This window comes from Tenrec ecaudatus, chromosome 1 (assembly GCF_050624435.1).
Source record: "Tenrec ecaudatus isolate mTenEca1 chromosome 1, mTenEca1.hap1, whole genome shotgun sequence".
NCBI lineage: Eukaryota > Metazoa > Chordata > Mammalia > Afrosoricida > Tenrecidae > Tenrec > Tenrec ecaudatus.
In genome coordinates this window covers 81,192,693-81,336,871 of record NC_134530.1, presented here as the reverse complement: position 1 = coordinate 81,336,871, position 144,179 = coordinate 81,192,693, and positions in this window count along the sequence as shown.

Here is a 144,179-nt window from a genome sequence, read left to right as displayed (position 1 = left end):
CTTGGCTCAAAACAGAACTTGTACATGGATCAAGAAGCAGTTGTTTGAATTGAACAGGAATATGCTACCTGTTTTAAACTCAGGAAAGGTGTGTGTCCGGTTTATATGGTCTCGCCATATGTATTCCATCTTTACACTGAGAAAATTATCAGAGCACCTTGATTATATAAAGAAGAATGTGGTATTGGGATTGGAGAAAAGATATTGACAATCTGCAATAGAGAGATGGCACAGCTTCTGGATGAATAGGCAAGATCATGGTAAACGGAGAAAAGATTGAAGTTGTCAAGGATTTCATCTTGCTTGTATCCACAATCAATGCCCATGGAAGCAGCAGTCAAGATATCAGATGATGTATTGCATGGTACAAATCTATGGTATAAGACCTTCTTGAAAAGCAAAGCAGTTACTTTGAAGACTAAGATGTGCTTGATCCAAGCCGTGATATTTTCAATTTCCTCATATGCTTGTGAAAGTTACACATTGAATGAAGAGGACCAATGAAAATTCAATGTGTTGGAATTATGGTGCTGGAGAAGAAGATTCAAAGTGACATGGATTGCCAAAATTTAAAAATCTATCTTGGAAGAAGGACAGCCAGAATCTCCTGAGAGGCCAGCATGGCAAGCCTTCACCTCAAGTACTTTGGATGGGTTGTCAAGCAAGACCAGTCCCTGGAGAAAGGCATCCTGGTTGGTGGAGAAGTAGAGGTTCAGTGGTCTAGATGGATGGACACAGTAGATGGGACAATGAACTCAGACATAAGAACAATTGTGAGGGGGGCACAGGACCGGCAGGGTTTCCTTCTGTGTACAGAGCGTTGCTCTGAGTCTGCACTGACTGGATGGCACTTAAAAACAACAACAGTCATGTTCTTGTCACAATGGCACGAGGGCCACACATGACCCTCCTGTGATCTCCTCTTGAGCTATTGTAATTAATCGTATTTTTGACATCAAAATACGTAAAATGATGGGAAGCCTGCATCTGACCTCCTTTGGCTGCACAAGGTAAAAGGAGAGCCAACTCAGCCAGCCGATAGGCTACTGCATGTGGTCTATTACCCGGGAGCAAAAATCAAACAAGTCTCCACCCTCCACTCTGCTTAACTGATTCTGACCCCATGGTTCCTCCTATGGGAATTGACATCTCTTCTGGTTCAATAGTCTATTGCAATGACCACCCAGAACTCACAGACTACCCTCATGATTAAGGGGGCTTATTATGAATTAACAGGTGACCACAAGCCAAGGTCAGAGAACATTAAGGACACAGACATTGAGCCACAGAAATACCTCTCCGTTAGTTCTTCGTCTGTCAGGGGTTCCTTGGCCTCGGCCTCTGTGGGCCAGGAGCCACTAGATGCTCTGTGTCACAGTGTCACAGGCCCGACACTGCTCCTCTCTTCTGTCGCCTGGTCTCCTTGTCTTGGTCCCTGGTCTTGACCTGGCTCCTTTGCTCTGTTCCCTGTTCTCTGTGCTGCAGCCTCTTGTGCTTCTGGTTTGGGTTTCTGTCACTTCAGGCAGAGTTCCTCCACTGGGGGTTCTTCTACCCTGATGGCCCTGGGATTTCCCTCCATCCCTACTTCTAAGATAGTTCTCTTATAATGAGGAGCATGGGAAACTAACTGACCAATCCCTTCTATTAGTGCTTCACACAGAACATTTCCATATTCCCAGCTAATAATTGGGTGAACATTAGAGACGTGGATAGAAGAGCTATATCAAGAAATTCCACTTCACCACATTCATATGCCTATTTCCTCTACCTGGCTCTATTTTTTACTGGAACGCCAATATGATATTCTATGCCTTTTGTGAATTCCATATTGTCAGATCTTAACCCCAAAGAATGTTCAGAGAACTAGGTTCAGGATGCTTGGATTCTCAGCCAGATGAATCTCATAAGAAGAGTTAAGAATCGACATAAAATGAAATATTTGTGAAGATAAGTCTCTTACTCTGGGAGAATGTACCTCCAGCCCAAGGTGGTGTGGTAGGGAGATGCGGATATCTTTTTCTTCACTTCCAGTTGGATGTCAGGGAAGTCTCCATGGCGCCACTGAAGCAGTTTGAGATGCATCCTCTGAGTTTGGGAAACACAAATTAATACAAGGCTAACATCTGTGGCAATGGAAGACAGGGGGCTGCTCCAAATCAGTCTGCACCCCAGACTTCATGGAAACCAGGGACGCAGTAGGGTTTTCTGGAGCCAGGGCTGAGAAAGAGACAGCGGTTGGGAGCTAGTTGGAAATTAGACCATGGGGGCTGATGTCAGACATCTGGTGGACTAGTGAGCAAAGATATGAGACTCAAGCAGAGGGAGGATCAGCAGGAGTCACCGCGGAAGCTCCAAACTCTGCATACAAGAGCTCTCCAGGAAAGGAGTCTATTCCAAAGATTTGCCAAAATCAGAGAGCCTGAGGTCCGGTCTAGTCAGAGCTAACCTATCACCTTACCGTTCCTCTCCCTAAGCTCAGAACCGGAGAAGAGCAGAGACTCCCACGCAACTTCCAAGTGAAAGCGGGGAAAGTTCACTCTAGAACACGTTTGGGGTTTGTGCTAATATCTTGTGCTTGCATGTCAACTAGGTCAATGTTTTGACGGAAATAATATCACTTCAGAATGAAAAGATAAACAATCAAGGAGGTGTCTGAGATTGTTTCTGGGTACAGGGAGGAAGAATACTCTTTTGATTACGTTTTAAGGAGATTTACCCAGGGTTTTGAATCAACCCCTGGTTCATGGTGAGCCTCTGCACATCGTTGCCCGTTTCTGCGCCATACCATAGCTGCTTGTAGATTAGACCATTGTAATCGGCAGGGTTCTCGTTTGTTGGTTTTTAAAAGTACGAGCCTTTCTGCCTACTCTTAGACTTCAAATTTGCCTAAATTTTATTCATAACATCATTATAATATGCAAGCCTTTACTGACAGGGAAGATGCATTGAATTGATCCCAGGTCTTCCACATAAAAGGTAAGAATACTAAAAACTAAAATTAAAGTTTTAATGAGGCTAAGATATGAGTTACAATTATCCACCTTCACCAGAGTTTTCATCAGATTTCTAAAGGCAACCTTAATAAAAGATAAGGTGAAGAATCAACTTTTCACTGCACAGAGCAGGAAAGTAAGCTAACATAAGCTTACGTGTAGCAACAATTTGAAAAAAACGCTGCCTCCTCTAAGGCCAAAGTCTTATAACTTTGAACATTAAACATGCACATGGAATTCTGTGACCCGAAGATAATATTTTGTACATGTTCCCATTCCTCTCTAAATGAGCAATTTGGGGGCAAAGGACATATTTAAAGCACAGGGGAAAAAGTCAAAGGAGGTGTCTGGCTCTCTGTGAAGGGAAGCCATGCTTCCCGAGTAGAGAGAAGGACCGTGTGTCTCTGCATGGAAACACCAGCAGTTCCTAAGTCTTGGCCCTACTCCCTCCCACCACATCTGTCTGTACATTTGATGAACTGCAGACTTCATTTGATCTGATGGCCTGAATTACTCCTGACAGGTCAGTAATTCTAAGGCATCCAGACCCAGGAAATATGGGATTCTGAAGCATTGGCCATACTGAGGCAGTTGTGGGCTTGGACTTATTGGCCGTAGTTATGGCTTGGGGGAGAAGATGTTTGTGGATGCATTTGTCTTTGTGCAGATGATGAGGGAGAAGAGTGGAGTAGTTTGAGGTCGCTGGTAATCGGCTTGTTCTTCGTGGTGGAGGAAGAGGATTATTCTGGAGCAAGATCAACTAGAAACGTCGGTTACAGAAATGGCTCTTCTACTCGTCAATTGGAGGAGGATAAATGTGATAGAAATGACCATCTCCATTTTAAAAATAGATAAGGACTTTTCAATATAGTTGTCCTTGTAGTTATTTTGCTTACTTATAGCACATCATTCCCAACCCCCATCATAATGTCTAGCCTTGTCACTTCATTTTACTGTGGAGTTACTTGTTCGTATGACTTGTTTAGATCCTGGTTGCCTAGAGAAACAAACCGATGAGGCTCATCTATGTACAAGAAAGAACTTTTTCTCAGGCAGTAGGTTTCCATCAAGAAGGCGTCCTAGCCAAATTGAACTCAAGTCCACCACCTGCTGTTAGCCAGGGCCCCATACACCAGTGGGAGAAGAGTCACATGGATCCAAGTTCATTGGAAACATGGCAGGGTGCCCACAACTCACAGGGTTGGGTGGGCTGACCTGAGCTATTGCATTTTGAACATTGGACACTGAAGAAGGGAGACTGAAGAAGAAGCAATGGTGCTGGCAAAGAATATTGAAAGTACGATAGGAGCCTAAAGAACAAAACACATCTGTCTTGGAAGAACTCCATCCAGAACGCTTCTTAGAAGCAAGGATGGCAAGACTTCATCTCACATATTGTGGGCATGTTGTCAGAAGAGACCAGTCCACGGAGAAGGACTTCGTGGTTAGGATAGCAGAGGGGCAGTGAAATCGAGGAAGGCTCTTGACAGATGGATTGCAACAATGTGCTCAAACATACAAATAATTGTGAGGATGCTGCAGGATTGGCCCATGTCTCAAACTGTTTTACATAAGGTTGTTAGTCAAAACCAGCTCCATGACACCTCAGACCAACAGCAACAACAACAACACCGTGCTTCCTGGACATCACAAGTGCCAAATAATATTTGCTGATTATATTTCATCTTTCCTTGCACATAACTTATCACTATATGAGGTTTCTAAAAGTTCCTGTAAAATGAAATTGAGAGATAATAAAACTTTTCAGAAATTTGTGGAGCTCCCTCCTATAAAAGACACCGTGGCAGGAAAATAAAAAGGTGATCTCTACGCCCTAGTCTTCTGAAGTGAAAGAGGACGTTGATGGATTGCACTGTGTTCCTCTAAAGATATACTGAAGTGACCACCCTCACCCTATGGATGTAGCAGTGCATGGGAAATAGGATCTTTCTTTGGAGTTATTATTGGTTGAGTCATGCAGGAGTATGATGCATCCTAACCCCGAGTCCTTCTCAGTGCTGCTTTCGGAAAGAGCAGAACAGACGTGGAAAGAGTCACAAGAGTCACATACACAAGAATGGACACACTATGTGGTGACAAGGACAGATTCATGGATAAGCGGCAAGGAAACATCACGGTTCCTACTGGCAGTACCCCCAAACTGGGAAAGTGGCATTCAACAGTTGCTCTCAAAGCCCTCAGAGTCAATGAAGATGGCCAAAACTCTGATTTAAATTTCTAGTGTCCAGAACTGTGAGCCATGCATTTCTGTCCATCAATGCTACCAACTTTGTGGGGCGTTTTCACGGCAACCCTGGGAATTAAGGTAATAGTGACATACACATACAGGGGAAGTAGTCAGAGATGGTTTTCCCTTCAAGGACAACCTGTGACTGACAGTGAATGTGCGGAGAAAGACTGGAAGTTGACAGAACAATGTTGAGACGTCTTTCTGAGACTGAAAGGAGCATGAGCTGGGACACAGGGCAAGAACCAGCTAGAGGTCGGGGTGACTAGGAGTCAGGTAGAGAGGAAGAAGAGGGTGTCAGAGCCAGACGCTTAGGAAGGTGAATGGTGTGTGTGTGTGTTTAAGCATTATTTTCCCCATCTGCTTAACTCTTTGTCCTCTAAATGGGGCCTAGACTCCCAGCATCACATTTCCCATGCATAAATATGATTTATATTCTGTCAGTAAAATACACTCATGTGAGATTACTATCATGGATTGAATTTGGTCCTCTTAAAGTATATGTTGGAAATCCTAGCCTCTATACTTGTGGCTATAATCCCATTGAGGAATAGCATTTCTTTTGTATGTTAATGGGATCTTATCTGTGGTGTCTTAAATCATTTTTAAATCACTTTTTAGTCACATTCATCTTAAATCACTTTTATGGCATTAAAAGAGCAGATTGTTCACAGGAGTCAGGCAGTACAAATGGGAGAAAGAGAGATGCACTGTGGAGATCTTCAAGGATTTCAAGTCCAAGAGAGAAGCTAAGACGGGGATCTTCCTCCAGAGAGGACAGAGAAACTTCTCCTAGAGCCAGTGTCCGGAATTTGGCCTTCTAGTCTCCTAAACTATGAAAAAGTAAATTTGAGGTTATTAAAGGAACCCACATATGGCATTTATGTGATAATGTTGTTAAGAAATTAAGGTAATTTTTGTCAGGCAGGAAGAAGGAAAAAAAATCATTCTACCTAGGGACTGCAGTGGACTCACAGGCTCCAATAGCTATGAGTTTTTACAATAGCCTATAGATTCCCATGGCACCCGAAACCAAACCTGCCCAGTCAATTCTGATTCTTGAAGACCCTACAGGACACTGTAGAACTGGCCCACAGGGCTTCCAAGGCCGCAATGTTTACCGAAGCAGATGCCGCACCTCTCTTGCGGAGTGGCTGGTGAGATCAAATGCCTTAGGTTTGGATAAGAGTTGGAATCTGCCCGATGGCAAAATGTAATATGAACACTCTTCTATATCTACACCTTGATAGATTGTTTCACATACATTATAAATGTTGATACTATCAAGTACCTTTCAAGATGTCATCCACTAGATTGCTAGGTATGGAGCACCTAACTGTATTCTTTGTAACTCCCTCCAAATGACTGGGGGATTATGCAAATGTGAGGTGATTGTGGCATACTGAGAAGACTGCATGTAGCTTGCTCAGAATACCAAGAAGTAGAGAGTGCTATGGGAGAGACATTTTGTATCAGACTTGGTAAGAAGGCGAAGGGCAGAGGTATGTCTGACTTCCCTCTCATAGAACTTAGCTTTGGACTACTGATTTGTTCGTTTTAACTCTATATCCTTCATGAAGTGACAGGCCATCACATATCTCCTTCAAATAATTTTTACACAAGAGAAGTGCAGTAACATGTCCAGAGTTTCGCAGATAGTAGATGGCAAATCAGAGAACAAACCCGCATCTCCTAATTCCAAAGTCAAGAGAGAATTCTTTTGACTCCCATGTTGCCTCTGGTACAAAGTATCACAGGAATGTTACAAGTCATGTTGCACAAGGTAGATCAGACTGGATGGAGTGGAAGGTACACGTGGCAAAAGATTCACTGAAGGGGACCCAGTGAGAAATTGCACAGCTCCTGAAGCAAGACTATCTTTCCCCTCCTCCTATATCTTTAGGCCATTGTATCTGAAGTTCCACACTTAGAAATGTATTTCTTTGAGCTATTTATTTGTATAAGGAGATCCTAGAAATCAGTAGGAAAATGACTAAGAACATCATAGAAAAATGTGCAAAGATTATGACAAGATATTTCTCTTTGACCATGCCCAAAAAGAAATCAGAGGACAAAGGAGACCATTGATGTGGTCCATAAAGATCAATGTCCTGGAACAGAGAGCAGGGAGTTATGTGAAAAGTAGATGCAGAAGAGTAGATGGATAGTATTTAGCAGAGTTCAGTAGCCCTGCCCCTCCACTGAAAGGGATTTTTCATTAAACTCTTCTCAAGGACTGTGTGTCCTGAGATGGGGCAAATTCATATACATATAAATGTATCCATAAAATAAAAATGTTCTGAACCTATCTCCATGTAAATAATGATATTAGTTTCCTAATTTGGCCTTAACAATTTCCACAAACAGTAGAGCTATTTTTTTAAAGTACTTTCGACTACTTCTGGTGACTAGAATTCTGAAATCAAAGTAGCAGCATGGCTAATCCTATCTCTAGAGATTCCAGGAGAGGAATTCTTCCTTGTCTCGTCTAGCTGTTGGCAGTCCCAGCCATTGCGTGGCACCTGGTGCTTAACTCTAATCTCTACACAGCCTTCTTCCCTCTATGTGTGTATCTTCTTTTCTGATAGACACTAGTTAGCTGAGGACTTGCATATAATAACTTTAACTTAACCAGTTACATCTATAATGACTGTATTGTAAATAAAGTCACTTCCGTAAGTGGTGAGGATTTCAATATATCAGTTTGCAGGACATAGTTCAACCCACAACAGTACTTTTATATCATAAACTATCAGATGCCATTAATATAAACCAACAAACAAACTTACTGCTGTGAAATTCTAGTTCATAGCAACCCTAACCAATCAGTCTCCAACCTAACCAACCCGAATCTACCCAACCAAGAGAGTAGACCTGGCCCTGTGGGTTTCCAAGACTGTAACTCTTTATAGGAGTAGACAGTTTCATCTTATCTTTCCCTGAGTTGCTGGTAGTTTTAAACATCTGACCTTGGGCTTAGTAGCCCAATGTGTAACCACTACATCATTAGGGCCCTTGTATAATTAATGGACACACAGAAAATTTCATGGGGGTATTTGATGTCTAGTGGTAGAATCCTCAGCTTCCACACAGGATACTCAGGTTTGTTTGCTACCCAATGCTGTCACCCATCTGTCTGTCAGTGGAGAATTGAGTCTTGCTATGATGCTAAACAGATTTCAATGAAGCTTCCAGACTAAAACGGACTAGGAAGAGAGGCTTGATTATCTGTTTCTGAAATTCAGTCAATAAAAATCCACAGTCCATTCTATGACTGATCATGGCAATGACACGGACAAGGCAACCTTTCATGCTGCTGTGCCTGAGGTCGCCCTGAGTCAGGAGCTAATCCCCAGTCGCTAAGAACAATTTCAATGACTATATTTTTATGTGTATCACCATCATTGCCACATCCCGATTGGAAAGTGATTTGCTACGACAGTTCAGTATGGGTTAGAAAGCACTTTATGTGGGGCTGAGTAGATTTGAACAATACTCTTTGTTCAAGGTAAAAAGACGAAATTCCAGCGGAGAGAATTCCCTCAGCCTCACCAGGGTCCAGACCCATTTCCCAAATGCAAATACTTTCACTCAATGGAAAAAGGAGGTCCCATTTAAGAAACAGCTGTCACAAGTGGGGTTTTACTTATGTCATTTACAATTTGCTAGTATTTCACCCATTAACTAACTGCTAGGGTGTTACTTGTGTAATCATATGCATTGCATCTATCATATTTCGCTTGGCTTAGAAAGTGTACCACGTGATTGAATGTGAAAGGAACATGGATTATTGGAACATCAGACCGAGAAGAGACCCAGGTGAGGTGCCGGGTAAGGTTCAGCTGGAGAAGCACTATAACTGAGGTCGTTAGTGGCAAGGGTGCCTCAAATAATTTGCTGTTCATTCAGTTTGCACAAAGCTGAGATCGTCCATGCCTCCTGAAACCCAGTGTCACTGTCAAACGAAGTTAGATTAGCATCCCCAAATAATTTAAAACCATAACTGAAATTTCCATGGCAGGTGCTTGGGAAAGGCTAAACAAAGACCTCATCTCCAGCACATGGCGAAGGATACATAGATATTTGTCTCCAGTTAGTCAGTTCATCTACACTTTCCTTGGCCTGGCGTGTACACAGACACACGTGCCAGGCAGCAGTTGTGCCCCTCTCCCTTCTCTCGCTCTCTCTCAAAATTTTCCAAAGTAGTGTTCTAAAACCCTGCCTGGGACTTCTTTCTTCTGTTACCGGCAGTCAACACTCCACCCTCCCATCTTATTCTTACCTATCTCTGAATCACCTTCTAGACCCATTCATTTCTTTCTGGACCACAGAATCCTCTATAAGATAGAGCTAAACCCATGTGCTTCCTACTTCTCACTGTATTTTTAGGACAGAACATAAGAACCATTGCGTAAGGGCTTTGTAAATTGGAAAACATTACAAACGCAATTTAGTACATATTAGATTTCATAGAATTAGAATGTGTAAAGCTATCCATTTCAGACTACTTTTTGTAGCCTAGTAGGACAAAAAAATAACACTAAAAACATGGAATAAGTCTACTAGGATAATATGATCCCAAACCATGTGTTAACACTACCATCTTAGGCTCGTAGGCACGACCAGCCTTTGTCCAAGAGTATGGTGCATCCCTAAGCCTGAGAGAGTTGCCCAGGGCCTAGGGGTGGTATCCTCTCAGAGAGAAGAAGTAAGTGCATGGTTTCTAAATCCCACACAGATAGTTTAGCCCAAATTATGCCTCATAAACCAAGAGACCAGCTGCTTTCCTTTGTGTCTAATTTATGGGCTGGAACATGGAAATGTAGCAAGTCTGTCTCAAAGGAGAACCTAGTTTGGGTGGGAAGCAGGAAGCAGGGTGATAAGGAAGAAGCTGGAATTGGGTGAATGTTCCGATGATTGTGCAAGTGGCCCCGGGAAGAAAAGGACAAAATGCTGCCTGGTCTTGTGCCATTCCCACGACCTCGTCAGTGGGATCCACAGGGTACCGATGAGCTGGTCTTCAGAAGTGGGTTGCCCAGCCTTTCTTCCTGCTCTGTCTCAGTCTGGGAGCGACCCTCAAACCTGTTCGGTGTCACAGCAACATGGAAGCCTCCACTGAGAGATGGATGGTAGCTCTCGTGAGGTGGGTTGCCTGAGAGTCGAGCTCCGATCTACTACATGGAAGGTGATCACTCTGCCACTGAGCCAGCGTTGCCCCTGGAGGTAATTAGAACGATCTCTAGTCTACTAAGGCTTTCTACTCCAGTACAAAGTGTTTTATAGATCACCTCCCATGGAGTCAATGCTGACTCAGAGCGACCCCCCTGTTGGTTTCAGGACTATAGCTGGAAGTTATGGGAGTAGAAAGGCTGGAAGTTATGGGAGTATAGTTTCCAGGACTATAGCTGGAAGTTATGGGAATAGAAAGGCCAGTTTTCTCCCAAGGAGTTGCTGGTGGTTTGGGATGATAGTCCAATTCCTAATCACTATGCCACCAGGGCTCCTTAAAAGTTACAGTCTCAGAAACCGGTGGGACAGTTTTACCCTGCTCTATAGGGTCACTGTGTGTTGGAATCCATTTAATGGAAGTTAATTGTTTTGTCAGTTGTGTTCTACTAAAAGGTGTCCTGGGTTGCAATGGTTAAACGCATCTCTGTTAACCAAATGAGCTGCCATTGAATTCAGCAACCATTTCATGGGAGAAAAGACCTGGTAATCGGCTTCCAGATGCATTTCAGGCTGTTAAATAGTGTGAGGCAGTTTTACTCTCTCCAATAGAGCTGATATGAGTTGGAATGGATTTGATGCACCAAACAAGAACAGACTTTACTAAATAGAACATTGACTCTGATCAGAGACAATTTGACCCTAAACACATGGGTCTATTACTAAAAGATGATGGTAACTTGTCTCCTCTTCCTATGAAGGAAGATAAGGGGATCCTTCCCACAATTTCCTCTTGTCTGCCTTCACCTGTGTAATGTGTGGTTGTTTGAAAGGTGGATAAAGTACTGGAGGCTACACGTCATCACTGATGACAAATAGTTCTGAGATCACGGGCAAATTGTAAGTATGACATCTTATGTCCTCAGCTCACCTCTGAAAATTGGGTGTCACCAATTCGTGTTGTTAGGGGCCCCTGAGTCGCTCCCGATTCACATGATTCTACGTACAACAGAATGAAACACCACCTGTCCTGTGTTAGCCTCACAATTGTTAGTACATTTAAGGCCATCGTTGCAGCCACTGTGTCAGTTCACCTCACAGAGGGGCGTCCCCTATTTCACTGCCCCTCCCCTTTGTCACGTGGGAAGTCCTTCTCCAGGGACTGGGAAGGCCTGATAACATGCCCAAAGCATGTGAAATGAACCACTGCCATCCTTACCTCTCAGGGGCATTCTGGGTATATTTATGAGGGGTACCCCTCCCCCTACCACCTCCCAAAATACAGAAAAAAGCTCTGCTGATGTGAGAGGAATAGTGCACTTGGAGTTAGATCTACTACGTCAGACTGTTAACCAAGCCTTCTATTTAGGTTCAGAAAACATTGTGTAATAGTTTGCAACTCACAAAGACCTGATTGTGGCAGATGGGGAACTGGTTTTGCCACCACGACAATGCACCTGCTGCTCACACAGCCATTTTAGTGCACCAGTTTCTGGCCAAACAGAGCATGCCTCTCTTGCCCCGCTCACCTTACCTCGCTCCATGAGATTTCTTGTTGTTTCCCTCAATGAAGAGGGACATGAAAGGACCGTGATTTGATGACATAGATGTGGTGAAGAAATAAATGAGGGAGGTGTGGTCAGCCATGCAGAGGAGTCTGAAAAATGTTTCCAACAATGTAATAGTGGTTCTCACAAATGTAAAGGAGAGTACTTTGAAGGCGATAAGGTTGTTTTGTAAACTCTTACAGTTTTGGGGGGAGCCACCTCCTATTTCAAGGCAGATCTGTTTGCTGGCAGTCCATCTGTTTGCTGGCACTTCAATATTCTTCGCCAGCACCACAGTTCCAATGCAGCATTTCCTTCTGTCTTCCTTATACAACGTCTGCATCTCAAGTGCATATCAGACAATTGAAAATGACATGGCTTGCTAAAACTTTCAGGGCAACATTGTTTTTGTTTGGTTTTCAAGTCATTTTATTGGGGGCTTGTACAACTGAAGTAAGGTGAGTGGCCGATAAACACTGGCTTATAAAGCCTGGCTGATAAACACATGTGGGATTAATTGAAGGGCAGAGAGATAACTGGCTCCGTGAGCCTGGCCTTTCTTGTCTCTCGCTCTTTGATCATTGGACCAGTGTGTGGCTGCCTTGCTTGTTCTGTTGCTTAATTTGCAAGCTACACTACCTGTGAACTGTGTCGCTGCAATTTGAAGTCCCTTTAAGACCTCCTTTGCCATACAATTGGAATTTACATCTCTTGAGCTGGGGACTGACTTTTGGTGATCTGTATGACAGTTGGTGACTTGCCTTGCTGTTTGCTGCCTTTACTGGGATAGCCTGGATCTCTCTACAGAGGACTACCTGGCGGCCCTCAAGACTTGAAGGACTGCCAGTGTCTCACAGCTGTCTCACCGGTGTGAGCTGCACTGAGCCATTTATACTGCTTTATAATTTAACTGTTCATTTCTTGTATTACATATCTATCTGTATATAATTTCACAGTTCATTTCTTGTGTTATATATCTATCTGTATATAATTTAACAGTTCATTTCTTGTGTTATATCTATCTTTATATATATATATATATATATATATATATATATATAATTATTAGCAATCTGGTTTTCTCTTTAGAGAACCCTAACACAATTCTTATCACGATCCATCCATCCATTGTGTGTCAAGCACATTTGTGTTTGTTTCCCTCATCATTCTCAAATCCTTTGCTTTCCACTTGAGCCCTTGGAATCAGCTCCTCATTTTCCCCCTCCCTCCCTGCTCCCCCTACCCTCATAAACACTTTAAAATTCATAAATTTTTATTATTTTATCAAATCTTACATTGCCCGACGTCTCCCTGACCCACTTTACTGTTGTCCATCCTCCAGGGAGGAGGTTATATGTAGATCCTTATAATCGGTTCCCCCTTTCTAGCAACTTCCCTTCTCCCTCCTGGTATTGCCACTCTCACTACTGGTCCTGAGAGGTTCATTTGCTCTGAATTCCCTGTGTTTCCAGTTCCTATCTGCACCAGTGTACATCCTCTGGTCTAGCCAGATTTGTAGGGTAAAATTGGGATCATGATAGTGGAGGGAGGAAGCATTTAAACAGTTTACTAGAGTAAAGTTCTATGTTATTGAGTGTTTCTATGAGGAATGGATGTTGAATTTTATCAAATGCCTTTTCTGCTTGATTTACATAATCATGTAGTTCTTCTCCTTTATTTTAATTATTGATAGATTACATTGATTGTATTTCAAATATTGAACTTGAATGCCCAGTGTGAATCGCACTTGATTGTGATGTCTTACTTTTTTTTGCTGCTTTGTTGAATTCTATTGGCTAGGATTTAATTGGAAGATCTTGGCATCTGAATTCATTAGAGATATTGGTCTGCAATCTTCAGTTCTGGTGATGTCTGTGCCTGGCTTAAGTATTCTGAGCTATAGTTGTTTCATAAAATAAGTTTGGTAGTATATGACCATTGCATATTGTGGAATAGTTTGTGTGAAATTGATATTATCTCTTCTCTATTCTTCAGTTAAACAATTTGGCCCTGGACTTCTGATGGTTAGTAGTGTGTTTATGACTACATATTAGAGGTATCCATATAGGTAAAGAAGAAATAAATTTCTCTTTTTCCACAGCTTGTAAAATGGTACATATAGAAAACCCCAAAGATTCCATTATTTTAATTGCTGAAACTAGTTGAAAATGTTGGCAGCATAGCAGACTATAAAGTCAACAGAGAAATTATTTGAATTATTGCATGTGAAAATTATTATTCTGAAAAAGATATTAAAATAATAATATCAATTATAATAAATACACAAAAGATAAAATATGTAGAAATCTTACCAGAGAAACAAAAGACTTATGCAAAATTAACAAACATATGCATAGCTATGCTTATTGCAACAGTTTTAAAAATCAGCATAAACATGGAAACAACAAAAAACTCCAAGTATAGAAATAAACAAACTCTGGTACATTCCCATAATCGAACATTATTCCTCAATAAAAAACAATAACAACTCTTGTAAATACCACAAGGCATGGACATAAGTAGAGCACATTATGCTTAGCAAGATCTTCCAAAGATAGATATTTAATGACACCATTATTATAAGGAAAACCAACAAAAACAAATGTGAGTTTTACACCAAAAATAAGACTTTGATGACTTGGAGGTGCCGGGGACTGGGTGGGAACGGGGAGAAGGGAAGGATAAGATATTGGAAAGGGGGGGCAGAAGAATGGGGGCTGCGGAGAAAGAACCACATTTATGGAGAGTTTCACAGGATATTGCTGATTTCATCTGTTGGGATGGGCTGTGTAACTATGCACAGAGCACTTCTTTAAAACCAAAAAGAAAAAGAAAACAATACATCCAGATTCTTTACCTCTCAGACCTACATATTGGTCTGTGTGGCTTATAAAGCTTTTTTTAAAGGAGAAAAGTAAAGCTAAAGTGGACTTGAAGTCTTTAGTTATAAAAAAATCACTTCAAACATACGGGGGCGGGGAGAATCATGGCTTGGGTATTACACACCTTAGTCCTCACAATAACCTTGTTTTCCAACACTTTGAAGAGATGCTGTATGGACTACTTACGTGAGGGCAATATAGTCTTTCATCTCCTGACTGCTGCTTCCATGAGCACAGATGGTGGATCCAAGCAAGATGAAATTCCTCAAAACTTCAAGCTTGTCTCCGTTTATCTGTTGCAGTGGTGAGGATTTGGGTGTTATTTGCGTTGAGTTGTAACCCAAGCTGAAGGCTGCAGTCTTTGATCTTCATCAGCAAGTGCTTCAAGTCTTCCTCATGGTCAGCAAGCAAGGTTTATCATCTGCATACCACCAGCTGTTAATAAGCCTTCTGCCAGTCCTGATATGGTATTCTTCTTCATATAATCCAGCTTTTTTGATTAGTTTCTCAACATGCAGATTGAGCAAATATAGGATAGAACCCTGACACACACACACACACACACACACACACCTTTCTTATTTTAACCAATCCATAGGTCTATGATAAAAAATTAGTAAGAAAATATTTTAACATTTGAAGATAATTATTATACTTTATTTAGAAATAAAAATAGCTTCATTTCTTTGTCAATCAGTATCATCAGAGTGCAGGTCTTTAAACATGGTATGAAATATTTAGTTGTGTGGGAAAATGTGTAACTAGCAGCTACATTGGAGTCTTTAAATTCTATGGTTGGAATTCAGTTCTGACACTTACTAGCGGTCTAATTTATGCAAGTTACATACATCGACTACAAAATGAAAGCTCAACTGAGATTAAATGCATTGCACGCATAATTCAGCACACAGTAGGTATTTACTACAATTGAATTCATAACCCAAACCCAGTTATTAATCATTCCAACGCCTGGTTCTGTGAGTGCAAAATGATAGGTGAGTATTGTTAGTCATAACAAAACCAAACCCACTGTCATGAAATTGATTCTGACTCCTAGCAACCTTCTACCAGAGTCATCTGGTGAGTTTGAAACAATAATCTTGCAGTTAGCAGCCCAACGTCTAACCTAAAGCACCACCAGGGCTCCTTAATTCTATAAAAGCCCCATTAATTATGCTTTCAAATGATTACATCACATCTTCCTAGTTCATCCCCACTGCTGGAGAAGAGGCTCAAACTTTGAACATTTCTCAACTAGTCAATAGTCGCTTACCAGGACCCTCGATTCACTTTTACGTTTTCAAACAAATTGTGAGAGAGTTTCCAAAATGAGACTCCACACTGCATACATCACCCTCCCCACCCCCTGTGCTCATGTTCTCACATCTTTGTGTTGACATTGAATCAAGGCTGGTGTGTGTCACCAATAGAATATGACGGAGGTGACAATGTGTGACTTTCGGCACTAGGTCATAAGGGCATTGATGCATCTACCTGGCTCTCATGAAGTTGTGGTCACGAAGTAAGGATGTTCCAGCAGTACGGCAGAAACCCAAACATATAAAGGAATGAGGCCTCCCATCATCAACCAACACCAACTTACTAGTCACGTGAGAAAGGGAACCAGTCATCCCAGTTTGCTTGATACATTCTCAGATTTAGTACTGAAAGCCCTATACCCTGGGAAACTCAGTCCACCGGTGGCAAGGCAAGATGGTTGCACCTCCCTCCCTGTCACTTTCAGATGCCTGCAACCTTAGCAAACTTGCTGAGAAAACCTGATCTAGAGACATCCAACCAACTCATTGCCATTGAACCAATTCTGACTCCGACCAACCTTATAGGACAGACTAGAACTGCCTCGGAAGGCTTCCAAAGATGCAGTCTTTATGGAAGCTGACAGCCACTTCTTTCTTTGGGCATCAATGACCAGTCTTTCAGCTAGCAGCTAACTGCTTGACCACTGTGCCACAAGGGTGCCTTCATCCAACAAAACCACTTCCAAATTTCTAACTCTCAAAAATTGTGAGAGATAATAAATACTAATTCTTGTTTTGATTTATTTAGTGATGGGGTAATTTTTAATATTGCAATAGAAAATGAATATATAAGTCTCATTTCAGAACTCAATGGATACTATCATTAAGTCATTATCATCGTGTCTACCATACCGTTTGTAAATTGCACAAAGGACGGGGGAGTAAGAGGCACTGCAGTCCACTCTGCACTGTCGACTGAGTCCTGGGAGTCATGTCTGCCATAGAGATGCTTTCCTAATTCCCAGGGACTGGCTGCAGCCCCGACAGGAGGGCTCTGCCCCGTCAGCCTTTACATCCCCTCCCAGCCCCACACCTCACTCCCAGCCGGTCTTCCTAGATGGGAAGAAATGTTGGGGCAGCGGAAGGCAGGGATCATTGTTAGTGTCATTCAGTCAGTGATAACTCACAGACTCTACACAACTAAGCAAACACCTTGGTGTCCTGCGCCATCTTCACAATTGTTTTCATGTTTGAACCCGTTGTTGTAGCCACTGTGTCAGTCCGTGTCCTTGATGGGCTTCCTTCATTCCTTCCTTCCTTCCTTCCTTCCTTCCTTCCTTCCTTCCTTCCTTCCTTCCTCCCTCCCTCCCTCCCTCCCTTTCCTTCCTTCCTTCCTTCCTTCCTTCCTCCCTCCCTCCCTCCCTCCCTTTCCTTCCTTCCTTCCTTCCTTTCTCTCTTTCTTTCTTTCTTTCTTTCTTTCTTTCTTTCTTTCTTTCTTTCTTTCTTTCTTTCTTTTTGCTGATCCTCCACTTCACCATGCACCAGTCTCCTATGATATCGTGCTCTGAGTATGTGAGACAAAGTATCTATTTCCTCACTTCTAAGGGGAATTCTGTGTGTACTTCTTCCAAGACAATGGGGGCAGGGGAAGATTGTCTTTTTTTCTGTTCTTCTTTTTTTTAAATCATACAACTCTTATCATAATTCATACATACATCAATTGTACAAAGCATATTTGTACATTTGTTACCCTCATCATTCTCAAATTTATTTCAGTTCTTCAAATAAGCTGAACTCCCTAGATTCTTTCTAATGCGATATTTTTTTTCCAACCCATTTTCTTAGAACATAATCTAGGCTTTATGCCATTCAGTCGTTAAATCATATCAAGCAGTGTTGCACAATCAACTCCCATGGTTTCAAAACATTGTCCTCCTTCTTGTCCTCCTTCATAGCAGCTCCCCATTATCCCCACCCCCATGCCCTCCCTGGGGTACCCTCCAGGAACGCTTAATCTAGTTATTTACTCTGCAGATTCACTCAACCTGCGTTCAAGATACTGAAAATATAGAAAATTACGTAACAGAAATTATGAAGGTTATCAACAACAAAATACAGCAGAGGTAAACTCAAATTTGAAAAAGAAAATATTAAAACTAGATCAAGCTCAAAGTGTATCAAAAGGGAGATCAGATGATAACGTTTTAACCATTCCAGTCAGTTTTCATTTTAATCTACTATAACTATCTCTATAATACTCTTTGTCTGATAACCAGGTTATTTCCATCCTTCAATTAGAGCCAGAGGGAAATCCCTATGTGGATCCTGAAAATGTATTTTGACTGTCCACTGTCATCCATAGCCTTCTGCACAACAGAATCGCACAATTCAAGCGCTGATACCATTTCCCTCCTTCAGATGTGGATTCTATTATTTGCACAAGTCATTTCCTCTGCCTGGATTATAGCTATCTTCTCCCTCCTCCCCACCACCAAATTTTCCCCCTGCTAATTGCCGCCCATCTTCCTGGTCTCCGTGTGTAGCTCTTTAGAGAGGCACTCATCAGCTAGAAGCAGATCACTCATCAGATCAAAGAGATCCTACTAGATCTCCTGCAATACTGCCAGGGCCAGGGTTCAGAGAAGTTGTCGCAATCAGACTTGCATACTGTATAATGCATGTGTGCATGTGTGATTGTTCAGTGCCTGACTTACTCAACAGTGCAAGCATAGGGGGGCTCTGGGTCTACTACATTCCTGGGACCCTCTCCAAAGAAATGAATCTTCAGTGTCTTAGGCAAGGATAATAAATTGCTAGGATTATAATATTAGATATTGTAAATCCATGATATGAAAGTAATTTTTAAAGGAAATACTGATTTCTGTGTCCAGGTGATATCATTCTTTAAAAATCTCCGAAGTCAGACATCTCGGTCATCTCTGCCTTGACTATGTCCTGAGATAATAAAGAACCCATTGTCCTCAAGTTGATTTTGCCTCCGTGCCGCCCTATAGGTTGCACTTGAATGTCTAATTGAGATCATGTTCCTGTAGAAGATGCACGCTGATGTCTTAGCTGAAAGAAAATGTGAAGAAGCGTAAAACAGCCACTGATGATGAAAGGTTTCTAGGGCAGGTAGGTTTACAACAGCCTAGAATGCGCATGTGACAGCTGACATTGAAAAAGGAAGAGCATACTTGAGCGTGTGTGTGTGTGTGTGTGTGTGTTGAAATTTGTTTTTCCCAGTGGAAACACTTCTAGTTTGTCTTCATTCTGAACTAGCTCCCTCTTCATGGCCTTCCACGCGTGGCTCTGGCGCAGGTGTCTCTGCCTTGGTGTCTACATTGTTCAAACACAAACCCGAACACTGCCACGGGGCCAATCCCAACTCACTGCCAGCCTGGTGGAGGGTTTCTGAGGCTGTCACTGTTGAAGGAGCCAATGGCCTGCTCTCCCTCCCATGGCGGGCGGTGGGTTTGGAGCACCCCAGCAGCAATCTAGGGCTCACCTGGCAGTGCCACTGGGGTTCCTTCTGATGGATGATAAAATTGATATTTTTACTATGGTACTTTTAAAGAATCAGATGTCATTTACAAATGCTTATGAATAAATTCCCTTGTGTGGAGTATTTTATTTTTACCCTATTTATTACAACGGTGTCTATTTAGGTTTTTTATCATAAATTTGAACATTATCTTTGCAGCTTATACATATTTGTATTTGAAATGCATTAAATATTGTTTTCCTTCTCTTTAAATGACACATTCCTGAAATCTGCCACTAATGCTAGTCTCTCAATACAGCGAAAGAAGACCCGACAGTCTAGATATTGCTATTTAGGTTCGGAGTTGCCATCACTTCAGATCACAATCTCTGCAATGCAGGGCTCTGTGAGGCAGGGAGCAAGCACACTGCAAAGTGCTAAGTACCGGGGGTCCCAGGATGGGGCATCTACTGCAGCGTGGGATGGTGTAGGGGGGCTTCTCACATGAGATCCAGCTTCAGCCACACCTTGCAAGGTTATATTCCCAGAGGAGGGGACTGCGAGGGGGATTGGAGGAGGCAAGACATAGATGAGTTTGGTAATGAAATTTGGAGGCAAGACATGCATGAGTTTGGTAATGAAAATTGGAGGCAGGCGGTGGCAGATCTACAGATGAGAACATGCACAGGGGGGGATATCAGCAGGGACTGCGGCCCCTGCCAAGTGACTTCTCACAAAATGGCCTGATTCTTTTGCTACTAGGTTTTCCTGTAACCACTACTAGGGATGCTTTCAGATGGAACACATGACCGTGTGGGAGCTGTGCCCATGCAGGCCTCGTTCAAGTCTTGCGAAGAGAGGTGCTTGGTCCAAAGGCCAGACTAGATTTCTAATCAGTATTGAAACCAGGCCCCAATCAACGGGCCTGTTTTCAGGGTTTTCAGGTAATGAGATGCTGACACATGTTCTGTTCAGTCCAAATAAACACCAGAGCCTGCAATGCATCTTCTTGATTCCTGAGCGGTGTTCTCTAAACAACCTTTTCCCCTCACTCATATGTGTGTTTCATGATAGAATCATATTGCATTGATTTGCATCTGCATATCGTCACAGCTATATCCTTACAGTTCACCTGCTGTATAAATCTTTCCCTGTCTCCGTCTTATTTTCAAGAGACTCCCCTAAGTGATATTAGGAAACTTTTAGACAAAACAGCCATCTCAGCACCAGCCATCCTGACCCTCTACCCCCACCAGAAGCCTTAGCTGAAGGGAAGCCAAGAAACAATCATTTGGTCAGAATTAAATCAGGATCTGCTCATAAGGAAGAAGAGAAAAATGGATCTAGGTAGACAAGTAGCAATTTTCTGCCACCGTGACAGAAATCACCATGAATATTTCCACTGTGTTGTCGGTTCTACTGTGCTATTGAGAAGGAAGCCACAGCGCCAACATGGCAGGTGATATGAATGGTATCAACTCGCTGCCATAGAGTCGATGCTGACTCACAGTGAAGCTGTAGGCGAGATTCGGGGACTGTAACTTTTTCTTTTTTTAATCATTTTATTGGGGACTCATACAACACTTATCACAATCCATCCATCCATCCATTGTGTCAAGCACATTTGTGCATTTGTTGCCATCATCATTCTCAAAACATTTGCTTTGTACTTGAGCCCTTGGTATCAGCTCCTCATTTTTCCCTCTCTCCACACTCCCCCCTCCCTCATGAACCCTTCATAATTCATCAATTATTATTATTACTAGGTGAAGGGAGACATCAGGCAGTGTAAGATATGGTGAAATAATAAAAAGCCCCATCATTTTTCTGGGAGGCAGCTGGCTTCCAACTACTGATCTTGTAGTTTCTGGCACAGTGCAGAACCTGGTATAGAACTCACTCACTCCCTGCCATTGAGTAGATGCTGACTGAGAGCCACTCTATGGAAAGCCCTGTCTTTATCCTGTGGAGCAGCTGGTGGTTTTGATCTGCTGACCGTTTGGATCACAGCCCGTGTGTGTGTGTGTGTGTGTGTGTATGTGTGTGTGTGTGTATGTGTATGTGTGTGTGTGTGTATGTGTGTGTGTGTATGTGTGTGTGTGTATGTGTGTATGTGTGTGTATGTGTGTGTGTATGTGTGTGTATGTGTGTGTATGTGTGTGTGTATGTGTATGTGTGTGTGTGTATGTGTGTGTGTATGTGTGTGTATGTGTGTGTGTATGTGTGTGTGTGTATGTGTGTGTGTGTATGTGTGTATGTGTGTGTGTGTATGTGTGTGTGTGTATGTGTGTATGTGTGTGTGTATGTGTGTGTATGTGTGTGTGTATGTGTGTCTGTGTGTGTCTGTGTGTGTGTATGTGTGTGTGTGTGTATGTGTGTGTGTGTGTGTGTGTGTGTGTGTGCAGTTCCAAAATGACTAGCTGCTCCTTTTCTACCCATAAACAGAGAGCGTCTCAGAAACTCAAAGGAGGCAGTTCTACCCTGCCCTACAGGGTCGCTAGGAGTCGCCGTGGACTCAATGGAAGAGAGTTTGAATATTTTTTAGCGTGTGCGTATTTAGTACTTTTGAAATGTGTCCCTGCAAAGAATATGTGTGTTTATTAAGGCTGTGAATTTCTTCTCCTAGAAAGACTACCTCTCCTGGCCATGCTTGCCCTGCAAACTTCTCCACCGAGCACAAATTGACTCTCTGTGCTTTGAATAGACCCTTGGTGGGCCAGCCAAGCAAAGCCGACTGTTTTCCCATGTGCATCATGGAATCGGGACATGTGACCATAGTAACAACCACACCTTCATGTACCCAGAGTCCCCGTGACTCTGTGACTCTGTTCCCAGAAAGATTGACATCCTCAGAGTCCACAGGGCAGCTGCACTCTAGAACAGCAATGAGTTGGAATCAGCTCATTGTAGGAAGTACATGGATGGTCTAGGTGGGGATGGTGGGGAAGTGTTAGAAAACCAACTGCAAGTTCAGCAATTTGAAGCCGCCAACTGCTCTGCAGGCTAAAGCCGAGGCTGTGTGCACCTGTAAAGATGTATAGCCTAGAAACCTTAGATATGCGCATTCTGAATAGGAATCAAATCTATGTGAGTGGGTTAGTGGACTCCACTTTGACCTAATCCTAAAGGATGATGTTGTCAATGACAGGATGATACCCCTCCCCTACACACTCCTACAAGGAAAGCTAGTTAATACGACTGTTCTCCAAATTTATACACTCACCATAAACGCCACAGATGAGGAAATCGAAGGGTTTTAACTAACTTCTGCAGACTGAAATTGATCAAGCCTGCAACCAAGATACAATGATAATTGCTGATGATTGGAATATGGAAGTTGGAAATAAGAATCAGTGGTTAAAGATGGCATGGTGCCTGGAACATAGAAGACACTCGGGGAAATAAACAAATTAAATAATGAAGAAGAGTAAATGAATACACGAACAAGGAATTGAATAAAACCCACGTAATATTTTGTACATTTGGATTATTTTAGCTTTGTGGATGGTGACTGTGAGAAAACTAAACGGTTAGCCCAATAAATATCCCCAGGTTAGAAGTGATGGGTGAAAAGAACATGACCCTGCTTGATTGCTTACCTAGGGTTGGAATGTCATGCATGAGTTGGAATTGGCTCAGTGGCAGCACAGCAACATAAATGATGGGGCAGAGATTTAACCTAAGGATGACTAGATTTTAAATGCCATTCATTTGACTCTTCCTAAGGTATTAATTTTTTTTGCTTAGTTCATAAGATCTCAAAATATGGATAAAATATGGATAATATGTGTCCACATTGATGCAAATGCATATCATAAATTTGAAAGTCCCCTGAATGCCCTGATATATGCTCACCCTTCAGTATCTGCCCTGAGAAGCTGTACAGCTAAAACTGGAGTTGGAAGTTATTTCCTAGAATGTGTCCACTTCATAATATAAAGACACAGAATATTAGATTTTGCAAAGGCACCTGGCTGTTAGAGGGTTAAAACTGTAAGATTTCTCCCTGTGCCCCTAAAATGTTGTCCTAGCAACCCCCCAGAAATAATTGGTACAGCAATTACTAGGGTTCAAGGATGTACCCTTCCTCTCTCTAGAGTCCAGCGGCAATGGTGCTATTTTCTGTGAGAACACAGATGGTGTCTTTATACTGGCTCTGTGACCCCAGCAGACAGACTTTCACAATGCCAAATTCACGAACCCCTCACAATGACCTTTGAGAGCCAAGGTCAGAGTATTCTTGCTCCCCGTGAATGCATATATTATGATAGGCACTCAATATACTCCGATAGGCCCTCAAAGGCCCTGTTTTCCAAGCATGTCTCTGCCATCCTCAGGTCTCATGATCCATCAGCATGCCTAATGATCCCAGGACGGCTGCTTGGAAGCTTAATCTGTGAGGCCATCTGGAAGGAGTTTGAAGCCAGGGCCCACCTGTGACACATTAGGCCCTTGCTCCAGAATGGCTCTGTGCAGAGGAACCACTGGGCCGCTAACCTAGAAACCTCGGGGAGTGGAATTGGAGAAGAGTGATTTTGGAGCCCGGAGCCTGCCAGGATCTTGGTGTCTCCTGAGAGAGTGCGGGCTATCTGCCGAAGGGGTTTAAGTTTTCCACGTTAAGGAAGGAGAAAAAGGATACACACAGAGATGGTTCGTCAGCTCTGAAACAACTCCCGGGATAGAACAGATGTACCAATAGGCAAAAAGTGGTTTAGCATCGAGGGGCGAAGCTGAGGTTTAGAAGTCAAGTAGAATAAGTTCTAGATTTGGCTCTGATTCTATTTGCTGGGTGATTTCTAGTCCTCAGTTTTCTTAAGTTTTTTTTTTTTTAAATCTGGCTTATAATAGCCACCATTAATTATCATCTTCTGATTAGTCCGTAAAGGAAGCATTACAGTGAAGCAAACTAAAGCCTAGATGGAAGGGAATAACTCAGAGACGGGCATACAATTGTTCTATGCACTCCAGGTCTTTGCACATTTTATTATAATACTGTGCTGGAACTTTTGAAATTTTCAGCTCAGCGCTTCTTTATTTCATCCTTCCTTCCAATGTTCTTAGCTGGTCTACAATCAAGAGCACATGTGAGTCTCTCCTGGCATCCACTTTGTCCTTTTCTTTCTTTAAAAAAATTTTTTATTGGCTCATATTTCACATATCATACAACTCAATAGTTCAGTCATATTAAGAAGAGCTATACAACCTTTTCCACAGTCAACTTTAGAATATTTATTTCCTTCTTGTACCCATCGTCATCAGCTCCCCACCTCCCCTCCCCCTAACCTTTCCCATTAAAGGAATGCCTTCAAATAAGCAGACATCTAAGTGAGATGTCAAATGAGTCCCCATAGAAGAAGCACCCCAACCTGTGTGATCAGGAATATAAATGATAAAATCCAAATCCAAAGGAGGCTATGATGTCACATTTTAAATTTAGAACACCCAGTTTGCAGATGTCTATACATGACGGCGGGAACCCAAACTTCATGTGCAGGATTTTGAAGATGAATTCCTTCTGACCCTAGTCCAGGGTTGTGAACAGCCTGGCTATCAGACAGAGAACCGTGTACAGCTGACTGTGGCCAATGTAGTTAGGTGAAAACACCTTACCTTTGTTATTATTTAGTACTTTTATTTGGGGCTATTACATCTCCCATCACAATCCATACATTCATCCTTTGTGTCAAGCACATTTGCACGTGTGTCATGGTTTTCAAAGCATTTTCTTTCTACTTGAGCCCTTGATATCAGCTGTTCATTTTCCCCTTCCCTCTCCCCCACCCTCCTAAGAAGAATCAACATTAAAGATGGCATGGTGCCTGGACTAGAGAAGACCCTCAGGGAAATAAACAAATTCAATAATGAAAGAGAGTAAATGAATACATGAAAAAGGAAGTGAATAAAACCCTTGAAAACGCTTCCCTCTTCATGGACCTTAATAAGTTATAGAGTACAATTTTCATATCTTACATTGTCTTCTCTCGCCCTTCACCCACTTTCTGTTGTTCATTCCCCTGAGAGGGGGTTATATGTCGATCCTTGTGATGGATTCCCCATTTCTCCACCCCCCCCTCTCCTTATCCCTGGTATCTTTAGTCTCATTGTTGACCCTGGGGAGCTTATCTATCCTGGATTCCCTGTGTTGCAGGCTCTTATCTGTAGCAGTGTGCATGTTGTGGTCTAATCTGATTTGTAAGGTAGAATTGGGGTCATGATAGTGGGGGGAAGGAAGCACCAAAGAACTAGAGGAAAGTTGTGTCTTTCCTCTCTTTTTAGTGACCTTTACTTCTTCATAGATGATGTAACTATGTAACTTCTTTGTGTCACTCCACAACTCATTAAGAGTTGTTCAGTATTCAGTGCATCAAATTTATTCTTGAAATGATCTCTAAATTCAGTTGGGATATCCTACTCAAGGTCATCTTTCGGCTTTTATGGAATTGTTTTAATTTTCTTCAGCTTCAACCTGAATTTGCATATGAGCAATTAATGGATTAATCTACAGTCAGTTCCTGCCCTTACTTTGGATGATGATATTGAGATTCTCCAGCATCTGTTTCCATAGATGTAGTCAGTGTGATACCTGGGTATTCCAATTGGTGAAGTCCATTTGTCCATCAGTCACTATTTTAGTGGTTGATAAAAAAGATATTTGTATTGAAGAAGTCATTGGTCTTGGAAACTTCTATCATGTGATCCAACTATTGATTCTTCCTCCCCAACTTTTGCATTGAGTGCGCCTCAAATTGCTTGTTTGATCAATTTTAGACTGAAAAAGTTTAAAATTCTTCAATTTCTTCAGAATTGACTGACGTGGTTGGTATCAGACTTCAAACTGAATAGCAGTCATATGAACTGCTCTTCCTTGAAAGTGTAGGGGTGTTGTCCTATCACAGAGCGTATCAGTGCTATAATACCAGTCCATTCCAAGTTGCCATGGCCAAGCAGTCAACCATGAGATTGCACAGTTTTCAGTGGCCAATACCAGGTCACATGAGCATGCTAATCCTTAATGACCTGATAGCAATCTCTATGTGTTTCCTTTTAGGTGTCACAAATTTAAATTTTCCTAATTTCATATTTCTTCTATTCCATCTTCCAAATATTAATGAATGCTTAATTAGGCAGTTCTTCTCCAATCATATTACATGCCTTCCAAACTGAGGGGGCTCATCTTCATCTACTACAGCTATTCATAAGGTTTCTGTGTCCAATCCCTCAGTAATGGATTGCCTGGCCCTCCTTCCTTGTCTGTCTTAGTCTGTAAGCTCGGCTGAAACTTGTCTGGCCTGGCTGACCTTGCTGGTATTTGAAGTACTGGTGGCATGGCTTCCTTCAAGAATCACAGCAATATGCAAGGCACCACACCACATCAAACTAACAGACAAGTGCTGTTGGAAAGAATATCAGAATATAGGGCAGCAAAGCTATATCTTGATTCTGTCCTACCATTTCCAATCTAAAACATTCTTCTGATTCAAAGTAACCAGTTTCTCAAAATCACTAGCTGTACAAAAGAAGCAAGTCACTTCGCTTTATTGAACATCAACTGTCTTATGTATAAGGTGAGTAGTTTATAATCATTTCTATCCTATTGATTTCACACAGGGTTGTGAAGTTCATACGGTCATAATTATAAATGTGTAAACTATAAGGAATTGAGCAATTATTTGATGTTTAAGGTCTTAAGATGGACACTGAGAACTCAAATCTTCTCTCTCACTCCAGCCTCTAGAGTGTTCTAGAAAGGAGATGAATATACATTACAGTAATAACCAAGTTTGAAGAAAATATCACATGCCTCTCAAATACACAACTATGGTAATATGGCATTGATTTTCTATCTAAGCAATCATATCATATAGACCTAGAAATGTTTTTTTCTAACATTTATGCCTTTTTGTTTCTTTTTCTTGTCTTACTTCAATTGTTAAGCCCTTTAGTATAATATTAAATGGTAGTAATGAAAGTAGGCATCCTTGCCTAGCTCCTAACTTTCTGGGGAAAGTGCTCAATATTTCATCATTAAATAAAATTTAGTTATAGGCTTTTCACAATAGGCTTTATCAGATCAAGGAGTTTGCCATCTATTTTTAGTTTTCTGAAACTTATATAATTTTAGAGTTTGATTTCTACCAGGAATAAAAAGAAAAGAAAAAAGGGGGGGGGAGTTAAATGCTGATGCTTTGCTCCTCCATGTTAATTGCAGCACAGTTCACAAGAGCAAGAAATTGGAAACAGCCTAAATTCCCATCAGTAGAGTATTGGATTTAAAAACTCTCACATATACACAATGGAATACTACAAATCCCTAAAAAAAAAAATTAATGAAACCATGAAATACCCCAAGACGTGGAGGGATCTGAAAGACATTGTATGGAGTGAACTTAGCCAACACAAAAGGACGAATACTGCAGAGTCCACTGCTGTAGCAACAGAACAGGCACAAGCTCAGTCTTGAGGGCATCCAGTCTGTTGGCCAGGGTGCCCAGACGGCCTGGTGGAGAGAGAGCCAGTGCCAATGAACCATACACCATCTGTTCTAGGTATTTTGAAGGTCACTTGCCAAAGGGCACCTCACGTCAAAGGTGGTCAAGGGAGGGGGCGAGGATGTTGTCTATGGAGTGGTGGTCATTTAAATCTGTGATGAGTACCCCGCCTCCACCACCACCCAGACAGGGAGACAGCCCCATCGGAGGGATGAAGGAAACTGATGGGAAAAACAAGCCAGGAGAGGGGGAAGGGAGCAAACACGTCTAGGGATCCACAAATGCATGACTATTTGTAGGAAAAGAGAGAGGACTGACCTCCAGTTGAGGGGAAGAATGACTGAAAATGCTTTGGGGAACCTTAGGCGGGGAGTGTCTTTGGTGGTATGCACTGAATGAACCACATTGATCCGGGCTTCTGGGCGCATCCTGGGGAGCCAGGCTGGGTGCCATGGAATGCTGGGACACTGAACCTGGATCTTCAAGGCACACAGTATGCACCAGAAGCTGCACCAGTAAGATCCAATGTGGAAACCACTGGGTGAACTGGACTCTACCTTAGACACACTTGTAGCCCAAGGACTTAAGTTGGAAAATACATGATATTGAGGAAGCAGAAGACAGCTGTACCAAGATTGTCGAACTGTGGGTATACGGACAAACATTGTCATGCTACGTAAATGCCCGATATGCTGTATTAAGATATGTATTATTCCAACAAAATGGTGACTGACATTCTCAGTGATTAGTATTGTAAACTTCCCTGACAACCCCCATTGTTTCTGCAAATAGCATACCTTCCACCAAAGGATTGATTCTGTCCAAGTGAACAATTCAGATACTGTAATATGGAGTTAGCCTACATTGGCAAAATATCCCTCGCTCAACAGGGCTTTAAAAATTTAGTACCAGGGGCAAATGAAAGACAATACAAATGGAAGAACATTATACCCCAGGGGGATGATCAAGAAGAATCCCTATCATAAATTAACAAGGAGGTTTTTGAAAGGGAACCAAAGACAGATAAAAATACAAAGAAACAACAACAGCAACAACAAACATAGATCCAGGAATGGGTTTGGGGCTTGCACTAGATCCTAGCTCCACCTGAAGAACAGTTAGTTCTTACATCATGGCCATGCTCAATACTCACCCTCAGGAAGGGAACTCAGAAAATACGGGTGTTGTAGCAAAATGTGGTGAAGAATTTAATTGGTGCCAGGTTATTTGATAAAATATTGTCTGAGGTCTTAAAGGATTGTCTCCAAACAAGTAACCATCTAATTGAGATGTCAACTAAGTCCACATGGAAGAAAGACACTATCAAAAGTCACCAAAGGCTTGTAAATCCTACAATCTGATGTCAAAGGAGGGATTAGTATTAGAGCGTAAATTGTAAGAATCTGGTTTGCAGAAGGCTGTGCATAACAGTGGGGGCCCAAAATGCATTGTGGGAACTACATAGGAAATAAGCCCCTGGTGATCTTCTCTCCATAATTGAGGGATGGGAGGAAAGTGGTTACTAAACAGAGCACATTGGGGAGATGAGTACAGAAGATCAAAGGGGTAAACCGAAACTTGAATAGTTAAAACTTTATCAGTTGTTCCCCCCTCTGATGCGCACTGGACTTGATCTGGTTTACAGCATTTTCTGTATTTTTGTTTTGTTTGTGCCCATTAGGGTTTATCTTAACGGTGTTAAGAGGGGGTCACCCTCTGGAAGTTGTGTTATATGTTTTTATGGTTTTTGGTATATGAAACCCAGGACTGATGAACCTATAGGGACAGCAAATAGAATAAGTGCTTTGGGTAGGGTGGGGGGTTTACAGTAGTCAGGAGGGTGGGAGTGGTAAAAGGGAGATGATGTTAAGGGGTCTAGGAAGGAAAAGAATGTTTGGAAACTGATTGTGGAGACAATTGTACCATACTTGGCATGATTGAACTATGGAATGATACATGTATTAACTCCCAATTAACAATAAACTTAAAAATACAAATGCTGGTACTTTAAATAATTGGAATAATTTTAATGAAGCAAATGTTTTCTGAATAATCAATGAGAAAATTTCTTTATTTGATTAGAGAAAAATATGAAATGATGTCCTTATATTTCTATAAGAAGTGAGGCTATATCTCTTAGTGTTCTAGAGAAGGTACTTGTTTATTGCTATAGTCTCAACATCAGGGCCAACTTAGCTCTTGTTCTAGATTTTTCAATTTTACCATGATGTCACTAGTAGTCCCATTAAGTGCTCTGAGGTGGATCTCGTAGACATCCACTTTGTATGTCAACATCTGTTATGATCTAGGCTAGTATGTGTGAATTAAGTTTTTATTTTGACTAACGATAAAATATGAATAAAATATATTCACAATGTCCTTTCCCCCTCTGAAGCCTTTCACATTCAGTGTAAACAAAAACCTATCCCTTCAAAAGCAGTGTGTAGAATGCTCAGTGATAAAACAAAACACACTCTAAGAGTGCTTAATTTGGGGGATCTCGAATAGTGATGGCAGAAGAAATTCATACTGCTTCCCTTGTCATCTATTTGATGTATAAGTCGGTTGTGCCTTGCCTTTGACTTCAAGAGGAAGCAGGCTGCCAGGCTGCTGGTCAGTGGACAAATTGTGAAATTATAGATTAGGTGTAAAGTGAAATATGTGTAGGTAGAAAAATAATCTGAGTTCTGTGGTAAAATGTCTAGAAATCTCAATACTCTTAAACCAATGGCACCGAATTGTATACCTAAAAATGGTGGCAAATTTTTTTATGTATATTTTAATCCCATATTATTTTAAAATGTGAAATTGAGTGCATTGTGAATAAAACAGCATGAAAACCTTCCGGCAATTTTATGGGAAAAGAGGGAAAAATAGATTACAATGGAAAAAGTAAATTCCTCAGGAAAATACCACAGAGAATATTGTAAGAACATTTAAGTGGTGGGTATGTATAGTTATTGCAATTATTTTCAATTCCAGGACATTCATGTTTAACTTCTGCCTCACAAGAGATTTCACAGACCAAGGGAAAAGACCCAAATGTGCCAATTGTACCATCTGGGGTAGGGGTATTGTTTTTCCATTCAACGTTCTGTATGGTCAGCCCTCAGTTGGGACAAGAGCATGGACAAGACACGGGCCCCGCGCTCACTGCATTAGCGCTGATACGAGTACCCTCAACGAATTACCACACCAGGCAGAATGAAATACGACTGACTTCAGGATTGTCTGGACTGCAGTGGAAGCGAAGGAGACCGCAGTGCATTTTGGTCGGGGGATCAGCTGGGGAGACGTTTGGGTGGGACATGTGGGATTCCACAGTGCAGAGCAAAGTGGGTGGCGAGGGCATCTCACAGCTGGTGTCCACACAGTAAGCGTTGGGTGGAGAGAAGTCTCTTTCCTAAGACAGGTCTGAACAACACAGTTTAGAGCCGGCAGTAGGTGGCAGGCATGACGAGGCCTGCGTCGTCGCTCTCGAGGTAATGAAACAGAGATCCAGAGCAAAGATGAGCACACCGCCTCTTCAATTGATGCTGCTGGAAACGCTGCAAGAACGCCCAGGGCGAGAACCCCTGGGCTCCGCTGACAGGGTGGATGCAAGCATTGAGACGAAGAGCGCAGGGACGTTTGCATCGCTGTCAAGTGAAACACCGGTATATTCCCTTCAGGAGTGTGGTCTGACTGGCCTTCTGCCTCGACGCGGACTCTCACGAACAGGCAGTGCCGAGCATCTCCAGCTCCCCGGACAGAAACGGAGAGCCATGAAAGGAAGGCTCGACATTGACAGAGAGCTGTCATTTTCTTCTCCACTTCATTTACTCGGGACATGGGATGGATACAGCTATGACCTAACAAGAGCGTGGCTCTCAGCGCACTGGCTATGTCATTGCATTAGCAAATGTCTTCATCTCCTTGGACACACTAATATTTGAAATACGGAGAGAGCGGTCATAACGAGGTTTTAAAGGCCCTTCTGAGGAGCGCTTCCACATTACCTAGACTAGCAAATGAATGTGTTTTTAATGATCTGCACCGTCCATTTAAGAGAATCACTTTGGGACCCATGTGGAGAACAGACTGGAAAGGAGGCATGGCAGTAAGTAATGAATCGGGAGACTGGTTCTAAAGATTAAGCATTATTCATTATCAGGTAACAGCCATAATTTATGTTAGCACCGTCTACCCACATCAACCAAGTAGAAGTCTCTCCATCTTCCTTGCCTCGATTCCTTCCCCACCATTCCATATTCAATTCCCAAACTCCACATGCCTGTCATCCAGTCAAATCCGACTCATAGGACAGGCTAGAGCTACCTTAGTGGGCTTCCAACATTCTCTCTCTGGATGGAATCGAAAGAAAGCCTCCCCTTTGTCCTATGGATTGCTTGTTGGTTTTGAACTGCTGACTTTGAGATGAGCAGCTCAGCACGTAAACATGACACCTCAAGGGGCTTCGCAAATGCTGGTAAGTGTATTGAAGAAAACAACAGACATGGGACCTGGAGAGAGAAGGATCTGACACCTTTTATTTAGTGCCCAGCTCCATTTGGGCCAGGTGGCCCTCCAGTGGGTATTTGACACATACATGGAGCTAACTCACAGGAATGAGAGATCCATTTGACCAGAGCCCGGTGGGAAGGAGAAATCCTCCTCTGGTGTTCCTACCAACTGTGAACACTTTAAAGCTCTGGCCCAGACACCTGGCAGGCATCCCAGAGAAAATGTGGTAGCTGGATGGACATTCCCATCAGTTGCCCAGAAGAAAAAGAAATACGGAAATGCCAATAAATGCAATTCTGGGCCTTGTTCTTACAAATTCTTATTTCATTAGGTAGCTGCACCTAACTTTGCCAAGCCCTGCGTTAGTGCATGTCTGTTCTTTCTCTTAATAAAAGCAATTATATTTTAATGCATTAGGTTGGACTACTGCCAAGAAGTTCCAGGCAACAATATACAACTGTAATTGAAAATACCCAGCACCCACTTGGCCAAAAACAACCCTGTGGGGACCACCCATTCACGTAACGAGAGAGGCCTGGATTCCGCACGTTCTGCCTCATCTCTGCTCCCAGTGGTCTAGGCAAGGACTCACCAGTCCTGCCAGAATTCTGGACCCATTCAGGGCGGTGAGGGAGAAAAAAAGAATATGTCATGTGTAGAGTAGAGCATGAGGATGGGATTTGGAAACTCCAGGCTGCACCTTCTCCAGGACAGATCGAAAGGAATGGCCAACTCCCTTAGCCCACGGCTCCTTCCATATCCCCTGCCGCTGGCGCAGCCGCTGCTGGCAGGGATTGGCCTTTGCTGAGCCAACCTTAAAGAGTGATTCTGAGTGACACCGGCACGGTTGTAGGTGGTATATTAGTTCAGGTTCTTTGGGCTGCAAATAAATAGAAACCAACTGGAACTGGCTTTGCTTTAAAGGCAACTTTTTGTTCTTTTTTAAAAAGGATATTGGGGTTTCATAAAGAATCCAAGAGAAATTAATAAAGTTATTGAGTACGGTAGGAACCAGGCTTGATCCAAGGACCAGAAAGGGTTTATAGATCTTTTCTGAAAACTCTTTAGTGAACGTGACTTGGCTCCCAATTTCTATGCTCCAGATCTCTGGTAAAATTCTCAAGTGAGAGCTATAAAATGTGACTTTGATGTTCCTAACCTAGGTATGGCTCAGGACCTTCTTCTGAAGTTGAGAATTATGGCTGAGTGGGAACAACCAAGGTAGTGATAATAGTTGGGTCGTTTAGTGTCAAAGTGTATCGTTCGCCTTGCAGGAAGCTAACTCAGGATCACGTTGACAGAGAGAAAATATTTACAAATTTGTTACATGCTGATCCCAGATAGGCTCCGACCCCACTGTAGGTCGTGGGTCAGTGTTTGCTTATCCACTTACCTTCTTAGGAGACCCAAGTGCAAGAACAAACCCCTGTGTGGAACATGCCATTCTGTTGCAGAGCTGAAGAACCACAGAAAGACTGAGCATTTCTACATGAACATTAGCATGTCATCCCCTCTCACACCCTCTTTTATTTCTAAATTTTCATATCTATGTTTAATGATCAAAGCGGTGTATTTTTGGTATGTGAATTTTATTTTCATTAAACATTGATTGGCCGGAGCCTCACCAAATGTGTTAAATCACGTGACCAAGTATGATGTCCGTGATGCAGGGAATTTTGACTCCTCCCAAAGGCAGGACCTGCAAGCCAATGGCCACAGGTAGAGCTTCAGGGAACTGAGGAACTTGGAGCAATGATAGTATCTATCCTCAGTGATGCCAGTCGCCAGATCTAATCAGCCCAGCTGCTGATGCCAGTGTGAGCCGATGCAAACCAGAGCCTTCCTCACCAGAATAAGGCAGAAGACGTGTTCCTGTACCTTTTCCTGGATCTCAGTACTAGCATTCCCACCCCCAAGTGGCTGATCTTATCTACAAAAGTGTCTTGAATTTTGTGGCACTTAGATTGAAAAATAAAGTTTCTATTTTCTATTTATCCTTCAATTCAATTTTTCCTGGAATTGTTTGAAGTCCCTTCAAACTGTATGGTAATTTTTTGGAAGGGTTGGGGGGACAGGATGCAAATTTATTTGTTCCATTAGGTTAGGTGTGATTTAAAACTAGAGATGACATAGATCTATGAGTTCCTAAATCTTCTACGATATCAAACCAAACTCAGTCATCAAGCCAGTGCTAACTCATAGCGGTCTCAAGGCACAGGGTAGAACTTCCGCTGTGAATTTCCAAGACTGTAACTCTTTAAAAGAGTGGAAAGCCCTGTCTAGCTCCCCTGGAGAAACTGGTGGCTTCGAACTGTAGATCTTATGGTAAGCAGTCCAATGTGTAACCACTATGCCACCAGAAGTTGTTAAAGTGTTTACAAAACCTGATTTTTAAAAAGGGGGGTGATTGCTAATCCATAAATGTTTAAATGCCTAGTCAATGTAGTTCTTGTTTTAGACACCACACAGAGATTCCAACATTATAAAATACAATAACACATCCACACATCTATACATCGAAGGCTTCAAAATGTTTGTGGGAAAGTTCCATTATCATTTAATTTCAAATTTGTCATGGACTATTTAAAGCGCCTTCATAACTCTCACTAAAATATCTCAAAGTCACACTTTAACGACAGTTTTATTGTTTCATAATTAATAAAAATAATATTTGCTACTCAAATAAAGAATTTATTTATTATTACATGAATAACAATAAGCAGGCTGCTTTCGTGGCTTAGGGAAACCACTGCCAAGGGCCTGGGTCTAATTGCAACAGAACTGTGACAATGACAGCTGCATGCAACAGACTATCCAAAAGTTGCAATATGGGGAAAGAATGCTGCAGAACATGTCGGCCAATCCGAGCAGACAGAGAGCTGCCTCTGCATGAACTCTGAAGGGGGAAAACAACCCCCCTAGAGAACTTAGAGCACCAGGTCTACCTACCAATTGTATTTGGGTTCTGAAGTTTATCAGGCATGTAGCTCAGGAATCTCTGCACCAATCATCTAATATGAAAATCATCTGTGTCTGCTAATATCCTTTTAGTGTATGACAAAAAGAAATGAATCCAAACCCCAAACAACCCGCTATTCTAAAATATATTCTGAAAAAGAGGACCAAACAGGATTCGCACAGATGGGGCTCGGAGGTGGGCAGGGGACAGCTAAAGATCATCTCCCAATCAAAAGTAAAAAAGAAAAGATGAAGAAATAAACCGCTATGGAACAAGTTGGTCGGCAAACGAAAAGGAACTGAAGGGAGGAAAGGAAAGAAGGCTAGGCTGATAGCCTCTAGGATCTTGAGATAAACTTAAAATTTCAACCTTGAAAAGTGGTTGGAACCGTGACTCCTTCTTACCGAAAGACTGTCACAAGGAGGCCTTCAAACCTGCCCCAGTCCCTTCCAGCACGGGCAACGAAGCGAACGCAGAACAAATCTGAGTTTATAAAACGTGGGCATTCTAGACACAGGGACAGCAAAAGGACGGGACACAAGCCTGGAATGAGATACTAAGGAGAGGCACAGTGAACCCTCTCAGCAGCCAGACGTGGGAGACTGGATTATTCCTGAACAGTGCAGAGCGACTCATGTTTAAGGCAGTGTGCTTGACTGTTGTGAACCAGGCCCACTGTTTCTGACACTGGGATTCCAGAGTTTGGTTGCCATGAAATACACACACTGCTCTTAATTACTAAGAGGGAACTACAAGGCAGTACCCACCCAATAAAAAAAACAAACAAACCAGAATTGGGCTGGGTGGAGCAGCGCTTCCTTGGTGCACATCTTTTCTTCTAAGCGAGCAGCAAACAACTCACTGTTTCAGTGCACCCACTGGTGTCACCTGGGAAGGTTCTCTCTGGCACAATGAATTTTTTCATCAAAGCAGTTTTACTCAAATCCATTTTTTGTGATGGCCAATGTAAGAGAGCAGTGTATGGCTGTGAAATTTTGTTTCCTGCTCAAGGAGAAAAAGGCCGTAGAAGCTATTGTGATGTTGATTGAGCACAGCTTGCAAGGGCAGCGCTATGGGAAAAATTCAAGTATACATTTGGTTTTCTCGTTTCCCAAAAGGTGAAATATCGATTGATGACAAACCTCCTTCTGGGCATCTGTCAACATCCTGAAAGAACAAAATGTCAACTCATAGTGCATTTGGAATTCATTCGACCAGGTCAGACTGTTAATCGGCTTTCTATTTAGAGGTTCTGAAAAGATTGAGTAGCAGTGTAAAAAAACAAAGGCCTGATTTGTGGCAGATGGGGACTGGTTTTGCCACCACAATTCACCTACTCACTAAGTCATCTGTTTTGGGCAAAACACAGCATGCCTCTCTGGCCCCACCTGCCTTACGCACCTGACCTCACTCAGTGCAACTCCTTTTTGTTTCCATAAATGAAGAGGGACATGAAAGGACAACGGTTTGACGACTTAGAAGAGGTGAAGAAAACATGAGGGAGGTGCTGTCAGTCATCCAAACAGATGCGCTTGAAAAATGTTTCCTTCATAGATTTGACAAATGTATTAAGTATAATGGAGAGTACTTGGAAAGTGATAAGGTTGTTTTGTTAAAAAATTTAAATTCCTCTATTTCCTTTTATTTCATCTTGTCCTACAATCAAGTCTGGCCTTGATTCAGGTGTCAGTAATTCCCTTGATCAAGCCCCACCAGGCCCCCTAAGCCCTCCTCACCATTGATTTAGATCATTTGTTGTTCCTTTGTCCCTGGGTTTGTTAACACCCACTTCATTTCCCTGACGTCCCACTCTCCTATGTCCCCAGAACTGTCAGTCCCATTGTTTTCTCCTCCAGATTATTTATCCCGCCTATCATATCTAGATCGACATGCAGAGACAGTAATAAGCACAAAAACAAGACAGAGCAAAACAAAACAAAAAACAAAGCAACAAGAACAACAAAAAACCCAATGACAAAAAGGGAAAGCCTATGTAGTTCTAGGTCAGTTTGCTGACCTTCAGGAGTGTTTTCCAGTCAAGTCTGATGAGGTGCCACACCCTGGCCCCAAAGACTTTTTGGTATTCCTCGGGGAGTTCATTGCTTTGCTCCCCTTACTGCTCTGTTGCCCTCCCTTGCCGTTTCACCCCAGAGTGGTAGGATCAGATCTAGCAAAATTCCCTCACTGTGCCTCCAGTGTTGTTCCTCAAAGTGCTATGGATGAATGAGGGATGTCATGTCTCATGGTGGGCCTGGCCCTATGGTCCTCTCTGTGCATTGGCTGCTCTGATAGGAATATCAGGAATATCGTCTTCGGAGTTTGGTAGGCCAGAATGTGTTCCACTCTCTCTCCTTTGTGCTCTGATCAGACGTGCCCATCTCCCTGAGCTGTAGCTTCAGTGCTGTCCTTTCAAGTGAGTTCTTCTAGGGGGAGGGAGGTTGTACACATAGTTGGGATTAGGGCCACCTCCAGAGAACTCTCTATTGACTCCCTGCTTCATGCTGGTATGTTGAATTGACATCTTGGCACACCTGGTTGAACTCTGGTCCCTCTCTCCTTCTCCCGTGGAGAAATAAACAACACTCACCCCTTGGGTGGGTAAGTGTCCTGTTCTCATGCTATCCAAAGTAAAAGTAAATAGAGGAAAGAACCAGGAGGCAAAGAGCATTTGTAGAGGTCTAAATACAGGCATGTACATATGTAAATTTATTTACATATAATGATAGGGAAATAGATCTATGTACATACATTTATAGGTTTAGTAATAAGGTGGCAGATGGACATTGGGCCTCTACTCAAGTACTCCCTCAACAAAAGAACAGTTTGTTCTAATAACCTGGCATTCCTTGATGCTCACCTTTCCAATACGATTGCCGAAGACAAAATGGGTGCATAAGTAAATGTAGTAAAGAAAGCTGATGGCACAGTTATCAAAAGATATTGTGCTGAGATCTTAAAGCCTTGAAGATAAACAAGTGGCCATCTAGTTGAGTCCACACGGAAGAAGCACACCAGCCTGTGTGATCATGAAGTGTAGCATCAGATATCAGGCATCAAAGACCCAGAACAATAAATTATATCTTTGTGAATGAGGGGGAGTGCAGATTGGAGACACAAAGCCCCTCTGTAGACAATTAGACATCCCCTTACAGAAAGGGTTACAAGGAAGAGACAAGCAAGTCATGGAACAGCATAGCACTCACAAAACAAACAACTTTTCTCTAGTTCTTTAATGTTTCCTTCCCCCCACTAGCATGACCCCAATTCTACCTTACAAATCTGGCTAGACCAGAGTAAGTACAGAGCATGTACAGAGAGTAGCGATACCAGGAGGGTGAGGGAAAGACAGTGATCTACATACAACCCCTTCGCAGGGGGGTGGACAAAAGAAAAGTGGGTGTTGGGAGACATTGGTCAGTGTAAAACATGAACAAATAATAATAATTTATAAATTAAGAAGGTTTCATGAAAGAAGGAGGGGGCAGGGAGGGGAAAATGAGGAGCTGATACCAAGGGCTCAAGTAGAAAGCAAATGTTTTGAAAATAATGATGGCAACAAATGTACAAATGTGCTGGACACAATGGATGGATGCATGGATTGTGATGAGTTGTATGAACACCCAATAAAATGATTTTTTTATTTAAATAGCTTTGGGGGAGAATATTCCAGTTTTTTGGTGGGGAGGTACCCCTCATAGGTTTCTACTAAAGTATTGGCCCCTAATTTTTCCCATTTTGATGACCATTTCAGGACATCTACACTTTACTAATTCATGCCCCATGGCACATCCCATCACAGACATGGTGAACCAGGAAGGACCAATTCAAAGTCTGGTTACAAGAAGCATTTTACATCACGTATGTATGGTGATCTATTCCTTAAAAAAATCATTTCGCTCTCTTTATTTATTCCTGTGCCAGTAACTCTCTGTTTTATTTACTATAGCATTTTGAGAAAGGTTCCTATCTTTTAAAGTAGCCCCTCCTCTTACTCAAAAACTAAACAAACAAATGAAAACACCCCACTAGTATTGAATTGATTCCTACTCGTCAATTAAGTTGATTTCTCATCAATATGAGAAAGGGCATTAGAATCTGGTGGACAAAGGAAGGACATGTTGCCAATGATTCAGCTCTTGACTACTAGCCAAATGTTGACGGTCTGAAATCACCCAGAGGCACCTTGAAATACAGGCTTGGTTATCTGTTTCCAAAAGGACAGATAACAAGAAGTACCATAGATCCACTCTGACAAACACCAGTGACCATGAGTGGAAATCAATAGCAACCAGCGCGACCAATCACTCATTGATGCTGGGATAATCTGTTATCTATGGGGAAAATTGTGAAATTAGATCCTTCTTAGAAATTCGTTAGTGGTGGCAATTGTACAAGTTGACTTGATCTGATATGTTATATGGATTTAATCCCAACTCATTAATCATCATCATCATAATACAGCGAAATTTCCTGAACTCAAAATGTTATTTCCTTCCCTCCAGTGTATTCATGTCATTATCACAGTACTAATAGGTTTTATTTAAAACAATACTTCACTGTAACAATTTTATCCTTGCCATTGATCCCATTAAAAGCTATCTTTAAAAAAATTCATGAATAATTCCAGAAAGGAAAACTCTAAAACTATTAAAAAGTAACAGGAAATATTATATCCATAACTTCAAGGTAGGTAAAAAGCTTTTCACTGAAACACAAAAAAAGTCTAAACCATGAAGGACAGGCCTAAGTACATTTAATAAAAATAAAGTGTAGGTACCGGTTCCATGGAAACCGACTCACATGAAAAAGAAAAATACACCACACTTAAGGAGAAGAACCCATCATGCAGATATAGGAAAAGTTTAACATCATTGGACAGGGATACCGACTTCAGGACCGGGGTCAGGGCCATGGGAGGAGGGACGCTTTCATGCGCATGTCACGGTTGATTTCTTCACAGGAGAGAATAGATGTACAGCAACATATTTCAAAGGGATCACTATTAACTTTACATGATGTGTATACCTGAGCAGTCACCCTGCCCATTCTGAAATTTAACCCATATTTTAAATATTCTGTAATAAAATTTAAATGCCTTCATTTTTTAACTATCACGCTATGCTACCTACCCCTTCACTTGAGCACATTTGATTGTCCTGCTCAGCTTCTATGGACCCATAAAGAGAAGTAAGTGAAATTCAGTTCATAATTTGCTTAGAGAAGTGGGCAAAACTTCCCTTACCTATATAGCCCTGGCAAGCAGCGGATGCTCAACACGTGCTTGTTGAATTAATACAATGCACTATTCAGTTCCTTCCCTGCTTTATCTCAGAACTGGGACGCCCAAAGGTTCCTGCACTTTCTATTACTCACCCAGCACTCATCAGAGTCTGTCACACCTCGCACCGCTATGGAGCCGGTTCTGACTCAGGAGTAAGAAGCCTCATCTCTCCCCCTGGGAGTGGCTGCTGGTTTGGAACTGTTGACTTTGTGATTTGCAACATAATGCTTAACCCACTAGGCCACCTATTCCTTAAATATTGACTATCTAATTATACAACAATTCATAATGATAGTAAAAAATCCACTGTTCTATTATTTTGTACGCCAATGATGAATGACTGGCAGACATTAATGCTGAGGTACAAAACACAAGAGTAAGGCTGTCCCTGAGGGTTATGATTACGTGTCAATTTAGCTGGGCCTGGCAGTTATGTAACAATGTGATTTTGTGGTTATATGATCATATAATCGGGCAGTTATGTAATGATGTAGCCATGCTCCATTTTAACTTGAAGTTGACTTTTGCACAAACACTCGGTCATGGACCCTAACCACATCAATAAATAAAAAATCAGTTGTGTTAGTGCCTAAAACAAAGGCCTGTCAACTAGAACCCTCATTTCATCCTACGCCTTGAAATAGTCCTAATGCCATGCTGAATACCCCACATTCACTTCCTGACCACCAAACAGCCACGGAGTCCTTGCAAAGGGACAGGGAGAGGAAAGGGCCCCGAGTAACCTCCCTGCTGAGGAGCCCTGGTGATGAGGTCCTGTGAGTGGGGCTGTGATCTGCTTGGGGGCAGTTAAAAACTCCCAGCAGCTCTGAGGGAGAAAGGCAGTCTGGGAAATCCACAGGGGGTCACTATGAGCCAACATGGTCTTGATGGCAGTGAGTTTGGGGGCGGGGGTTGGTTCATTTTGGAGACTGGAAAAGGCAGTTTGCCAATGAGCAAGAGAGGTGAAGCAGGAAGAGACACAAGAATAAGGAAGGTAGATTTGAGGGAGGCCCCCCTCAATCCTGGCCTGATGGATCAACAAAAGACCCCTTCTGATTTGCTACAAAAACTTTTCAATAAAATGTTTGAAGATGTTACTCTTAATGTACAGTTTATCTATGGAAAGGATCCACCCACCCCCAATTCTGTACACCAACTGATGATCCTCATACTCAGCCACACATAGCTTTGATGGCGTGTCAGTCTGTTTCCAACCTCTCTTCTCTTTATCACACAGGCTGAAGACAATTTCGTTGTTCCACCCTATGATGACTTCGAAATAATTTTCCCTTGTACAGTGTGTACATGTTGCTGATATGTACCTGCCCTCTGAGAGTATGGGGTGAAACTGTGTATCCCTAGGGGACGGCACTGTGAAAGAGCTCAAGAGAACCCAGTGCTTGGCTTAAGGAGGGACGTCTGCTAACGAAGACTCCACTTTCTTATTTGTTTATCTTTTCTATTTACTACTTTTGCTAAGCTGACTTCCAAAAGTCAGCCAGCCCGGATTCTTCCTCATGCCTTCCCTTCCCTCTCCTCTGACGGCACGTTAGCAGGAAAGGCATTCAGTCAGACTTGCCCTCCCAACACCCCTCCTTATTGTTGTTGTTGGGTGCCTTCCTCTCGGTTCCGACCTATAGGGACCCTAGGTACAACGAAATAAAACAATGCCTGCTCTTATGCCATTGTGTTAATATGGGCTGACTAGAGAAACAAGTCCAGACACACTCATGTGTGTCTAAAGAGAGCTTTATCTAAAAGAGCAATTGTATATTGAGAAAACATCCCAGCCCAGTCCAGACCAAATCCATAAATCTGATATTAGCCCATATGTCTGATACCAGTCTATAAATTCCTCTTCAGGCTCATGTAACACATGCATTAATGCCGAGTGCAGGAAGGTCACAGGCCAGAGGGTGGAAAGTCTTGTGAATCCAGGAAGTGGAAGCATCTCAGCACTGGCATGCGTCTTCACGTGGCTCCTCCAGCTTCAGAACTCTGGATTTATCAGCATAGCTCCATGTGGCTTGTCAACAGGAATGTCTCACAGCAAGAGTGTCCTCCAGGGAGGAACACAGGAGTTCCCAGAATCCTCAGGAGGCCATGCCCACACAGATGCCCCATTGACTATGACCTGATTGACAGGCTAGACTCCACCCCTTAGCAACTTGACAGGAGATTATGTAAACGCCACAGCCATCTTCAAATTACACATATGCTTGAGCCCCTTGAGCCCCTTGTTGCAGCCACTGTGTCAATCCATCTTGCTGAAGATGTTATTTTTCAAAACCCTCTACTTTACACGCATGAAGTCCTTCTCCAGGGATTGGTTTCCACTAATAACATGTCCAAAGTACTTAAGATAAAGTTCCATCATCCTCGCTTCTAAGGAGCATTCTGGCTGTACTTCTTCCAAGACAGATACTTTTGTTCTTTTGCCAGTCCAGGGAACTTTCGGTATTCTTTACCAGCATGGAAATTCAAATGCAGCAATTCTTCTTACTGAAGAATTCCTTATTCAATGTCCAATTTTCACATGCATATGAAGCCGTGGAAAATACCATGGCTGAGTCAAGTGTGCCTTAGTCCTCAAAATAACTTCCTTGCTTTTCAACACTTCAAAGAGGTCTTGTGCAATAGATTAACCGATGCAACGTGCCCTTTGTTCAATTGACTACTGCTTCCATGAGCATTAATTGTGGATCCAAAAAAGATTAAGCCCTTGACAGTTTAATTGTTTCCCTGTTTATCACAATGTGTTACCTACTGGTACAATTGTGAGTATTTTAGTGTTCTTTACATTGAGTTGTAATTAATACTGGTGGTTACAATCCTTGATCTTCATCAGCAAGTGTTTTAATTTCACCTCACTTTCAGCAAGCAAGGTTGAGTTGTCTGCGTACCACAGGTTGTTAATAAACCTTCCTCTGATCCTGATGCAACATTCTTCTTTATCTAATCCAGATTCTCTGATTCGTTTCCCAGAATACAGATTAAACAAGTATGATGAGAGAACTCAACCCTGACACACACCTTTCCTGATTTTAAACCATGCAGCCCTGGTGGTATAGTAGCTATGCATTGGGCCGTGATCTGCATGTTCAACAGTTCAAAATCACCAGCAGCTCCGGAGGAGTAGATCTGAGCGTCCACTCCCACAAAGAGCTACAGTCTTACAAACCCACGGCGGTCACTATGAGTCAGCACTGATTTGATGGCAGTGAACTTAGGTTTGGGGTTTGGTTTTTTGTTTGTTTGTTTTATTTTTAGTATCTCTTTGTTTTATTCACTCAATTGCCTCTTGATCCATGTACAGGTTCTGCCTGAGCTCAATTCGTGTTTTGGAATTCCCATTGTTCTCAAGGCAATCCGTAATGTGTTAGAATCAACACATTGCAATGTGTTTGCATAGTCAATAAAACACAAGTTAACATCTTTCTGCTATTCTCTGCTTTCAGTCAAGATCCATCTGACTTTAGCAACGATGTCCCTTGTTCGATGTCCTCTTCTGGACCTCTGGTAGCTCCCTGTCAAGATGCTGCTTGCACTACTGTTAGATGATCTTCATCAAAATTTTACTTACATGTGATATCAATAATATTGTTTTATAATTTGAGCATTCTGTTTGGTCACCTTTCTTCAAAATGGGCACAGAGATTGATCTCTTCCTGTCAGTTGGCCAAGTAGCTGTCTTTCAAATTTCTTGCCATAGACGAATGTGCGCTTCCAGTGTTTCATCAGCTTGTTGAAATGTTTCGTTGAGTATTCAAGCAATTCCTGGAGCTTTATTTTTGACGAATCCCGTACTTCCAATGTAGCTTGGACTCCTTCCTTCAGCAACATAGGCTCTTGCTCATATGCTGCCTTCTGGAATGGTGGAATGTAGACTAGTTCTTTCCTACAGTAAGTTTGTGGGTTCTTTCTACAGCCCCTTCCTGCTTCCTGAGGCAAGCAATATTCTTCCCGCATATCTTCCCACAAACCACAACTTGAGGTTTGGATGTTTTCTTTAGTTCTTTCCGTTTAAGATATACTAAGTCTGCTTTTATTTTTTTGGTTTTCTATATCCAAGTCTGCACATTTCATTAAGACATGTAACTTTGTCTTTTTAAACTGGACTTTGAAATTTTCTGTTCAACTCTTGTAACTTCATCATTTCTCCCATTTGCCTTAGCCACTGTATGATAGCAAACAAGTTTCAGAGTCTCTTCTGAAATCCATTTTGATCTTATCTTTCTTTCCTGAATTTTGATGAACATTAATGTGTGATGTTCTTGCTGTCATACGTGCTCATCAGGTCTTCTGTCATTAGTGTTCAAAGCATCAAATCTGTTCTTGAGATGTTCTCAGAATTCAAGTGGGATATACTCCAGGTCATAATTAAGCTTGCTTGGATGTTTGTGTTTTTTTCACCTTCAGCCTGAGTTTACAGTCAGCAATGGATGGTCTTTTCCACATTCATCCCAGGGCCTCATTTCAGCAGCTGATGTTGAACTTCTCCATTGTCTGTTCTCACAGATGAAGTCCATTTGACCTATGGTTTCCATCTGGAGAAGTCTACGTGTTGTTGAAATAAGATATTTTCAATGAAGAAGTCATTGGTCTTAAAAAATTCTATCATGTGATCTCCTGCTTCATTTCTATCACCAAATATTTTAAGAATAATTCCTAATTATTCTTCTTTCCTGTCCTATAGATTTGCTATGACTTGGGTTAAGGTTAGGGTTAGGGCTTGGGTTAGTTTGGGTGGTAGGGTTAGGGTTAGGTTTGCTGATAGGGTTAGGGATTAAAAAAAAAAGATTTGCCATGACTTGGAATGGATTTGTGATTGCATTGATGTTGTTTGTTTATTTCCTATCACTTTGTTTCCAATGTTTGTATTCCTATTACCAGTACACTTCAATGCATCTGGATTGCACGTTTGATCAATTTCAGACTGAAGACTTTGGTGGAATTCTTTAATGTCCATATCACTAGCTGCTGGTATATAAGTTTGCATAATTGTAGTGACTGAATTTCATTGTTTGCGGATAGTTATTATCCTATTGTGTACAGTATTGTGCTTCAGAATAAATCTTTAATTTTTGTTGACAATAAATATATTGCCATTCCTCTTGATTGTGCCATTCCTGGTGGTGTAAATTATATGATGTTCTGACATAAATGTCCAGAGGCAGTCCATTTCAACTCCGTAACGCCAAGAGCACCATTTTGATGGGTTCCATCCCCTTATTAACTCCTTCCAATTTTTCCAGCCTCATGCTTTTGTATGTGCCGAGTTTAATTGCAAATGGATGTTTACAGCTCTTCCTTCTCGTTTTGAGTCACAGGCCCGTCAGCCCATGAAGGTCTGAAAGGCTTTCCTCTGCAGGCGCCTCCCTGTCCCCATCATTAGGATCAACTCTGCTTGAGAAGGCAGGGTTTTTTTCAGCCGTATTTCGAGAGCCTTCCCACCCAAGGGCTCATCTTCTGGCACTGTCTCTAACAGTAATCTGTTTCTGCTCGTAGAAACAGAACAATCTCCTTCTGTTCACTAGCTTTTCAGTAACCGGCAAAGGTTTTGATGATATCCACAGGACTTTGAATGGCGAATTCCTCTGAAGTGAACAGCCTACTCCTTGTTCGTAGTCTGTTCTTATTGCAGAAGTTCTGCTCAAACCTGCTCACCCTGGGTGACCCTGCTGGCGTTTGAAACACCAGCGACATAACTTCCAGCATCACAGTAACACACAAGCCACAGCAGTATGGCAATCTGATGGACACGTGGTAAGACTATCCATGAATTAGCTGTTAAATGGCTCAAACTAAAACGCTGGCATTATGACAGTTGAAGCATGAATTTTTAAAACATAAACTAATCATGATTTTCTTTTTGCAAGTCCTTGAATTCTCTGCATTTAAAAATCTATGAAATTTATCCTTTTCCTACAGTACACTGGTGAATCCTTAAGGGTGATGCATGATGTTGGATCATTTAACAAACTCTTTAATTTTAACAGAAGGTCCAGTTTGTTTTTTTGAGAGTCCACTGTCTGACAACCATTGACTAAAAGGCTAATTAGTAATATTCCACAATACCAAGTACCCAATATTTTCACATTGGATCAGTTATCAGGACTACCTCATTCTACCAAGCCAGAACTCAAGCCTGGACTGGGTTCACTTCATCACTTGCCTTCACAAGCTCTATTCCAGGACTGCTCCTTTGCTGCCTCTTACTGCATTCTGCCCTGCTGAAGACCACGTTCCAACGGACTTCCCATGACCCTCACTGCTCAGCTTTGGCTCTCAAATTCTACCTGGGATCTTTCCACCATCATTTTGACTTTGACCACCCAGATCAAATCACTGGGCTTGCAGCTAACACAATGGTTCTCAAATTATGGGTCGCAACCCTTGTAGGGGCCAAGTGACCCTTTCACAGGGGTCGCCTGATTCATAACAGAGCAAAATGACAGTTATGAAGTAGCAACGATAATAATGTTATGGTTGGGGGGTCACCACAACATGAGGAACTGTATGAAAGGGTCGCAGCATGAGAAAGGTTAACCTTTTGCTTGGAACAATCCTGATACAGAACTATCTAGATTTGGCCACCTGCGTATAAGAAAGCCATCAGTCAAAGTTACACAACTCAGCAGGACCTACCTATAAACACACTGAGGAAGCACTCTGGAGCCTTTGAAGTTTCACCGTAAATGGCCAGTTTCTGACCTACATGGTCATCAGAAATGATGCTGGGGTTCCCTGACCTGATTTCTGGAAGCTAGGCATCCTATTGGGCAGGAATCATCTTGAGGGCCTCATATAGTAAGCACAATGCCATGGCTTAAGAGTGATTTTCAGCATTGAAAATCCTCTGTACTGGGTCAGCAAAATTGGACTGAATGAAATATGTCCCTAAGTACTCTCTTTAGAAACGGATTAGTTTGGGTGCTTGCTGTATTTTCTTTCCAGTAGCGTTCAACTGCTCATAACTCCTAGCACTTAACATTCCTACCCTGGGCAGCAGGGCTGCTATAGATCACTTACACTCCCCGCTGATATTTTATGGGGATTTTAAAGCAGCAGGTGTGTGAGATAGACGCCATTGTCAATCATTTCATTAAAATGCTCCACCCTTACAAATGCCTAATCAGGAGATTTGATGTGCTGCTGCTGGCTAACTAACCAGCTAGGATTTAAAGCGTTCAGGACAAACAGCCCTACCCAACTTTGGAAAAGACGTGGGAGGCTGGGGGAAGGTACAGCTGAGAAGCCAGGGTCAAGGCTGAGGTACTTTAGCCTCAAAGTGGTGGGAGTGCTTATCAATTATAAGGAAGTCAGTATAAAAGTTATGACCTCACCTCCATACTGTTGCTATTTGCATGGTGTTAATCACTAGGAAGGTGCCTTCCAGGGGAAAGGAGTCCTGCGCAGTGATGGATTTCCTATTTAGATAACTTGAGAGAGCCCCTTGTTAGGGTCTCCCTGAGGTTCAGCTATCCTCCGTGGGATATATTAAATGAAAGAAGAGTAACTGGCCTGCTTCACATTAAGATTCAAATAGGCTGTTGATCACTTCTAAGTCTCAACTGAATTGAGTTCACTTGGCTTATATCAGATATCTTTTGTTCACACCCCTTAGTGACGAGTGCTGTAAGCTATCATGGAGGGGTCAGTAGTTTTGGGGTGCTTTATAAATGTCAATGCCAATAGGTCACCCAACACTACATTTTAATTTTTAAAGTTTTCATAATCTCCTTGCTATTGTTAGCCCCCATCCAACTCAACCCCATGTACAATGAAACAAAGCGCTGCCTTGTTTTTCATGATCCCCACGATCAGTTGTGGTTGGAACAATGGTGATCTGTGGGATCTACAGAACTTCCATCGGCTGACTTTCAGGAGAAGATTTCCAGTCTTCTCTTTCTTAGTTTCCCAGGAAACTAAAACTGTTTAGTTGGGTGGTTCTGCTCTGAGTCTCTGATAGGACTCTCAAGTTGACTCATGTTTTTAAACTCACAATTTGATTTATAGCAGTGCCCTTTTAATATAATCTTTACTATGGTCCTTCCAAAAATACCTCTGCCTGGGTTAGAGGAAATATATTTTTTCCTATGACATCAAGGAAGTGCATCTTACTCCCAAAGTAGCTAGTTTTCTGTGCTCTGCCACTAGGAAAATAGCTAAATTTCTGCTTACGTTTTTTCAGATATGAATCAGACATAGGATCCAAGAAACAGTTTTTGGTCACTTGGGTAGGCACTTGTAGCTCATCTCAGTACACTAAACCAAAAATCAAACCAACTGTAGTTATTAAGAGTCTCTAATTCAAAGTGAGCCCACATGTTGAAAATTTGAGCTACAGTCCACAGTGTTTTTAAAGTTGTGCCCTTTCAGAAGAAGAGGATTAGTTCTTTCTGCCCATGGACCTTATTTCAGCACTGCAGCCAGGCCCAGCACAGGCAGGCATCCACTCCATGGACCAAGTGGCCCAGCCCTCCCGGCCAAGTCCCAGACATCAATGAAAGAATCTACCCAAACAGAACCATGTCCCCTGCCTTCCCTTTTCTTGCTGGTGCTTTCTTTTCCCTTCATTTCTAAATATTGCCTCCCTTTTCCTCTTTTCTCAAACATATTTTCCCCCTTTTATTCTATTTCAAACTATTTTTTTTCTCTCTTACTCCTAGTCCTTTATCTTTACCCTCTTTTCCTCGCTCCTCCTCATTTTTCCTTATTCCTCCTCTGAACTGCAGTTTCTGTTTATTCCTTTCTGGCACCACTTGACAGAGAAAACTACCCCATGCAAGCCTGCAGCTTCCCTCACCATAATAGCTGCACCAGAATGCTGTAGAGTCCGCAATCTCATTTCACACACACACACACACACACACACACACACACACACACCAAGAATACGAGACACAAACGGATGAAAATCACCATAATCCAAAAGAATTTTCCAAAGAATAAAAGACTCGGGAACTATCAGAAAGGGAATTTAGAAGAATTATGGTCAGAAGCTGTGGTTGTCACCTAATCTGGTGTCAATGTAAGGATTAAGAGTGTAGGGGTGGAGTCCAGGCTGTCAATCTGAAGATATCCAGTGAGACTTCTGTGTGGGCATGGTCTTCTGAGAATTCTGGGAAATCTGGTACTTCCTCCTTGGAGGCAGAAGACACTTCTCTCTCTCTTCCACTCCCTGGGAGACATTGCAGAAGACAAGCCACATGGACACAACCAGACCGCGGAAGCTGGAGAAGCCACAGAGAGACCCCTGCCAGCACTGAGATGCTTACAATGCCACTGGACCCAAAGACTTTCTAGCCACTAGCCTGTGATCTTTTATATTCAGCATTATTGCATGTGTTTCATGAGTCTTAAGAGGACCTTATAGATTGGTATAGGACCTATGGGCTAATATTGGACTTAGGGACTTGATCTGGACTGGGCTGGGATGGTTTCCTCAAAGTTCAACTTTTCTTGTATATAAACCTCTTTCTTATACACATGTGTGTCCATGGATTTGTTTCTCTATCCTTCCCAGACTGACACAGAAACTTTCAACAGCTGGAGAAAGAGTTAATGAGAAGAACGGAAAGAATAACAAAACTAGAAACCTTACTGGAACATGTACCAGGAAATCACCAAACAGAAGCTCAAACGGTCAATAGTAAGATCAAAGACTTATACAACACTTGAAAAGACCAGACTAATGGAACTGGAAAAAGTCTAATTAATAGACTTGAAGACAAATCTCTCAACTCCAAACTCTGAGAGGAAAAATCAACAGGAAAGTGAAATGGAACCGAGAAATGCTTATGTGTGGCACTATCAAGACTAACATTTACAGCAATCTCACTGGACCTTCAGAACAGGAAGAAACAAATAAACAAAAACATACAGAGAAAATAGTATAAATAATCCTGGCCGGGGGTGGGTGGGGGTGGGGGGAGACTGTTCCTAACAGCACAACAGTATACAAAATCACTGTCCAGGAGTCTGAGAGAATCCAACAGGATAGCTTCCCAAAGAAAAACATTGCAACACACAACAGTCAAACTTCCCCATATCGAGGACAAGGAGAGAATCCTGAAAGCAGCTAGGGACAATAACAATAGCCATCTACATAGGGAAGGTGAGAAGGATAAACTCAGATTTATCAGGAGAACCATGCAGAAAAGATATAGCGTCTGGGGTCTTAAAGGCTTGAAAATAAACAAGCGGCCATCTAGCTGAGAAGCATCAAAGCCCAAATGGAAGAAGCACACCAGCCTGTCTGACCACAAGGTGCAAAAGGGACCAGTTATCAGACACCTAAGAACTAAAAATCATATCAGTGGGTACCCACTTTCCTGATATGATCACTGAAGGCAAATGTGTGCATAAGCAAATGTGGTGAAGAAAGCTGATGGTGCCCGGCTATCAAAAGATATAACATCTGGGGTATTAAAAGCTCAAAGATAAGCAAGTGGCCATCTAGTTCAGTAGCAACAAAACCCACTGGAAGAGGCACACCAGCCTGTGTGACCACGAGTTGTCAAAGGGATCAGGTATCAGGCATCAAGGAACAAAAACTCATATCATTGTAAATGTGGGTGAATGCAGAGTGGACACTCAAAGCTCATTGGTATCCAACCGAACACCCCCTTACTGAAGGGTTGTGGGGAAGAGATAAGCCAGTCAGGGTGCAGGGTAGCAACGATGAAACATATAACTTTCCTCTAGTTCTTAAATGCTTCCTCCTCCCTCCCCCCACTATCATGATCCCAATTCTACATTATAATCTGGCTAGACCAGAGGATGTACACTGGTACAGATAGCAACTGGAAAAACAGAGATTTCAGGACAAATGACTCCTCTAGGACCAGTGGTGGTAGTGGCGATGCCTGGAGGGTGGAGGGAATGTGGGGTAGAAAGGGGGAACTGATTCCAAGAATCTACGTATAGCTTCCTCCCTGGTGGATGGACTGCAGAGAATAAGGCAGGGGAAAGCATCAGACAGTGTAACATATGACAAAATAATAACAATTTATGAATGATGAAGGGTTCACGGGGAGGGGTGTGGGGAGGGAGGGAGAAAATGAGCAGCAGATATTAAGGGCTCAAGTAGAAGGCAAATGTCTTGAGAATGATGATGGCAACAAATGTGCATATGTTCTTGCCAGAATGGATCTATGTATGGATTGTGATAAGAATTATATGAGCCCCCAATAAAATGATTAAAAAAGAGTAAAGAAAGAAAGAAACCTTAAGCACAACAAAGCGAAACACTGCCCAGGCCTGCACCATCTTCACCATTGTTCCTATGCCTGAACCCATTATTGCAGCCACCGTGTCAATCCATCTTGTCGAGGACCTTCCTTTTTGCGACCCCTCTACTTTATCAAGTATGATGTCCTTCTCCAGGGTCTAATAGCGCCTGAGGACATGTCCAAAGTATTTGAGACTAAGTCTCGCCACCCTTGCCTCCAAGGAGCACTCTGGCCTTACTTCTTCCATTACAGACTTATTTATTCTGTGGCAGTCCATGCACCTTTCAATATTCTTCTCCAGCACCATGATTCGAATGCATCAAGTCTTCCTCAGTCTTCTTTATTCAATGTCCAACCTTCACATGCATCTGAGGCCATGGCGAGTACCAGGACTTCCATCAGGCATATCTTAGTCTTCAAAGGAACCTACCTACTTTTCAAAACTTTAAAGAGGTCTTTCCCAGCAGACAAACCCAATACAAAGACTCCTTTAACCCTCTGACTGCTGCTCCCATAAACATTGATAGTGGATCCAAGCATGATGAAATCTTTGACAACTTCACTCTTTACCTCATTTACCATGTTACTTATTGATCCAGTGGTGAGGATTTGGGTCTTCTTTGCATCGAGTAGTAATCCATACTGAAGGATGCAATCCTAGACTTTCATCAGCGAGTACTTCAAGCCTTGCTCGCTCTCAGCAAGCAAGGTTGCGTCATCTGCACATTGAAGCCTTCCTCCGATCCTGATGCCACATTCCTCTTCGAATAAGCAAGCTTCTCTAATTATTTGCTCGACATACAGATAGAATAAGCATGGGGGGAGGCTACAACCCTGACGCACACCTGTCCTGATTTGAAGCCATGCAGTAGTCCCTTGCTCTATTCACACACCTCCTCTTGATCCATGTGCACGTTCTGATGAACACAGTGAAGTACTACGGAATTTCCTCACTGATACAAGGGGTGGGGGTGGGAGGGAATCTGATAAAAGCTTCTGTAATAAACTAAAAGTACTCTATTCCCAAGGTGGGAGAGCAATGGTTATTAGTAGGTGTCTTCAAGTCAGCTCCAACCCATAGAGACCCTTGGCACAACAGATGGAAACACTGCCCAGTCCGATGACACCCTCTCAATTTGTCCTAGGGTGGAGCTCATCACATCCGTCGTGTCAATATGTCTGTGGCATCTGCCTTCCTCTCTTTCACTACCCCTCGACTTTACCAAGTATGATGAGCTTCTCCAGGCACGCGTCTCCCCTGGCAACATGTCCAGAGTAAGTAAGACAAAGTCTCACCATCCTTACTTCTAAGGAACCTCTGGCTGGACTTCTTCCAAGACAGATTGGTTTGTCCCTTTGACAGCCCATGGCATTTTCAATGTTCTTCTCCAGCACTGCACTTCAGATGCACCTATCCTATTCTCCAGGCATTTTTACTCCAAGTCCAACTTGCACATGCAAGTTGGTCAGGTGCACCTTAGTCCTCAAAGTAATTCCCTGCTTTTCAATACTCTATAGTGGTCTTGTTCACATATTTATCAAAAATACACCTGTGCTATGGCATTCTGGTTACCTAGATGGGCAAAGTGGCCTCTGGTGGGCCCAGGAGGAATGCCTGCCTAACTGAAGTGTGGCCATTCCCAAGCATTAACTAGTATCCCTACACTTACTTTGGACATATTATCTAGGGAGAACAGTCTCTATAAAATTACAATGTTTTGGTAAAATAGATGGTCAATGAAAAAGAGAAAGATTCTCAACGACATGGATTCACTGGTTTACACAACAGGCTATGGTATAACAAAAATCAAAAGAATAGTACAAGAAAGGGGAGTATTTCATTTTGTTTTAAATAGGGTCTCTATCCATCAGAGCAGAATCAATGTGACCTAGCAACCATGACGATGAATTCAACAACAGAGGATTTTGTTACAGGCATGAGAAATATTGCTTTCATGGAACTTATATTTCAATTTTGAAGAGGTAAAAAGAAACCAATGCCAACAATAAATCATGAGATATTAGTGTGTGTTAAAAATAATAATCTTGTGGTTGGGGGCTCAAAAATATCGTTATTGTACAAGGAAAATGTGATAGTCTTTATACACTTTAACATGCGAACGGTTCCAGATTCAGTACAGAGAAATAAATGAACAAAATGGCAAAGGAGAAAGGGGAAAATATTTTAATGACTGACGAGTCTAAGTGCCTCTGTTAATTTCATTCAATTTAATGAAACCTTTACTAGAACTCTTATTAAAATAGAATCTACATAGCATATGTTAATAAGAGAGAGAGGGAAAATGAGAGATATAAAGGCATATATTTAAGCTGTATGGCTATTGCACTCAATATTTGGGGTGAAAATATCTTTAAGGGCACAACAGAGATTCACAATCTCAAAGACAATGTAAGAAGAATATTTATTTAGTCTTAAACAGGAATAGACAAAACGAAGACAAGACACATCATCTGGCAGAGGAAGTCCATTAGCACAAGATCACAATGACATCCAAGGATTTACAGAGAATCCGTGACTTAATAAGACACGAGAGGGCAAAAGAACTTGTCACAGAAGCATGATTGGCAGAGGATCAGTCCCTCATAGTTCAGACAGGACCATATAAATAGGAAATAAGGCCATGATTGGGACAGGTGTATCATACTAGACAGAATGTCGTAGAGAAGAGTGTGGAGCATCTTGCACTCTCTTTTGTCCAAAGCAGTCAAGGATCATGACACAAGAGACCTATGTAGGATAATGTCTGTGAAGGGCACACACAGGCAAACTCCTGAAGCAGATTGCTTCTCCCTGAGATGGCTAGTGAGGTGGTGGTAATCCACTTTCCAATGCACTCAGTCAGTGGGCAAGACTGATGCCATCCCTGGTGAATGGTTAGAAACAATTCAATGAAGGCTTAAGCCACACGAGGACGCTGCCAATGGATTTTGGGCTTTCACTATTATCTGTAGCCTACTGCAAAGCCTGATACCCAGAATTTAAGCTCTAATAAAAACAAAAAGCTCCTTACCAAATTCCTTGATCATTTACCATCTCTGGTCAGGTTATATTTGTTGAGTACCTTTTATGCACAAGACTCTGTCGTAGACATTGACCAACAGAAACAAAACCAAACTTACTGCCATTTAGTACATGCCAATTCGTAAAGACACTAGCGGACAGGGTATTGCAGCCCCTGTGATTTTCCAAGAATAACTCTTTATGGAGTAATATGTAGAAATCCTGTCTTTTTCCCTTTGCGTGGCTGGTGGTATTGAACGGCCAATTTCAGATCGCAACCTAGCCTCTATTGCACCAGTGCTCCTCTAGACACTGATTAGGGCAGATAATTAAACATGAATATGATCCAATATCAGCTCACAGAAGAGCATGAAATGCAGTAGGGTAGCTAATCTCCCCAACAACAAAAATCTGAATGGAGGGTTATGTTGGGGCCCATGGAGATGGTGAGGAATGAATGTATTGAGTGTAAGCATAGACTACTGGGAGGTAGGTACCCAGTTTTCAGACTGGAATTAGGATCACTTTAAAGATTTTTATTTCTCACGTACATGATACACCGGAGGGTTTTCTTGAATGTGAGAGTCAGAGTCGTCTGTGTTGGAAAACTGCTTTAAGTACATATTTGACAAAGCACATAAAAGGAAAGAATTCATATAGTGCCCCTCCCACTTATGGGAGGCTGCTACTTTAGACTCCTTAACACCAAATTCAGTACCCTCATGTTCTCAGTTCTCCACTCTCAATCCCCACTTGAAACTATATTTCCTTGAAACTTAATTTTATGCTTGTCCATGACGGCAACGGGTTTGGTTTTGGTTTATGATTTTCCTCTTCTGGTACAATCAAGTTTCTCTGTTCCTGATACACAATAGAGCGTGCTGTCTGGGATTCCTCTAGTCAGAAGCAGAGGCCCAAGGGGGAGGGGCAGTAATCCTAGATTCAAAATAGAGAAGCCTGAATTCAATTTACTGCAATTAAGTTTACAAGCTATATTTACCTCGCCCTGGGCCTCAGTTTCCTCATCTGTAAACTATAAGCCCTGCCTCCCTGGGAGGGCAGCTGCTAAACCCAAGACAATGAATGTAAAACGCTTCGTAAATTGTGAAGCCATCTCCTATGTGTGTGTTTGCTTATGCAAACTTCAGGGATTGTCATTAGCATTGGGGATCCTCATAGCTGATGTGTTTGAGCAAGAGTTTGGCTGGAAACATGATTAAGTTATCATGTCCCAGTTGAGCAGCATCTTCCACTGCAGCTTCATCCAATAGCCACAAAGGGGATAGAAAAGCTCCTTTGTGATTGTTATTACATAGTTGGATGCATTTCAAAGCATCAGGCCTGTTTTTAGAAAGCGAACACTGCTATATTTGCATTTAATCTACTCCCGTCTGTCACTTTCAATGTTAATAGTTGATAATAAAACAATGTATCCAGGTATTGATTAAAATAAATGATTCAAGCTTTTCAAAGAATCTATATATTCTGGCAATTCTGATGAATCACGTTCAAAAGAGGGAATTAAGGAAGCCATTATTGTTAAATAGGATGACTTTCTGGGCTGATGATGAAGTGTAAAGCTTTCTTCGTGATTGGTGAAAACATAAGGTGTTGTATACCTTATGTTTTCCACCAGGCAAATTAAGCATCTACCATGAAACCCATAAGCAAGCAAATATAAATTAAAAAGAAGAACTATGACAACACAAAGCTTTTTGATGGCCATATGTGAAGGACACTGCAGTAAGAAGAAGTTAGGGGAGTAGGGCAAATTCACTAATTGACATATTAATTACAAAGTGTCTTGGAGTGAAGTCATATTGGAGTTTGATTCAAAGATTGGAGTTTGCCCAAAGTGATGGGCAGGGCTGAGACAAGAATACGGTAGGGACTGGCATAGCGCTGCTCGTTGCTATTAAGTTGGCCTTCATTTGTGGTGACCTAAGCACAACAGAACAACGTACTTTCTGGTCTTGTCTCACTCACATGATCAATTGTGGGCTGGTCCCCAGGGATTTCATTGGCTGATTTTTTTAAAGCAGGTAACCAAAATTCTTCCTAGTACATCTTAGTCTGGATGATCCATTGACACCTGTCCAGTGTCCCATCACCCTCCACTGACATATGTATGGTGGCTGTCCATGAGATGCATTGGCTGGAAAGCAAACATTAGTCTCTCACATGGAGAACAAGGATTCTACCACCGAGTCATTAAAGCTTTGCTGTGCTGGGCTGGGTTGTTTAGAGAAAAATCCAGTGGCATTCATGTATGTATTAAAAAGAGTTTTATATCAATGAATAATCTTATATCAAAAGAAGGCATCCCAGGCCAGTCCAACTCAAGTTCACAAATCCAATTTAAGCCAGGACCCTCTTCAGACTCACATATCTACAGGCTGATGACCCAGAAAGATGAAGTGGAATACAGTAAGCTCACAGGCTAGTGGGTGCATAATCACGTAGAGCTAACGTTGGTGGAAACATGGCAGGGAGCCAATCGCTTTCAAGGTCAGGCAGCCCACATGAGGCCACTGCTGGAGGTAAACTCCCCCAAAATGTGAAGGTGATGTTGCAAAGAGAGAGGTTCCTAGTTTCTTCTTGTAAGAAGGCCCATCCCTCAAATATGTATCATCAAGTTGTGACCTGACTGACAGGTTGGACTCCCATCCAACACTTTCATAAAATTGATAGGTAGATGATAGATTACATAGATAGATAGATAGATAGATAGATAGATAGATAGATAGATAGATAGATAGATAGATAGATAGACAGGTGATAGATAATAGATAGATAGACAGGTGATAGATAATAGATAGATAGACAGGTGATAGATAATAGATAGATAGACAGGTGATAGGTGATAGATATATAGATAGATAGGTGATAGAGCAGGAAGCTAGTCACCAGAGTCAACTCCACTCAAGGTGACCTATGCACACTAAACTCAATGCTGCTTGGTTCTGAGGGGTTTTGTAATTGTTGGCATGCTCAAACATATTTTCAGTTTGGGTACCAGCCCATCTCACAAAACACCTCCCTTGCCCTAAATGGCTCTCTATTTTACCAAACATGATGTCTCCCCTCCAGTAATTGATTCCTCCTGATGACATGCCTAAAGCAAAAGAATAAGAAAACATTCTGTTGAGATCATATAGTTCGCATTGGCAGAATCTCAGAAATAGGCTCTAAGGTGCATTCCCTAGTCTTAACGTAGATGCTCTGTTGACACTTACTCATCACAGTTGCCTCTGCTGGGGTTTGAAGGACATGTGGCAGAGCTTCTAGCACCAGAGGAACATGGAAGCCACCACAGTGCGACAACATGAAAAAGGGATGGTGGTGGAGACCTACAGATGGATTGAGATCTTGCCATTAGAGATGATAAACAATGCGGAGGACTTCCAACATTTAGAGATACAGGCAAAAGGAATATTCATTAAAGACTGCTTAAGAGGAACAACCATAAGGTGGCCTGAAAATAAAGAGGATGTGCTGTCAGCTGAAGAGTAAATCAGAAGGACCTAGTAAAGCAGAAGGACCTAGTGGTCGGCAGGGGTAAGAGTTTTGGTAAGATTAGTACAATGAAAATGCAGAGAGGTTTATTGGATTTAACATTGTGACTATAATTCTAGTGAAGACAGTTTTTTTTAATTTAAAGAATCATTTTATTGGGGACTCTTACAGCTCTTATAACAAACCATATATCAGTTATATCAAACGTATTTGTACATATGTTGCCATATCATTATGTGAGCCATTGGTATCAGTTCCTCTTTTTCTGCCCGCCCACCCGTGTGACCCCTTGATCAATTATAAATTATTTTCATATCTTACACCAACCGCTGTCTCCCTTCCCCCATGGTGTCTGTTGTTCATCCGCTGTGGGGTGGAATGGTTATGTGTCAATCGTTGCAATGGGTTCCCCCTTCCTCCTCTCCCTTCACCACCTTTCCTCTACCCTCCTGGAAGCGCTACTCCCATTCCTGTTCTTGGATTCCATGTGTTGTGGGCTCTTATCTCTGAGCTGTACCTGTGCACATGCTCCGGTCAAGCCCTCAGTGAAAGGTAGTACTGGGGTCATGATAGTGGTGGGAGGTGAAAAAGCTTCAAGGAACCCGAGGAGTACTGTGTGTTTTGTCGATGCTTTACTGCACCCTGGTTGACTTATCCCTTACCTATGACCCCTCACAGAGGGGTCTCATTGTCAACAGATGGGCTTTGTGTCTCTGCACCAAATCCCTCTTTCTCAACAATGTTTTTTTTGTTTCTATGTTTGTTTGATTGGGATCTTCTAATGCCTGTTACCCGGTCCCAGCAACATCTCATGATCATACAGACTGGTGTGCTTCTTCCATGAGGGCGTGTTGCTTCTCTGCTAGATGACCACTTGTCTGTCCTCAAGACTTTAAGACATCCAGGCACCATCACTTTCTTCACCACATTTGCTTGTGTACTGATTTTGTCTTCAGCGATTGTGCTGGGAGGGTGAGCATCACAGAATGCCAGGTTATTAGAACAAAATGTTCTTGCATTGAGGGCGGGCATGAACAGAGGCCTGAAGTCTGTCCACTACCTCAGTGTATTGCCATATAAATATAAGCACATAGGCCAATACCTCTAGTTTTATGAACTAATGTATTTCTATATGTGCACACCTACGCTTATACCTATATCCATAGTTTTGTTTCCTAGATCATTCCTGTTTCCTTTTACCTTCCTCCTGCCCCACCATCATGCTTGCCTTACTTCTGCCTCTTAGTAATTCCTCTCAGCTAGATTGCTGTTGCTCCAACACCCAGATTCTCCACATCCTCCTCGTTGTTGATTTGAGTTCCCTAGTAGTTCTGTTGTCTATGGCGTTGTTTCCTCCTCCTTCCCCCACTTCCTTCTCCCCCAGTCCCTCCCCAGTCCCTCCCCCAGGCAACTGCTTTCTCTTCAAGCTTGCTTCCCATGCATAGCTTATATAAGTAGGCAACCCAGCATTAACAGAGACCAAACAAAAAGAAAACAAAAGATTGAGGGGAAAATGACAAAGAAAGAAAAGAAAAAAAAAGAAAGCATACATAATTTCAGGTCTGGCCATTGACCTTTATGATGGTCTCCCCACTGGTTCTGGGGGAATTCCAGGAGCTGCCCCTTCTAGCCTGAAGTCTATTTTGAGGACTCTGGGTGCTTTGTGGCTTGGCTTGGCTCCTGCTGATGATCTGCCGTGTGTCCCCGGTGCTGTCTTCTGTTGCGGTGTGCTCCAGTGAGGGGACATTGTGTCTCGAGATGTTGTTGGCCCTGTGGTTTTCTCTGTGCCTTAACATCTCCCTGAAGAGACGTCCTCCTCTGAGTTTGGTGTGCCAATCGTGCTGATATGGTGTCTAGATGGTTCCTTTCTCTGAATCCTTCTTGGTTTGTTTCTGTGTGGACGTGGCATGCCGGTCCCTCTCCGCAACATGGGTTGAGTGTTGTCCTCGGTAGCACATGCTTCTAGGGATGGGGTCAGTGTGGTTCTGATTGGGGCTGGTCCCGTAGACCATTATTTTCATGCATTTCTCCATATGGTTATATTGCCCTCAAGGTTTGGTGCACAATGGTGGGGTCTGCATGCACACTCCCAATTCTGTGGATACATAAATAATACTCTCCCCTGGGTGGGTCAGTGCCCTGCACTCCCTTGCCATCATCTTCCTCCCCCCACCTTTCTCCCTCTCCCTTCTCCCCTTCTTTGTGTTGGAATAACACATACCTCATTGGGTTTGGTCTGACCTCCTCCCAATTGCCTGTAACTGAACCCACATAGTGTGAGGAAGGTGGCTTTTCTTCTACACATACTGTGCGGATTATACTTACCTCGGGGGATTCGTGTTGTACTTATCCTTTTGTGATTGGCTAAATTTGCTTAGCATCATGTAATCATCGTTGCTTTTTAATGATACATAGTATTCCATTGTGTGTGTGCCTTAGTTTACTAATCCACTCATCTAACGATGGAAAATTAGGTTGTTTACAATTCTTTGCAATTGTGAATTGCGCCGCAATAAACATTGGGGCGCAGATGACTGGTCGTGGTTTATTTCTTACCTCTTCCGGTATATACCCAGTAGAGGGATAGCTGGGTCATAAGGTAGCTCAATTTCCATTTACTTTAAATAATGCAAGATCGCTTTCCATGGAGGCTGGGTGTATCTACATGACAGCCAGTGATGGAGGAGAGTTCCTATCGCAACACACCCCTCGAACATTTTTTGCTCTCTGATTTTCTGATTTGGGTGATCCTCAAGGTTGTTAGATGGTATCTCATGGTGGTTTAATGTGCATTTCTCTGATGGCTAATGATCAGGAGCATTTTCTCATATGTTTACTGGCCACTCAGGTCTCCGCCCTAGTGAAACTTCTGTTCTTGTCATTTCCCCCCTTCCTCAAGGGGTTAACTTTTTTCGTCTTTTTGCAGGCGAGGAGGGTATTATAGATTTTAGTAATAAACCCTTTGTCTTTGTGTCATTGCTAAAAATCCTCTCTCAGTCTGTGGGTTCTCTTGCTACCCTGTTGGTGAAATATTTCGATGCACACAGGTATTTTATCCTTAGTATATCCCACTTGTCTATTTCAGGTTCGCCTGTGTGTGTACCCTTCCCTATTGCAGTGAGCCTGTGGATTCCCTGAGCCAAGGTTCTGAGGTTTGTCCTGATTCCTTTGTTGATGGTCCTGATAGTTTGTGCACTTACTTCTAGGTCTGTGATCCACCTTGAGTTTGTTCTTCTGCTTGGGGTGAGGTACACAGCTTGTTTCATTTTTCTACAGGTGGATATCCATTATTTCCAGCTCCACTTGTTAAAGAAGGCATCCACCTCCCACTTGATGCATTTTGGGCCCTGGTGGAAGATCAGCTGTCTATATGCTGATGGTTTTATTTCTGTGTTTTCTGTTCTTTTTCCATTGATCTGAGTATCTGCCATTATACCAGTACCATGCTGTTTTGACCACTGTGGATGTATAGTAGGTGCTAAAGTCAGGTAAAGCGAGCACTCCATCTTTGTCCTCCTTCTTGAGGAGTTCTCTGCTAATTCTGGGCTTTTCCCCTCTCCATATGAAGTTGGTAGTCAGCTTTTCCAATTCATTGAAGAAGGTTGTTGGCATTTGAATCAGGATAGCATTAAATATATACAGAGCCTTGGGCAATATTGACATATTTACTATTTTGAGTCTTCTGATCCACAAGCACAGGGTAATCTTCCATTTGTGGAGGTTGATTTTGGTTTCCTGTAGTAGGGTCCTGTAATTTTCCTTGTATAAGTCTTTTGGCTAAATATATCCCTAAATATTTTCATTTGTTTTGGTTACTATGAAGGGCACTGCCTTCTTGATCTCCTCTGCCTTGGTTTTGTCCAATGTATATAGCAAATCAATAGACTCTTGCTTGTTGATCTTGTATCCTGCCACTCTTCCATATTCCTGTATTGCTATCAATACTCCTATTGCAGAGCCTTTGGGGTTTTCAATGTACAGAATCATGTCATCTGCAAATAGTGGTCATTCTAGTGAAGCCATTTTGACAGAATTGTAGGGCAGAACCAAATTAGTATGGACTGGATCAGGGGTCCTCAAACTTTTTAACAGGGGGCCAGTTCACTGTCCTCAGACCCATTGAACAAATTCCTATGCACACTGCACATATCTTATTTTGAAGTAAAAATACAAAAGAGGGAAAACACCCAGCAGGCCGGATAAATGTCCTTGGCAGGCTGCACGTGAACCGCCTGGAATGCATAGTCAATGGTAAATGAATTGGGGACAGAAAATCATTTTTCAAGAAATTCTTCTATGAAGGGAAGAACAGAAGATGGGAGTGACATTTTTTCTCTAAATTGATGGATACTCAAGCATATTTGGTATCCCTGAGCGGTGCAAATGGTTAATGCACTTGCTGATAAATGAAACATTGCTGGCTTGAGACCACCCAGATGGTCCTTGGAGCAAAGGCCTGGTAATCTACTTCCACAAACCCAGTCACTGAAAACACAATGGAGCACAATTCTACTCTGACATACATTAGGTTACCATAAGTCATGGCAACTGGGGATTTTTGTTTGTTTGTGTTTTGGCTTGGGGTCTGCTTGATTATTGATAAAAGTAATCCAGTTTTGAGAAAGAAGGTAAGCACATGGGACAAAGACACATACTATTTAGATGAAGGCAAAAGAAGAATGGAAACCAAAGGAGGGTAGCAGTGCTTATTAGCACTTAAATTCTAAATTCAGGTTTGTTCAGGGCTGAAGTCTACAGTGGAATCCCTACTTACACTTGATTATTGACATAAATTGAGATGCCATGGAATTCTTTCTGTTAAACTAGCAACATAGATAAGACAACTCCAAGGCAAGCGCAGGGGGAGACAACATTGCCCTCAGGAAGTGTGTGTTTGAGAGTAGATGACAACTTCTCTGGGGAAAGCCCAGAAAGCGGTAGAGTTGCCCTCAGGGAACTGTGAGGGAAGATTATTTTGATCATGGAAAAACGGGAAACGTCCTTGGAGTTTTCTTCATGGTTGACTGAAAATAGCGACCTGTGATCTTGTTTAAGTTAATAGCTGAGGTCTGGCGACTGTGACTCAGGACTGAATGGTCATGAGTTGTACTTACGTACATCCAGGTAGTAAAAGACCCAGAGTCAATTTTCTGAGCATAAAAACCTGCAATTGTGTGTGCATCCTAAACATGGTTCTTTCCTGCATCATTCCAACTTCAATAGTAATGAATTAACCTGCCATCAATCATAATTTTATGGTGATTTCCTTTTCCTAACATCAATGTAATTAGCCTTATGAAGATGACTTAATAGAATCCATTCAGACTTTGTACTATGGGTAAGCTGATGGTTTCCTTGATTATATTGGGTTTGTCCTTATCCTTTTAAGGTGCAATAAAAAGGATCTCTATAGAATATGCTTGAATCTGGAGTCGTGAGTCAATCTCCCCAGCCCTAGCACAAGATCACCTACCACATCAGATGGGTCAGAAGAAACTCTCTTGAAGAGCTCAGACCTGTCAAAGTGACTTCAAGGATATGAAGAATATATCCAGGCATGGAGAGAGGATGGAGAAAATGAGGAGGGCCTTGCATATACAGTATTCTCTTAAACTACACATCATGGCCCACTCAAGCTTATCTGGAATGAGTGTAAGAAAAGGCTCTTGAGTAACATTTTCTGAGGCTGTCATTTTTCTAAACGCATTTTTATAAATAAAATGTGGGTTTGCTTTCACAATGCTTATATTGTGTGTCTCCACCCAAGGTATATTTCTCATCTGGGTTATTTCCTTTGGAAAATGTGGAGCCAATAGTGGTGAGTCTTAACTCCCAAGTGCCTGTAACTATTTATATAGTGCGACGGGTTGTCTTACTCCCTATCACATTTCCTCTGTATTTCATAAGTGAATAATTTTCTTATAATCATCATGGCTAATTAGAACCTGTCCATCTTAACTGAATTGGAGAACTTTGCCTTTTAGGTAGTCAGGTCTGCGCTCACTTGATGAAAGACATATTTTTTCAGTGGTGAGAGGTTGGGGGTTGGGTTTGGATTGGGAAGGAGGCTTAAGATGTAGACTGTTCTGTGGACGGCACTATCCACCGGAAAAATAGCCATGATAAAAATAATTTGCTCTTAAAACCGAATTTCTACACACTAACTAAAGTAATGTCTACATAAAAAGAAGTTCAATTCAAAAATAAATACATGGAATAATGTTCAATTCCTCTAGTAACTTAGGAAATATTCACTGAACTGAAGTACCCTTTTTTACCACTGAATTCACAATATTTTCTTTTAAAATACTACTAACTAAAACTAATATATGGTAAACTTAGTACTTTTGATCATTATTGCTATCTAAGTAGATAAGCTCAAGCCATTTTTTTGCAAAGTGATCTGGAGCTATTAACAACAGATATAGAAATGTTTGCTTATCTTGACTCAGTGATCTTTCATCAGGCAACTTCTCTTGAAAAAAATAACCCAAAAGAGAAAATAAATATGTATGTATTTTATCAGGTATGAATTTTATTATATACTAAGAGTGCTCAACATTTCTTTTTAAAATAAATCATTCTCTTGGGGGCTCCTACAGCTCTTATAACAATCCATACATCCATTGTGTCAGGCAGTTTTACATATGTTACCACCATCCTTTTCAAAACATTTTCTTTCTACTTGAGTCCTTGGTATCAGTTCCTCATTTTTAACCTCCCTCCCCCAACCTGCATATCATAATTTTCTATGACTCAGCACAATTTCTGATTCTGAAACCCATTTCTTCTAACATCCTAGAAAATTTAATCTCTGTTATTAAATTTTTTCTGAATGCAAGGTGTCATCAGGGTTCCAGGACTGACGTACAAGGGATTGGGAGGAAGCTGACTAATTGTCCATCATTCCACCCTCTCAGTATCTGAACTTTCCCCTTCTTCTGTTGTTCTGTGTTTTATGACGTACAAGGGATTGGGAGGAAGCTGACTAATTGTCCATCGTTCCACCCTCTCAGTGTCTGAACTTTCCCCTTCTTCTGTTGTTCTGTGTCTTATGTAAGGCAACTGGATCACTGATAAGACTGAGAACCCTTATTCTGGGGTGTCATACTATGCACAAGCTCATCTTTGTAGAGTCTTGGGTCTTGACACCTTCACAGTTGTTTTGCCAGGAAGAAAAATGTGGGTGCTTGCTCTGTTGACATTGGTAGACATGTAGATTTCTCTCTCTCTTCTTCCTTCAGCCAAGGCAATTTAGGCAAAAGGGCTAAAAAGAGACCAAAGTCAACTTTTCACTTTCGATTCTCTGAGACATGCTCTGTGTCTCTCCTAATGCTCTGACCTCTCTCTCCTAGAAGTTAGCCACCTCTACCCAAATCCCATCTTAATCCTTTCAGAAGAAAGATTCAAGATGAGAAGTAATCTTATGGATACATGTGTTGTTGGCCATTCCCAAGCTTTCTTTGGATGAGAGTAAGTACGGTTCTTGCTCTGTTTGTTATGAAATCTATATTCAGATGTGTTCCCTAGAGGCACACTATGGACACGCTGTCAGGAGAGAGCAATTCCTGGAGAACGCCACCATGTTCGGGGAAAGAGCGACAGGGAGGGAGAAGAAGGCCATCAAGGAGATGGGGTGACCCCGTGGCGGCCACGGCGGTCTCAAGCGTAGAAGTGGCTGTGAGGGTGGGGCAGGGGCAGGGCCAGCGATGTCTCTTTCTGTTGGGTAGCACGTCGCACCTGACTACAACAATGCTTAGAGGGGAGGGGGCACACATGAAAAGAAAAAAATATATTTCAAAACAGTTTCATGTTAGATGCGTGAGGATTGTCATGATGAAAAAAGAGAGAAAATTTAATAAACTGAAAACAACCACATTACTTAATAGTGGGGACTTGATACGTACCAGTCACCAAAGCAGACTTGCAAGCATTAATTTAAACCCCATAATATTCTTTAATTACGTAGCATTAAATTAGTAGACAAAGTATCCTCCTGGAATAAGTGGCATTATGTTTAATATTATGTTTCAGTAGTAATATTCTGATATTACTTATTTTGATAAAACATGTTTTATACTATTGCAAAGACTGAAAGGCATCAGCAAAATTGACAATATTTGAAGTCTTTGAGTGGCAGGATTCTATATGAAGTTTTAAAAAGAAGGATAATGTAACAACCTTTAAAAGAAATATAAACAAGAAAGGGAAATGCTTCTTTCCACATTTAAAATGAGAAATGAACAAATTCTTGTGGATTTCACCTCAAAGGCTTTTGTCAAGGTCCAGTTCCAAGAATGCAAAGCTATTCCTGCTGCTGCTGCCACTGTTAGTGATCTGGGATCGCAAAGGCAGCTTATTTTCCTCTTGATTCCTTTTCCTTTTAATTCACTAAGCCCTTTTTTTGCTGCTTTTCCAATATTATCCAGCCTTCAGATGCTGGAGATATTCAGAGTGAGAGACAGCCCCATGAAGCTCAGGCAGTTAATGAAGCTTCTGACAAGAGGAAGGCAACATCGGGTCCAGGAGAGTTCTGGAAAGAGAAGGGGAGATTTCATTTGCTGAGAACACTTTCTGTGTTCCAATCGCTGGGGTAGACGCTTTGCTGTCACTATCCAGTATAACATACCCTGTTGGTTTAATACGCGCCATTGACAACATTGTGTACATGTGGAACCTGAGGCCTGGAGAGACTCAGTGATTTGGAAAATTGAGTATGAACTCAATGACTGAGTCAGAATTCATATTTCTGTCTAGCTGAGCCCAAACCCCGTTGATTTTATAGAACTTTATGTTGCCTCTCCTTGAAAGGGTCTCCCAGTGGCTAGTTCATTCTTGTCTTCTGTGGTAAAGTGGAATTATTTGATAGCGCTCTGATCCCTACTCACTCACTGCCATCGAATCCAGATAGTCGTTGTAAATCTCGCCAAATGACTGGGTGCTGCCACTGATGGATCTGACGCCAGCAACCCTTTGCCACCCTCACGATTATTGTTATGTGTCAGTCCACCGCTAAAGCCACGATGTCAGTCCATCTTGTCCAGGTTCTTCATCTCTCTATCACTGCCCCTCTACTTCGCCAAACATGGCGCGCTTTTCCAGGGAGTGTTCTCTCCTGGTAACACATTCACAGTATATGAGATGAAGTCTAACCATCGTGACTTCTAAGGAATTCTCTGACTGTACTTCTTCCCATATAGAATTGTTTGTTCTTTGTAGCCCATGCCATTTTCAGCGACTACATGGGAACATGCAAATGGCATGTGGAAGACCCTAACACTGGAATCGGTCCATGGTGCTGGTTCTCTGGATATAGAGTGAGTCATCTCAGAAGCGACAAGAGAGGGAATTCCATGGCCAGCAGAAAGAAGTGCTAGATAGGAAGTGTATCTGAGAAATCTGTTGTGAAATGGCAGGGGCACAAAGCCACGTAGGGAGGAATAACTGGCTTCTTGAACCACGGAAAAAGGAAATCTGAGTTCCTTCGGGCAGGAGGCTGGCTGGCAGAGCAAGGTGCCTTTGATCCATTTGTCAGAGGCAGAGCATCTTGTAAGACTGGCACAAGGGAGGAAGAGACCGACCAGGCTGAATGGCTTCAAGACCGAGGGCCAAAGAGAGGAGAATCACTGCTGCAGACTAAAATGGGTCTATCTCCTAATGATGCTTTCTGAGCCTGGTGTTCTGAGCCGTTAACTTTCCTAGTAAGCGTCATCCTCGTGAATATTGTCTGCGAGTTCTCTGTGGTTATTGCAATGGATTATTGGACACAAACTTGAAGTAGGCTGCCAATAGGGTGGGGGTGGTTCGTGTCCGTATGTCGAAAGAAGGATGGCAGGCTAAGGCATGTCTGATGTGCCTCATAGGCATTATCCTTGGACAGATGTGAAGTTGGATGATCCTTCCCTTATGTGTCCCAGGGGGTGCTCAGACATGGTTCCCACATCACTGCTGCTCCTCCTAATGGAGTTAGGGAGGTCTAGAGAAACAAGAACACCATGAAGAAACTCAAAATCTCAAAGTCTTAGAATTGTAAATGGTTAGGGTCACACGGTAAATCTGGAAAGGCACAACTGGATATTATTGAGGCCCCCTCTCCATTTCGATGAGGAGCTCTGGAGGTGTAGTGGGCTACACACCGGGCTGATAACCTCTAGGTCAGCAGTTCAAGAACATCAGTCACTCCTCATGAGAAAGACGAGACTTTCTATTCTCATAAGGCCGGACAGTTTTGGAAACACAGCAGCAGATCTACTCTGTTGCGATGAGCAGTAAGAATCAAACTTGATGGCAGTGAGTTCCCATTTCCAGGGACCTCTGAATTTGCTTCTAGGGCCCTATGCAATGCATGTGTGGTTCATTGATACATGCAGTCTTCTTTTCAGCCTTCCTCAGACGGGGTATTTAGAAACTCTGCTGGTATGATTGTTGCCTTCAACCTTTCCTATGGGGAACTTGGTCTCCACATAGAGGGAAGGGCTTTCCCTTAAGAGGAGTGCTGCTTCAAACTCAGCTAAAAAGAGAGAGGCTATCAGACACAGCATGAGCCTTTCCCTGGCACACCCAAGGAGCTGTTGTTCTTGGGACTTGGGTCCCCATGTCCTTCTCAAAAATGTGCTGGAGGCCACAGTGATGCCTGGATAATGGCCCAGAATGTGTGGTATGCAGGGCTCAGGATTCTGCTGACCAAAAATGGATAAATATGATCAGACTTGTCTTTGAAAGTGGACTCTGCCTAGGGACGAGATAAAAGAATAATTAAGTGGCAAAACTCCACAGCAGGATGCCAAGACCACCCCTAGGACCGAAGAGACGTGATCTAGAGAGAGGCAGAATTCAAGAGCTGGGCCAGTTGGCAGAAGCAGGTGAGTTGTGGTCAATTACAGTCAATTAATATCCATAAGTCTTTACGTGGTGCACTAAAACTCTGGACTCTAAGCCTGTAGTTATAATCCCATTTTGGAAGTGAGGTTATAACCATGTGAAACAAAGCACCTGTCACCATGTGATACAAAGTTTGGATGGTGTTCTCTACAATACTAATTGATAGGATTAGGGTGGCATTAAGACCCGACTTTAGTAGAGGGTATAAACCAAGTCACACCATTTGTTTCCTTGGGGCATCTGTAAGATTACTTTACAAGAGGTTGGGCTTTAAGACAGCAGCCTTCATTCTCCTTGGATGGAATATACAAACTAGCACCACCAAAGCGTTCTGACACGCATCACCTGAATAGCCAGACACCCACTCCCTGACTACGCTTTGCTAGAAGCAAGAAGACCTGCTAAGACTTTGGGAAATTCTTGGTTTCTGGCTCTGGAAACTACATTCGACTTACCTCTACCTGACCTTCATATTTTGGACGGAGCAGCAAGCATCACCATTTGATACATTTCCTTAAAGTCTCATGAATTTCTGGGGGACATTACAGTAATTCATAGAACCCAGGGGCATGAGGGAATACAAGGGAAACACACGTAGCAAAAAAAGGATGCTCCCCAAAAAAGGATGCTCACTTGTTTTTTTATGTAGAGGAATAGTGCATTTGGAGTTCATTCTACCAGGTCAGACTGTCAATCAAGCTTTCTAATTAGTGTCGGAAAAGATTGCATAAAAGTGTGCAACAAAAGAGGGCTGAATTTGTGGCAGTTGGGGGACTGGTTTTGCACCATGACAATGGACCAACTCATGCAGCCATCTCAATGTGCCACTTTTTGGCAAAAAACAGCACGCGTACATTGCCCTGCACACCTTACTCACCTAACCTCACTACGTGTGACTTCTTTTTGTTTCCGCGAATGAAGAGTGACATGAAAGGACAGTGATTTAATGACATAGAAGAGGTAAAAAGAAAAGAGAGGTGCTGTCATCCATCCAAACAGATGACTACAAAAAATGTTTCAATGAACGTAATCAAAGGTGTGAAAAATATATTCTGTATAATAGAGAGTACTTTAAAGGTGAAAAGGTTGTTTTGTTAAAAATATTAAGACATAGCTTTGTGGGAAAAAGAATCTGGGGGGTACCCCTCATATACTCAAGGGAGGAGAGTGGGGGGGGGGAAGGAGGGAAGGAATGACGCAAAATAGCATCTTGGAAGATGTTGGGCACTTGGGACATCCACCTTCTTGGGATTGATCTGTTATTGATTCTCCTTAAGAAATCATTACCAAAGCAGGAAACTCAGAGGATCTTCCCAATAGGCGCTTGGACAACAAAGATAAAGAACTAGACAGTGGTAGCTACATGAAAAGGATACAGACTTTGCTGGAGATGTTACTCAATCGAGAGAATGAGGGAGAGATACCTTGAGACCTGCTGGGCCAGCGAACTTCAGAGCAGAGAGGTCAACTCAGATGGTACGGTGACTATTATGGGGGATCCAAGGGAGTCAGCTTGAATGGGTTTCTCAAAAGATACAGGACAACCATGGGAGCTTATTAGATTTTCTTAAAACAAAGTTTTAAGAAAATTAAAAACGCAAATGATGAGAAGGCCAGAAAAGTTGTATGGGGGTAAGTGTTTATGTTACAACAATGCACCTACCCATTCTTTGAGGGAAAGAAGGCTGTCCTGAGACACCTTAACTGGAAAACCTCACTCCATCCACCCTATAGCCCTGGTGTTTCCCCTCAGACTCCCGTTTTGCTCTGAAACTCAAAGACTATTTTAAAGGAAGGCAATTTGAGTCCCTTGAAGATGTCAAAACCGCTGTTTTGACCTGTTATAAATAAAAGAACATCAAATTACTTGGAGAAAGATTTAGCAAGATGGTAGCCCACCTTCAGAAGCGCATAGAACTAAATGAAGGGTATGTTGAAAAACAACAGCTTTACATTTTTGTTGTTTCTGTTTAGTAAAGGCCTCAAAATTCTATAGAAAATTTTTGACTTATCATCATAGTCCCTGCATTGTGGAATAAAAGTCAAAAACAGACCACTTGCCAACACAACAGGTTGAGTTCACTATATTATGCAAGTAGACACCAGACTCATCTGTGAGCTAATGAATTCCCCATCAGATCCCATTGGGGAATGACTATCAGGAAATGCTACTTAAGCCAAAAATCATATCATCTATTCCAATCTCAGCCTTCTTTGTAGTCTTCTTCAGAAGTCATTCTGCGTTTGACTCTTTCTACATTACTTTTTTTTTCTCATCTCTGAATTTTACTAGATTCTGGTCTTCCTCATCTCAGAAACTCTCTGGGCTTCAGTCGTTTTCTTCTGCTACAATAACTCAAAACTCACTGCCATCGAGTAGATTTTAACTCATAGTCAAGTTAAAGCTGCCCCTGTGGTTTTTCTGAGACTCTACCTCTTTATGGGAATAGAAAGGTTCATCTTTCTCCTTTGGGGAAGCTGGTGGGTGTGAACAGTTAGCAGCCGAATGATTAATCACTACACCAACAGGCCTCTTTCCACCACATTCCAAAACCAAAATCAAACTCACCGCCTTAGAATTGATTCTGACTTACAGCGACCCTATGTGGACAAGATAGAAGTGCCACCTGTCCCTTTACTCCATCTGCACTGCCAACACCTAAGATTCGGTCACCTCTCAGCTCTCCTATTACAATTGTCCCTACTCTGTTGTGAAGTAAATCATTTTTGAGGAAAGTGGTCTTTGTCCTTGACCCCAGAGACATACCCCTTGCACTAATTGACAGTCAACTGGTCTGCCGCTTCTGGGACATACTTGAGGACTTGTGCTGACCAGTGAGGGTCTCATCTAGAAAAGATGTAATAGGCCAATGTCAAAGTAGCTATATTAATGGGACAGACTCTTATCCTCTTGTGGGGGACAGACCAATAAAAGTTTGAAACACTAATGCTTAGAGAGCTTCCTGATCAGGAAAGCTGAACACGTCCTCTCTGAGAACCTTTCAGACCTCATCTATACATCTCTTCCTTATGAGCATCCTGATTTGTTCCATTTCACTGTAATGACACTGGTGTCCATAAGCAGACTGTATAATGTGAGTTCTGTGGTCTGTTCTAGGAAACTGAAGAACCCACGGAGAAACACTTCTTAATTTGCAAGGTCTGATCTGGTGCTAGGTGGCTAACTTCAGAACAAGAGGTCTAATGGCTGACAAGCTATTGATGTACCTGTGAAAGCCTGCCTATGATTGGTCTTCCCTTTCCAGGAACCGGATTTAGGCTGATTCTCATCTAGGAAGCGATCACTGTAGTTGTCCTACATCCTCTGTTACTTCACAACCATACTTACAGCTACAATGAGTTGTTAAAAAGTAGAGTTTTTCCAGGAGGATGGCGCCCAGGTAGCCCCACCCCCACCCCGCCTTCCCTTCTTTTCTCTCCGGCTCCCGAACAAGACCTGACTCTTTCTGACTCTGCCAGCCCATCTAGCAGTAAATGTACTCTGTCCTATAAGACCTGCAGCTGTGTTGTTCCCCCGAACCCCATTGCCCTGCCAGCCTGATGCAACTGTATCTGCTCGCTGGCGATCCAGCGCAGGCTGGAGAGCTGGCACAGAGACTGTGTCTTCCCTTGGCTGTGGATGCTGAGCTAAGTCCGCTTCCCAGGACATCGTCCACGGATGGCAGCCAGTGGACAAACTGCCAGTCCTTGCATCCCCTCCCAACCACAAAGACCAGAAACACAACTAGCGTCACCCCAACGAAAACAAATTGCTTATAATTTCTCTGTACTAATGCTGAAAACAACCAACAAAATACCTGTTACCAAAAACAAACAAACAAAGCAAAGATGCCAAACTCAAAACAACACCAAACATCCTTGGAAAACCAAGAAGTGCTTATTGGGATGAATGTGAGATATTTAATATTGTTTTAACTTTCTGACTTCTTTTGTATGGTCATGCTCATATGCTAAATATCATCATTGCATCTAATCATGAATTATTAGCAAAGGTCATTAAAATTTTTAATTTGCTGTGCACTAGGCTTACCAATGAGCTTTTTGAGCTTTAATAAATATTACTTTAATTCACAAAGAGCAAAAAATAAAAATATAAATAAAATCAAAATTAGAGTCTTGCTCCATTACCTAGTCCCGCACGACTTACCAACATTCTTAGCTCTTTAGCATGATAAATGAAGCCCTTCATAATAGGTGCTTTGATATGCCTCGTCACTAGTACCCCGTAAGGTTGAACTTTGGGAGGTAGGCTGAGTAAGATGATATTAATAGTCTAAGTATAAAATGAGAGGGCTCATAATGAGGGTAGTGGGATGGAAAGTAGAAAATACCTCAGAGCTACACTCGAACATCCATGGCCATCTCTTACCTCCACCATCTAAAGGTGACTGCTAAATTTCTATTTTGATCAGGGGGAAAAAAGCTGGTACCATTCTGTGGACCTGACCCACAGCAGCCGGAGCAGCCTGTGGGGTGTGGGGCACTGTGCAAGGATAAGAGAGCCTGGGGTCCATTCAGTGGAGAGGGATCTTGGGAAGTGCTCTGCTGGAGGCTGTGTCTGAGTGCATACAGCCTGGTATAGACTCAGCTCTTTTGGAAACCACAGGACATGGTTGGTTCCCACTGAATTACAAATGTAATAAATATGGGGATGAAAGAATAGGGTTGTCTTGGCCCCCGACTGACCTCAGAGCGGGAACACAGCTTCAAAACAACCTTTGTATATGGCTGGGGAAGGTTGTTTTTATTGTTGTAAAGAAACATTCCACTTTGCTTAAAAGATGTGTTTGTTTATACTTTAATCAAGAAGGCAGCCTCCAGCTGAAGGGCTCTTCATAAATGATGCTCGGCGTTTCCTAGCCCGGGCCAGGAGGTCGCCCTTAAAGGAGGGAGGGGTTTTCATTCAGCATCAAGGTGAGAGCTAGGCTGCAGTGGTCCTTGACTTCCCCAGAGAGGGGAACAGAACCATACCGTGGCCTCTCTGGTGACCACTGGAGGTCAAAAGGTCAGAGCGATCCATGTGAACAGTGACAAGCACCATTTATGATAGCAGATATAACACTCTGAGGATACTTTTCGAAGTTCATGGAAAATTGACTAGAAAGGTAAGGAAAGTTCTCTATGAAATTTTTGAAAGACCTTCATCCTTGACCAACAATCCTGTAAATGTGGGGTTTTCTCAGAGGAAAACACTGCCCATGGTCACACTTGTAGTAGCTTTGAGAGACCTAGTCGTGTCTTGAACTTCAGTGGAGCTCCCTCGTTGCACTTGGCTCCACAACGGCCGTTAAGCGAGAATAGGTGTAGAAAAGTGGCCTGGTTCAACGAGTCACAAGGTGCAAATACATCTGAGGGGACTTCCAAAAGTATGTGAAAATTTTCCATTAAAAAACATTTTAGACCACTCTTTACTAAAATACGACAGATAACCTGAATTTCACTTTTTTTACAGTCTGAGAAACTCACAGGGGCAGTTCTACCTTGTCCTGTAGGGCCACGATGCGTCAGCATTGACTTGATGGCACTGAGTTGAGTGGAGCCATGGTGGCATTGTGGGCTACCAGCTGCAAAGCTGGCAGTTTCAACCCACCAGTTGTGCTGAGGGTGAAAGAGGACACTGCTCCTATGAAGAATCACAGCCTTGGAAACCCGAAGGCGTTTGGAAACCGCTCTGCCCCTAAGGTAGCTCAGAGTCCAAATCAACTCGATGGCAGTGGATTTACAGTTTCCATACGAGAGCCCCTGTGTGGCACACATAGTTAAGCCACTGGCTACTGACAGAAATGTTGACGGTTTGAATCTATACAAAGGTGCCTTGGAAAAAAGACCCAAGGGTCTGCTTTCAAAAGCCCACAGCTTTGCTGAACCTGTGGAGGATAGTTGGACTCTGTAGAACAGAACATGCACTCCTTCGCATGGGGACTGACTTAACTACAATTGTTTAGGTTTGTTTTTGATAACCTTTTTGCATATGTACCTTCTAGTCGCATTTCAAATTCAGATTTTTGTCATTCAATTTTCCTACTAACTCTTTGACACCCCTTTGTATAGTGACAAGAATACACAATGATTTGAGACCTAGATTTTAATGTAAAGACTAGAATGTCTGCTCTCTGAGTGAGCTTCAGGAATTCAGTTCAGTTAAGTCTATTTCTCACCTGAAGTAGAAGAGTGTTCTTCTGTTCGTCTGATAATACTACAATGTCCAAGTAAGATAAGTTAAATAAAGACTTATAAACTTTGGAACTGTACATACATACATAAATATCAATCATGATAGTAGTCATAATTATGTATCATGATTTTTATAATATGAAATCCTTTTCCTCTGAACCCCAATTACCACATTTTTATATTTTATATACTTATGAAATATTGGGGTTTCATCAAATAGTTTCTAGGGTGCTCTGAGCTTGATTAGGAAAGAATCATTAGCTATTTAAGTCTGAAAGATAAGGCCTGGAATATAAGAAACACCAGAGACACGGTCTCTGTCTGAACACGATTACAGGGTAAACTGAGAATACAGAAGGTGTGTCAAGTCAAGCACTCATTGAAAATGTCAGAGCCTTGATTAAAAGTCAGAAATAAACCAATAAATCCCACAATCTAGATCGATTGGCAAGTGTTTTGGGGTCACATATTTGGATTATTTGTGTGTAGTCAATCAGGAGCATCAAGTTGTAGGTGGCGATGGTGCACGGTTCAAGGGCCCCATAGAAGGCCTTCTTGCCTGTAGATATCTCCCTACTCCTGCTACCCATGGACATTTCATATTAGGCTCATTCCAGGGAAGTCTCCACTTTAAAGGTACTAAGGCCTTCTTATTCCATGAAAATCTCATGTGACAAGTATATGCCTCGTGCTCCTATGTCTGCAACCTCTAGCTGCCCCTGGAAGGAGTAGAAACTCATCAGTGGTCACTTTAAGGGAAGCCCTGAGTTTGTTTTCCCATTTAAAGCAGGATTTCTGGCCAGTGCTCCCAAGCATTCCTGTTTTCCAGCTGGAGACAACTATTGGCAGGACCCAAAGCAGCCACGGGGCTCGGGGAGGAGGAGTGGAGAAGCCCACTCCACTCAGGAAGAGGAGGAAGATGGACATCAGTTAGAGCCCAGACTCTGCTTCCTTCTTGCAGTATGGGATCTTGAACAGGTCTGGATTTATGCTAGGTTTCCTCTCAATAGGATTTCTGTATGACTTGCAAGACTTACTCTACCTTTAAAGAAGACTACTCTGTCCAGAACTTCCCGAACCCTCAGTTAAGAGGAGATAAATCTAGCAGGGGTGGTGGTGGGGAAATTCACCCTACCTCTTTTCTGGACAGGGAAGAGACAAACTGAAACAAGAAATAGGCACTTGATTAGATGCATTCTACTGGGACTAACAGTCAATTTCCAGAAAAGGGGGCAAACAAGAAATCAAACAATGTATTGCTGTGGTAGTTACATAATCTGTTGTTAATTTGAGAAGATTAATAGTGAAGGGGTGGAGTGTAGTCTTTCAATCATGTCGTAGCTTGATGACCTCATTTGGATGCGCTAAGGAGATAAATAGTTTGCTGGAGATGGGACACAAGCTAACTCTCTGGGAGACATTGCAGCTGACAAGACACATGGAGCCACCTAGTGTCCTGAGATGGAGGAGGCATGTAGAGACCCCTGCCAGCGCTGAGATGTTTACAATACCACTGAGTCCACAAGACTTTACATCCATTGGCCTGTGTTTGTCCTGCATTCGGCATCATTGCATATGTTTCATGAGTCTGAAGAGGATTTTATAGGTTGGTATTGGACACATGGGCTAATATCGGACTTAAGGATGATCTTGACTGGGCTGGGATGTTTTCTCAATATTCAATAGCTCTTGTGTATTAAACTCTTTCTTATACACATATGAGTCTCTATGAATTTGGTTCTTTAATCTACCCAGACTAACACGGTTGCATGGGGGAAATCTGCTGCAAAGACCTCTCTAGAAGTTTTACAAAGTGAAGATGTCACTTTGATGACTAAGGTATGGTATTTTCAATTGTTTATATGTATCTTAGAAGAGAGAAGAAATGATTCGTTCAAACGGTAGTGCCGTGGAGACTGTTTCCTGTACCATGGGCTGCTGGTGGAACAAGCAACCCAGTCTTAGGAGAAATGCGATAAGAATGCTTCTTGGAAGCAAAGAGGTTAAGACTTCAGCTCAGTTCGTTTGCACACATTGAGTAGGAACAATTCAATCTCTATCGATCCACAACATGCTTGCTAGGGTCCGTGAAATGGAGGGAACCTTCGGTGATTGATTGGCATGATAGGCACAGTAATGGACTCCAGCACCCCAACATCACAAAGCTGTGAGGGAACCCCACAGAGTTTTGTTCCCTTGTAGCCATACTGTCACCGTGAGTCAGAGCGACTCGGGGAACACCACAATAGTGACAGCATTAGAATGCAGGGTTTTGGGAATGCTGCCTTGTTCGGGAAGCCTTCCTGGTCCCCAAACTGGAGCTAATCTTTGCTTCTCTTTTATTCCCCTGATCCTGCCGACCGATCATCATGCTGAACAATTGGCTAGAGCCCTGCACCATTTGAAATGAAGGTAAAAGCATCCCCAGATGCCCAGGCACAGAACCATGTTCCAACTCACTGCCTTGGGACCTATTCCCACTCTGAGACATACAGAACACACAGAACAGCACAGCATTGCGCAGTAGGGTTTTCGAGGCCAGAAGGCTTTGAAGAAGCAGATCACCACAGCTTTTCCCCATCTCAGAAAGGCCAGGGAGTGTGAACCATCAACCTTTCAGTTAGCAGCCTTGTGCTTTAACTGCTGCAACACTAGGGATCCTTAGAGTAAAACAGTTGATAACATAGCAACCTTTGTACTAAGCTAATTGACTATAACTAAGCAGACCCTCCTCCCTCTAAAGGAACACTGGTGGCACAGTGGTTTAAGCATTTGACTGGTACCTTCAAGGAAAGCCGTTGAAATCCATCAGCCTCTCTACAGGGGAGAAAGTTGATGCTGTCTGAGGGGGAGTGCAGAGTGGAGACCCAAAGCCCATCTGTAGGCAGCTGGACATCCCCTTTCAGAAGGGCCACAGGGAGGAGACAAACCAGTCAGGGTGCAGTGTAGCATCGATGAAACATACAACTATCCTCTAGTTCTTAAATGCTTCCTCCACCCCCCTCACTATCATGATCCTAATTCTACATTATAAATCTGGTTAGACCACAGGATGTACACTGGTACATATAGGAACTGGAAACACGGGAAATCCAGGACAGATGATCCCTTCAGAACCAGTGGTGAGAGTGGCGGTATAGGGAGGGTGGAGGGAATGTGGAGTAGAAAGGGGGAACCAATTATAAGGATGTACACATGGCCTCCTCCCTTGGGATGGACAACAGAAAAGTGGATTATGGGAGACATCGGACAGTGTAAGATATGACAGAATAATAATTTATAAATTGTCAAGGGTTCATGAGGGAGGGGGGAGCTGAGAGGGAGGGGGAAAATGAAGAGCTGATATCAAGGGCTCAAGTAGAAAGCAAATGTTTTGAGAATGATGATGGCAACAAATGTACAAATGTGCTTGACACAATGGGTGCCTGCATGGATTGTGATAAGAGTTGTATGAGCCCCCAATAAAATGATTTAAAAAAACCGATTTATAGTCTCGGAAACTTTATGGAACAGTTCTATTCTGTCTTAGAGCATCACTATGAGTCAAACATGACTCAATGGTGATGGGGTTTTCTTTGTTTTACATCCTCTAACAACAATTATGGCACGACAACGACTCCACCTACTCTTCACTCAACTACCTCACAGCCAGCCATTATTGTTACATTAGATCATATGTAGGAATGTTAGATTTATCGTCCCTAAATATAAATTCTTGGTTCTCCATATTTATACCCCTACCCTGGATTTAAATCCATAACTTCTCTGGGTCTCGGATTCCTTGTGTCTTAAAGAAATAGTAAGTGTACTTATCACACTTGGTTTTAATGAAGATTAAAGACATAAGCTCTATACATTTAAGCGCTATACACAGGGTTTTTAAGCGCTATACACAGGGTTTAAGTGCTATACACAGGGTTTTTTAGCTTCAGTACTACTGATGTGTGGAGCAGATAATTTTTTGTGTGCCTGGGCCAGGGAGGCTATTGACTCCGAGTCACTGAAATCCAGGAATGACAGACTAACCCACTGTCTAGTCCTTCACCATCTTCAACATCACAGATAGAGCCCACTGTTGTAGCTACTATGCAGTGGAATACCTTCCAACCTAGGAAGTTCTTTTTCAGCACTTTATAACACAAGATTCTGTCATAATCCACAGGGCATGTACTCCCTAACTTTCAGAAACTCCCCATCAGTGACCCTGCTGGTTCTTGTAAGCCAGTGGCATACCACCCAGCATTGTAACAACCCATACACCACCACACTACAGCACACTGGCAGACACGCGACTAGCTGCCATAGCATCTCAGATGTCTCCGAATCTCATCAAATGTGCTCTGAGGAGGGTGCCAGACCACTCCTCATAACGGCCAGGATCAGCCCAGTGAATTCTCAAACCACTGCTATTCTGCTTAGCATGACCAATGCTGTTCTCTGAAAATCAAGGACCCACCTCGCTCCATCCTGGGGCATTGTAGAGAGGGAAGACTTCGGTTTTTAAAGGTCAGGGCAATTCAGGAATTTGGCTGGTTGGGGTAGTTTCCTGATTCGTTAAATGGGCAGTGTTTCTGTTTCTTAGGTTGATTGAAAAGCCAGTGAGTGAACACAGATGCACACTCAGGGACGGTGACTGGACTCACACCAAACGTGGCCCTCAAGGGAGGTTGCTCCAAGAAGGGCCACTGCCAGCATGGGGGGTGGGATGTTGCCGGGCCTTGGATCACATGAGCGCTTGTCTTGGCACAGCTCAGCCACCATTGGTAAGCACAGCTGTGGGCAGCTGCTCCCAAGGTCCCTGGTCTGAAGGCTTGCCCAGTGATGAGTCTTTTTGGCTTCAAGACGGTCACAGCTAAGCCCAGCTGGGTATGTGCCAGACACGAAGCAGAATTGACCTTACCCACCCATCTGCAACCTTCTCCAGCTATACTTTGACACTAGCAAATCCACCTCTAGCCCCTCTGCCTGGCAGAAGCCCACACTCCCGACTTTCAAAATCGCTTGTAGGGGAGCCCAAAAGTGCACACGTGTCAGGGGCCCCATAGAGGGGGCTCAACTTTCTAAACCTTTTACTGTGCTGGGAGTTTTCTGTATGTTACTTCACTAACTACAGTAATCCTTTGAAGTAAATCTTATCACAGGTAGTCCCCAACTTACAATGGGGTTTTGTTCCAACAACTCGATCCTAAGTTTGTTCTGACATAAGTCTAATACCTCTTTTAATTGTAGTTTTCGTGATTCTTGCCTTTTATTATCAGTATCAAGAAGCCCTAAGGGCAATGTGGAGCCAGTGTTCAGTTGCTGACTGAAAGGTTGGTGGTAAAAACCCACCAGCCGTTCCAAGGAGACACAGACCGTTTGCATCTGTAAGCAGTAACGGCCGTGGAAACCCTGCCACGGAGTTCTACCCTGTTCTTACCGGGTCTTTCGAGCTGGGATGGACTTAATGGCCATGGATTTAGGTGTTTATAAACTCATTCCTGATATGTCTTTGAGAGAAGCTGGTTTGTAAACATCAGCGAGTAGAGTATTAGCATCCACACACGATATTCTGCAGCACTCTAGTTCATGTGACTAAAGGGAGTCCTGGTCATGTAGTAGTAACATTCTGGGCCGAGACCACAAAGCTCTGCAGTTCAAAGCCACCACCCTTCCTCAACGACAAAGATGAGGCTCTCTTCTCTGGGAAAGATCTGCAGTCTTGGAGACCCACAGGGGCGCTTCTTCACTCGGAGTTGGCATTGACTCAATGGCAGTGAGTTTGGTCTTCTTAAAAATATTGCTAAAGATAAAATGTACAAAATAAGTAAATAAACAGAGAAAACGAAGCCAGAAAGAGGATTTCTGGGCTTTCTGAAAGTCTCTGTCTCATGAAGCTCATCGTTAGTCTGAATACATCATAAATCGTAGACTCATTGTCTTGGATCTTGAGGATGAAGAAATCAAGGCACAAATCAAGAAACAAACAAACTAACTAACTAACTAATTATAGGCCTTGGATTTGAACCCTTGTGTTCTTTATAGCCTTCAGCCTCTGATGTAAAGAAAGCTCTGGGAGAGAAAACTAAACCAGAAAGTGCTCTGCTGGGCTTTCTAGAAGTCTGTGTCTCGAGAACTACACATGCTGACTCTCAATGGATGGAAGAGCTGGGCCACTCACACAGAACCAAGCGTCAGATAAGTCACTGCAACTTTCTTAGGTACTTTGTCCGGCAAACCCCTGCCTCTGCGGAATCAATATTCAGTGCCCCCTTTATTCACTTTTTGTCAGACAAGCCTAGTATTAAAATAAGATCAAACTGGTTACTATCAAGTTCATTCCAATCCCATGTGTGATAGACTAGAATATACTCCTTAAGGTTTTCAAAGGCAGTTGGTTTTGAAGTAGATTACCAGGCCTTTCTCCCAAGCTATCTCTGGTTCAGCCCAAAGCATTAACCTTTTAGTTAGCAATTGAGCACTTAATTGTTTCAACCAGGGGCTTCAGGCACAGCGTTAAAAGACTTTTGATTTGGAAACTGAATTCAAAGCCTTCCTTGTATTAGAAAATCTCATACTAGAATGAGAGTAGGTGAGTCTTTTTGAAATTTTGTGGTGGGGTCCTGATGGAGATAATGGTGATGATGGTAATGATGATGATGATGATGATGATGATGATGATGATGTTGTGAGTATTCCCGAGCATGGTAGACACACACATTAGCAGTCTCTAGCTCTCTCTGTGGGTTTCACACTGAAGGAGACAGCTGGCTGGGTTTTTAAGGACCAGTAGGATGTGTGAAAGGCTGGGGAAAACAGATCCCTTTCTGAGACTAGGCCCACCAAAGAGAACTGTGTTCAAAGGCAGAATGTTATGGAAAGCAGTGTATTTGGAGGAAGAGCAAGAGGGGCTATGCTGTTGGATTGTTCGGATCTGTCATCAAGGTGCTGTGCTGACTGATGGTTTCTAGGAGATTAGATCAAGTCAGCAGAGGAGAAACTGAAACCCAGAGAAGAAGCCTTGTTCAGGGTTGCTGGAATAAGAACCCTTCTCCAAATCCCAGTAAAACACTCTTCACCACACAGCTGCCTCTTGCTTACTAACCAGCCCTGGGAGTCACTGCCTCTGTCTCTTGACCTGGCCCAGATTCCTGGGGTCTCCAACCACATGAGACGTAGCAGAGTGCGTCAGTCATGGGTCTTACTATCCAGCCAGCGCAGTTTCCTGACCACGAGGCCTCTGGCTTTGGAGCTGGGTAATATGTGCTCAGTTCCCTACAGAATTCAACTCCCTTTAAGTTCCAACAAATGAGAAACGCTATGAAAAAAATGTCCGGCCCTTGACCTTTGCGCTCTTCCAGTTGGCTGGGGGCCTTGGTTGAATTCCTCCTCCGTGAATCAAAGTCAAGAGACAAGTTACATGATTTTTAGCACTCAGGGCCTTTCTCAATGCCACATGCCTGCCTGGAATGCTCTCCCAGTCCCTCTGAGTCAGACTGAGTGTGGAGACTCAGCTCAGGTGCTGTCTCTTTGACAAAGTTTCTCTCATCCCTGCTTCCCCACCCCATACAGCTCATCTCAAGCACTCCCTTCTCTGAGGCCCTCACTTAATGTCTCTGACGCCCAGTCCATGCTCTGCACATTATCATTGGAATACGAAGAAGGAAAGTTCAAACACTGTCTTGTGACCTCTCTTAGTTTCCATTCATTCTCTCACAGTTCAGCGGGCCACCAGCTGTCCTAATGCAGAGCATGAGGTCCACGGGAAGATGCGTGTCAGTTGGAGCTTCTGCAGCCCCAGGGTGCCTTGGGAGATCTCCTACCCCACTCCCCCGCCACCCCTATTTGTCTTTGCTTCCATGTCTAGAACTCAGACATAATTAGTTTACGACACACACCTACACTAATGTTATGTTAATGACATAACAAAGCAAACCCTATCCCCGATACAGGATGGCATGTACAAGAATAGGGGTTTGGATCCCAACACATATTTTAGGGAAACACAATTCATCCCATAATATTATCCCACCAAAATTATACATCCTTAAGATTAGTACCCCGATTCTTTTGATCACCTCTATCTCGGGCCAGCAGCAATATCGGGATTCATTCTATTTTGGATGACATTGTTCAGCTCCCACATGAGTCTCTTTCTATCGCTCCTCATAACCACTGGTCTTGAACCAGTCCCCAGTCTCTAATTTCTTTCACTTATTGTTCATTGCTCCAAAATCCCACCATGGCCTTTTAAAAAGTGCCACTGAATGGTGTGACTCTTTCTAGCAACCTGTGAGCCAGCCCCATTTCCTACAAAACTCCGACGCACTCGGAAAGATCTGGCTCTCATTGTTTTCTTAATGTCTTCACAAAGTGTAAGCCTGTACAGTGCTTCTCAAGATTACCCCCAAAAGACCCTTACCAGGAACCCCTGAGAGTCCTGCATAAGAGCCCCTTGCCAATCTCAGCGGGAGTTAGAACGCTTTGAAGATGAACAGGTTATGTATGAATTATGCCAACTTCACCTTCTATGCCGTATTTATGGATATAGTAATATCACTTAGAAGCTTAATAAATTCTGTTCCCTAGTCAATCTTACATGCCACTATGATCTCTTCCTCCTACAGATCTTATATAGAGCACTGGCAGGGCACCTTGTTTTCCCAATGTACGTATTCCCCAGAATGAGAAACATGGACCTCTAGCATCTTGCTCGCACCTCTACCACATCTCCTGGCCATGTGGTCCTGCCCCCACGCAGCTCAGAGTCTAGTAAAGAAATTCCACACTATGTGGTGGAATAATACATGCAGGAGAGCATCTGGTATATGGAGGGTTAGTGTGTTCTCTGTATCAATTAAAAGCTAGATATTTTAACTATCCTGAAACTGGAAACTAGTCAGAAATCCATGCAATAATAACAACAATGCTATTAACGCAGTACCTGTAGCTAAAATTTACATTATGCTGACTCTTGACCAAACATGGTTAGCTAAGCTTTGAATGAACCAAAGAGCTACAAAACATTGGTAAAAATATCCCATATTACTTAATTCCATTTCTCCAGGAATCTCTCTCATATATTATCACATTCAGTTCCCAGGTCCACACTAGTACATGTTATGTTTACTGCCAAGTTTACCCCTAATTCGTGGAGAGCTCCATACACAGCCGGATAATACCTCTGGGACCCATAGGTTTTCATGGGACGTTTTAGGAAGTAGATCTCTCTAGTGTGTCTTAATCTGGAAGTCCCACTGAAGTATGGTCAGCATCCTCTAAGCGATGCTGTGATGGTCATTCCAACTCTGTTAATGAAAAACGGAGCACGGACCTGAGCTGTGTAACTTTACTGATTATTGCCTTAACCATCCTGTTAAAACACATTTCGATTGTGCCAGGAGCAACAATACTACTACTAATATTCATCTATCTCACTTAACAACTGTCTTGTTATCGACATTTTGCATTTACAGCAGTAGTAAAAGTAAATCTATTACCCCACAGGTCAATGTCAATGCTTAAAGGCAAAGGTGGGCAGCGGTGCTGGAGTGTCTGGGCTCCTTTCCCTAAGGCCGAGTGGAGCGGGGTAAGGTGGGCACAGAAAGCAGTTTCACTTGAAGGAGCGCAAGTCTGAGCACTCTTGAGTGCACAGGGCCTGTCAGGACAGAAGTGTCCCTCAGTGCCCAAGAGTGTGGGGGGCTCAGTCCCAAGTTGCTCAAGCAGCAGTCATAGTGTGCCAGAATGCTCAGTCAGGGCCAGAATGCTCAGTTTGGCAGGCTGAGGCTTGCCAGGGAAAAGCAGAGCAGAGTGGGGTCAGATATTAAGGGAGAAGGCAGGGTGGGCCTACAGGTGCAGGATTCTGGTAGCCACAGCCATGAGCCCAGACTGAAGGTGGCATGAGCCCACCAGATGGAATGGACTCCAGGGGCCCATTGCCATGGATTGAATCTGTGGGAGAGTCTGTGGTGCTGGAGGGACTGGGACCCAGCATCCGCACCAGAGGGGGAGAGGCAGCCCTGTGATGCAGGATCAGGGGCAGCTCATGCCGGCTTGTGGGAGAGAAGGAGGAACTCCAACAGCTGTGATAGCAGCCAAAGAAGCAGCCTGATTTCGGGGGGGACAGCTCCTGGGAGCAGCAAGAGGAGCCTGGAAATTCCAGGGGACCAGAGGAGCCCTGTTGTCAGAGCAGCAGATGCATCTTCCAGGAGGTGGTGGTTCTGGGAGAGGACCATAAGTGCCTGGTGACATGGGAGCTGATGGGATGGACCCAGTTAGAGGGAGAGGGGAATGTAGGAGTGCCAGAATCAAATTGGATTTGGATGGCTTTGGGGATTGAAAATATTACATGTCAGAGTCAAATAATGGAAACCACCTCCCAGGGGCACAGAACACAGAGGCATAACCAGAGTTGAGGGTGATTTTTCCTAGGAAGGGAAGATATAGAATGTAGGGGCTAGTTGGCTAGATGAGGGCATTGAATGGGGACAGTTGGAAGTCACTACCCCTTCTGTCACCTCCACCTGGAATCAACAAAGCCATATCTGCAAGGAGACTACAGAAGGCAGCAGGTAAGGAAGTTTTGCATAATGCCAATTTTCACATAATGACCTGGTCTTTGGAACCCATCCATGTCTACAAGCCAGGAGTGGGTATAATAATAGCCATAACTATTGCAATAGTAGAAACTACAGACACCCACAGATCCCGAGAAGTTAAACAAAATAAGATTAGTCCTCACGAAGGATTCATAGGGATACCCTTCTAGTGCAGATTAACTTATTATGAACCCTCCCCCAAGCTCCCTTCATGTGCTCCACCTTCTTTTCTTACCACAGCAGTTCAGGCAGAGGCCTCCCAAGATGCCTGTGGCTCAAAGGGTGGTGACAGCATGTTGAACTTGGATGGGGTGTGTACACCTGAGACAGCTCTGGGACTACGAAACAACTGAGTAGGTGGAAGTTCAAAGATCTGGGCTCTCCTGCTTGACGTTCAAGGCCCCACTTGGCTTGGCTTCCACTAACCAATAGGCAGCCCTCAAACTTGACAAGTCTTTACCCAAAATGAAATTTATTTTTAGCTCCAGGGCACAACTCTGCTGTCCAAACAAGGTAAAAGAGCCAGCATATGCGGTGTGCCACCTGCATGCAACTCCGTGCAGGATGCCGCTATGTACCTGACCTCATGAGTTCCTCATAATGGTCTGATGAGGCCGATAGCGTCACCTCCATTTCACAGATGAGAAAACCGGTGCTTGGGAAGAATAAATTACTTTCCAAGGTAATGACCACATCAAATTGCCAAGCTAGGATTTTGCATTATAACCATCTGATCAAAAACCTCTATTTTTATGTTGTTGTTGTTATTTTAACTATATTCTGTAAGGAGTTACATATCTGACCAAGTCTATAAAGTTCTTACAAAATTATTCAAAGCAAAACGTCTCAAGAAACATCAGGGAGTTGAGCTGTGAAACCACTGGCCCTGCATCTGAGACCGGGCTTCTCGGAGCGGTGGGACGTGGAGCTTCCTAAAGCACTACAAGGGTTCAGAACTCCCACCGCAGTTGCCTGTTGGCAGGTGAGCTTGCTCTTCATGGCAACAGAGCTTGAATGACAGTAGGTCTTATCCGATGTGTGATTTATGGGATCCAGGTGGTCACGGCAGGAGCTGAGGAAGCAAAGGCAGGAGAAGGAGGGCGGTTGTAGTAAACGACACCAGGAGAAAGTCCGTGCAGAAGAAAACCAGCTGGAGGTTCAGCAGCAGGAGAGGACTTTGGAGAGATAGTTCACTAACGGGATTTCTCGCAGGGTCTCAGCAGTGGGAGGGATAGCATTTAATGAAGAGAGGAGGTGGGTGGTTAAGGGGTACTTGGATTTCCAAAAACTAATTACCAAAATATAATAAGATGAATGTACTTTACATATGAGAAGGGCATGGAATTTCAGGGTTGGGTGGCAAAGAATAGAATGTTATACATTCATTTACACCCCCACCCCACCCCCATCCCCAAATATTGGAATGCCAAGCCCTTGGCATAGATTGGATTGTGACAAATGTATGAGAGTCCAGATGGGATGTAGTATCCTCACGCAGGTGCCAGCTCTGATCTGATACAAGAGAAGTTTCCCTTTGATCGTCCGTGAGATAAAAGTAGAGGCAAGGGAGCACAGAAGGAAGGACATCAGTGCCACCACAAAAGACCTAGAAATAGAGCACAATTTGGGGACCCAGGATTCCTGCACTTAAAGTCTCCCGAGAAAGATGAATGCCAAGCTACATGGAGCTCTACAAGGGTTGCGGAGCTAGGGTCACACAGTCTCCTCTTGACGTCCAGTCATGATGGCCAATCCAGTATGAAAGGGAGAGTCATTATCTAGTGGCCTCAGAGAACCAAGAATTATTTCTAAGGCATGAAAAAAGAAAAACAAAACTCACTTCCGTCGAGCAAATTCTGACTCATAGTGACCGTATAGGACAGAGTAGGATTTCCCCTGTGAGTTTCTGAGACAGAAATCTTTATGGGATCAGAAAACCTCATCTTTCTTCTGTGGAGCAGCTAGAGGTTTTGAAATGCTGACCTTGTGGTTAGCAGACCAATCCATAACCCACAACACCACAGTGCTCCTTTTAAGCCTTGTAATGTAATGTAAATGATTCTATTGTGCTTTCTCTTACTTGCTTGATGCTTGTTATCTCTTTTTTCCTCTAGTATATAATGGAAATATGTACCTTGTGTCTGTTGCACCCATGTACAAAGCACATAACATATATTTTAGATTCTCAGATGAAGAGGAAATTTGTCCCAGGTAGAATTTGAACTTGGAGTTGATTTAGGACCTAGTAGGGTTCTCAAGTCTTTTGCATGTGACAAAGACATTCAGTCCAAGGGTGACCAAAAGTTTGGGGTGTATGGTGTCACCCAGAAGTATGTATCAATGTAGCTGGGCCAGGAGTCTCGATGCTTTGGCAATTATGCACAGATATAATTTATGTAGTGATAGAATTACCCCCAATGGTTTGAAACCCCATCCATCAGTGGTTAGGTGATTACTCAGGTCATGCACTTGATCTAAGACAAGAAGAGTCTTCCTGGGATCTGACTAGCTTCACTTTTCACTGTACAAGCGATAAAAGAGGAGAGGTCAGCACGAAGGAATGGCCTCTGTGCTACCAAGAATAAAGAGGCATGAGCAGCATGTGGACTTTGGACCAGAGTCCCCAAGCTAAGGGTCAGGAAAATATTGATGCTAAGATTCGCGGAGAAATCTAAGGGATATCAGGAAACGACCCTACGGTTGACAGGGAGAGAAAATGAGAGTTGCTGCCCTGAATGTAGATTTCAAGCCTCCTGAACTATGAGAGAATAACTGTCTGTCTGTTAAAGCCATCCGTATTTTGGCTGTAGCAGCACAAGATAACTAAGACACCCCTATACCTATGGATATAATCTTATGTACAGTACTATGATTACCTTACATGCCGTGTAATGTAGCTGCCATAACTCACTCTAAGGCGACGTAACCGAGCTATTAGCTGAGGTCGTAACACTAGGGACAAGTCAAACAAAACTTTTTTTGTAAGGATTGTAGTGAAAATTGTACAACTCCTCTTTTTCTTCTTCTTTTCTTTTTAAAATCATTTTATTGGGGACTCGTACAACTCTTATCACAATCCATCCATCCATCCACTGTGTCAAGGACATTTGTACATTTGTTGCCTTCATCATTCTGAAAACATTTGCTTTCTACTGAGCCCTTGGTATCAGCTCCTCATTTTTCTCCTTCCTTCCTTGTCCCCTCCAACATGAAGCCTTGATAATTTATAAATTATTATTATTTTTTCATGTCTTACACTGTCCGATGTCTCCCTTCACCCACTTTTTTGTTGTCCTTCTCCCTGAGAGGGGATTATATGTAGACCACTGTGATCAGTTTCCCCTTTCTACCCCACCATCGCCATACCCTCCGGGTATCACTACTCTCATTATTGGTCCTGAGGGGTTTATCTGTCTCGGATTCCCTATCTTTCAAGCTCTGATCTGTACCAGTGTACATCCTCTGGTCTAGCTGGATTTGTAAGGTACAATTGGGATCATGATAGTGGGTGGGAGGAAGCATTAAAAAATTAGATGAAATTTGTATGTTTCATTTGTGCTCATCTTCTCCCCGAGACCCTTCTGCAAGGGGATGTCCAGATGACTAAAGATGGGCTTTGGGTCTCCACTTCACACTGGCCTCATTCACAATGATATGCTTTTTTTTGTTGATGAAATCAGGCATCAAACATAACTTTTGAGCTATCTGAGCTGCAGAGATAGAGTGTGAGAGGAGGAGAGAGAGAAAGCAGGAGGAAGAAGACAAAAGCCAGGTAAATAGAGTAACAAAGATAAGCAGCCGTGGGATGTCCCGAACGACAGACAAGGAAGGAATACAAAAGGCTGAGATTTCTAATGTTTAGCCTTCAGAAGTGGGAGTGTATTCGACAGGGCTCTCTAGAGAGATAAAACCTGACCACTGATAATTTAATATATATACTTATAAAGATAGATATATACCATAATAAATGAACTGTTAAATTATATACAGATAGATATATAATACAAGGAATGAACAGTTAAATTATAAAGCAGTACAAATGGCTCAGTGCAACTCACTCCCGTGAGAGGGTTGTGAGACACTGGCAGTCCTTAAGTCTTGAGGGCCGTCAGGTAGTCCTCTGTAGAGAGATCCAAGCTATCCCAGCACAGGCAGCAAATAACAAGGCAGGTCACCAACTGTCAGCCAGGTCACCAACTGTCAGTCCCCAGCTCCAGAGATGTACATTCCAATTGTGTGGTCTTAAAGGGACCTCAACTTACAGCGACATAGTCCACAGGCTAGGTGTCCCACAGGTAATGTAGCCTGCAAATTGAGACACAGAACAAGCAAGGCAGCCACATACTGGTCCGATGATCAAAGAGTGAGAGACAAGAAAGGTGAGGCTCACCGAGCCATTTATCTCTCTGCCCTTCAATTAATCCCACTTGTGCTTATCAGCTAGGCTGGCACAATAAACTGACAATCTCAGGGAGTAAAAAAATTTCTATACTTTCTAGTCATACAGTTGTGGCCTCTCTGTCCCATTAGATCTAGGAAACTAAGTCACAAGGAACAAGAGCTAAGACTTACTTTTATGGCATCGTGAGTGGAGTCCAAATATCAAAACCAGGGATGAGGCATGAGAAGGACAGCAGAAATGGTCATTTGATGCCGAATCCTCTGAGCCACTGAACACGTGTTTTGGGAGGAGCCCGGGTGGCACAGTGGTTACATGGTGGCCTGCGAACAGAAAGCACCAGCCGCTCCACTGGAGAAAGCCAGGCTGTCTGCTCCCTCTGACCAGTTTCAGCCTCAGAAACGTACAGCAGGAGTTCTTCCGCACCCTGTAGACTCACTCTGAGTTGGAGTCAGCTCGGTGGTAGTGATTGTGGTTTGTGGTTGGGGATAGGCAGGGTGGATAGGATTTCATCAAGGGTTGGAGTCATAAATGACATTAATGACAGAGAGAATAGCATAGCATGAGACTGAATGCACGGGGCACACTGGGGAACCATACATAGTTGGGTGGGCCTTGAAGGAAGTGTTGTTGTTTTAACATTAGGTACCATCCAGTCAGTGCCGACTCAGTGATCCTATTGTACAAAAGGAGGAAACACTCGTGGTTGCAGTGACTGTATCTTTCCATGTTATCCAGAGCCTTCCTCTGTTTCCCTGCCTCTCTAATTTACCAAGTGTGATGTTCTTTTCTAGGGACCAGTCTCTCCTGATAACACGTCCAAAGCACGTGAGCCAAAAGACTCCCCATCCTTACCTCTAAGGAATATTGGGAGTAGTTCTTTCAAAGCAGATTTTTTTTCTTTTGACACTCTGTGGTACTTTCAATATTCTTGACCAGCACCATAATTCAAATGCATCCATTCTTCCTCAGCCTTCCTTATTCAGTGTCCAACTTTCACGTGCATAGGAGACAAGTGAAAGCACTATGGCTTGCGTCAGGTGCACCTTAAGTCCTTAAGTAGCTTCCTTGCTCTTCAGCACTTTAAAGAGGTCTTGTGCAGCAGATGTACCCAATGCAATGGGTCACTTGATCTCTTGACTTCTGCCCCCATTAGCATTGATTGTGGATCCAAGCAAGACGAATCCTTAAGAACTTCAATCTTTTCTCTGTCATATTACCTTGGGTCCAGTTGTGACCATTTTTTACATTGATTTGTAAACCATATTGAAGACTGTAATCCTTGATCTTCACCAGCAAGTGCTTCAAGTCCTCCTCATTTTCAGCAAGCAAGGTTGTGTCGTCTGAAAATCACAGGGTGTTAATAACCTTGTCGCATTCCTCATTGTAGCAGCACATTGACTGGGAGCTTCCAGAGGTTCAGGCTGGATTCAGAAGAGAACGTGGAACAAGGGATATCATTGATGATGTATGGTGGACCTTGCTTAAAGGCAGAGAATACTAGAAGGATGTTTATTTGTGCTTTATTGATTATTCAAAGACATTCAACTGTGTGGATCACAACAAGCTACGGATATCCTTGAAGAAAATGGAAACTCCACACCACTTCGTTTTTCTCATGTGGAACTTGTACATGAATCAAGAGGCAGTTGCTTGAAGAATAAGGAACAACTGCAAGGTATAAAATTAGGAAAGATAGACATAAAGGTTGTCTGTGTTCTGAGCAATTGAGGGAAGTGGTATTTAGAAAACATCAATGAGAGAGGACAGATGATCTTTAATATTAAATAATAGCGCATGAAATTTATTTAGGTAGTAAACAAAGTCTGACATCTGGTGTATGATAGAGGTTAAGAGGGAGCTACAAGGACCATGGTAGGTACTTAACAGAAAATAATTCAATTACGTACTGAAATTCAATTGTACACTGAAGTCCAAATGACATACAATGCAGAGAAATGAATCAAAACTTCCAAGAAGTGGATTTATTTGGACTCCCACATAATCCTAGCTCCAAACTAAGAACAATTGAATACTTCTGACATGGCCCTGCTCAAAGCTCTCCTCATGAAGGAAACACGCAAGATATGGGTGCTATGGCAAAGAGCGGTGAAGAAACTCAATGGTGCTCAGTTTTCAGAAAGAATAGCATCTGGGGTTTTAAAGGCTTGTTCTCAAAGAAGCCATCATCTAAGTGAGATGTCAACCAAGCCCACATGGAAGAAGCACACCAGCTGGTGTGATCCAAAGATTGTAAATAATATAACTCAACTATGAAGAAAAAATGGAATCAGAGCTTCAGTTGGGCAGTTCTGGGTTGTAGAAGGCTGTGGATGACAGTAAAGGCCCCAAATATATTCGCAGAATCTACACAGTCCCCATCCAGTAGTTTCTCTCTAACCATAATTGAGAGATGGGAATAGCCAGAGAGTATTGTAGAGAATATTATAATAGATTAAAATTCAAAACCTTTCTTAAAAAGAAAAGAAATTGATCTATGTGATTCTCTCCTTTTATAGCCTATAGGTCAGGGTTCAGAATGAGTCACAAAGAACTAAAGTGCATAGTTCTTTGCAAGGCCCATAGAAAAATAATTGGGTTCTCTAAATTTTTATACCATTGATTATAAAAGTTGTAAGGGGTGGAAAGAGAATCAGAAAAGTCTTTGTGTCCTAGGGATAGGGCTAAATAATAAAATTGAAAATTAATTTTCTAACCTAAATTCACAGAGTCTGAGGACTTTGACCTTGGCCACAGGTCACCCTTGGCCCTTCTCAACTTCTGCAGGTTGACCTCCTGTGTATTTGATCCCTTGGTATGCAGGCCTTTTAATTTGTAAATTACATAAAACATTGCAAAGTCAGGCAAGTAATTGCAAACCATTTTCTGTTTTTACTAACAGCCTGGAAATGAAATCCGATTCCGGGAAAAGTCAGACATAAAATCCAGGGAGAAGTGAGATCAATTAGAAGATAAACCCAGCCCGGTTACCCGCTGCAGGATGCCCTGCTCCCCTTCCCGGGTCAGGATCTTACACAGAAGAGGAGCAAGCAAGTGCTGTGGCTGGGCTCCTCCAAAGGCAAACAAAGACCCGGTACTCAGTGTGCCCTGTTTGGGTGCAGACACTGGTGCTGCGATGGAGGCAGATACACTCAGAGATGAAAGAGGATGTTCCCAGAGAAAGCCACGGGGCTCATCAGAGGAGATACCATTTGAATTAACCTTTGAAAGATTAGAAGCTACTTTTTCATACAAACAAAAGTCAGAAGAGAGCGTGTTCCCCAAAAGAGAAAATACTTTGTGCAAAGGCACAGACATAAAAGAGACGATTGGGGGTGGGGGGTGGGGATAGCCCAGTGGCAAGAAAATGAGGTGATAGGAAGTGTGGGGGGAAAAGGGCTGTGTAAGGACAGACAGGTGTTGGGACAATTTTCTATTGGTTTCCTGTAGCAGGAATGGAGAGGGAATAAGGTTGGAAAGCGGGGCTGGGTTAGACCATTGAGGGATTTGGATGTCTGTTTGTAGAATCTGGGGGCCACTAAACGTGTCTGAACAGGGGAGGGACATTGGCAGCACCTGCTGCCATAGTGGGTCCCGAGTTGGCTGCCACAGAGTCAGCAGGTCAAACCCACTAACCGCTCTGGAGATCAAAGATGAGGCTTTTGTTCCAGAAAGATTTACAGTCTTGGAACCCTACAGGGACAGTTCTCCACCACATGGGACAGGGTAGTTTGCCTCCCTCAAGCTGTGAACCCCTTGGAAACAGAGTCAGGGTTGGGCCTTCATAACCTGTGCCTCCCTGGTACCCAACATGGACTGACGGTGATTAACTGGCACGCCTAAGTGGATGGGGGTAGATATAACTGTGTGCCCCTATATACACACACCCTCTAGCACAGGGGTCCTCAAACGTTTTAAACAAGGGGCCGGTTCACTGTCCTTCAGACCCGTTGGACGGCCAGACTATAGTTAAAAAAAAAAAACTATGAGCAAATTCCTATGCACACTACACATATCTTATTTTGAAGTAAAAACGGGGTAAAAACATCTGGCGGGCTAGATAATGTCCTCGGCGGGCTGCATGTGGCCCGTGGGCCACAGTTTGAGGATCCTTTGCTCTAGCACATACACCAGGTGGTCCTACGCCTAGACTGAGGCACTAGAGCATGCCTGCTTCTGCATTTGCTCATTTGCAGTGCAATATCAATTACTTGAAGTGTCCTTGATTACCACTCAAGCAGGGAATATGAGAGCAGATGGAACCAGTTCCCTGGTGACTGGCATGATTTCCTGGTTGCATGCCATTCCCACGTAGACCCGGATCTATTATAAACTACAATTGGTTCCTGAAACTGAAGGTGGCTGATTAAAGCCTGGATATACCTGGGTCCCCAACACCTGTGTGAACCTGGATCAAGACCCAACACATAGAAACTTTCCAGTCAAATAACTGCCCCGCAGTGTGAAAACCATCCCGTCACAACTACTGCTTGTCTTGAGTGGATTTCACAGCAACGTAACAAAGTAGGTCTTGTCATTCCTACTTTATGGATGAGAGCCCCAAAGCCTGGAGTGCAGAAGGTGCTGGTTTTCAATCCTGGCTGTTCTCGCAACTCCCCTGGGGGCACTATTGAAGTCAGCATGATGCCAGGCTTCAGCCTGTTGTCAGGTGCCGTCCTGCACAGCCCTCCTGCAAAACCAAAACGCTGCCAGTTCCCGTACCTCTTCCACAGCTGCTGTCATGTTGGACCCGTTCCGCAGTCATTGTGTCAGTCTATGTGCGGACGCTCTCCCTCTTTCTCGCTGCCCCTCTGCTTTCCCAAGCACGACGCCCTGCTCCAGAGACTGGTCTTCCCAGACCCCATGGCCAAAGTATGGGAGTCGAGTCTCGCCATCCTTGCATCTCAGGAGCATTCTTGCTGTACTTCTTCCAAGATAGCTGTGCTGGTTCTGTTGATAGACCATGGTGCTGTCAATATTTTAGACCACAGGTGTCAGACCGGTGGTCAGCGAGGTAAGTTTTTGTGGCCCGTAATGCTCTGAAATAAAATGAAAATAGAAAAGAAATCGTTATGAAGAAAATAGTGCTTAGGGGAGATCGAGGCAATACCGTACACATAATTCCCTTGTTAACCCTTTAAACTACTGAAGACAAGTAGACACATGGCCCAGTGCCTCTCCTGGGCGCCTGCAGACGTATATAAACGCGCTGACTCAGTTCCGGTGATGTCTGGAAGCGACATGTCTGCCACGCTCTGTGTCATGCAATGTAAACAGATCCCAGTAGTGAAAAGGTTAAAACGAGCGCTCTGGGTTGTGCAGTTATGAATCAGACCTAGCGGCAGCGCCAGTTAACAGTTTTAGAGGGAAGCCATTATACATCATGTTTGTCAGCCGCCCAACATTTTGTGTTTTCTATTAGTTACTTTGTTATATTTTCTGGTCACAACATCAGAGGTAAGTGAAAACGAGTAGGAGGAAAGTGCTAGCAAGTTTGGGGTAAAAAAAGAATGATTTTAAATAAATAAAATTAATGTTCAAATAAAAGCAATCATATAGTGTTTTAATTATCCTATCCATATTCCTGAATCCTCACTTCAAAATATAAATTTAACAAAATTTGTAAATGTAATATGGCCCCTGTAAATCTTGCCTGTTGTACCAAATGGCCCGCGTTTTTAATTGAGTCTGACACCCCTGGTCTAGACCATCCAAAGCAGCGTCGCTGTGGCAAGACTTAGGTATTGGTGTCGAAGGTCGCATGACTGATGAGAATCAGACTTCTCTAGCATCAGTCCCATGTGCCATGAGACAACTCCACTCAGGAACTTTCTCTGGCAGCTTTAAGTTGGATATAACTGTTAAAGAGGGCTCCCACCCCGCCTGCCTTTTTTTTTTTTTTTCTTGTTAAGGTCTGTAGGCTGCATCCAAAGGATCCCTGTTAGCATAGCAAATTAAGCGCAGAACTGCTAGCCAAAAGGTCACCAGTTTGAACTTAGCAGCTGTTCTCCAGGAGATTTACAGCCCCAGGAACCCCACGGAGCAGTTCCACTCTGTCCCATATAGACGCTGTGTCCAAATCAACTCCAAAGCAGGGAGTTTGAGTTGTGTTTTTTTTCTTTTCTTGCGATGTTGCTTTTGATCTCAATCCAAAAGATTTACTGGGGGCTTTGATGGTGTGTTAACTGTTTGGGTTCCTCCAGCCTGGCTTACTCAAGCCAAAGAAGCCTCTTTCCCTGCCAAGAAGGGGTTTCCTGCCACAGGGACCTCACCCCTGCCTCCTCTTTGATTGGGGCAGAGCAAAGGGCGGCTCTGGCTGCCTTATGAGCTGCCTCCTGGGCCGCTGACATGGCCGCCTGATGGATAGGCTGCCGCGTGGTGCCTGATTTCACCAAAGGTGCTCAGTCAGGGCATGTGTTTGGGCTTCTTTTTATGAGATTTGAGTTAGCCCATGAATCAAAGAGTACCCATGTTGGAAAAGAACTTTCAAGATCACCTACCACCTCCACTATTATCACTCCCCAAACACTTTTCTGATGGGAAAATGGAGGCTTATTTGATAGTTAAGCATCAATAAGCACCAACATAAGAAAGGATCTCAATGCCGAAGGGCTATTTTAAAAGGACGTTGATTTAACATCAACCACAGACCAGAAACTTTACATGCATGCTACGCTACATTGCAGAACTCCAAAAGGTACAATTCTTATTGCATTGGACTAAGAAGTCCAATAGTGCTTATAACTTGTGAGGCCATACATGCTAGGTCCCCTCTGAAGAAGTTATCATTTTAATAGGGGCCTGGAATACTGAACATTGCTCTATCCTGTGAAGGTCTACATTGTTCATCACAGAAAAATTACCAGCTAAATAGAAGACACTTATCGCTGTTTTATACGTGCAAAATATAGTGCCATAAAACAATAACCATTTGTTCTTGCTCACAAATCTGCAGGTCAGCTGGGCAGTTCTGCTGGCCAGAGCTGAGTACTTGGGTGTCCTTGGTGGAGGTCCCTCATACACCTGCATCCACTGAGGGGCCCACCAGGGGCTGGCGAGACTGGTTCAGCTGAGTGGGACCTCCCCGTGTGGTCTCCCTTCATTTACAAGATTAGCCTGAGTTGTTCACCTGGAGACCACAAAGTTCCAAGAGAGCAAAGACAAACATGGAGTTAAAACCTCCTGGGGCCCATGAATCAGACAATCACTTCTGCTGGCTGTGTTGACCAAAGGAAGTCACATGGTCATTGAATATTAAAGGGATAAAGCAATCAACTCCATCTTTCAATGGGATAATGTACAGAAATGTGTGTCCGTATCTTTCTAATCTGCCGCAGACTGCAGCCCAAGGTTACAGCTGTGGATTAACTCTATTACAGAATGTGGCTTAAGTTTCTGTCCTTAAGTGGTAGATTTCTACCATGATGTGCCAGGCTGACCTGACAGGTGCCAAGATTGAGAAGAAGCAGCTAGAACACAAAAAAGAGCCTGGATATTAATGTCCAGCAATCCCACCCATGAGCAGGAGGTTAGAGCTTGCTCTGGGTTGATTCCTCTCACTTTAGATGAAGGAGCTTGGGGAGCACATTGATTGGGCGTGAGATTACTAACGGAAAAGCCGGAAGCACGAAGACAGCAGCTGCTCCACGTTTGGAAACCCGTTTCCAACAGTTCGACTCTGTTCTCTCTGGTCACAGCGAGTCTCAACTGACAGGATGGCAAGAGGTTATCACTTTTAGATGCTCCTTTTATCATCTGTAGAAGTTGGAGGGAGTGGGCAGAAAGTCTGCCAGGGTTCTGTTCGGCATTCTCGAAGAGAGACAAAGGGCATGGGTTCTGTTCTTTGTGGATAAAGGCAAAGATGTGGGGAGAGTACAGAAGGTCCCTCTTTCACCAAAATTATCTAGATCCAGACAAAGGAATGGAAGCTAGGAGATAACTAAGACAGACACCCCAAAAACAGAGTTTAAAAAAAAAGATTAGGCATACTGACCAAATTAAAATACCTAGAGCAGTTAAGAAGAGCCCTATTTTGTTTGTCACCCTTAATGGTTTCAAATCCTGTGTGGAGAGAGCCAACCAAGGCCCTCCAATGCATTTAGAAGTTATTTGGGGCCATTGAAACTATTTATTTATTTTGTAACCAATGTGAAACCATTTTATTATTATTATTTTGCTTTCTTTTTTAAATCATTTTATTGGGGGCTCATACAACTCTTATCACAATCCATACCACATCAATTGTGTCAAGCACATTTTTACATTCATTGCCATCGTCATTCTCAAAATATGTGCTCTTCACTTAAGCCCTTGGTATCAGCTTCTCATTTTCCCCTTCCTTCCCTGCTCCCCCTTCTTTCATGAACCCTTGATAATTTATAAATTATTATTATTTTGTCATATCTTACACTGTCCAACGTCTCCCTTCACCCACTTTTCTGTTGTCTGTCCCATAGAGAGGAGGTTATATGTAGATCCTTATAATTGGTTCCCCCTTCCTACCCACCTTCCCTCCACCCTCTGGTATCGCCACTCTCACCATTGGCCCTGAAGGGATCATCTGTCCTGGATTCCCTGTGTTTTCAGTTCCTATCTGTACCAGTATACATCCTCTGGTCTAGCCAGACTTGCAAGGTAGAATTTGGATCTTGATAGTGTGGGGGAGGAAGCATTTAAGAATTAGAGGAAAGCTGTATGTATTATTGTTGCTACACTGCATGTTGACCGGCTCAGCCCCTCCCCACAACCCTTCTGTAAGAGGGTATCCAGATGCACACTTTCCCAACACAATCGTTGAAGACAAATGGGTGCATAAGAAAATGTGGTGAAGAAAGCTGATGGTGCCTGGCTATCAAAAGATATAGTGTCTGGGGTCTTAAAGGCTTGCCGGTAAAGAAGCAGCCATCTAACTAAGAAGCAATGAAGCCCACATGGAAGCACACCAGCCTGTGTGACCATGAACTGTCAAAGGGTACAGGTATCAGGCATCAAAGAACAAAAAATCATATCATTGTGAATGAGGGGGGAGTGCAGAGTGGAGACCCAAAGCCCAAAGCATCCTTTTAAATGAGGACTCCTGATGGCAAACTACTTATCTACTCAGTGGCTGAAGGCAAATTGGGTGGGCCAAGCCTTTCCAGAGATCCCACGGAGAAAGACAGGGCAGCTTCTCTCGCAAGAGAACTCAGCGATCGGTTCTGCCCTGTCCCCTCAGGTCCCAATGAATGTGAATCCTCTTGATGCCACCCGACAGCAACAATGACGTTTCAAAGCACCTTCATCTAAATCGCTACTTGAAATCTTTAAATGACGAGCATTCATCCTCCTAACTGATGAGGAAAACTGAGGGAGGAAACTTCCCACTTGAACAGGTGAGGAGATGTGTTCAACATCACCTGGTTAGCAAATGGAGTGAATTGGATTAATTGTTGAATTCAGGCTCTAACCAAGGCCAAATGCCCTCTCTCCTATATACCTAATCGACTCTCTTGTGCATTTTTGTTCTTTTGGCCAGGCAAATTTCTCTTCAAAAGACTCTCCTACTTTATTCCTTAGTTTCAGTTTTCCCTCCACCTGGAATGACCCAGCAACCACTTTTTCCCCTTTCTCTGATCACCAACTTCAACTGCGACAAGATTTCTACCTCTAAAAAGCCTACTACCTCCAGAATCTAAAACAAAGATTTTCATGCCCTCCTTCTTCCAGTAGAAAGCCATCTCCTCCTACTTTATCTCCTACAACATGGCAGTTCATGCCACTTCCACATTTTACCTTATACCGTTACTAATTATTTGTTTCTTTAGCCTATATCTTGAAAGTTCATAATCATAAGAAATCCACCAAGTCACCATCATAAATCCAGTGCTCAGACCAGAACATTGCTATTGGCAGAGGGGACAACACCAAAAGAGAAGAACTGTACGATCCCCATATTTTGTTGGGATGGATTGAATCAATCTTACCTTTGCTGCTGGCCAATTTGGGAAGACTGCCTAGAGGAAGCTGTAGGTCTGAGATCATGCTAAATTGAGGTCCCTTTATGCCTCTGATGTCTTAAAGGCGTTGAAAGTTCTTTGGTAGAAATCAGTAGTTTGTCAACCTTGGTTAAAGTAATATTGAAAAAGAGAAGGGGAAAAATGTGTGCAAAGTCTAGTGTGGTAATTATTTAAGGTTTATCTACATAAGATGTCCCATGAAATGTGGAGGACTGCTTGAAGTGACATATTTCTGGCAGCCAATTGTCCTGGAAGAGATAAAAGGAGGGATGAGAGGGGAACATTTAGTAGGCACCCTGCATGCCTCACAACTAAGCCGTGTTTGGTTCTCATTCTCAGAGAAAAACACAGCACTCTGAAGGTACAAGAGTAAAAATAATCTGTAGCTGTGTGTGGCAGGTATCTGATAATGTCTAGCATGTGTGCACTGCTTTTGCTTTGCCATCTACGAAGCATTTTCCGTCTGCTCTTGTGGTCGCTAACAAGCCTGTGTGGCAGACAGACCACGGATGGGTGAGAAGTGCTTGAAGCTAAAACTCACAGTGTGGTTTAATTTGTCATTGTCTTTTAAAAGAGATTTTTAGTGTGTCACGTGTTTTCTTTTTAATGACCTTTGATTCTTCTTCAAAGACTCAAAGACTAACTCTCTGAAGACGACTCTCCCCCACTAGGCAATCCAATCCACAGGAAGTGAAGCAACACTGTCGAATAAAAGGAATAAGATAAAGTCTTTAAGCAAAAGAAAGAAAGATTTCTGGTCCTGGAACTAGCCTGTGGACTCATCTTTGATGCACTGCATGACCTTGGACAAGGCCTTTTAATTCTCTCAAATTTTAACTCTCTAGGCTAGGAGTTAATCATTTCAAACCCTCTGGTCCCAGGAATCGCTAAACACTGTCTAATAAATTAAATTCATAATATGTGTTTTATTTGTTTCTATGTGAATTCTTCAAGGCACCTTCTCTGACCAACCTACTTAGAGTGTTTCCTCTCATTATAGGGTTTTTGAATGATGCCAGAGGATTTATGGGCTCATTTGGTAACTGGTTTAGGCAGACTTCCCTAGAGAAGCAAAAACAAGGATGCCTCTCTCTCTCTCTTTCGCTCTCTCTCTGTTTATTTATGTACATTTCCCAGACTTGTGGTTTGTGTCCTTACCAGCTTCTCCCCAAAGAGAAGAGATGGCCCATCTGTTTGGCTAAACCTTGGTAATGCCTGAAATCTGCGCAAAGGCAGGGTGCTTCTGTGAATAAAGTTATTCTCCTTCCAGAGACATAAGGAAGAAAAGTGTTCCTCCTTCCTCACTCTCTGAGTTCAAGCTGGGGGACTCCTCCCACTGTTGTCGCCTTCAGATAGCATCCTCTCTTCTTCGGCGTGACTTGTGATGGGACGCAAGGTTGAAGCAAGTCATCCTCATTGCATGCCTCGGTTTTGCGCTTTGCTTTATTATGCTTTGCAGATAGCATGTGGGTTAGTCTGCATAGATTAGAGAAACAAATCCATGGACACACACATGTGTATAAGAAAGAGCAATTGAACATTGAGGAAATATCCCACCCCAGTCCAATCCAAGGCCATAAGTCTGATATTAGCTCATATGTCTGATACCAATCTATAAATTCCTCTTCAGACTCATGAAATATATGCAATGAAGCCAAATGCAGGATGATCACAGGCCAGTGGGTAGAAAGTCTTTGGGTCCAGTGGTGTTGAAAGCTTTTCAGTGCTGGGAGAGGTCTCTCTGTGGCTTCTCCAATTTCCAAGGTCAGGTTGCATCCATGTGGCTTGTCCAGCTCAGGGCACTAGGATAACCATGTGTCTTGTCAGCTGCAATATCTCTCAGAGAGTGAAGTAGTGAGAGAGAGTCTCTCCTGCCTGCAAGAAGGAAAATGCCGCATTTCCCGGAATTCTCAGGAGGATGCCATGCTCACACAGAAGCCTCATTGGCTATGATCCGATTGACAGACTAGACTACACCCCTTCACTCATAATTCTCTCACATTGACAATCATATCACTACCACCATGTGCATTCTGTTAAGAAGAGGTTTGAGCTCTAGAACCAAACCTGTAAGGTAAGCCTCCAAGCCATACCTGTAGCTGCTTTGCTTCAGCAAACTCGGGGTCTGCTTCACCAACACAAACATCTGGCTTCATCGAACTTGGTCATATCATTTAGTTACTGTTGTGCATCCAGAGGAGGGCCAGTGGCAGCTCAGTGGTACGAGTGTCACAGTATATGAGAGACCCAGTTTTGATTCTCAGAGAGTGCACTCCAAGTGCATCTGCCAGGAGGGGCTTAGGTACTGTTATCATGCTAAACAAGTGTCCGTGGAACTTTACAACTAGTACAGGCTAGGAAGAAAGGCCTAGTGACCTACTTCTAAATATCAATCAATGTAAAACTCCATCAATCCTCATACTAATCGCCATAGTCCATCCTGCAGACAGCTCAGAAATAAACAGGGTTTTGTTCCACTATGCGTGGAGTCATCATGAAGTAAGGGCCAACTTCATGGTGGCCAGCAACAGCAATACTGTTGTCTTAGTCTTGTTAGTTCAACCAAAGTGAGACCCACCGCTGTGGAATCAATGTTGACTCATAGTGACTCTATTTAAGTTTTCCAAAGCCTTGAGAGAAACCAGTCTCATCTTCTCCTCAAAGAGCAGCTGATGGGTTTAAAGCTCTAGCCTTGAAGTTAGTAGCCTAACACTGACTGACAGCACCAGTAGGCTCTTTGTTAGTTAGGGTGCCTTCAACAAAAAGCCCAATCAAAGCAGAGGCTTGCAAAGGGATCTGCTGGGCCAGGCAAATCCAAAGCTCAAAGGTCAGCTTAGCATGTTATGGTGAGTGTTTGGGGGATGACGAAGGCACAATCTTGATCGTTTTGCTAAAAGGGCACAGGGCAATCGTGGGGGCTTATTATGAAGAAGTTTTAAGCAAATGGAAAGCTATCTTGGTGAAGGAAAATCCAGGAATGTTGTACAAAGGATCTTTGTGCCATCATGACAATGCGCCTCCTTGTTCTTCGAAGGTAACCAAGGATGCCCTGTGAGAATTTTATTGGGAAACCTAAACCCATCCACCCTTCAGTCCTGCTTCTGCCCCCTCAGACTTCTCATTGTTTTTCAAACTCAAGGATTATTTAAAAGGAACAGGATTTGAGTCCATCGAAGATGTCAAGACTGTTGTTTTGATGTGGTAGAAATCCGTGAGTACATCATTCTTCAAGGGAGGCTTTGAAAGATGAAGACAGTGCATTCGGTAGAGTACAGAATTGGATGGAGTACATATCAAGAAACAATAGCTTCATATTTGGGCATTTTTGTTTAATAAAGACATATATGATTTAGTAGCAAAACTTTTTTACTTACCCTTTTACATTAAAAAATTACATATAAATGATTAGTGACCTCATAAGCATAATGAGTGATTATGGCTCATGGGTCTTGACATCAGACTCATTTAAGTAAGGCTGCAACTCCCCTATTTTCGAGTGACGTGACCATAAGCTAAAGTATTAACCGAACAGAGCATCAGTTTCCTCAATCTGTAAAACTAGATAGTGTTAGCTGTCTCTCAAGGAGTTGTGAGGATTACAGAGATTTGTTTGTAGTTTTTCATGTATTATAAGTAGTTGGTGTGTAAGCTGTAAGAAAAAAATGAGCAAAATTTAAAGACACCTTCCCACCCTACATAACACTGGGTAGAAGGATGGGAGATGTCTCTTATCATAAAGAGTATATTAAAGACCTTGAACTCTCCCACCCAGCCTGGATTCTGGGGTACCCAAACTTGGCATGGTCACCAATTAGTCCATTGATGGCTAACTAGGAAACAGCTGATTGTGACCTTTGTGTACATGTGAACCAATTCTCTATCCACACCCAGTCAACTTCCACCAAGGCCTTATGGCAGTAACATTCTCTTGCCTTAATCTTGCAGATGCCCGATGATGATATGCTACACAAGGGAATAAAACACACAACAAGGATTTGCTGCTTTGCCTCAGAGCCTGTAGTTAACAGAGATCTGTGAAATTAATTTGGGGCTTGTAAACTCGAGAGACACAGCATTCTCAGAAAGAAATTATTCCCAATTCAAAATCATAGAATGCCATCCCTGCAAGATACTGGAAGTTGCTTTTCTGATCCAATCTTCCTGTTTTACCATAAATAATTTTAATTTTTTATTTTGAATTTGGGAAAGGCTTACAGAACTGCCTTCCATTTTACATTTCAATAATGCATACATATTTTGTTTCCTTCATTACAATTCTCACAATCAAATATCACTTACTCTACTCTCTCCCTGTGTCTCCTCCCAGAGTCCACTCCTCCTTCTTGCCTAGCTTTCCAGAATTTGGTCTTTGGATAAATGCTGCCCTTTTGATCTCAACTGGTTGATTATTCTAAGGGGTTGATTACCTGTATGTATGTCCAATAATTTGTTTACCCAATCTTCTACTGACGGGCAGTTAGGTTGCTTCCATCTTTTGCTATTGTGAATAGTTCTGTGATGAGCATGTGTGTGCAGATACGTATCTGCTCCTTGGCTCTTATTTCTCTAGCATATAGATGGGAGAGGATTGCTGGGTCAGGTGGTATTTTTCTTTCTAACTTTTTGAGGATGCGTCATACTGATTTCTACAGAAGTGTCTCCACATCATTGCCAGCGTTATTTGTTTTCTGTTGTGTTTTTTTTATATATAATTGCTACTAGTGCTGGGTGAGATTGTATCTCGTTGTCTTTGTGATTTGCATCATTCTAATGGCTGTTTGTGAGTATAGTTTTCATATGTCTGTTGGCCACCTGAATGTCTCCTGTGGTGACGTTCATGCCCTCTGCCCATTAAATTGGATTTTTCTTATCTTTTTTCTTGTTGAGGCATTGAGGTGTCCTATAAATTTTATCTGTTTCTTCTCCAATATAATTATATCCCAGTACCACTGTGTGGTTTTGTATATGAGGAGGTTTTGCTCTCAGTCACCCACATCAAGGTCTGGGCTTCAGACAGAGGAGATGATTGAGAAGTGTTTACAAGGGCACCGACAGAAGAAATAGCATATGCAAAGGTATACACAGGTGATAGAATGTGGTGCCTCATGAAAACAATGTGCCTAGAACCTAAGATGCATGAGGAAGAACAAGCATAGGTGCTGAGACTGGAACCCTGGGCAGGGACCCGACCTCAGGGATGCCCTGAAAGCTTCATGAATGAGCTCAGACTGCATCCTGGAGGCATAGGCATCATGAATGGTTGTAATGGGAAGCTTCAATCCATTTATGGAGCAGGCCCATTATTTTTTAATTCCAATTTTCTACAAACACGTTGAAGGCCCTAAGAATTCTGGAGACTGTCCTGATCTGACTTTCATTCCAGAAAACCATATTAGAAGGGATATCCCTGGGGTGGAGTGGAGCAGGGCTGGGTGGGACGGTGATGAGAACAGTTAGAAGCCTGAATCAGTCACCCTGGAGATTGCTGAAGGGAAGCTGCTCCTGCAGTGCTGTAGAGCTTCAGCTCCAGAGGGTAGAAAATGGAAAGTCAGTCTATTCAAAGTCAAGATGGGTAGTGCTTCTCAGAAGTCAGAGATTCTCGGCAGAAAATAGAAGGTAAGCCTAGGTCGTCTGCATCCTGCTCAGAATTCTCCCAACATTCGACAGTGCTGTGTTCTTGAAGCTCCCCTCAGAGATATACGTTCCTCAAGCCCAGTGAAAAGTCATCTCTCTACTGATCTGCCAGTTCCTGGCCCTGGGGCTGCTGGCCTTTGCTGAGTACACAAAGCTGCACTGGTAGGATTCCTCCTTCCCAAGGGAAGGCTTAGAGACCATGAAACTTCTGGCAACAGAGAACGTCATTTCCTCTACCCTGAAGATCAAGGTGGGGCATTACCTACTACTAAGGTTCCTCCTGTTTAATTATTCATCCAATGAATACAATTTTTTTTTTAATTTTCTGGGCATTGTTGACCTAGCTGGCCTCTCAAGACCTCTCCTCATTTGCAATTAAAGCTGGAAGAGATTTAGAAATGTCATTAGGGAAGACCACTCACTTGAGTGGGAAATCAGGTTTGACAGAGCATCAGTGAAAACATAGGAAAATCCCAATGAGATGGATTGACACAACGGCCTGAACAATCAAACATATCAGTGATCATGTGTGGAGATGGCACAAGCTATCAGTCATTGAACATTCCATTCTATTCTACCTAGGTCACCATGAGACAGAGTCAGCTCAATGGCAGCTAAAAAAAAAAAAAGCCCAAAACAAACAAACAAACTCAATGCTATCAAGTCAATGCTGACTCATAGCAACCCCTATCGGTTTATGAGACTGTATTTGTTTATAGGAATAGAAAGCTCAGCTCAATGTAATACCACTACACCACTCGGGTTCAACTGGCTCAGAATAATCATGTGGCTTATTTAACAAAACAACAAGCAGACAGGTCGGGTCTCTGGTTTGACTCCCAAACTCCAGGGATTTCTGTGACCTCTTGGTGACAAAGGTTATTAGTGCTTTTACTTGGGTCTCATCAAACGAGAATACTTTCCATTACCAGGATCGAGGAGGACGTTGACCCACTGAAGGACCAGAGGTGAGCGGCTGTCACTGGTCCCTGGGAAAGGCAAGCGTAGGTCTGGCCCCTTCCCTATGCCATGCTAGCCGGTGCTCGGACACATAGGGTGTGTATCCGCGCCTCAAGCTTTAGCGATGTGCTTGTGGATGAGCTGGGGAGCAAATCCAGAATGTTTTTGGAGCTGTTAGCTATTATGTCCTGAAAAACAATAAATTGCACACTGCAGCGCTTCCCCCACCCCCTCATTTTCTTTCTTTCAAAGCAACTGGAAATCTAAAAATACCAAGCACTTTCCAAGGCCCACAGTGTGTCCTAGTTACCACCAACAGAAAGGTCTCCTTGGCCCGCAAGCCCTTGTTTACTTTTAAGAGCTCACTCAGCACCAGCTGAGAGGCCTCTTGGCCCTGGTGCCTCCCGGACGCCTTCCTGGGCTCTCTGTGCAGACGGAGACAGCAGGCTGCTCCAGTGTTGGCCCAGCACAGAACTGTGCCCCCGCCGGAGGCCTGCCTGCCCTTCGGCCACCAGGCCTGCGTTTGTTATTCCAGATGATAATGTGCACGCTCCTGAGGAGTTCAAAGCCTAGCATCATGGCGGCCACATGAGCAGGAAGGCTGCTCTGTGTATGTCACAGGATGGCTGCTCCGCAAGCCAGTCCTCTTTCTTTTCTCTCCCTAGCCTCTTCTCTCCCTTTGCTTCTTTCCTTTTCACGTCTCAGTCACGAATGCTCAGATTCCCTATTATCCCTTCTCCCCTGCATAGTCTCCTTAGATTATTCCCTTAAGGCAGTTCTGTAGAAAATCCCCAGGTCAGATGCGGAGAAGCCCCTTGTGGCTTAGCAGGTGACACTTTGGGCTACTAACCACAGGTCAGCAGTCAGAAACCACCAGCCACTCACCAGGGAAAGGTGGGGCTTTCTACCACCGTGAAGATTGACAACTGGGCCAATAGGTAACATCACAATAAACAAGGGAAAGATCAAAGTTGTCAAGGACTTCATTCTTGCTTGGCACCACAACCAATGCTCATGTAGGCGGCAGCAGTTAAGAATTCAATCTGCAAGTCTGCAAGTCCTCCTTAAAACACTGAAATCATAATGTCTTGCTGAGACCTAATATGCTCCTGTCTAAAGCCATGGTATTTCCAGAGGCCTCATCTGCACGTGAAAGTTAGACATTGAATAAGGAAAACCAAAGAACTGATGCGTTTGAATCAAGGGGCTGCCACGGAACATTCAAAGTCCTATGGACTGCCGAAAAAAAAACAAACATGTCAGTGTGCCTGGTGGAGGCGTAGTACATCTCCTTAGAAGCAGGGCTGGTGAGACTCCATCTCATGTACTTTTGACGTGTTAGCAGGAGAGACCAGTTCCTGCTTGAAAAGAGCAGTAGGCTTGAGAGTGGGAGGACAACCCACAAAGGAGGACCCTCAGGGGGACAGATTGACAGCCAGTGACCCCAGCGAGGGCTCAAAGATAACTAACAAGTGGGAGGATAATGGGGGACCAGGGGGTGTTCCATTCATTGTATTGTACACAGGGTGACTATGGGCCTAAACGGAATTAACTGACTCAAAGGCATCTAACAACAACAGCAGCAGCAGATGCTAAGAATCTTGCTAGCACTGGCATTGGCTAAGAGCCATTCCCTCCATTTTGCCTTAGGCCCTAAGTTTGGAGATGGGTTTAAACCAACCAGCTGTCCTGGAGTCCATTCCAGCATAATGCCCTCAAGGATGTCAAAGTCAAACTATTCTCCATAGTGTTTCAATGGGTGATCCTTAGAAGGCCTTTCTTCTAAGGTGCCTCTGGTGAATTCCAACCAGGCGCCCCTTAGTTCGTAAGTAAGCCTGTTCATCATTTGGCCCACCCAAGAACTCGGGGAATTTCAAAGGAGGGTGCCATCTGTATTAGTGCTCCCTGGTGGCTCCGTGGGTTAGATGCTGGACTGCTGACTGCAAGGTCTGTGGAACAAACTCACTAACTGCCCTGCAAAGAAAGGCCAGGCTATCTGTTCCCCCAAAGTTTTATAGCCTTGAAAAATCCTGACAGGGTCACTGTGAATCTTAATTGTCTTCACGGCAGGGGGTGTGATTTCTTGTCGTTCAGAATACAGTGGTGGAGTAAAAATACTAGGTCTAGTCTGCCTGGGACATTAATATATTAAGAGTCATAAGCAGAAATGGGAAAATGAATACGCGGTGGAATTGACCAGAAAATGAGGCAGCTCTGAAACTTTACTAGATTAGTGATCATGGGCAAGTTATTTCTCTGTGGGCAATAATTTCTAATATGTCCATAGGAGCTAGACATTCTTGCTTTGCCCTCTCCCAGGAGGGATTCAAGGTCACCTAGGATCATAGTTAGGAAAACTCTTCAATAACTACACAATGGCAAAGTAATATTTTTATGGGCCACCAACTTATCCATGGGAGAAAGACAGGGATCTATGCTCCCATAAAGAATTAGTCTTAGAAACCCATAAGGGTAGTTTTACCCTGTCCTGTAGGGTTGCCTGGAGCCAGAATCAACTCAATGGCAGTGAGGTGAGGTTTACTACCTGTGTTGATTGTAAATTATGAAACTACATGTAGCCACTACTTCACATGCTGTCAGGCACACACAGGTATTAAGTACAGTTATCATCAGTGGTCTCTGGATAACACTGACTCAGATGGAGATCTGAATGAAGACACTATATCAAAGCGTGCTCTCAGGATCCCTGTGTAGGAAAGGCAAGAGAAAGAGGCAGGCGGTCAGAGAAAGAAGTAGTGGGCTACAGTGCATTCTCAACAGAATGCTCATGGTAGTGGGGGGTGAAGAAGTCTCAAGGAACCAGAGGAATATAGTGTGCTTCATCATTGTTTTACTGCACCCTGGCTGACTCATCCCTTCCCTGTGGCCCCTCTGTGGGGGAATTGTGCCATTGTCTACAGATGGGTTTTGGATCTCTGCTGCAGCCCCCCTCGTTCTCAACACTATGTTTTTGTTTGTTTGTTATGTTTCTTCTGATGCCTATTATCCAGTCCCTATGACTCCTCATGATCACACCGGCCATGTGCTTGAGACTTCCTCACCCCCCACTACCATGACTCGGTGCTGCTTCTCAATTCAGGCTAGACCAGAACACGTACTCAGGTATAGATAAGAGATGGGAGCTCACAACACACAGAATCCAGGAACAGGAGTGGGAACAGTGATACCAGAAGGGTAGGGAGAAGAGGGGGAGAGGAAGGGAGAAAGGGGGAACCGATCGTAATGACTGACACATAACCATACACCCCTTTGCAGGGGGAAGAACAAAGGAAAACATGGGGAAGGGAGATAGCGGTCGGTGTGAGATATAAAAATACTAACAATGTACAATCTATCAAGGGGTTATGAGGGTGGGGGTGGGGTTATGAGGGTGGGGTAGGGAAAAAAGAGGAGCTGATAGCAAGGGCTCAATAGAAAGCAAATGTCTAGAAAAGAATGAAGGCAACATATATATATAAATTCGCCTGATGCAAATGATGTATGGATTGTGACAAGAGTTGTAAGAGTCCCCAATAAAATGATCTTTTAATAAAAATAAATGCATTTTTTAAAAGTGCTAAACCAATTTACATGGAGCTCTGAGGAGGGGCTGGCCTTTCTAGCTGTCTAGAATTGAAACAATGGGCTAGGATTTTCCCTTTGGAGATAAACCCTCTAGGTGGATGCTCTGGAGGGGGTGTGGTCTTGGATACCAGGTCTTTCCAACAAGAGTCTCCAAAGGGGACTTATGGTTGCAGTCTGGTTGCTGGCAGCCCTCCCGGGACCGAAGGAATCCCTCCCCCATGGTTGAGGGTAGATCTTGGCCATGGATTGCAGTGTATTTGACATGATCTTGATGTTATATATGGGCAATGATTTATTTTCTCATGTGGCTGGGAAGAAATTTTGATCTTCACTTAAAATTACAAAAGAAATGTAGAAAATTACTTCCACCTAAAGGACCAGTGAGTAACTCACAGCTTCCCAAGAGAATATACTAGATGGATGGATAGAGTTGGTGGAGGAGGGGGAATCAGGATTTACAAGGCCACTGATAATGGCATCCTAAAGGGCACCCCCAGCCTCTCACTCTTCCATCTCCTGCGGGACAATTCTGCCTACTGCTTTTCAGGGCTCTTTTTCTGTGTCTCATCTCTGATGATAATCACCTCTCTGTTTAAGCAGAACCAACAGTTTCCATCCTGGAGACATACAGTCTTCTCTCCATGCCTGGCCTCCTCTCCTTTTGTACATGTTTCCCTGATTGTTCTTCCACCTTTCCACTCCATGGCCTGGCAATAATCCTGCCAGTTTGCTTCCCATTGCCTCCCAGTGTGCGCCTGCAAGACACACACAGTTCCCACCTGACAAAAACCTACATTTTCTTTGAAGCCCAGTCTCCAGGCTACCTCTTCTCTGGTGTTTCTTGGTCTTTCTGCCTCCTCTGCACTCCAGGCAAACTATATTGCTCCCTTCTCTCTGCGACTGCTCCATATGTATGCATGCCTCTTATAAGTCTTAGCTAAATAAATACCAATCAGATTCAATGAGATCCTAGGAACAAAGAGTTGTGATGAAGAACTGGTTTGATCTTACAGCTCGTTGGCTTTAACTTGAGTCTCTTATTTTGACTCCCAGTGAGCAAAGTTGTATCCATTCTCTGAGTCTGTCTCCTCGTTTTTCATAATCAGAATAATTCATACTTTGAAGAATTGTGCTTAAAATGAAATACAATGGCAGATGACAACTAGATGGACACTTAGATGATGCCCTGGCTTCGCCTCAACACTCGGCCAACCATGCAGGCAGTAGGAGGATGGTGGGGAGTGAAGTCTCCTGCCCCTGCATTGTCTTCTCGGGCATGGACTTGGTACATAGTGGGGCCTACTTACTACACCAAAGCTTCTATCAAGGCAGTTTTACATCTCTTTGTTCATAATTGTGTTTTTGATGCCTCAATACAGCACCTCAACAAATTAAAAGATGTTCTTGACATGTTGAAATAAATTGATATGTATTGCGCTGGATTTTCCAACGCAAAGGCATATGCCAGTTATCCTGTTTTAGGGACCTCAGCTTGAGAGACAGCTCCTGGCCTTTTAATATTATGCACAATTTCCATTACTGTTAATCCAGTGAACCACCCCTTCCTAGTCACAAATTCCGCACCACGACCATCTTCACTTGCTGCATGAGCAGCTCTTCAATCACTGACAAGACTCCAAGCCCTTTCTTGCACTTGAAAAAAATATATATATAAATAAGAACCATATGTACCTGTTCTGACTTAGTTACAAATTCTTCAAGACACCAAACCACAAAAACCCAAATTCACTGCCATCGAGTCAATTGCAACTCATGATGGCCCTCTGGGGCAGGGGAGAACGGCCTCTGGGACTCTGATGCTGTAGGTCTTTTTATCACTACTCTTAACCATTTTATTGGGGGCATGTACGACTCATCACAATCCATACATGCATCCATTGTGTCAAGCACACTTGTTGCCCTCATCATTCTCAAAACATTTGCTTTCTACCTGAGCCCATGGCATCAGCTCCTCATTTTTTCCTCCCTGCCATTCCCCCCTTCCTCATGAACCCTTGATAATTTATAAATTATTATTATTTCACTATATCTTGCACTGCCTGATGTCTCCCTTCACCTAGTTTTCTGTTTCCATCCCCCAGGGAGGGGGTTATATTCTTGTAATCAGTTCCCCCTTTCTACCCCACTTTCTCTCCAACCTTGCCCTCCTGGTATCGCCACTCTCACCACTGGTCCTGAAGGGATCATCCATCCTAGATTTCCCGTGTTTCCAGTTTCCATCTGTACCAGTGCACATCCTCTGGTCTAGCCAGATTTGTAAGGTAGAATTGAGATCATGATAGTGGGCGGGGTTGGGTGGGAGCATTTAAGAACTAGAGGAAAACTGTATTTCATCGATGCTACACTGCACGCTGACTGGCTCATCTCCTCCCCGTAAGCTCTCTGCAAAGGGATGTCCAGTTGCCTACAGATGAGCCTTGGGTCCCCAATCTGCCCTCCCCCTCATTCACAATAAGGTGATATTTTGATGCCTGATACCTGATCCCTTGGACACCTCATGATCCCACAGGCAGGTGGAGACTAACTCTTCATGGGAATATAAAACCTCATCTTTCTCTCTCTTCAAGATACAGGTAGGGGGAAATCTAGCTCCTATCCCAGGAATTGCCTCTCTCTCTCTCTCTCTCTCTCTCTCTCTCTCTCTCTCTCTCTCTCTCTCTCTCTCTCTCAGAAGAAGAAGAAGAAGAAGAAGAAGAAGAAGAAGAAGAAGAAGAAGAAGAAGAAGAAGAAGAAGAAGAAGAAAGTAGGAGTCTCATAAGATGGTGAACAGACCTGAAGCCTTGGCATATCGGCGGAGGGAGGAAGAATTGGTCCTGCCACAATGATTAACACCCCAGGTTTCTTCTCTTTTCGAAGCAGCCATGGTCAACAAGTTCAGACTAAACACAGATACATCATTGTCTGCATGTGAGCCCTAACGTGTCTGAATCCGATTCTGGAGAGGTCTCCGGGGGGCAGTAAATGAGGCTGGAACTACCTCGAAGTAATTTTGACTGTGCTGGGCCTGTCATCTTCCCGTCACCCTTCCTGGAGCAGCTCTGAAGTAACTCTCCAGGGCACATGATTCTACATTTCAAATCCAACATCTAAACTCACCCTTCATGACCTGGGCCCACCCCAAATTGCCAGGCCCTGCTAATAAGAAAAGAACATACTGTTTTTGTGACTGATGGGAATTCCACCGAGAAGAGATGGTCATCCCTTGGCTTCTTTAATTATTCTTCATAAGGAACATGTATGATTTAATGACTAGTGTTTGCAGTAACTCGTGTTCATATGGTAATTTACTGAAAGGAAGAAATTATAAATGAAGTAGACAAAGATTATCGACGGCTAGTTCTTTCTCTTTCGTTTGTGAGCAATTATTAAATGGCCACCATGTAACAACTGTGCTGAGCACTGGAGGCCCAAGAATATGAACATCAACTCTTCTCTCCACACAAAACTCACAAGGCACCAAGCAGGACAGTACTAAGTTCTGTGAGTCCGTGAAGTACACATGCAAATCAAAGCACCAGCTGCTAACTGAAGGAAGTTCTCCAGAAAAAAAGTGACCATGAAGACCTAAGAGATCTGCTCAGAGTAACTTATGCACAAATGTGAAGCAACCAGAGGGACAGCGGAACAAGGCAGAGACCTTACAATGAAGGGGCTTTAGGATCTATTCTCCATGCACTAATGAGTCACTCAAGCCCTCTCCGAGGACGTGCTGAGAGCACTTTAATGCTGGTGAAGACTATTGAAAGTATCAGGGACTGCCAAAAGAACAGACAAATCTCTCTTGGTAGAAGGGTGGCCATAAGGCTCCTTAGAGACAAAGATGGTGAGACTCCATCTTCCATCCTTTGGACACGTTGTCAGGAGAGACAAGACCCCGGAGCAGGACATCTGCGTTAGCGAAGTAGAGGGGCAGTGAAAAAGAGGAAGAGCTGCAACCAGGTAGATTGATGCAGTGGCCCGAACCAAAGAACAATGGTGAGCTTGGCACGGAGCAGACAGAATTTTGTTCTGTTGTCCAGAGGCTCTCTGTGCGATGGAAATAACTCAATGGCACCCAATGATGACACTGTCCGTGTCAGAGAGCTTCTCTAAACCCCATGTCTTTCTTATCACTGTCCTGGAGCCCCTGTCTGCGGCACATGACTTTAGTGTCTGACCCCTCTCACAAAAGTTGGTGCTGGGAAACCACCAGAGGCATAAAGGTCTGGGATCTATTTCCCCCCAAAAATCACAACTTTGAAAACCTGATGGAGGTCTATGCTGATACCTATGTGCTTAGCATGCATCAAAATGGACTTGACTGAAGGACAACTCATTCGGATTGGGTTGGGTTGTTCATGATGGACACTACCCATCCTCCCTCCCAGCACTTGGATGGTTACTTAGATCAGTAAAGACATGTTGCACCATAACTGACATGCAGTCGGTGCCCTGTGGGTGTCTCTGTTGTCCCCTCTTGATTGATTGGGGAGATGGATAAATACCCAAGAAGGGACACTTTTCTGCTGACACAGGCTGCCCTCAATGTAATCTGATCTAGAATGGGAAGTGCTAGACAAATAACAAAGACTTTACTCTCAAAGTATGATTTCCAGCATGATGGATGACTGCTCCAAAGGCTATTTCTCAGGAGTTCAGAGTAGAGAAAAATGCGCAAGCTTGATTTTATGTGCGTGTCGAAAATAAATCGCATGACAGGAGTGGCGACATTTGGACGGGGAGAAGGCTTAGCTAAGGAATTAAACATGTCAGGAGCCTCAGAATGAAAATAATGCTGAAATGGAAGGTGACAAAGGGCATATTTGGAAAGCTTGACAAGTGACACAATGGGAGGAGAGGGGGGATTCTGGAATGGGATATCAGCCGCTCGTGGCCACGGAAGCCGTGATCTGCCCTTACTAAGTCAGCAAGGTGGAAAGGGAAAAATATGAGCCCTGGTCCTGCGCTCTATTATCACAAGTGGTTGAAATTAGTTGTCCGTTTGCTTAATTGACCACATAGGAAGCCCAGGGAGAACGAAACCGCCGGCTCTTTGCTTGAAACCTTTGCCTAGGTCATTTATAGAGTGTCTGCTGGCGAACTTCCTAGTCCCAGAGATCTCTGAGGCCCAGAGACAGTGAGGGTCTGGGCTGTCCTACAATAACAGGGTTGAATCGCTGTCTACAAAGCCTATAGTATTTTCTAAATGATGATGCAGGACCGAGCAACATTTCCTTCTGTTGCAGACAGCTCTTCACTCTGCCCTACCTGGACTGCTCCGAGGCTGCTTCCTCTCATAGTCACAGGATGGCTGCCAGGAGTAATCCAGTTGGTGTTCTTCCTGGCATACATATGGCAGGAGGAAGAAGAATTTATTCCCTTCAGCAAGAGCTATAAAATTTCCCGTCATCCTAATGAAGCCACTTCGATCTTGAGACCAGTCCTAGACTAATACCATTTGCAGGGGTGCACCAATCCCAGCTGGCTCTAGTCGGATCCACCCCTCAACTGGAGATCATGGAAACTTTCTCTAGAGCATGTGAGAGAAAAATGAATGCTTGCAAAACAAAATCAGGTTTCAATGAAGAAGAGAAGAGGGGCGTAAACGAAGATGAGGAGGTCACCACAAATGCCAACCACAGCAATGACTACCACAGTGCAGGGGAAGGGAAAGGCCGGCTTCTTGGATGTGGGAGACCAGCAAGTCAAGGGAAAATAGCACAGAGGGGAGGAATATTTTGGAAGTTGAGGGTGTTTTAGGTAGGATGGGAGGGTGAAAAGATAGAAAGATTAATCAATAATGACCCTCAGGTTTCTGACTTGAGCAATGAGTAGTTTTTATGTAACAAGGAGGGAGGACAATGGTGTCTGCCTCATAGAAGACTAGGCTGGGTTAACTGAGAGAACACTTACAGGAAACAGGTGAGGCACTTGAAAACTATTAGCTCCTTTAGCAGGTTGGGGATGACCCTGGATAGGAAATAGCTCAGTGATTCCACTCCAGGGCTTCTTCCAGGTAGTCTCTAAGGGTCAGAAGCATGTGAATTCACAGCGTGATGGGTTATGATGATTTGAACTCAGATTTTCATAGTGAAATTGCGTGAAATGACATCTGTCCAAGATGATCCCCAGAGAGTGCAATCTAAATTTGGAAGGCTTCATAGTTCTTTTTAAAAGCTGAGAAATATGATTTGTCTCTAGGCTCCAAAGACGACGTGGTGCTCTCTCTGGCTCCCTGCATTTGAGCAGTGAGTCACTGTATCCATAGGATGAGTTTGGGAATGAGGAATACACCAAACCAGAGCCCCTCTCCTTGCTGCCCGCCAACTTTCCATGGTAATCAGATCTCATGAGGAGAGGATGTGAATCATTAGGCTGAGCACACAGCAAGTGTGTTTATGTGTGTTCATATGAGGAATCCACTCATTATCCTCACATGAATCACCAAACGCATTCAGACAGCTGGAGTGATTGAGGGCTCTGGGGTCCCCAGATCCAATCCAAGACCATCCACCACCTCTGTGAATCAGCACGTCACTCTCTCGTCCCATGACTTTCCCCCATGAATAGCCCGTCAGGAAAAAGAGTCTTCATGGTCCTTGAGAACAAAAGGAAGACCAAAACTAAAGTGAAGTGCCATTCCCACCCTCCACCCACTAAGATATGTGAAAGTTCAAGGACCAATGTTCCCCCCACCTCTCTCTCCCGCTCTCGCTCTCACTCTCTCTTCTCTTTTTGTTGTTGTTTGTTTAGGGGACTGTTATGGATACCTCATCAAACATCTCACAAGATTGGATTCCAGCATTTGAAGAATTAAGACCAAAATTGCACAAAACATAAGATCAATTGGCTTTAAGCTCAAATATATTCTATACAGCTTACGTTCTACATCTTAGTTTGGTGTACAGTGTTGTGATTTTGTGCCAACATGGCCCCCTTAGTAACATGTGGGTGGATTTTAACCTGTCAATCAGGTTGTAGATAAATATAAATGGCTCTCTGGAGACCAGCATCTCTCTCTCACTGCTTCACCTTCCTGTTGGCAAGAAACTTTGAGCCTCACAGAAACCTGCACCAGCCCTGCGTTGCTTCACCCCCATAGGATCCACAAGACTTTTCACCTACTGACTGGTGATCTCCCTGCATTCTGCATCATTGCATTGGCTGCATGAGTCAGAAGAGAGATTTATGGAAAAGTATCGGACTTATGGGATAATATCAGACTTATGGACTTGATCTAGACTGGGCTGGGATGTTTTCTTGATATAAAATTACTCTTTGATATAAAGCTTTTTCTTACATATATATGAATGTCTCTGGATTTGTTTCTCTAGCCTCTGTCTAATGTAGGAGTCTAGGGTTTTCAAAGAATTAGAGCAGTCCTCTATGATGCAATTATTGGTCTCTACTTGTTTGGAGCAAGAGAAAGGAGACTAAAAACTCAGTGAGTAAATCAGTTTACAGGACTAACAACCACCATGTTTCCTAAAGGGGAGGAGGCCACCCAGGAGGGCACTGGATCAATGTAGGGCGGTGATGCAAACAGATACCTACACTTTATCCTGGAATGTGGGCTCTAGAGCACATCTTTCTAATGGATAGGGGGGCACTGAGTAATTTATTTTTATGAAAAGGGTTGTAGTCCAAGTAAGTTTAGGAATCTATGGTTTCCATGAACCATAACTTCATCTCCCATGAGTCCAGACAAACTAGAAGGTGCTCAGGTACCACTACCAACCAGTCTGATCAGGGACAAGATAGATGGGCCCTGATAGGATGGGAGAAAACATGGATCAGAATCTCAAGTTCTTCAAAAGCAACCAATCAACCAAACACAAAATTGACAATATTGACAATGTCGATGCAATGGGAAGAATGTAACCAATATTACTGAATAGTGTTGTAGAAAGTGTTCATTGGAAACCCAAGTTTCTAACTAAACCCTCACTGAAACTCAATACGCTAGTTTGGGTTTGGTTTTCAAATGATATCTGGTTGAAAGTGACTCTTGTCTGAAGAGGAATAGGACAGATATGGACTGAACATATCTATGCATCAGGCTTGAAGATCACATGTATTAAAGATCACAATAAACTCAACTCTGAGCCTCAATATCTCCACCTCATGAGCTCTCTTTCTTGTTTCCAGTGTTCTGGGTTCAATTTCAATTTATGGTGATGCTGTGTGAGTCAGAACGGAACTTGTTCCCTGGGGGTTTTCTTCTCTCAAACCTTTTTATTGTGATTCAGGTGAAGGTTTACAGAGAAGAGGCTCATTTATACATTCAACATTTATATACATTTCTTTTTCTACTCATCCATTTCAATCACTGTAAGTTACCTTCACTTATCCCACTTCCTCCCAGTGTTTCCTGTTACCATTCCTCCCTCCTCCCTAACTTACTAGTCTCCAGTAATGCCGACCTTTGCTCTAACACGGGAGGAGTGGGTGGGGGTGACTTTAGTCCCAGACCTGAAGGGTGACTAAGAGCCACCGGCCTGTGGTGGTCCCACCAGTCTCTACCTGATCAATATGCCTGGTTTGCTTTAGGATTTTGAGTTCTGGTCCACATTTGTCTCTCACTCTATCCAAAACCTTCTAATCGGACCCTTTTCAGAGCAGGTGGTGGTAGTAGTCAGGTACCGGCCAGTTCTTTTGGTCTCAGATCACGGATACTGATGTTCACATGGTCCATTAGTCCAACACTGTGGGGTGTGCAGTGACTGGGCACTTCTGGATAGTTTTGAACTACCGACCTTTCACGTTAACCATTTGTGCCACCCAGGGACTCCCCATTTGTTAAATATGTCATATGCTAGCTTTGAATTGTCATATTCAAAAACAATAAGGAACACTTAGTAATCATTTACTCTGTGCCAGGTACGGTATTAAACAAGCGACATGCCATCCCTTACTGAGCCCCACAATGATGCTGGGAGGGAGGCGGGCCCTAGAGACAGTATTCACAGAAGAAGACTGGAGTGCAGAGGAGAGGAACAATCTGTCTGTGACTGCCTGGCTTGTATCATCCCCACAGTGCTAGGGATTTAGTACTCACTGTTATTGAGTCAATACTGTCTCATAGCCACCCAATGGGACAGGGGAGAACTGTCCCCGCAGGGGTAGAAAGCCCTGGCTTTCTTCCCAGGAGATGTTGGTGGTTTCAAACTGTTGTCCTTGCAGATCGCAGCCCAATGTGTGGCCACTGTGCCACCAGGGTTCCCTATTAATTTGGCATAATCTCTACTTTGGAAGAAACAGAGCCTGGCAAGAGTGGACAGATTTGGCCCAGGCCACTGAGCTGAGGGGTTTGTAGCAGAACTGAGGGGTTTGTCTGGAGGGGTTTGTAGTAGAACTGTCATTTGTCTTCCCCACTTTTCTGAAACTTCTTGAGGTCGAGAGGAGATCTTGATCTTTGTGTTCCCGGCACCTCCCACGGTGCCTGCCACAGAATAGGAACTGAATAATCCAAAGCTTATATTCCTCTTTGATCCTGTTAATACTCATTCTAGAATATGATTACTGAGAAGAATGCCATCCTTCTGATTAATCCCTGTTCTGTGATCAGTCATTTTGGAGAGGGACATCGTTTCATTATAAAAATCACCTGACATCATCTCCAAGTGATAGGTACTGTGCTCGATGCTTCGCACACCATCTCAGCATCCTTGGGCTTCCGTTACAAAGACCACACCCTCAGAGGCATATCAGAACACATATTTGTTATCTCCATCCTGGACAGAGGTGGCCAGGGCTATGTTCTCTAGGGGAAGAGCATTCTTGGCTCTTCCAACTTCCGGAAGCCCCACATATACCATGTCTTGCAGCTGCAGCAAAACCTGTCTGTCTCTGTGTCTTTTCTCTTTTATCAGTCAACACTCTTATGGAACCGGGACCCACCCCATTCTGATATGACCTATGTTAAGTGATCGCAGCACCCTGGTGACATAGTGGCTTACATGTTGGTCTGCTATGGCAAAGCAACAGTTTACCACCAGCTGCTCCAAGGGGTGAAGAGGAGGCTTTCTACTCCAATAAAAAGCTTCCATCTCAGAAACCCACAGGGGCAATTCTACTCTGCCCACAGGCGCAGCCATGAGTCAGAACTGACTTGATGGCTGTGAGTTTATCTGTTTGTTTTCAATTTTATCTCATAACAAATAAACTTTATCTGATCACAAATCAAAACTTTATGTCCAAGCACGGTCATGTTCACAAATACCGAGAGTTAAGGCTTCAATATATTTTGTGGAGAAAACTTCAATCCATAGGACACGTTATTGTTCCCCACATTCAAAATAACCCTATAAGTTTTAAATCACTTTAGAAATGATGAAATGTATCAGTGCAACTAAGGTTGTGCCACGAGTTAGTGGTAGAAGCACTACCCAAGTTTGCGTGTAGTTATGATGGCGTTTGTTGGGTAAATCTGTGTTCCCCTGCTCTTGGGAAGAAGACTATGATGACCGAGAGTCTGATTGCTGGGCCCAGCTAGGAGTCAAGCACCAGCAGTCTGCTTCCTTCCTTTAGCCTACCTCTGTCTGGCAAAGGAAGGACTCAGAGGCTGAGAGTAGGAACTTGAATTTGGCAGCATTCCCTAGGATGTGGGGGGTTTCCGAGGGTATGAAGCAAGAATTATTGGATGTTGGTGCGCCTTGTGAACTATTTTTATACCTGGAATGTGTTGGGAGCCAGCTGGCAGCTGCCACAGCTCAGATATCACCTGGCGCTTTCTTCTGAACTCTGAATGAATCAAGTGAAATGCTGGGCCAGACTGTGTCTGTCTGGGTCTGTATCTGATAAGAAGCTCTCAGCAACAAGTGAGCTGTGTTTTACTTTCTATGTCATTGGCCATATAAAAGGCAGAGGCTGCAACATTTCAAAACAGGAAGGCTCATCCAGGCTCAGCACCTTAGCTGGTATATTGGGTTGCAAGGTATATGAATGCTTTCAACCCAGTGAGCATAAGATCTCACTATAGATCTGGAAGGGTGTTTTATAGCACCCTCTTTCAGGACGCACAACCACATCACTGGAGAACTGGAAGGTGTTCCCCTGTGTAGAGTCAAAGATGTACAATACAGATTCCCCCTTCCAGGAAGAACCACTGTCCAGTTGAGGGGAGTGTAGCCACAGAAAGACCGCAGCTGTTAGCTCCTTCAGGGTCTTAGCTGTACGTAGTCGCCTCGCCCAAGGCCATGCCTCTCTTTGGGTAGTTCGTATTCAATGATGCTGCAAATCAGGAGATAATGTTCCAGTTCTTTCCAACAACAAGAAACAACTCTAATGGACAAAGTTTGCTTCTGCATCTCTCCGGGGTCTTTGTGGCTCTTGCTTACTAGTATGATTTTTCCCCCCTTCCTTTCAGAGGTGCTGATCCCTTGTAAGCACCTTATACCCCAAACTCTAAGGAGCTCTTTATGGAGAATCTGTATTATTACACTCCAACTTTCTCTGCCCAAAGGATTATTTCTTGCTGCATTACATGGTTTGTCTGCTCCACTTAACAGAGTCGTTCTCTATAAAACATCTTTCACTTCTCTTCTTAAATATAAGCCATCATTGTAGCCCCCACAAGCTCAGTAGATTATAGATTTTTAAACTCATTACAGTAACATTTCTCCTCTCACATGTTCTTCCAGACACATGCCACTCCCACTAAGAGAGGCCCGCTCTCTTCCACCTGACCCGAGCCGAACTTTGTGACTGCCTGGGTGAACAGAATGTGGTAAAGTGACATGTCACCCAAAGCATGCATGGCACCCTTAGTAATACTCCTAGTGCCGCTGCCCTTTAATACAGGTCCTCATGGTGTGGTGAGCCCCCCCCCAACCACAAAATTATTTTCTTTGCTACTTCATAACTGTAATTTTGCTACTGTTATGAATTGGACAACCCCTGTGAAAGGGCTGTTTGACCCTCACAGGGGTCGCGATCCACAGGTTGAGAACCGCTGCTCTAAGGCACCATAGCTTTCACTTCACTCGTTTTCTATCTATCTATCTATCTATCTATCTATCTATCTATCTATCTATCTATCTCTTTTGTCATATTCAGTCACGAAAATCAACCACCATGCTATGAGAGAGCCCAAACTAGCCCACAGGAAAGGATCACATGGAATACCCAAGAAGGAAAGAACTGAGGCCTTCAACCAGTAGCCAACATCCATCACTAGACATGCGAATGAGCAAAGCTTTGGATGATACCAGTCTCCCGCTTTTGAATCTTCTAAGTAAGGTCCCAAGCACGGTAAAAGAAACCCAACCTATTTCTGCTGAGCCCCATCTAAAGTCTAGATCCTCAGAATCTGCAAGTAGAATAAATTATTGTTTTAGGCCATCAAGTTAGTCAGGTCTTCTCATATACACTTGACCCTTGAACAACATGAAGTCCAGGGATGCTGACTTCCCACACAGTCATAAATTCAGTACAATTTACCCTTGAGCAGCATGGCCTTTAACTGTGCAGGGCCACTGGGCTACTTACCGCATATGTGGGTTCCTTTCCTATTGCTAGGGTGCGAATCTTAAATGTTGCCAGTCTGCTTCAAGCACCATGTGACACTAATCAGCTCCAATTGAGCAGTTCCTCTCTTCAGTCAGGGTAGAGAAGGGAGTAAAGGAAAGTGTTTCCGGAGAGATAAACTGCTCACCCAGAGATGATGAGCATCACATGGTGTTTAGATACTTACAACACCAATAGCAATAAGATGAAGGGGAAAAAAATAGGTGTATTCCTGGCCCCACACAGTTCTGACCTGTGTGACCCAAGGGCCAACTGCAAAGGGCCTTCCATTTGGAATAATTATCTAAGCAACAATCTCACGTCTTCTACAAGTCACGTGCTAGGCGAGTACAGTGTCTGCAATGGTGAAAAGGAAACGGTCTTGCTATCATTATGCTTTTATTATAGAGGAATCAGATGATGAACAAAGAAAAATGTCTTCACATTACTTTTCCTTGGTAGTGTGTCACAGAAGGAGCTCTGGCAGTGTAGTGGGTTCCACACTATGCTTCTAACCACAAGGTCAGCAGTTTGAACCCACCAGCCACTCCATGGGAGGCAGATGAAGTTGTCTGTTCCCAGGAAGATTTGAAAATCTTGGAAATCACAAAGGGGCAGCTCTACTCTGTGCTACAGGGTCCCTATGAGTTGGAATGACTCAATGTCAGTGAGCTTGTTTTTGCTAGTTTTGCTTGTTTTGCTTGTTTCTGAGCGCATGTTGCCATGACAAAGAACACCAAGGGGACCTAACTTACTGGAGAGTCACAGTGGGATCAAAGGGGAGCAGGCTGTCATATCTAGTCTACCCGGATTAGACTTAGCAAGGTATTGTTGAGCACCTGTCAAGAACCCAAGAGGCCTTGACTGTGGCAAACTGTCAAATGAAATATTGATGATTCAAATCTACCAAGACGCACCACAACATAAAGGTCTGGCAATGACTTCCAAAAATGAGCAGTGAGACACCACACATAACATAGAGCACACTTTCCCTAAGAAAACATAGGGTCCCCATGGCAGAAACAATGGCAGCTGCTATTTACTTTTTGTGGGGAGGGGGCATGCTGGACACTCTAATCTCAGTATTTCTGTGTAGGTGGTCCTTTATAAAGAACATTGATTTTTTTCACCAATTGCAACTTTAAAAAACTTCAAAAAGTGTGTAGAAAAGTGGGCTTAAAGTACTCCCTCAATACAAGAATAATTTGTTCTATTAAACCAGCATTCCATGATGCTCACCTTCCAACATGAAGACAAAGCGGGTGCATAAGCAAATGTGGTGAAGAAAGCTGATGGAGCCTGGCTATCAAAAGATATAGTGTCTGGGGTATTAAAGGCTTGAAGGTAAACAGGCAGCCATTTAGCTCAGAAGCAACAAAGCCCACATGGAATAAGCACACCAACCTGAGCGAACACGAGGAGTTGAAGTGATCAGGTATCAAAGAACAAAAATCAAATCATTGTGAATGAGGGGTAGTACAGATTAGGGACCCAAGACCCATCTTTAGGCAACTGGACACCCCTAACAGAAGGGTCACAGGGAGGAGGTGAACCAGTCTGGTAGCAGTGTAGCAAGATGAAGATGAAACATACAACTTTCTTCTAGTCCTAAATGCTTCCTTCCCCCACTATCATGATACCAATTCTACTTTACAAATCTGGCTAGACCAGAGGAAATACAATGGTACAGATAGGAATATGAAACACAGGGAATCCAGGACAGATGATCCCTTCAGGACCAGTGTTGAGAGGGTGATACCTGGAGGGTGGAGGAAAGGTGGGGTAGACAGGGGAAACTGAACACAAGGATCTACATATAACTCCTCCCTGGGGGATGGACAGCAGAAAAGTGGGTGAAGGGAGATGTCAGACAGTGTAAAATATGACAAAATAATAATAATTTATAAATTATCAAGGGTTAATGAGGGAGAGCGGAGTAGGGAGGGGGGGGAAAGTGCGGAGCTGATACCAACGGCTCAAGCAGAAAGCAAATGTTTTGAGAATGATGATGGCAACAAATGTACAAATGTGCTTGACACAATGGATGTATGTATGGATTGTGATAAGAGTTGTACGAGCCCCAATAAAATGATTTAAAAAAAGAAAAGGGGAGTTAAAAGGCTATGGAGATGTTCCATCAGGGATCTGAAGCCCCCTTCTATTAAGCCCAGATAGATGATACAATTGCTTAAATTTGAGCTTGAACTCGAACCAACGTCCCATTGCATAATCCTCCCCCATCACGCCGCCTAAGACAGCATCTTTCTACACGCTGCACAGTTGAAAGCAGTTCTGGTTCACTCAAGAGAGAGTGACATTTTAGAGTGCATTCCTGGGAGCAGCCTATCCAGGTTCAAATCCTGGCTCTGCCATTTATTATCTGTGTCCCCCGGTGTATTCGCCTCCTTGAGGTGCCATACAAGCTACCACAAAGTGAGTGACTGAAAGCAACCAGACATGCATTGTCTCATAGTTCAGGAGGCTGGAAATCTGAAATCAAGGTGTCTTGTTCTCTCTGAAGCCTCCCATTGAAGGATCTTACTCCCTCTGAAAGTAATGCTGTCCAACTTCTGCTTACCTCTGCCTTCACTTACATGGGCTTCTCTGTTGGGGTGTTTGTTTCTTTTCTGTCCCTTTTAAGTACATTTTCACTGGGTTTTAGGGACTACTCTTAATTAGTTTCTCATGTCAATTCCTTATTTACTTTGTCGATTAAAACCATATTTCTAAAGAAGATCACATTAAGTGATTCCAAGTAGGCATGAAATGGTGGAGACAGGGCACTAAATAATCCAATGTATAAGGAATAAGTTGCTAGACCACTCTAAGCCTCAGTTTCTTTGTGTATAAAACTGTATAATAACTATATAATCTTCTTGGATTATATAAAAGTTAAAGGATGTAACAGTTTATAGTAGTATTTTACAGTTCGCAATGCTCACAGGTAGCTCTTATATTAGAATTTGGGTTGTAATCACAGAGAAGACTGTCAGATGGAGGTGGGTGATAAGGTCTTTAGACTGTAGCACCTACAAATGTTGCTGCTGTTTCCAGGTGCTATTGAATCAGTTCTGACCCATAGCAACCCTGTGCACCACAGAAAAGAGCACTGCACAGCCCTATGCCATCCTTACCCTTGGTCCTATGCTTGAGGCCATTGATGTAGCCACTGTGTCCATCCATCTAGTTAAGGGCTTTCTGCCTCTTTCTGCTACTCCACTTTACCAAACATGATGTCTTTCTAGAGGGATTGGTCTCTCCTGACAATATGTCTGAAGTAAGTAAGAGAAACTCTTGCCATGCTTGCCTCCAAGGAGCACTCTGACTGTACTTATTCCAGGACAGATCAGTTTGTTCATTCAGCAGCCCAGGATACTTTCCATCTTGGTCCCCAGCACCACAATTCAAATGCATCGATTCTTCTTCAGTCTTCCTGATACAATAGCCAACTTCCACTTGTATATGAGGCAATGGAAATACCATGGCTTGGGTCAGGTGCACCTTGATCCTCAAAGTAACACCCCTGCTTTTCAATACTCTAAAGAGGTCTTGTGCAACCAATTTCCCTAATGCAACATGTCTTTTGATCTCTTGATTGCTGCTCTCATGAGCATTGATTGTGGATTCAAACATGACAAAATCCTTGACAACTTCAACCTTAAAGTATTTATCACCTCAACCTTAAACTTCAGGACTTCAAAATATAAAGAGAGGTTTCCTAAAGGAGAAAGAAGGTGAAGTAAAGCTAGAAAAATTGTAGGACGTCCTCAGGAAGCAAAGGAACTATAGCGGCACCATGCATTAAGTGTTGACTCCATAGTTCAAACTCATGAGTCTCTCTGTGGGAGAAGATGAGACTGCCCACTCCCATAAAGATTCATGAGGCGGATTCAAAACACTCCTGGTGAAATGGAATTAAGGAGCCCTTTGAACAAGTCAGAATCAATCCAATGGCAGTGAGTTGTCAGGAACAATAACTCTTATTTCCCTGAAACTTTGATCTGATTGATCCACTTGCTTATATTCGAGCTCTCCCATTAGAACAGAATCTCCATGAGATAGATTAACCTCATTTTACCTTGAGCCGTGCCTGGCACGTAACAGGCGTGCAACAAAATCCCCCTGACTAAATTAACGAGGTGTGCACGATGTGGTCTTGGCCAAGCTACTTCTCTACTTGAAGGCTTACCACCCCAACTTCCAAAGAGGGGCGAACGGTCTCCTCTTCATGGGTTGCTGGGAAGCGGAAGTGCTATGATCATGTAAATTCTGACCAAGATCAGGGGTTGAATACAAGTTACTTCCCTCTCCTTGGAGTTATCCCTTTCCATGTGGTGTGGACAGAAGACAAAAATAAAAAGCAATAAATCAAGAGAGAAGTTAGTCCATGTTAGGAAAATTAAGAACATCTTCCTGAAGGAAACAGAACAGAAAGTGGGGCCTTGAAGCGTAGAATTGAGTTGTGGTTGTATGAGAACCACCAATAGGAACTCTATGTTCAACATTGGACCTGGTCAAGGTTTCTTTCTGTGTATCCTCCCTACTCTCCAATCAGAATCATCCAGGCCAAGATGCTGTGTCAGTTGGCTTCTATTTCAGGAAGTGAGCTCCTAGCACCGGAAATTGACACCAAGCCCTCAGTTCAGACACTAGTTTCCTATGCGGTCTGATCAAATCGCAAAGCAAGATGAGCTTCAGGCTCCCATCTATAAGATGAAGATATTCAGAGGCTGAACTCCAAGGTCCCTCCTAACTCTGACTCTCTCAAGTCTATGGACAGGATTCCAGCAGTCACATCTCATGAAGACATCAATGAAGGCAGCCATGCAGTTGTGTGTGCATGATGTTCTTATGTTTTACATTCTCAAAGAAGACACTGAAGCCAGCCCTAAAGTTGCCTGAGTAGAGAAATAGGGTCCGACAAGAGTGAACACACCTGGAGTTAACAGGCTGTTGGCATCACAAAGTCTATTTTCTGGGCCTCTATCTTCCTATCTGTAAAAGGAAAAGGGGCTGGGTTCAAGCTTGGAAGGTATTTTCTGAGTCCCCTGAGTTGGAAACCTTCAGCAACAAGTGCCAGGAGTCCTGATGGGTCCCTCAGATGCCTGCCCATTTGGACAACTTGCAGGGTTATGGAATCTGGGTCCCTATGTGGCCACAGGCCTGGCAAAACCACCAGGATGGCCTCACCACTGACCTCATTCTCTGGCACATGCCCTGCGATGACAAAGACTGAAGTGCATCCAAAGACCTGCCCTGGTCAGGGGTGTGGCTGTAGCAATCTCAGTGAGCTCCCTCAGAACTGCCATGGCTCAGGAATTGTTTCCCCAGGAGCCTCCCCAATGCCAATAGTAAGTGTGGATGGGTAAGCATTACTCACAAATATATGAAGGGCAACCTTGGGATGTAAAGATACCTGGCTAAAGAAGCAAGAAACCTAAAGCCTTAAATCATGCTTGGCCCAATCACCTGGTTTTCTGTAGGCCAAGAGCCTACCCATTCCACAAAACAGAAAGGGTTTAGGATCCTTCTCACCTCACCGCAGACTTATGGAGCTTCTATGAGACCATAGTACATCAAGACAATATTGCCTTTGATGACTTGTGTCTGCAGAGTGCTTAGCGATTCACAAAGCACGTTCCTCTTCAGGCTGCACATCCACTTCTGTTATCTAGGACGCCCCTCCACACCCCGCCCAACAGCTCTGTGAAGAGACAGGGTGAGCCTTATGATCCACTCATCCCTTATCTGTTCCTCACTTAGGGTACTTAGGACCTTTAGCCTGCAGCTTTGTATTTTAGTTATTTATGCACACATCCTATCTGTCCAACTGGAAGGGAGGCCAGAAGAGGCACTGGGTCTGACCATCTCTGCTTAAGACCCACCCATCACCCACTCACTGCCTAATACATGGCTGATCTTCAGTAACTAATGAAAGAAAGAAAACCGATAAGGGACCTTGTTGTTGTTTGGTGCTATTGAGCTGGTCCGACTCCATATCCACCCGATGCACAACACAATGAAACAGTACGCCATCCTGTGCCTCCTCAGAATTGTTCCCATGCTTGAGTCCGTTGTTGCAGCCACCGCGCCAATTCATCTCCGTGAGACAAAGGCCTTCCTTTACTGGAAGGCTGTCCCTCTACTCAACCAAGCATCATGCCCCTCTCTAGGGACTGGTCTCTCCTACCAACATGGCCAAAGTATGTAACACAAAGTTATCTTTGCCTCTAAGGAGTACTCTGGCCAGACTTCCTAGGAGACAGATTTGTTTGTTCTTTTGGCAAGCCACAGTACTTTCAAGATTCCTCTAAAACACCATAATTCAGATGCATTGATTCTTCTATTCGCGGGTCTCTAGCTTTGTGATGGTCGGACCAGGGTGCAGCTGCCTTAGCCAGTTCCCTGCTTCAGCTGGCAATGCTGACTTCCTGCAAGACATCTCCAAGGAGAAGCCACATGGACCTACCCCGATGCATCCCTGGATGCTGGAGCAGCCATGTGGAGATACCTGTCAGCGCTGAGATGCTTACACACTCATTGACTCAGCTTTCCTCCTACAGTTGGCATCATAGTGTGTGTTTTGTGAGATGGAGGAAGGACTTTGTGGATTGGTGTCGGGCATACAGGTTAATGTTGGACTTGTGGGCATGGGCAGCACTGGGTTGGGATGTTTCTTGATGTGCACTTAACCTTTATTAAAAACTCTCTTATACATGAGTTTCTGTGGATTTCTTTCTCTAAAGTACCCAGACTAACACATTATGATATGAGGTCATTGAAAAGGCCATGGCTTGGTCAAGTGTGCCTTGGTTCTCAAAGTAACATCCCTGCTTTTAAACACTCTAAAGAGTGCTTTTGTAGCAGATTTACCCAGTGCAATGTGTCCTGCTGGTTCCATGAGCACTGACTGGAGATCCAAGGAAGATGAAATCCTTGATAACTTCAATATTCTCATTGTCCAGTTATGAGGTTTTGGTCTTCTTTACATTGAGTTATAATCCTTATTGAAGGATGGAATCTTGAGCTTCATCAGCAAGTGCTTCAAGTTCTCGCTTTCAGGTCACAAGGGTGTGTCATTTGCATAAGGCAGGTTGTTAATAAGCCTTCCTCTAGTGTAACACCACCTTCTTCTGCTTTGCACTGACCCCTGTCATGGTCATCAGCGGCTACCATCTTGCATAGCATAATACAGTTCCAAAGCATTTTTGCTATCACCGAAAGCTGGACACCAATGGTGGGTGTCGAGACTCGAGTCAGAGAGAACCAAGTTACAACCCTGTCTCTGTGATTCATTGAAGTCGATTGACGTTTCTAAACCTCAGTACCCATAGTTATAAAACAAAGATTCTCACAAAAGCACTGAGATCAATGTTCTTCTCAGAACTTTAGACAATTCTACTTTATATGTGTGTTAACAGTCCTCCCGGTAGGCTTCCTACCAGCGTATTAAAGGTAATGATAAGCCCGGAGGCTGGTATTTACAGTCTGGGTAGTGGTATGGCATAGAACATGGGCAGATGGATGGGTCAGTTAGACTGGTATATGAATCATAGCTCCATCTACTAGCTACATGGCTTTAGAAAGATCACTGATCCCTCTGAGATATCAATATCTCCTTTTCCAGGTAGAAAAAACTGATCCTATTTAATTCCCACAATAGCTGGAACATTAACAATATTCAGCGTTTGGCACATAGCCCTATTCCAAGAACTATGACATTGTGACATTATATTAATGTAAAAGCGTATAGCTAAAATTAATACTATCTTTTTCATTATTTTATTTGATCATTTTTACTATTGATTATTTGGTTAAGCATATAGACCTTAAGCACAGGAAGTAGGAAGTCATGAGAGTCTGAAAACTGAAATAATATTGTATCTACAAAGCAGCCAGAAAATGCTTTTCCTAATGAAAATCAGACCGTGTCTCATCCTGATGAAAAACCACTGTCTTCTTATCACACTTAGAATAAAACTCAATCCTCTCACCGTGTCCTGAGGCCCTCCAGGACTTGGCCTCTTAGATCCTTTCTTCTCCACGTGCTCTAGAGCCTGACCGCATTGCCCATCCCTCAATTCTCAGAGCTTGCTTTTGCTCGGTCTCTGAGTTAGCCATCCCCTCTGTGAAAACTGCCCTTCGGCCAGATCCTTATAGCACTTCTCTCGTACTTCACATAAGTATCTTCTCAAATATACTCTTTCAAGAAACCTTCCCTGACTGCTGTCTACAAGTACTGATCTTTCTCCATTATCTTGTTTCTGTCGTATTGCCTTATTACTCCTTACGTTGTTGTTATTGCTAGCTCTCTTCCAATGGGTTCCTAGTGTAGCAACCCTAAGCACAACAAACGAAAATACTCCCCGGTCCAGCACCATCCTCACTATTTATTATGTTGGAATTCATTTTTTTAACCACCGTTGTACTTGTTGGCTTCTCTAGAGAAGAAAAAACAGTGACACTTGTCTGCATTTGTACTTAGAAAGATACTTATATCAAGAAATGGTTTACACGGTTTCAGAAGCAAATAAGTCCGGTCAAATTCAAGTTATGCTTCCCCTGACTCAGGGAAGCTGCCAAACAGGAAGCAGGATGAAGAGCAAGGGGCACAGGCTGGCGGATGCAGAGGAAAATGAATCCAAGATCAGCTGAATGAATCCACCATTGGTAGTCTGCTGATGGCTCCTGGGGTTGACAGGCCATGCATCAGGAACCTGAGGAACCAGAAGGAAGATCCAGCTGCAGCAGAAGGTAATGCGCTGAAGAGGATTGAACTCTGCTTGGGCTCTCTCTTGTACAAAATGCCATATTCCCTAAGAAGCATGGGACACAAACCTTTCAGGTTGGGAGGCAATTGATAGGCTGGCTGACCTCCACCTTTCCCCATACTCAGGAGTGTCTAGTTGACATAATTCCCAACCATCAAGACTATCTAATCTACCTTGTTGAAAGTCCTCCTGTTTTTGCTCACTCTGTTTTATCAAGTATGATGACCTTTCCCACAGTTTGGTGGCATAGTGGTTACATATTGGGCTGTGGTCCACAAGGTTGGTAGTTTGAAACCACTAGTCACCCCATGGGGAAAAGATGGGGCTTTCTACTTCCATGAAGAGTTCCTGTTATAGAAACTCACAGGGACAATTCTACCCTGTCCTATAGGGTTGCTATGAGTCACTATTATTCTCTTCTTATATTATGCTCAAAGTATATGAGATGAAATCTCTTCATCCTCAGTTTTAGGAACACTTGGCAATACTTCAAGAGTAGATTTGTTTGTTCTTGGGCAGTCCATGGTACTTTCAATATTCTTCATTAACACCATATTTCAATCAAATCCATTCTTTTGTGGTCTTCTTTATCTACTGCCTAGCTTCCACATGCATATAAGGCAATGCAGAATATCATGGTTTGTGCTAACCACACCTTAATCTTCAAAGAGATAACTTTACTATTTAACACTTTAAAGGGGTTTTGTGCAGCTTATTGCCCAATACAATATATTGTTTGAGTTCTTGACTCCTGCTTCCATGAGTATTGATTGTGAATCTCAGCAAAATAAAATCCTTGATATCTTCAATATTTTCTCTATTTGTCATCAGATTGTCTATGGATCCAGTTGTGAGGATTTCAGTATTCTTTACACTGAGTATTTGGGTGTTATTACTTACAATCCTTGGCTCACACAGCTTGGTGTGCTTACTCCATGTGGACTTAGCTGATGCCTCATTTGGGTGTCTGCCTTAAGGCTTCAGCCACTATTCTTTCTAATAGATGGGCACAATCAATTTCTTCATCACACTTTGATTTCCATAGATGTAGTTAATTAGATTACTGAGTATTTCATCTGATGAGGTCAACAGATATAATCCCAATTTACGTTGTGGAACAAATATATTTGCAATGAATTACCTGTTGGTCTGGCGGGCTTTTATCATGCAATCTTGTTTATTTTTATCACTATGCCCACATTTTCCACCTGCTGAGCCTTCTTGGTTTTTAACTTCTTTATTCCAGTCACCATCAAGATGTAATACATCTTGATTACATGTCTGATCAATTTCAGATGGAAGAAGATTTCTTCATCACTGATTTTAGTGGTTGGTGAATAATAGTCATATTAACTGGTCTTCCTTGTAAGCATATAAATACTATCCTATCACAGACAGTACTGTTCTTGTCAAGATAGAATTTAAAATGTTCTCATTGATAATGATTGTGACATCATTTCTCTTCAATTTATCGTTCCCAGAATAGTAAACCACATGAATGTCCTGTTCAAAATGGACTACATCATTCCATTTCCTTGTTGATGACTTTCAGATTTCCTATATTCTTGTTTCATGCATTTCAAACTCTGATTATTAATGGATGTTTGCAGCTGCTTCTCCTCCTTTATATTTATGTCACTTCAACAAATGAATGTCTTGAAAGTTTTTCTCCATCCATATCATTAATATTAGCTCTACTTTGAGGAGGCAGTGTTTCTCTAGCTATATTTTGAGTGCCTTACAATCTGCAGGGATTATCTTCTGGCACTATATCAAATAATATTCAACTTCTATTTATATGGATTTTAGTGGCTCACTATTTCAGAAGTAGATCACCTTTGAGACCACCTTTTCTTTCTCCTAGTCTGTCTTAGTATGGAAATTGCACTGAGATATGTTTTTACACAGGCGACCCTACTGCATTTGAAACATTGGTGGCAGAGATCAGCAAGCAATGTGGAAACCACGACAGTAAAATAAATGGACAGATGAGTGGTGGATTATTCCTTATAGCACATATGTATTATAATTTCAATAACCCTGCACATGTAATAACTGAACACCTAGTAGCAATTCATTTTGATTTACTGTTGTATATTTATATGTGCAAGAAAACACATAGAGAGAACAGTTGTAGATACTTCCTACACATATCCAAACACCTCTCAGGATTGGTTTACTGGGTTAAAAGGTTTGGGGCCATATGAGATGGAACAATTCGGTCAATTGGCATGACATAGTTCATGAAAATAATAATCTACATCATATTTTGTGAATAGTACATGGAGTCTTAAAACCTGAGTCTGGCCATCTAAGATACAGCAACCAGTAACCTCTACTCCCAGGAAAATGAAGGAAACCGAAAACCCCAAGAAGCAACTAGTCTACAGGACTAATCACCCGTGTGAACCACAGCATCTTCTAGCCTGAGACCTAAGGAACTTCTTCTCAGTTACCACGACTGTCGATTCTGACTAGGGACACAAGAAAAAGTCCTGGATAGAATGGAGAAAATGTAGAGCAAAATTCAAATGCCTGAAAAAAGGCCAGGCCTTCTGGACCTATAAAGACTACAGGATCCCCCGAGACTTCCACTCTAAAACATTGGAAATGAAGCATGCAAGAAGCCATCATTTAGCCAAATAATTGATAGGCTTGTCACATAAACCAAAGTACCCATGAATATCAAGTTTTCTTAAACAATCGACTCTATAAAACCAAAGAGTCAATGTGTACTCAAAAGCAAAGATGAAACAGCAAGGAGGGCCAGGGAAACCAGATTAATGGAAACTGAACAAGCAGAATGGAAATAATGAAATACTGGCACTGAAAATTGTAACTAATGTCAGAGAACAATTTACATAAAAACGGTTACATGGAGAGTTCATTTGGTGTGTATATTTTCACTTAAAGCACAACAAAATGCATATTTTAAAATATGAATGGGAGAATCACCTGTCTTATAAATAAATAAAACGTGGACGAGGGAAAGCTCCTTTTTTACAATTTTTTGTAATATTTCTACAAACACTTCCAGGAGTCAAAAAGCTATGTGTAAGTGGTCTCAGCCCTCAAGGGCCTGCCCTCTCTGTCTGACACATCCAATTCCCTGTGTCTCTGACAGGCTCCAGAGCTGCACGGAGCTGCAGGCTGGAGCAGCAGGCCCATGGTGACGTGATTCTCTGAGTGAGGCTGACGCAGGCACGCCCAGGAGATGGGGAAGCCGCTTGGGGACCAGGAATTCTGTTACTGTGGAGTCCCAGAAACTGTTGACAGCAACAGCCAGAGCTGTGTTCTGCCAAGTGCTCCCAGGAAGCCTGTACATGCCTGAAGAGCAGCATGGTTTTCATCATTAATTAGCACATTTTCCACACTAGGGCCAGAAGCAGAATGAGTTAAGGGACACTGGGAGAAATGCAAGAGGTGGACGGGGTAGTGATGGGCTTGCCTCCATGGTAGAACTTCATGTGGAAGACCCCTGAACTCCTTAGATCTTTCAAGACCTTTCATAATCTGATGTCTGATTTCCAGGTTATTCATTCAATATTTCCTTTGAATCTCTAAACTTTCCGCCACCTAAGCTGCTAGCATTTGGTCCAGACACATTCTGCAGGTTCTGGGCCTCTACACGTACCTCTGCTTCTACCCGGCATGCCTTCAGTTCGTCCCCACTGGCACCCTCCTACTTGTTACATAAGCTCCTTCCCTAGCTGCTCCAGTCTTCTGATGGGCATCAAGATTGGAGCCCCTAGAAGCTTCGCTATAAAAGAAATTTCCCGGGACTCCTGATCTCTGTGTCACCACAGTACATGGACTCCCTTCTCAGCAGTACATGTCTCATCTCTCTCCTTCAAGATTTTAAGCTACTGGAAGTCAGGGTGGGCATCCTCATTAACTCAGGTAGTCACACCTGGGCACAAAGAGCATCAGCAGGAGCTCATAGTTCTGAAGCCCAGCAGCTCTTCTTGCTAGGAATATCTTTGTTTTGTTTTGTTTTGTTTTGTGGTAGGGAATCTGAAGCTCCTACCTAACAGGTCCAAGTCTTGCTCCATGGAAACATGCAGACTTGTCCCTCCTGATGCCATATGCCCGCACTTCACATCTTGGAAAATCAGCGATTATGTCTTGGTACACCTTCTCTTCCCCATATTCTGTCTTTGATCCTGATTTAGATTTCTTTCCTGAAAACAAAACAAAAAGAATCACTTGGGGATTTAAAGAGATTTCCCTATAGACATGACCTGTGTCCCTCTAGAGCCCTAGTCTACCCCTTATCATGTGAGAACAATGGTAGCTACATTGTCTGATATTGAAACTGAACTAAGTGAGACATTGGAGAAAGAACGAGTGCAGGTCCTCGAAGATTGTAGGTCCGCAAATAAAAGGCAGTTAAGTGATAGAGTAAACTAAGCTGTGGGTCCTATGGGTGCAGTAATGTTTTAGAAACCTAGCCTATTATACTAGTGAGTAATCAACAAATGGTAGATATGCCAGGGACTTACTAGGATTTGAGGCACAGATTATGGAAAAAATGTCTTGGGAAGGAGGGGGAAGTGGGGAGGGTGGGGGGAGAAAATGAGGAGCTGATGCCAGGAACTTACGTGGAGAGCAAATGTTTTGAAAATGATGAGGGTAACGAATGTACACAATTGATGTATGTATGGATTGTGACAAGAGTTGTATGAGCCCCCAATAAAATGATTTTTTAAGGAATAATGAAAAATAAAAAAGAATGATACGGAATGATATTACAACAAATTAGTGGTCTTCGCTGAGTTGCTTTGCATAGGCTGAGAAAGGATTCCCTACATTAGAGAGTGTCGTGCATAGGCCAGGACTGATCCAATAATTCCTGACTTCTCCTTGTGCACCATCCTTGGCATCTCAGAAAAGCAAACAACAACAAGAACTCACTGCCATCGAGTTGATGCCAACTCATAGCAACTCTAAGAGGGCAGGGTAGAACTGCCCCTGAGTTTCCAAGACTGTAACTCTTTAAGGGAGTAGAAATCTCCATCTTTTTTCTGGCCATGGCATCTATTCTAGTCACATTTGATATGTGAATATAACCCATTGATTCAATATTGTATAGAGGCCCTAAGCAGTACAAAAAGTCAGGAGGGAAAAATAAGCACAAGAATTAAAATGGAATAAATGTAATAGTATTTGTCCAGGGAAAACGGAAGGTATATCTATATCTATATTTTTTAATGGAAGCATTTACAGGCATATTCCCCCACTGGTCTGTCAGTTTGTAATACTTGGGTGGCTTCTATGTTGCCAGGATGCTAGAAGCTATGGCACCTCTATTTCAAATACCAGTAGGGGATTTGAGAACAGCATGGAATCATCAGACCAGTAAGGCAGTTGAGAGGAGCCCTGATGATGTAGTGATTAGGTATTACAAGGTCAGCAGCTCGAAACCACCAGTCACTCTGACAAAGGAAGGCAGGCTTTCTACTCCGTCCCATAAAGAATCACAGTCTCAGAAACACAGCGGCAGCTCTAGCCTGTCCAACAGGGTCGAGATGAATTGGCATCAATTCAATGGGAGTGAGTTTGGCTTCTTGGAGGGTATTTGAAAAGATGAAGAGGAGTCTTGATGTTAGTGGTTACCCTTCGAGCTGGAGTCTTCACGTCTGCAGTTTGAAACCAGCAGCCACTGACATGGACCAGGCATGTAAGTAGCCTTGCTATTATGCAGAGTTTTCTGGTTTTCCCTGTGTTGGGTTTACTATGTTTTCCTGCACATGAATCTAGGATGGGCGGAGCTAGAGCGACAGTGCGTGCATTGATCCTTTCCTGGGTGGCATGGCAGAGGAAACTGCAGGGAGGAAGGGCCCGAATGACACAGCACAAGAAAAAAAGTTAATGTTCTAAAATTGATTGTGGAGATGACTGTACAGCTCTTTTAAATATGATTGAACTAACCTATGGGAATTATACGATAATAAAACGTTTTTTATAAAGAACTGATGCTGCACTAAAATCACTGCTTAGTGTAAAAAATCCAAAAGACAAGTACCTGGCCAACTGACTGGAAGAGACATATATTTGTACCCATTTCTAAGAAAGGTGGCCCAATTGAATGCAGAACGTATCTAACTCTATCATTAATACAGCATGCAAGTAAAATTTTGCTGAAGATCATTCAAGAGTGAGTGCCGCTGTATATTGATCAGGAGTTGCCAAGAATTCAAGCCAGATTCACAGGATATGGAATGACAGATATCATTGTTGATGTCAAATGGATCTTGGCTGGCAGCAGAGAATATCAGAAAGACATTGACTTGTGTTTAATTGACTACGCAAAGGCACTCAAACTGTGTGGATCAGAACAAACTCTGGACGACTGTAAAGAACGGAAATTTCTAAGCACTGGATTGTGTTCATGAGGAACCTGTACATAGACTAAAAGGCAGTCTTCCCAATAGAACAGGACTATCACATGGTTCGAAATAAGGAAAGGGTTTAATCAATTCACTCCACTGAATCAATTTTTATATGAACAAATAATTCAAGAAGCTGGACAACATGGAGAAAAGTGCAGCAGGGAGGCTCATTTACAACTGCTACATGCAAATGGAAAACCCCGCTTGTCAAAAGAACTTGAAACACTGATGAACGTCAAAGACTACAGTCTTTGGTAGGGATTACAACTCCATGTACAGAAAAAACTGGACCAAGAAGACAACATCATCATCATCAACTGAGAAAAGACTGAAGTTGTCAACATTTTCACTGCACTTGGATCCACAATCAATGCTCACGGAATAAGCAGTCAAAAATCCAATGACTTTTTTGCATCGGACAAAGCTGCTGCACAAGACCACTTCGCAGAGTTAAGGAACAGGATGTCACTTTACGGATGAGAGCGTACCGGGCCCAGGTCATGGTCATTTTCAATGGCCTCAGATACATGGAAAGTTGGACAGTGAATAAGGAAAACCAGAGAAGAACTGATACATTTGAGTTATGAGGCTGGGGGGAATATTGAAATGATCACGGACTGCCAGAGGAATACATAACTCTGCTTTGAAAGGAGCACAGCCAGAATACTCTGAGAAGGGGGGTGACGGCATTTCATTTCACATCCTTTGGACATGTATCTGGAGGGACCAGACCTTATAAAAGGATTCCATGCTTGGTGTAATGGATGGTCAGTGAAAAAGAGGAACAAACTGACACAGTGCCTGCAAGAATAGCTAAACGTAACAACAACTGTGAGTGTGGAGCAGGACCACGCAGTGTTCTGTTCTGTTGTAGATGAGGTCTCCATGAGTCAGAGCTGGTCAGCCAGCCCCCAATGACCACAACAATGGACATGTGAGAGTCCCCGGGCTGCATGAGCTGTTAATGAGCTGAACGACTAAATTAAAGGGGGGAGCTTCAAAGCCACCCAGAGCTCCTTACAGGGAAGTTGATCAACCTACTTCTAGAAAACCAGTCATTGAAAACCCTGTAGACCGCAGTTCTAGTGTGACAGAGGTGAGATCGCCATGAGTCAGAATTAACTTGACGGCAACTGGTTTTCTGCCCTCCACTATCCTGCTAGCCCTGAGTGATAAAACACAACTGTAAAACGGAGGACAACGAGCCAGGCTGATATAGCCCAGAGGAATTGGATTCTGAGAGCACAGAGCAAATCAGAGGAGAGTAGAGAACAGATTGGCGCCATCAACAGGGAAAACCAGTATGACCTGCTTCCTCCATGGTCTGCCCTGAAGAAAACTGGCCCCGACAAATGGACCCAAATACCCACTGACCACTTGGCCCCAGTCTCTGCTTTCATTAGCTATTACCAGCTATCATCTTCTCTCCCCAAGTAAAACGAATCATCTACAGTTTATGGGTCTCATGGGATCTGGAGTGTGTCCTGATTCGTGGCGACACACGTGTGCAGGAAAGAACTGCTCTGTGGGGTTTTCAGGGCTGAGACCCTTCAGAAGGAGATTGTCGTCCCTGTCTTCCAAAGCGCCTCCGGGTGAGTTTGAACCCTCAAACGTTCCACTTGTGCTTAACCATGTGCGCCTCCCAGAGGCTCAGAACCACATAGAAGGAAGCTCTTAGTTTGCAGTCTCAGGGAAGTAAGCATTCCCTGGAAGGGCTTATAATCAAGAGGGAGGGTTAAGAAGTACCCAAATGACTAAGATTTAGGAAATCCCACAGTGAGAATATCTGTGTTTCAATTGAATGAATACAACGATGAGACGATTTCTTTTATCTGAGCTGTATCCCTTTGGAGCCTTCCATAAGGTTTACCCATTTGTAACATATGTGCTCCACAAGGAGAGAAAATCAGCGGTATCTAGTTCAAGACAATAGTGAATCGTCTGGACACAGCAGGATTTTTGAGAGAGAAGAGGCTTTGGAGTCAGGTAGGCCAGGAATCGTGTGTCGATTTGACCACTCTGAAGTCCAAGCTACTGCAAACTCTAATCGCTGAAAGTTGATAGCAGTACCTATGCTGCACGGTGGCAAGGGACCTGAGGGCACGGGCCATTTTGAGTACAAAATGGTTTCTGGGCACTCTGCTCTGAAAGGAGGGTGTTTGTGGCTTCCCCTCCAATGACTCAGCCTGTATAGGAGAAGGGTAAGGGGAGGAAGTGCGACCCAACCTGGGTGAAATCTCTGTATTCCTTTGTCATTGTGTCCATGTAAGTGTAATTCAGACAAACTTGGGAATAAAATACTGTTGTGACACTCTGCATGCTATTCCAAATTATGCTCTTGATTTTCTATTCCAAGCAAAAGCACATGATTACACATCAAAAAATGCCTGCTCGGTGGCTGAATGTCCAGATTGCAGTTAATTTCAAGGTTGATTAGAATGTCAAAGTTAATGATTTTGTCCCCGAAAACTTGGAATGCATAATTATCCTAAAGCATATAAACACCGGTGAAAGGAGCCTATTTATCTTCGGCTTCTTTTTACCCAGATTTCCCCCCAGAATTCCACCCCCCCCCACCCTCTTATACTCTGTTAGAAATAATCTCAAGTGTCTGTACTAGTAGTTAACATCTTGGCGCCTGTGTCCCACTCATGAATGTATAACCTAGCCAGTTTCTTGTCCATGTCATTATTAAATTGCCAAAATTGTTTAATCAAAAAGTAGCCTGATTGTCTTGCTCCAAGACTCGTTCTATTAACCTTTCCTTATTCCTCTCAATATTTAAAGAGATAGTTAGCTTTAATATGAGATTTGAGGAAATAGATATAAATCAGTCTGGAAGTTAGATTATAAAACGCACACCGAGAGAGGAAGAGACAACTTTTTTGGAAAATGGGAAATATGTCGTCCACAATGAACCAGGCCAGGAGGGAGAAGGCGCAGAGAAGAAAGGAGAGGAGATAGGAAGGAGAGAGGAAAAGAGAGAAGGAGACAGAGAAAGGAAGGTGAGAAAATTAAGAGGAAGAGGAGGAAGTTGAGTGGAGGAGAGGAAGAGAGGAGAGCATGCCTGAAATCCAACCCTGCAAAAATCCACTACTCACTGTAGGCAGTGCACACAGCATTTAAGAAGAGCGGGCTCCCTCCCCTGCTGCGGCCCCTGTGTCCTGAGATAGTTCAAGGACTGCACCATCTCAGGATGATGTATGAACTCAGACTGCATTTTTTTTCTAAGAGCCTACAGCATGGTTGATGGCCTATGGGACAAGTTATAGGACACAGCAAAGTCTCCGTTCCAGCCCGCTGCCCAGTCCTGCTGCCATTTTCTCCACAGCCCTGTAGTCTCTTCTCATAGCCACTGGGAATTCCGCACTGGCAGAGCTAGAGGTCTTAGGGGTCACTTAGTCCCACCCTGCCATTCTGAGAGAAATTGAAGCCCAGCGAGAAGAGCAGCTCCTTGTCCGCTTTCCAAATGGACAGCACTTCTATTCCTCCGGTCCAGGGCGCCTCAGCAAAGCAAGTTCTGAGATGCCGTCAATTACTCCTATGGCCCCTCTAGCCATCATACCTTCTAACCAGATCTCCTAAGTGATGCCTCCCGCTATACCGGTGATGAGAATCCTGCTGTGGAGGGAATGCTTGGCTATGCTAATGAACTGGATATGGTGGGATTAAGTTTCTACTCAGTGGATGGTGTCAATGGTGTCCTTGGGAGTACTGTCTGCTGAAAGAGGGAACCGCACCTCTGTCAAAGCCATCTCAGGCCCACTGGAACTGAAGCACATTCAAGGTCTGGGTCTGAAGCAGGGACGGTCCAGACCAGAGGAGCCACAGGCTGCGGCACAGGGCCATGGGCAGAGCAAAGGAGCATGGTGGACACCGTGAGACTGTAGGCAAAACAGCATTTGAGCTTCTTGGCCCAAGGAGACAGAAGCCAAGGAATCATGTGACTAGGAGGCTGAGGACTTGAGAGAGACATGGCGACTGGCTGAGGGGAGGTACTGATGCGGACCAGTGACTGTATCCTTATTGTTTACTGACCCTGACTGGTTGGCAACCTCTTAATTTCCCTAATAAACTCATAATTGTGACTTTTGTCTGTGAGTTTTGTGTGACCATTGCAACAAACCTTCTTACCGAGGATAGAAGTAAAGCGCAGTTGGTGTCGGAGTAGGAAAAGAAAGCTGGAGCCCGGAGACATGTCTGGCTCCAGCCTCGTGCCAATAGGGAAGCCAGAGGAGGTCAGCTATGGCTCTCCATATCTGTGCTCATTCTTTTGCAGGGTGGTAGGATCAGAACAAACTCCCCTCTCCTTCAGTCTCATAACTAGTCATTCTTTGTGGTCAGTAATGAATGCGACAGAAAGAAAGGCTCCCATTCTGATCAGCAAAGGAAGAATGTTGGCAATGACATTATTTGAGCACTCACTCTGTAGAAGGAATTGTGGTGGGTCTTCACGCCCGATCTCATTTATTCTGCACAATAATTCCATAGCAAGTGTCCATCAGTCCCTTTGCCTATCTCCGAGACCCTTTCTTCATCTGTAAAGTAGTTTTCCCTTGGTTGCATAGAATTAATGCCTGAGACAAGTCTAACCGTAGGTTTGTTTGCCTTTCAAATAGCAATGCCTCAGGAAGAGGGATTTTAAAATCAAATTATATTAGGGAAAGAAATGCAAATATGAAAATCATCCATAAGATATGAGCACTCTTCAGATTCACTACTGGAAAAAGGATGTTAGGAGTGGAAAGGTGGGAAGGGAAGAAAGCAATGCTCGTTTGTTTTTCTATGCCTGCTGGTTTGCATGGATAGGTGTGTTAGAAAAGTGTGAGTGAAGGCACTCGCCAGTCCCATCCAAAAGTACCTTGGAAGAAAGGCCTGGCAATCTACTTTCTGAGCAAAAACAAACAAACCAACAAAAACACAATCATGGAAAATTCCCTGGAACACAATTCTGCTCCAACATACATAAGGCGACCATAAGTCAGTCGACTGAGAGCGACTGGTTTACCTCCTGCATCCATTACAAATACAGTTTTATTGCTAAGTCACAGAGACTTAAGAAGCATGTCTTGTCCCTGCCACTTTTCAAGTACTCAGCAGGTTGCTATTGCTCTCAGCTACCATTAAATGGCCCTTTGGCTTATGGCGGCCCCATGTATTAAAGTGTAGAACCATTCCATAGGGTTTTCTTGTCCGTAGTCTTTAAGCCGAAGTTCACCCGGTCTTTCTTCTGTCTGTGGAACTGCTGGATAGACTCCAGCAACCCTTAGCAACTAATCACAAGCCAGTTCCATTACGCAGGCTCCTCTGGAGCAGGCAGCTTCTCATGGCGATTCAGGATTGGAGTCTGCATCTTGCGGCACTGCCATCTCCAACCTGTGATGTCAGGTCTGCTGCAAGAGAGGAAGGAGAGGGCGGAGACTCTCTAAATGCTATGGTCTGGGTTGAAGTTCAGCTATGTGTCTTCTTGGAAGAAGAAAATATTGTTCAACACGAATGTTCTCTGCCAGCAGTTTACCCTAGAAAGGTTAAAAAAAACAAACAAAACAAAACCTCCCTCGCTCCTGCCTCCTGGGATCTCCCCAATAGTCATGTGAGCTGTACCTTCTCAGAGCGAGAGAATTGCATTTTGTCAAAGTTACAGAGATTCAGGTTTGTTGAGCCAGAAAACTTAGGTTGTGTGTTTCAGCTATAAAT